The 102,540-nt window shown below is 38.3% G+C and overlaps 1 protein-coding gene and 1 pseudogene across 9 annotated transcripts; one reads left to right on the top strand and one right to left on the bottom strand.

The window, feature by feature from the left end:
- The first annotated feature begins 21,125 nt into the window (after positions 1-21,125).
- On the top strand, positions 21,126-98,289 carry LOC129774766 (uncharacterized protein DDB_G0283357). Of its 9 annotated transcripts, none has more exons than XM_055778713.1 (16): positions 21,126-21,269; positions 53,706-54,479; positions 65,359-65,622; positions 65,844-65,924; positions 66,083-66,301; positions 66,371-66,800; positions 75,838-76,450; positions 76,514-77,115; positions 77,183-77,584; positions 77,656-77,994; positions 78,053-78,250; positions 88,815-89,030; positions 89,091-89,288; positions 89,351-89,521; positions 89,583-89,665; positions 97,462-98,289. In XM_055778713.1, the coding sequence occupies exons 2-16, from the start codon at positions 54,366-54,368 to the stop codon at positions 97,657-97,659; spliced, it is 4,128 nt and encodes a 1,375-aa protein (XP_055634688.1). In that variant the 5' UTR covers positions 21,126-21,269; positions 53,706-54,365; the 3' UTR covers positions 97,660-98,289. The 9 variants fall into 9 exon arrangements, with proteins under 9 accessions (XP_055634688.1, XP_055634691.1, XP_055634689.1 ...); XM_055778716.1 differs by having other exon boundaries at positions 65,844-65,930; positions 66,371-66,650; XM_055778714.1 differs by having other exon boundaries at positions 65,844-65,930; positions 66,371-66,791.
- On the bottom strand, positions 59,402-59,485 carry LOC129780672 (U4 spliceosomal RNA; annotated as a pseudogene).
- Positions 98,290-102,540: the final 4,251 nt, after the last annotated feature.

Genomic DNA, 102,540 nt, shown 5'->3' with positions numbered 1-102,540 from the left:
CGATATTGATGCCCGAAAATCAGAAAATCCGGATTTCTGCGTTGTCGGCCATGTTCAGCTGTCATTATGCTGTCAAATGTCATCATATTGTCAATAAATTTGACCGTGTAAGGTCCGCTATAGATATTTATGCCGGTAATAGAGCCAGTTCGCTTTGTTTTTGTTTTTATAATACTGGCTTCTTGATATGTTTGAAAATAAATATTATCTATAAGATAAATCGTCCTGCTCAAACCATTGTAGGGGTATGAGGTTGGCCATCATCATCATTATCATCATCACCTGAACCACAGTATCAATGAGGTACAGTGATTTTCCTCTAATCGGACATACCGAAACACCACTTGTGAAAAACAAGTTAGAAGAGGAAAATCGATCGGCTCGACCAGTTTTGATGAAATTTGCACAAAAAAATTATAGGAGGTTGTGTCCAAGATACGACCGCATTGTTGACGTAGAACTACGCAGTTATTTTATATAAGTCGCTTGTTTATACTTTGGGATATTATTCTATAATGCTGTGAAATTTTAGAAACAACTGCTTAGTAGAATAATCTCTGAAGTGGTTTTTTCATTGTAGAATCTGTTGACGATAATTGATTAATGATTCATTCTTGCCCTCGCAAAACAATACACTATCTGATCGTACGTCGCAATTTATTTCATGTCAATGCATTGAAAATTTACCTCGAACGCAATTCCGGTGGCCTTTTTCGCAATTGACATAGACAGTCGATTATATACATGTTGCACCAGCACCATTATTCCACATCACATAACTACATCAATATATCTTTGGCACCACATGGAAACAACAACAATGACAACACTTTCAAGTATCAAATATCATGCTACATGTTATTTAGTATTGCCTCGAAGGAATCGCATCTCTATGCATCGTTCGTACAACGTAAACCAAGCGACACACAAGCGTTCGCCATAGCATGCATACAGAGCCTCGAAAAAAAGTTGCATTACTTTCTCATGCTCGAGTGAAGCGCAGCTGCATTTTCGACCGACGCGCCGATGTCGCCTACTTCGCTGTTGTTCGATGCGGTGTCACACTCGCGAAGGCTCGGCTCAGTGCGAGCGCTTTTCACTGCACCAACATTGCGTGCATCATTAGATGACGCTTGCCTCGAAATTTTATTGCCCCTGGCAATGCGTTCGTTTTTTTGCAGGGCTCGAGCATGCCTTCCTCTTCCAAAGTGAACTGGATTGCTCAACAGTCCGATGCCGAATGAAAGTTTGACTCAGCGAGATCCACTGTTTATACTCTAGGCAAGTATTCCCCTTCATTCTTCTACTTTTCCTTTGTTCACGGAGACATTAAATCCTACGATTTCCTCTCCGTTGGTCGTCTATAAGTTGCTCGTTATTGACAGCTCTGTTAGGGAAAGCACACAAATGGACAGAACAAATGTATGGGAAAATGGAAACGCTAAAGTTTTTATGATTTTTAACCATTTACAAACCAGGGGATTCTAATGTATAATATATTAAACAAATCTTACGGAATTTCCGATTCGTTTAGTATGTAAATCGCCAAAATCCGTTCACTGCGAAAATAGTTATTAACGTTAACTTTATTTCATAAAAACGTGACCTGTTTTCTGATTTGGCACCCTTAATGAAAGACGTAGTTCTACGTCAAAACTTCGTAAGCATGAGAAAAGGTTGTAAACTACAGACGGTACCGCTAGGATACCGATAACTAAATATTTAATGCCGATTGGAGTGCCTCTATGCAGAAAAAAATCTGAATATTTTTTTTCTTAAATTTTGCTTCAAACAATACATATAACCACAAAGTTAAACCCCCCTACCCTATTTTTAATCGCGGTTTCAGTAGTTTTGTACAAACAATATTCAAATAATTGAACCGTCGGTCGTTTTTCAAACGGAACGAATTTATTTATGTTGTTAAATGACAGATGGCGCTAAATCGAAATTTCATCCACTCATTTGCAAGTAACCTCATTTCATCTAAAGCCAGGAGTATCACCGGCGAACTGAAAGTATTTTTGAATGAGCACAACGAATTACTGAAATACCTCAAATCACACTTGCTCGGTTTACAAAATGACAATCACGTTATTGTCATCAATTCTGATAAAACATCTAGCGCCTTTCAGTGCGCAAGCGTTACTAAAATCATAGAAAGTTTTTGAACAATAACCCGAGAAATTGTGATCAGAAGAAAAAACAATAATCTGGAATTCATCGTTAACGCACATCGTTCATACTACTCTCTCCATGTTCTTCTTCAATAGCACTAACGTTCTCATCGTTCGCCTTCTCATCGTATTATTACTTGCATCAATTTTTGTAGTACTTAGTTGACATTTCCATACCAAACAACACGCCTTGAATGTATTCTGAGTAGCATTCATTATGAACAGCATTACTCATTTTGAAATAATATTTATGAATAGCTGTGCGCTCGATGGATTTTATGTGTATCGTATGATGTCATTATATTGGGTTGGGGAAAAAGAAATGTCGTATATTGTCAATATATGGCAACACTTAAACATAGCTTGTGTTGTACTTATCGCATCGGGTTATACTATACGACTAATTAAAGACGACAATCTGTGCTACAAGTGGCGTTTTGACTGTGTTGTGATTGTCCTTTTCAGTCTCAAGTTATCAATCAAAGATGGAGTCCATCAAGCAAGAAATTCGCCATATTTTACGTTTTTACTATCTACGAGGTAAAACTGCAACGAAGGCGTGTAGTGTAGTTTATGGACCCGATACTGTAACGATTCGCACAGCACAGCGTTGATTTGATCAATTTCGTTCTGGTGTAGTGGCTGTCGAAGATACACCCCGTACCGGTAGGCCAATCGTTATGGGAACCGATAAAATCGTTGAAATCATCCAAATAGACCGGCATGTGAGCACTCACTTGATTGGCCAGGAACTGGGTATTGACCATAAAACCGTTTGGAACCATTTGCAGAAGATTGGATTCCCAAACATGCTGGATGTATGGGTGCCACACGAGTTGACACAAAAAAATCTTTTAGACCGAATCAACGCCTGCGATGCACTGCTGAAACGGAACGAACTCGTCCCATTTCCGAAGAAAATGGTCACTGGTGATGAAAATCAACAAGGGTATCAAATGAAAGAGCTTAACTAGTAGAACAAAGTTATTCATGAGAAATACAAATCCAAAATAGCCGCCACCACAAAATGGCGGATCACATATTTTCTCAAAACCCTATCAATATGGGTATCAAATGAAAGGGCTTGACTAGTAGAACACAATTATTCATGAGAAATGCAAATCCGAAATGGCCGCCACCACAAATTGACGGATCACATATTTTCTCAAAACCCTTTTAATATGAGTATCAAATGAAAGGGCTTGACTAGTAGATCACAGTTATTCATGAGAAATGCAAATCCAAGATGGCGGCCACTACAAAATGGCGGATTACATATTTTCTCAGAACCCCATCAATATGGGTATCAAATGAAAGGGCTTGACTAGTAGAACACAGTTATTCATGAAAAATGCAAATCCAGAATGGCCGCCACCACAAAACGGTGGTTCACATATTTTCTCAAAACCCTTTTAATATGGGTATCAAATGAAAGGGCTTGACTAGTAGAATACAGTTATTTATGAAAAATGCAAATCTAAAATGGCGACCACTACAAAATGGTGGATTACAGAAATTTATGGAAAATTATGAAAAATGCAAATCCAAAATGACCGCTATCATAAAATGGAGCCATGTTTTTCTCAAAGCCCATCAATATGGGTATCAAATGAAGATGCTCGACTGGTAGAACACAGTAGATCATGAAAAATCCCAACAAACATCGAAACATACTTTTAATTCTACTGTCATTATAAAACTGCGTATTCCATGTTCATGGAAAATTTAATTTGGCCGCCGCTAAAAAATGGCTGAATGGCTTGACTTGGAGAATACACTACACTATGAACAACATAATGTCGAAAAGGTCACCGCCATAAAATGTTCCACTATGTATTTTTTGCAATCCCCTCAATATTAGTATCAAATGAAATGATTTCACTAATAGAATACAGTACACCATCGAAATTTCCGAAGAAAGTTAGGTAAGAAACAAAAATTGAAAAAACACAATTTTTTTAAATGGTTTTAATGTAGAGAAACTAGGAAATAAAATAAGTAAAAAAAACCTTTTTAAGTTAAACGGTTTAATGTACTAAGAGCTAGAAAATAATTTGACAAGTAGCTGTCAATAATTATCACATCCGTTCTTTCATTGATCTAGGGCAATGATGAGACGAAAATAACATCGTGGGGTACATGATGAAACAACTAACTGTGGATAATGGAAATCCAACGTTTATTTCTTACCTAATTTTCTTCGGAATATTCTCATGATGTATTGTATTCTATTAGTCAAATCATTTTATTTGATACCGATATTGAGGGAATTGCGAAAAATACATAGTCGACCATTTAATGGCGGCGACCTTTTTGAATTTATGTTGTTTATTATGTTTCATGTTCTTCATGCCAAGTCATTCAGCCATTTTTAGCGAAGGCCAAAATAAATTTTTCAAGGTCATAGAATACGTAGTTTGATAATGGCAGTAGAATTAAAAGTATGTTCCATATTTCAGATCAATCAGTCAATAGGAACGGGGCAATTTTCTATTAATATGGGACAACCCTACAAACATTCAAACATACATACAAACAGGTCAAGCTGAATGAAACCATTTAAAAAGTAATTAGTTGTTTGGGGACTGCGGTCATTTTGGATTTGCATTTTTCATAAATTACTGTCTTCTACTAGTCAATCCATTCCATTTGATATACATATTGATGGGGTTCTGATAAAATGTGTAATCTGCCATTTTGTAGTGGTCGCCATCTTGGATTTGCATTTTTCATGTATAACTGTGTTCTACTAGTTAAGCTCTTTTATCTGATACCCATATTGATGGGGTTTTGAGACAACGTGTAATCAGTCATTTTGTGGTGGCGGCCATTTTTTATTCGCATTTTTCATAAATAAATGTGTTCTACTAGTTAATCCCTTTCATTTGATATCCATATTGAAGGAGTTTGGGAGAACATGTAATCCGCCATTTTGTAGCGGCAGCCATCTTGGAGTTTTAAAATCATGAAATTCCCAGTTTTATAATGACTGCAGAGATAAAGGTGTGTTCCAAATTTCAGATCAATCGGTCAACAGGAAGGGGCTCAAATTTCTATCGATGTGGTAATGCGCTACAGACAAACATGTTACAAACATATAAACGTACAAACATACAAACATACAAATTACAGGGCAAGCTAAATAAAACCGTTTAAAAACAGTTCCTATCGGTGCTATGTTTATGAGAAAAATCTGTGTTCTTATTGTACAGAACAAAACAAAAAAAACTGAAAAAATATACCTTTCCGGATAAATCTGTACATTTGCCAACACTGGATGGTTCGACGGTACAAGGAACATGAAATTCAATTCCCTCAACGTATACATGGAAGAATCTCCATTCGCGTTGACGGCATTGTGCTTCATGTGTTCGATTTGTGAAGCGAAAATGATAATAGACAATGAAATCATGGAAATATCAGGAAATTTATATAAAAACAGCTGATGAAGGTTCATTACGACGTGTTTTAATTAGTAAATTAACAAGAAGTAAATTTTTTTATTCAAATTTTGACAATTTCAAACTGCCCCCGGGCCTACAAAACCGATAAAGATTAATTTGCCTCCCAAAATGGTAATCGACACCAGATGTCGCCACTGTCATTCGTCATCGAGGATAAAGTGACAGCCAAGCTGTCCAGTTGCTGAAAATGTGTATAAACGCACAGCACCAGTCAACTGGTGATGTAAATATGGCGTGCCGTTGACGTTCAAGTAACTGGTGCCAATTACTGGTCAATGTGTAAATCAGTTATAACAAAGAACAATTACAAAACTGTGCAAAATACATAATCTAGGTTGAAATCACTCCTAAAAATTTATCGTGTTGAAGATACTTACACAAAGCATATTTACAAAAATTTCCAATTATTCGTGTCGTAATACAGGTCTGTTCAATCAGCTAGATATCGAATTAGAAGGGAATCTCTGTAATACAAATTGATTATTTACATCGTCTCTCCGCTGACTGTTCCTGCCATCCAAAACATTCCGTTCCTGTTAGAGGTGTGCAAATCAGCTCATCATGATGAACAGCTCTGATCATATCAGCTCATCTAAATGAGCTGTTCTTTATGAACAGCTCTTCAGCTCAGTTGTCAGTGCCGACTTTCAATTTGGGTCCCAAACTCGATAGCCACGAAGCCAGTTTGAAAATGTTAAAATTCAAATGAAATTGTTCACACCATATTATTAATTACTTGAAACACGTATTCCAGACTATTATTTACAACAGACTCGGCGAGTACAACATTTCCGACATTTTTACTGAGGCTTTACATTACAATAGAAAGTTTTCTTCCAAAAAAAAAAAAATCTTATGAGATTTTTGCACCGCCTGCAAACAAAATGTTTTTCATTGAAATAGAATACTCATTTGATACACAGAAGTTAATTTTCATTAATAATTTGAATTTTAAAAACGTGTTCATTCTGCCTGAGAGCCAATTATTATTTTTGGCGCCCCCTAAACTGGTAAACAAAGCTCAATGCCGTCAACGCGAATATAACAGTTGAAAAGACGAGGGACAAATGAAACTAAACTGATGTCTTAACACGAAGAGCGAGAGACGGTCAGTTCATTTGAATCTTACAGCTCACACACTCTCTTCAATTCTACAGCTCTTTTCTCTCCTTCATCATCATCAAAGTGAGCTGAAGCGCTGTTTGATTTTTTTTGCGAGCTGTTCCTCGTCAACTCACTTCAAAGAGTCGATTCTTCGGAACAGCTCATGAGCGGATGGCACATCTCTAGTTCCTGTGTCCGGAGCCGGTGTGGGAGTCTTCCAACTTGTTACCTCAGGCAAGTACGAATACAGTACAGCTTCTCCGCTTCCTGATATCGGTCCCATTAACAGTGCCGCTTACATCGACGGTGTGGTTGATACTGTTCAGCACCATGACACCCCCGTCGATTCCACTACTACTTCACAATCCAACGTTTCCCCGGTAATTATCCAAGAGGAGATCATCGTATATTATCAGAACGTCGGTGGTATCAATTACAATGTCGATAATTTCCGATTAGCTATCTCCGACCAATGCTACGACATCGTTGTTCTCACGGAGACTTGGTTAGACTCACGTACGCTCTCTCACCAAGTGTTCGGCTACGACTACGAAGTTTTTCGTTGCGATAGGAATGCTGATAATAGTCGCAAGGCTAGAGGCGGAGGGGTTTTAGTGGCAGTGAACTCTAGACTCAACGCGAGAGCTGTAGAAAACCAACAATGGATTTGCTTGGAGCTCGTATGGACGGCAATCAAACTTGGCGACCGTATTTTATATCTATGTGCGTTGTACATTCCTTCTGACCGAATACGAGAACGCGAACTTTTTGAGATCCACTTCCAGTCGGTCTTCTCTGTTCTGGAAGTCGCTAAAGCAACCGATGAAGTTATTGTGATGGGCGACTTTAATCTTCCTGGGATCTCGTGGAAGGAATCTCACGACGGATTCCTTTATCCGGATTTGGGTCACTCGGTTATCCACCCCAACGCTTCTTTTCTGTTGGACAACTACAGCTTAGCCACTCTCGCAAATCAACCACGTTTCCAACCAGAATGATCGTAGTCTGGATCTCTGCTTCGTGAGTGCGCAGGATACAGCCCCAATCCTATGCGAGGCTCCTGCTCCTCTTGTGAAACTAACCCCTCATCATCCACCCCTGATGGTCACCGTTGGCACAAAGCTGTTATGGGCACCTTACACGATCAACCGGATTGACAATAAGTGTCTTCAATATCGTGACAGCTAGGCTTTCAACATCTGATCTAACCTCAATCAATATTTTTCCACCTTACACGGTCAATATCGCCCTCAACCCGAGACAACGAAAATATCCGCGATGGCTAGTGGCGACATTCGAGTTTGGGATCCAAACTATTCTCTATCAGATTAGAAGGCTAAAAGGCAATTTTCAATTGGTAAAATTTGAATGAAAATATCTACTTGGTATTATTTAATAAGTTGAAGCGCGTAGTCCTAACCTTAACTTAACCTACTTCCTCTGAATTTTCAGATATTCCTACTAAACAGTATTATTATAATATAACGTCAATTTCAGACATAATTTTTGTATGGGATTTTCTCACCACTTGCAGAAAAAAAGTGATTTGCATTCACATAGAATACTAATTTGATTCGTAAAAGTTAATTTTCATTCATAATTTACACTTTAGAATTCGGTTTTTCTTCTCAAAAATACATCATAATACTCGTTTCACAAATACAGACTGTTCCTTTCAGTTTCAGAGATGCCAGATTATTTTAGTTTGCCAAAATATATGCAAGTTATTTTATCTGCAAGCAAATGTTTTTATTCCATAAATGAGACTATGACAGTAGAACCCCGATTATCCGCGAGCGGGTGATCCGCCCTGCGGATTATTCGTGACTGCGAGTTCCATAGTAAATCAATAGGCCTTTCCGGAATTTGTTAGTGAGTGGTAGGCCCATGCTCTTTTGTTGTGGTCATGGCTTTTACATTATTTAGCCACTGGTGTACACGACCTTATAGATGGATAGTTGATTGATTTTTGTATTGATAGAACATAGTTTTTATGTTGAAACATCTCTTTTCGTGTTTGCATTTTTTTGTCCTTTAATGGGTCATCGCGATATTCGTTAATCGCGGTGAGTTTGCCCGACTATTCCGCGGATAATCGGGGTTCTACTGTAGCTTGAATTAACACATGATGTTTTTTCATCTGTGATTTCCCCAGATCTTCTCATTCTCCAAATTTTATAGCGGAGTGTGAAGAAACACACAACCCGCTCACTAGCGCAAAGAATGACCGAGTTCAACGTTAAAAAATTCCTAAAACGTTGTTAAGTTTCATCCACTCTCTCACCATCACATTGTCAGTTTACTTTGAAGTTTTGATTTGTATCGTGAAAAGTACCGTATTTTGCTATTCAAAGTATCGGTTTTCCAAACCAAAAGCTTCCATTTATGATTCCTACAATTTCAGTAGTTTATAAATTTTAATTGCAATCGCAAAAAAGACTAACAAAAATTAAATGTGCGCTTGCATATCTGGCAACTCAGTCTGGAAGTCCGTGAGGTAAAACGTCAACATCATGCATCTATATGAAATGTCACGATATTGATGCTCGAAAATCAGAAAATCCGGATTTCTGCGTCGTCGGCCATGTTCAGCTGTCATTATGCTCTCAAATGTCATCATATTGTCAATAAAGTTGACCGTGTAAGGTCCGCTTTATGGGCACCTTACACGATCAAACTGATTGACAATAAGTGTCTTCAATATCGTGACAGCTAGGCTTTCGACATCCGATCTAACCTCAATCAATATTTTGCCACCTTACACGGTCAATATCGCCCTCAACCCGAGACATCGAAAATATCCGCGATGGCTAGTGGCGACATTCGTGTTTGGGATCCAAACTATTCTCCATCAGATTAGAAGGCTAAAAGGCAATTTTCAATTGGTAAAATTTGAATGAAAATATCTACTTGGTATTATTTAATTAGTTGAAGTGCGTAGTCCTAACTCTAACTTAACCTATTTTCTATGAATTTTCAGATATTCCTACTAAAATTTATTATTTTTATATAACGTCAGTTTCAGATACAATTTTTGTATGGGATTTTCTCACCACTTGCAGAAAACAAGTGATTTGCATTCACATAGAATACTAATTGATTTGGAAAAGTTAATTTTCATTAATAATTTACACTTTAAAACTCGTTTTTCCTTCTCAAAAACACATCATAATACTCGCTTCACAAATACAGACTGATCCTTTCAGTTTCAGGGATGCCAGATTATTTTAGATTGCGAAAATATAAAATATATTATCTGCAAGCAAATGTTTTTATTCGATAAATAAGACTATGACAGTAGAACCCTGATTATCTGTATCTGTATCTGTACCTCGATTATCTGTATCTGTATCTATTTCTGTATTGATAAAATATAGTTTCTATGTTTAAATATCATCCCGACTATTCGTGGATAATCGGGATTCTACTGTAACTTCAATTAACACGTGATTTTTTTTCACCTGTGATTTTCCCAGATCTTCTCATTCTCCAAATTTTATAGCGGAGTGTGAAGAAACACACAACTTAGACCCCGCTCGCTAGCGCAAAGAATGACATTCACTCTCTCACCATCACATTGTCAGTTTACTTTGAGGTTTCGATTTGTATCGCGAAAAGTACTGTATTTTGCTATTTTAGGTACAGTAATTTACATTTAATGCGACATTTTTCTAATTGGGCAGACCTGTATGCGACACGTTTAGTTAGACATTTTTGTAAACATCGAGTTCAGGCCCAAATTATGGCCCCACATTGAAATTCGCCGCCAGACGTCGACGCTGTACCACTCTCATCTTCAATGTCCAATTACAGGTCAAATCGCCTCCAATGCGACACTGAGTGGTTCCTCGGCATGTCGCATTAAATGTAAATTACTGTATCAGTTTTCCAAACCAAAAGCTTTCATTTATGATTCCTACAATTTCAGAAGTTTATAAATTTTAATTGCAATCGCAAAAAAGACTAACAAACATTAAATGTCCGCTTGCAAATCTGGCAACTCAGTCTGGAAGTCCGTGAGGTAAAACGTCATCATCATGCATCCATATGAGATGTCACGATATTGATGCCCGAAAATCAGAAAATCCGGATTTCTGCGTTGTCGCTTTATGGGCACCTTACACGATCAACCGGATTGACAATAAGTGTCTTCAATATCGTGACAGCTACACTGAGAGAAATAATTAGTAAATATAACGAATTTTTTGGTAAATACTACCAATCTATAGTCATTTTCGACCGTACTAATAAACACATATGTCAAGCAGAACCATGATTCGGAAGCCCAATATCGGCTACATTTTCTCGCCGAAAATGCACGTATCAGAATTATATCCCTATTATACCTCCGTATTGCCTTATGGGAACAATGAAAATTGTTAATACGCGCTTTTCTCACCAGTTTTCAGATATGACAATATCCAAGCTTACTAATGTTATCGAGTAAAATATACAAATCTCTGGTAGGGATGCGGGTTTGTTGACAATATGTACAAAAAATTTGTACATTTTACTAATTTTGCATTACCAAATGTATTTAGTAGTTTTCGACCGAGGATTTTTCTAAGGGTAGGCTTTCAACATCTGATCTAACCTCAATCAATATTTTTCCACCTTACACGGTCAATATCGCCCTCAACCCGAGACAACGAAAATATCCGCGATTGCTAGTGGCGACATTCGAGTTTGGGATTCTAACTATTCTCCATCAGATTAGAAGGCTAAAAGGCAATTTTCAATTGGTAAAATTTGAATGAAAATATCTACTTGGTATTATTTAATTAGTTGAAGCGCGTAGTCCTAACCCTTCTTCTTCTTCTTCAATGGCACTAACGTTCCTAGAGGAACTTCGCCGTCTCAACGTAGTATTACTTGCGTCATTTTTATTAGTACTTAGTTGAGATTTCTATGCCAAATAACACGCCTTGAATGCATTCTGAGTGGCAAGCTCTAGAATACGCGTAATCACAGTGCAAGTCGGAGGAAATTTCTTTGACGAAAAATTCCTCCGACCAGAACGGGAATCGAACCCGAAAACCCGGCATGTTAGTTATGACGCTAACCACTCGGCCACGGGAGCACAGTCCTAACCCTAACTTAACCTATTTTCTATGAATTTTCAGATATTTTTTTTTTTCCTACTAAAATTTATTATTATTATATAACGTCAGTTTCAGATACAATTTTTGTATGGGATTTTCTCACCACTTGCAGAAAAAAAGTGATTTGCATTCACATAGAATACTAATTTGATTTGGAAAAGTTAATTTTCATTCATAATTTACACTTTAAAACTCGTTTTTCCTTCTCAAAAACACATCATAATACTCGCTTCACAAATATAGACTGATCCTTTCAGTTTCAGGGATGCCAGATTATTTTAGGTTGCGAAAATATATGCAAATTATATTATCTACAAGCAAATGTTTTTATTCTATAATAAGACTATGACAGTAGAACCCCGATTATCTGCGATGCTCTCTTTCATGCGGATTATTCGCGACTGCGAGTTCCATAGTAAACCAATAGGCCTTTCCGGGATTCGTTAGACCTTATAGATGGATAGTTTAATGATTTATGTATTGATAAAACATAGTTTTTTTGTTTAAACATCATCCCGACTATTCGCGGATAATCGGGACTCTACTGTAACTTGAATTAACACGTGATGTTTTTTCACCTGTGATTTTCCCAGATCTTCTCATTCTCCATATTTTATAGCGGAGTGTGAAGAAACACACAACTTAGACTAAAGTTGCTGCCCCGCTGGCTAGCGCAAAGAATGACCGAGTTCAATGTTAAAAAAATCGTAAGACGTTGTTCATTTTCATTCACTCTCTCACCATCACATTGTCAGTTTACTTTGAGGTTTTGATTTGTATTGCGAAAAGTACTGTATTTTGCTATTTTAGGTACAGAAATTTACATTTAATGCGACATTTTTCTAATTGAACAGACCTGTATGCGACACGTTTAGTTAGACATTTTTGTAAACATCGAGTTCGGGCCCAAATTATGGCCTCACATTGAAATTCGCCGCCAGACGTCGACGCTGTACCACTTTCATCTTCAATCTTCAAATCGCCTCCAATGCGACACTGAGTGGTTCCTCGGCATGTCGCATTAAATGTAAATTACTGTATCAGTTTTCCAAACCAAAAGCTTTCATTTATGATTCCTACAATTTCAGAAGTTTATAAATTTTAATTGCAATCGCAAAAAAAGACTAACAAACATTAAATGTCCGCTTGCAAATCTGGCAACTCAGTCTGGAAGTCCGTGAGGTAAAACGTCATCATCATGCATCCATATGAAATGTCACGATATTGATGCCCGAAAATCAGAAAATCCGGATTTCTGAGTTGTCGGCCATGTTCAGCTGTCATTATGCTCTCAAATGTCATCATATTGTCAATAAATTTGACCGTGTAAGGTCCGCTTTAGAGAATTTCGATATTTCAGCCGCAGCCGGTTTCAACGACTTCCGCAATGCCGACCATCATGGTATCACCCATACTAGACACCGATAACTTCGAGTCCGCTGCTCTGACATTTTCCATCGTTCTCACATATATTATCGATAGATATGTGCCGAAGAAGAAGCGCCCCCATGCATCCCGTAAACCATGGCAAACCGGTGTACTGCGAAGACTAAAATCCATAAAGAAGGCCGCATTGAGAAAGTTCACTAGACATCGCACACAAACACTTCAAAGTCAATATGCGAGAATCAACCAGGAATATAAACGTATTGCAAAGCAGTCTTTCCAGCATTACCAGCGAGGAATACAAAGAAAAATCAAATCGCGTCCCAAACAGTTTTGGAATTTTGTGAACGAGCAGCGCCATGAAGCGGGTCTGCCGACGTCTATGACGTTCAACGGAAGCGTGGCATCTACCCAGCAGGATATCTGCAACCTATTTTCAGAAAAAAATATCGCCAGTGTTTTCACCGATGAACAATTGAGCGAAGACCATATCGGGCATGCCGCTGGTTGCATACCTCTTTCTAACCAAACCCTGAGTAGAGTTGATATCAATATGGAGATGATTTCTAGCTCATTCTCAAAGCTCAAAACGTCGTTTAATCCGGGACCGGACGGAATCCCATCAGCTTTTCTCAAAACACACATGCATGACTTGTTGATTCCGCTGATCCACATATTCCAACTTTCCGTGGCCACTTGTGTTTTTCCGACCTGTTGAAAGCTATCGCATATGTTCCCAGTCCAAAAAAAAAAGGAAATAGACGAGATGTTAATAATTATCGCGGCATCACTTCGCTTTGTGCCTTGGCAAAACTGTTTGAGCTTGTTATCATGGAACCGCTAGATGCTCTCAGCGAGTCGTACATTAGTACTGATCAACATGGATTCACGATAGGTCGTTCTACTACCAAAAATTTGCTGTGCCTAACTTCTAACATTACCGACAATATGTCAAAGCATGCTCAAACGGACGTCATCTATACTGATTTGACAGCAGCCTTCGACAAATTGAACCACCATATAGCTATCGCGAAACTGGACAGACTCGGGATCAACGGCAACCTTCTGCAATGGTTCCAATCATACCTCACTGGCCGTCGACTAGCCGTCGTTATTGGTGATTGCCAATCTTCTCTTTTTGCTGCTACGTCCGGCATACCACAAGGTAGCCATCTGGGCCCGTTAATTTCTCTGATTTACTTCAATGACGTAAATCTGGTAATGGATGGACCACGACTATCATATGCAGACGATTTGAAAATTTACCTTCAGATCTGCTCAATAGAAGACTGTCGCTTCCTTCAACGACAGCTGGATGCTTTTGCTGATTGGTGCACTCTTAACCGAATTGATGTAAACCCCGTCAAATGTTCTGTTATCTCGTTTGCGCGTACGAGACAGACCATATACAAATATGTCTTGTTCGACACGGTTGTCGAGCGCGTTAGCGAAGTCAAGGATCTGGGAGTTATTTTGGACACGCAACTCTCATTTAAACAGCACATCTCGTTCATGGTTAACAAAGCGTCCAGAACTGTGGGGTTCATTTTCAGGATTGCCAAAAACTTCACGGACATCTACTACCTTAAAGCCCTCTACTGCTCTCTAACTCGTTCCATTTTAGAGTATGGTTCAGCAGTTTGGACTCCTCATTACAACAACGGTGTCGAAAGAGTGGAATCACTTCAAAAACGGTTCGTGCGATATGCACTTCGTAGATTGCCATGGACCCCTTCCGATTACCGAGCTACAAGAGTCGTTGTCAGCTGATCAACTAGGAATCTTTGTCGGTTCGTAGAGACACAGCAAGAGCTTTGCTGATTGCTGGTGCTTTGCAAGGACGCATAGACTGTCCCGTTCTCTTGGAAAAAATCAATATCAACGTTCGACCTCGAGCTCTCCGAAATAATTCGATGTTACGACTGCCTGTACTACGCACGAATTATAGCATTTTCGGTGGATTCAGTGGTTTGCAACGACTCTTTAACAGAGTAGCCAGGCTATTCGACTTTAATCTATCCCGAATACTTCTTCGTCGAAGATTCAGTTCTTTTTTTAATGATGAAATTGCCATGTGATAATTGGTTTATGTTATGACTCTGTGACGACTTTTATGTAATGAAATATTCGTATTTAGAAGTAAGCTACATCATTAGGGCCTTAAAGCCCGTTGATGAATTAACAAATAAATAAATAAATAGATACATTTTTCTTATTTGTGTCGCGCACCCCTGTGGTGTTTAAGCAATCCGAGATGACAAATGTACAGTGTCGATATCTGGTGGCGACTTCCAATTAGGGGCCATAATTTGGTTCCCAAACTCGTTAGTGTAATCTCCATCACATTAGAAGACACGAAGCCGCTTTTCAAATGTTAAAGTTTGAAGGAAAATTTTCGTATCATGTTGTTTATTTACTTCAAACAAGTATTTTTCACATTTTTTTAACCGTTTGTTTATAAATTACCAACAACAGCTACTGAATTGTTTTCATTATTATATATAGATGTCTTCAAAAACAACTTTTTCTTCAAAAATATTTTTTCGCCTGCTACAAAAAAGTGTTTTTCATTTAAATAGAATACTAATTTTATACGGAAAAGTTATTTTTCATTCATAACTTTAATTTTAAAAAAGTGATCATTCCGCCTGAAAATCAATTCTCGCGTAACTTTTGAAAAGGTCCAATGTAACATTTTCGTCAACTCGAGAAAAACGAAGTTGAAGACCCGAACATTAATCTGCGAATTGTATTGAAAGGCATCGATCTCTATCGCTACTTTCACCACTAGCAGTCAAGAATAACTCTGAAAAACCAATCGTAACTGTCGTTCAGTGATTTGAGCTCAAATTTGAAGCCTAGGAACGAAAAATGTTACATTGGACGTTTTGACTGCCGCGTTTGCACATTGGACATATTACGTTGCACGATGCGAATCTGAAACTAACTACTAAACAGCAGATATCAGCATTTCGTTCTAAAGACATATTATTGTTGTTATCACTCGTTGAATTGCACTGAAATCGCTAACAACGCCTGTAAGAAACAAAAACCCAAAACGACCGAAGTACGACTTTGTGTTGTTTTGACTGCTTTGTTACTTCGGACGTTCCGAGCGTCGGAGGAAAGTGGCGTCCGAAGTAACAGCCGAGTGCTTAAAATACGAATCTGCACATTGGATATTTTTTGTATCGGCGATAAAAAGATGAAGAAGATAGATACATGAACGATTGTTTTTGTAATGCATTCAATGATTGAAAACTAAGAGCGTGCATCCATTAACTCGATTTGTTTACTTTTGTTACATAGGACCTTTTCAAAAGTTAAGCGAGAATTATTCTTTGACGTTCCCGTAACCTAGTAAACCTAAGACAAGACCAGACAACTGGCTTCTTACTCTTCTTCGTCGTCCAAAAACGAAGCCATGACATGAAGATGCCAGAGCTGCCAAATATTATAAAATATCGGATTTTTCAAATTTCTATTTTAATGAATCGTAACATTTGGTTGGTGCGAATTCAATGATTATTGCATATTTTCAAATAGACAATCTCAAAAATATGCTTTAAAAGGATAAAATAAGTCTTTTAAATACCCATATCTATAATATAATCGTTTCCAAAACAAATTTGGGATTTTTTTTTAGCAAATAAATCTAATCTGACAACCGTTACAGCGTTATGCAGATTCTCATTGTCTGAACCAAAACATTCTATCTTATTATATGAGCAGGAATACAACCAAAACAACGTTAGGAAGCCATTTTATTCATACAAAACGTAATTCAAAAATAAAAATGAAGTGTAAAGCCTTAAATTGTGAGCGAAGGACGGATACTCATCCTGAGTATAAATTTTATCGGTTTCCTCAAGACAAAAATATTCGGAAAGAATGGATTCGATTTAGCGTGAACAGTGAATTAGAAGTTCCATTCTTTGAAATCAATCAAATCAAGCACAAGAATATGTAGCGTAAGTATTAAAAACTAATTCTAAAACATATCCTAATACTAGTATATATACAGGCTCATTTTGTTGATGGGAAATACAATGAAAATGGAGTTACGAAAATTCCGACCTTAGCTGCATCCGCGAATGAGAAATGGGAAGAGATACAAAGTATTGAGAACAATTATGATTTGGTTGACGTATATGAAGGAGATAAACAACTACAGGAAGAAATATTTCGTTTGAAACATCAAATTTCCAAGCTGAAAAGGTAGTGTGTCAAAAAATATGTTATTTTCTAATATTTTATATTGATGTAACCGTTAATAGAATTGTAAAACAATGGAAGAAAAAATGCGGATATCTGACCTCGAGAATTCGTGGAAAACAACCCTTGAAGAAGCTTTTCAGAGAAGATCAAATTAAGCTATTAACAGGAGAGGTTAAAAAAGTGAAACGTTGGTCCAATGAAACGATTACGGAAAATTTACAAATTCGGTTTGAATGTCAAGGTGGATACGACAAGCTTATTCAAAAAGGCTTCCCGTTCCCAGCCACGAGGACTCTACTACGCCAAATTGAAGGAGTTCGTTTCAGTCCTGGTATGTAATTATAATCATATGTCTCATCGCATGTTAATATATGAAATGATATTTTGTAGGTATTCTTGAAGATATATTCGAGCTGCTACAACATAAAGTCTCCACAATGTCGGTTGAAGAAAAGGACTGCGGATTGGTTCTAGACGAAATGAGCATAGACGAGGCAAATGAGTTTTGCCAAAATACGAAGCAGTTTGTTGGAACAACAACGCTTCCTATGTCCCAAACTTTAGCCTGTAAAGCTTTGGTATTCATGCTAGTTGGAATCGCAGCGCGCTGGAAACAGGTGGTTGCTTTCGAGTACACCGGCAACTCTATACAAAAAGAGTTTTTGAAGAATGCTGTATTGTCTGCAGTTTCAAGAGCAGAGGGAATCAGTTTGCGTGTCCATTTTATAACAACAGATTCCGGGTCCGAAAACCAGCGCATGTGGAAGGATTTGGGGATCGATATTCGTTGCAAAAATGAGACATTAAATGCTGCGATACCTCATCCAAACGCTGAGAACAGAATGCTAGAGATCATACCCGATCCCGTACACGTATTTAAAAATACAGTACATGGCTGGTTGAACAATGTCTACCTGAAAGTTCCGGATTGGTATGTTCGTGAAAAAAAGCTAACATCCAATATTGTTCATCGAGACCATTTAACCACAATCGTGAACTCCGAAATAAACAACACGTTGCGGCTTTGTCACAGACTAACGGCCTCGGATGTGTGCTTTGACAACAGAACATCTTCAATAGATAAAATGAAAGTATGCAACGCAACAAAATATTGCAACAGGACGGTGGCTGCAGCATTGAAGTTTCATGCGGAAATACGAGAATTACCGGAGCTTCTTACTACCGCATGCTTCATAGAAGACTTTGCTCGATGGTTCGAGCTTATCAATAATAGGGCAGAAGAAAAAGTATTTTGTTTGAATGATCCTATGAAATATGACGAGGATATCGCTCATCTGAAGACCATGGTGCGGTTAATGTATGATCTCCAAGTAGGACACGGACATTGGAAACCATGGCAAACAAGTGTAATCGTTTGCACGAATGCAATTGTGAGGTTGACAGATCGGCTTTTGCATGAAGGACACCCACAAATATTTACATCGCGGTTCGTCCAAGATTGTCTGGAGAGTCTTTTCTCATTGATTCGTGCAAAGCAACGACGCCCAACTCCATTGCAATTCAGCAATAACTTGAAAATTGTGACTCTTTCGCAATACATGACCGTAGTACCGAATGCTTCGTATACAGCCGATACACAACAACATCTTATTGGATTGATAGATTTGCTATCAAAGCGGCGTGAAGAATGTTCAGCCCAGAAATTGATGGACAATGAAGCAGCATCGACATCATATCGAATTTCAGCTTCATCTAATTCTAGTGATAATGTGGATGATATGAATATTGAATTCGACTATGAGTACACCGTCGATGAAGCGAAAACTTTTCTCGACAGAACAGAACAAAATTCGTTGTTCTATATAGCTGGTTTCATCATCAAAAAAATTATTCAGCGGGAAAGAACATGTCAGCAGTGTAACAAGAGATTGGTAGTCAGCAAAACACAACCTAGATTGTATCAACCGTCTCTTTTTTCATATTTGCGAGCTACAGCTTCTAACTCTCCCATCTGCATAGTGAATGATGAGACTTTTAATTTCTTCTTAGCAATGGAAATTCTATTCCGAAATATGAAATCGCATTTGGAACCTAACGAAGCTGATTTGCCGAAGAAAATGGCAGGAGAAATGTATGTTTTGCCATCCACTTTATTCCATTGTGAAAAAACAAGGAATGACATTATAAAAAAATTTATATCTTTTCGTTTAAAAAGCGGAGAAAACAAAAAAACAAGGAAACGAAAATTTGATAGCAGGAGCATGGCATGGTAGAAATAAAATATATTAGTATCAGAAACCAAATAGATTATTATTAAACTAAACTTATGTCCATTTCCATTTTAGTGTTGTCCGAAAACTCATTTTTTCCACTTTTTCCCAAAAATGACTTTTTCAAAAAATCATAACTTTTGAACCTCTGAACCGATTCAGATGATCAATAAATCTAATTGAAGCCAATGAGGTAGATTTTTAATAGAAAAAATATTGAAAAAAGTATTGAACTTGGAAAGAGGGTTCTAGAGAGGTGTTTTTTTCGTTTTAGAGTCATTATTTTGTAAATTTAACATGTTTTAAGTCTTCGTTCAATATTCTTATGTGACTAGACTAGACCTATGCGACTAGAATCCTATCTTTCCGGTAAGTGTGATATTTTTTCAAAAAAGATTGGCTTATTGGTTTCAATTTAATATGTCGATCATCTCAATCAGTTCAGTAGTTCAAATGTAATAAATTTTTGCAAAAAATTATTTTTGGATAAGAGTGGAAAAATGATTTTACGGACGACCGGTTAACTTTGAAAAGTCACTCAAAAACTCAAAAAAGCCTATCTGATATCGAGATATGTTATGTAATAAATCCTCAGCTTTCAAGAAAAAACATAAAATATAAAAACATAAAAACAAAAAACATAAAAATAACAAAAAACAACTACAATCAATAGTTACGAAAACAAAATTCGATTTCTTGGCAAGCCTAATATTTTTCCAAAAAAGATTAATTGGCTTCAATTTGATATATCAATCATCTAAATCGGTTCAGTGATTCAAAAGTTATGAATTTTTAAAAAAGGCACTTTTAGGAAAAAGTTGAAAAAAATTATTTTTCGGACCACCCTAAAATAAGAAAAGGTCACCCTAACGAAAAAATAAAAAATACGGGTCTAATATTTTGCAATAAAGAAAGAAACTACCACTTTTCATGGAAATCTGAGGAGCACTATATCGGTTTGACATGAAATGGATGTATATATATATATAAATTTTTCAATTCAATCAAAATATAGTAACAAAATAATTAGGTAAAACGTGTATACAATTCCTTCACATTTCCTCTAAACTAAGTATCGTAATATCAATTAAATTCATTTTTTTCTAAATTCAATACAAACCCAACGTAATTTATTTTTATTGGCAACACTGGAAAAATCGACTTTGTTTACAAAATTTATCGAAATCGACCAATCAGAAATCAGAACGACTGACAGAAATTTGGTCCGTATCTGACAGAAATTTGGTCCGTAAAAGACCCCCTATTGTCTGATCTTATCTTAGAGTAAACGAAGCACAATGCCGTCAACGCGGAATACACCGCGCGAGCAGCTGACTCTGTTGACAATCGAAATCGATACCCACCAATGACAGCTGTCTGCGAACGACAATCGCCATCTTATATGGTTTTGGGCGTTTAATTTTGCTTCCGCTACGTATATCGGTCCGTCTCATTCACACCAATGCACAGAACCGTCGGATTGTCGCCGTCATTCGTGTCCGTATTTTTTCCTAGGGATTCGATTCGAAGTTGGTTCGATTTTCTCCGCTGGAAATCTTTGATTTCGTCTGCTATTTTGCGTAACAGGTACAGCAAACAGTGCTTGAAGTGTGCATAAGCGCGTCGGTAACCGTGGAAAGGTGAATTTGGCAGTGAGAAGTGGTCAGAAAGTGCGAAAATTTTCGGTTTAAATGCTATGGGCTATTTCTCGAAGAGATTTCTTTTTTCTTCTCTACTTGTTCCATCACATAAGCAGTAGCAGCAGCAGCGAAACCTTTACCAGCCAGTCAGCAGTGCTAGCAGAAGTTTACTTGTCGAATTTCAATCAGTTCATGATGACACCAACACAAGCGCAGCTGAAAAGTGGTTCATGAAGGAATGGAATAAAGAAAAACGATGGTTTTTCTGTACAAACACGACGGGTGCAGCTTTTTGTGTGGATTATCGAAGATTTTCAGGATACAATTTCAAATTATTATTCAATTGTTGGTAATGTTTGGCATGGAAATGTATTTTGTTTCAATCTCACATAGAATCGACCTACCATTTGTCAATAGAGAGGCTGTATAAAACCCAGATTAATCATGCGATCTTTCATAAATTGTATATGATTTGAAAGTCTCAAAATATTAATGTTTTCTGTATTCATTTTTGTTGTATTCAGTTTCTTTTTTACTCCTCATGAGATTGTGTGCGTTCAGCATTCCGTCAGTCGCCTCAACACATTCAAATAGTCGGGAAAATTGATGTTTTCTTCGAGACAATGTTGCCGAAATCTCGGTTCTTGATGAAAGTGTAGTGCCCATAGTTTCGGCATTGTGTATAATGTCTTGAGAATAATACTTCTTGGTTCATTATTGCTATTTTTAATAGCGAGTGCAGACAATGTTAGATGACAGCGATCCATGATTTTAGTGTTATTTGAACCGATGCATTGTATACAAACATAATTGAATACAATTGGATGTTTTGAAAGTGTGGCCCAAAGGCGAATGTGAGTAACGAACAGGAAGAATAGAAAATTCGGTTTTCGGTGGTGTTTTCTAAAGGTGCGGCATTCATAATTCAGTAAAACATACATTGGAACGTTCAGTTGTACACGAAAGTGTCAAAAAACTTTGAATGCACGAATGTTTGATTTAATGTATCACGATTAATTTATCGCTACTGAATTGTTTATTCATTTTCAAAGAATCTGATAATATATTAGGTAAGATTAATACAAGACTCTCCTTTCTTTTTTCATCATTCTCGGATTAACTCTTAACCAAAAAAATCATCTTTTGTCTGTTAACTGAATACAAAGCTTCACAGAGTAACAAAGTTGTCTACATTATGAAGATTCGCAAGATCAAGAGGCTGTCGAACGTGTGTTTTATGACGATGTCCTTTTTGATTTCATCCTTTAACGCCTTTGAAATATCACAAATGTTATTTTGCATAGGTAGATATCAATTTGTGCAGCGATTTGTTTATTGTTCGGAATTCAAAATACAGTAGAACCCCGATTTTCCGCGAGTGAACTTTCACAATTCATATCATGTTTGAACTTCGTTTTTAGTTCTTTATTGCATTATCTGCGGATTTCGTTATTAGCGGTGACCTTGCCACCCTATTCCGCGAATAATCACTAGATTTTGCTATCTAGAAAATCTTTTTAGCTTTGGTTCTTTTCTCATGAAAATGAAACATTTGCTTGTTAAGCATACCAGAAAACTATTCGTTCGTCATATATCAACAACAGTTGCGTTGGTTTCATGATGAACTAATTTTGACCGTGAATTTTGCATCGTCAAAATTCAAGATTGTTTTTATATCCTTTTTCTTAGGTCTAAAATGATACATACTATTTTAAGCCAAATAATTTGGTGGAATGAGCTGCCTCTGTTAGTCCGACGAGACGTCTCAATTAGATCAACAACATAAAGGTTTTTATCGGAAGATTTGCGAAACACTAATAAACTTGTGAGAATTTTAGGAATGCAACAACAGTGATTTTTTCAAAGCATAACAATGTCATCGTCTGTCGAATCTGGCCTCAAACAAAGTTCTACCTGGAAGAAGCGTTTCGTTCTATGAAATACCTAAACGTGTTTCGAAAACATCCATAAGACGTCGGTACGGAAGCTTTTTGAATTGATTCATTTTGGTTATCAGTACATTGAGTTTACTGATTGTTAATACTAATGTTTACTCAGAAAATTTATAGCTCTTCATCCAATAATTCTTCCAATTCAGAGTTTTCAAGATTTTGGGTGATTTTTCATTTGTCTATGCCATATTAATTGCTGTCCATACTTCCGGTGGTACCAACACAGTTCGGTTGTCGTACTGTTGTTACTGGAGCGAGATGTTGAACGGGTTCTACGATGATTAGCAGAATTTTGCTTCAAGCGTCCATTTGCTCCCTCAAGCCCTCCATTTGATCAGATACTGCATTCGAGATAGGAGTGGGAACCGAAGACACTGACGCGAGCCGAGGAAACTCGGTCAATTTGTCTGCCAGAATTTAGTATCGTCCCTCGTTACGTTTGCCAAAATAAACTGTGCCTCCGCTTGCGCGAACCACATTTCCGGTTCTGCTTTCCAGAACTCCGGAAGCTTCACGGAAACAACGGCTGCTGCTCCGACAGGTTCGATTGTTCCAGAAGTTCCACCATTGCTTGGTGGTGTTGACATTGTAGTTTGAGGTTAGGACGAGGAAGCGGTTTGAAAGATTCGATATTTTATCGAGAAACTTGCTCGAATCGATTGAGCATACGAACGGAACTCACGTCGCGGTCACCAATGTGGTGGATTAACGCCGGAAGAAACGAATACGAACGGATTTGTTATCAAAATAAACTTTATTCCTCTAAGAATTTAGAGTGTTATGTTTTCTGCGTGTCGCTACTGATTACAATGTAGTATATGTCTAAGGTGAACACGTTTTCAGAAACCAAGGTGTATCGATATGACGTGTCCACAACACCAAAAAGACGGCGTGCTTTTGACGGTTGTTACCGCGATCCGGGGCGAGAAAAAACACTTTCAGTTGTCTACTTAGCAGCTGCAAAGCTGTAATTTATTTGTTGATCAGAGTGTTGACTACCCTTAAAATCCTTGAAAATCAGGGAATTCAATCAATGTCAGGAAAAGTCAGCGAATATCAGGGAATTTCGTCACAAATCGGGAAAAATGAAATTCCGTCAGTTAGAATTCGGTTACTGCAGTAATTATAAAGTAAATGATATAAAAAAGTTATATTTGACTAGTTTGACTCTCTGTAGGTTTTTCAGTATATGTTGTTTACTTTTGCCTGTAGGACTAAACAGCGCCAAAATAGACGACTTCTATACTCGCGATGCTTTACTGGCATTTGGCATCAGTATCTACCGTTCAGCTTCAACCAATTCCTTTTCTTTTCTTCTATCGATAAATTCATGCTTGAAAATCATACTATGAAAGCTGAGCTTCTGTTGGTGCCTGGAAACAGCTATGTAGCACAAATCACTCCACACTGCTGAAAAAGACATGGTTGTATTGAGAAGAATGTTTCATGACAGCCAGGGAGCTGAGAAGGTCTAACTAGGGCGTTAGGATTGGGCAATCGATTTTTTTTCGGATCGATTCATTGTACCCGAAAAAATTCAAGATCGATCTTTTTCCTTAGATTATTTCGATCTTAGAGTTTTTTTTTCCAGTGGTGGCTCTGACCATTGATGGGAAATTGATAGCTCAGGAAATTACACTATGGTTAAAGAAAATCACTTGGGGTACTATTAATCACAACTGAATATGTTTTCACGATGCTAAACGTTCAAAAAACGGATTTGGAATGATAGTTTTACAATTGGTTTATTTGCTTCTTCCCGGTATATGTTCGGGATATGCTGCTTGTGTTGATATCATACACCACACATTGCGTTTCGATGGGAAGGGAGTGGCTTGAAGGATTAAAAATTCGGGAAGGATTGGACATTCGGAAATTAAACTACTTTATGGAATACTTGATCTTCGTTCGCATTGTCGGCCGCGAACATCCAGTGTACATCGATTTTAATCTCACCATCTGACAAATTTTATAAACATAATGTTAACATTTGGATAGCCTTCGAGAATGTCGAATTAGCGATATTTCCGATTTTTCGGATTAATTATTTCTACTTAAAACAAAATCACAAAATCGAACTTTTCTTCTCGATATTTTCGATTTTTTTTATCGTAGAAAGAAATATGTAAATTTGTTTTTCAATGAACATTGATCTTAATCTCACCAAAAACCACTTTACAAATTTTATAAGCATTGGATTTCTTTCAAGATTGTCAAATTAGTGGTCGTAAACTTAGTAGAAGCAGTTTTGTAAGTTTGGTCAATACAAAACATGTGTTCACAAGTTATATTTACACCACCATATTCACTAGGCTGACAGTGAAATTTGTGACGAGATGAGATGGTGACATCAGGCTGGATAGAACTAGTAAATAAATTGGGAAAAAAGGCATTCGATTTTTCAAAAATCGATTCTTTTGTGCTGATTTAATTAGTGAATTGATCCCTGAGCCGTTTAGAAAACCGATCCATCAAGATCTTTAGGATTGGGCGATCTTTTTCTAAAAATGATGATGATTTTTGATGAGTTCCGGTATTAACACTCTGCATAATAGGTTCGTGCTATGTTTTTTGACGTAGAACTACGTCTTTCATTAAGGGTGCCAAATCAGAAAACAGGTCACGTTTTTATGAAATAAAGTTAACGTTAATAACTATTTTTGCCGTTAACGGATTTTGGCGATTTACATACTAAACGAATCGGAAATTCCCTAAGATTTGTTTAATATGCTATACATTAGAATCCCTTTATTTGTAAACGGTTAAATTTCATGAAAACTTTAAGCGTTTCTATTTTCCCATGCATTTGTTCAGTCCATTTGTGTGCTTTCCCGATCAGAGCTGTCAATAACGAGCAACTTATCGACGACCAACGGAGGGGAAATCGTAGGATATAAAGTCACCGTGAACAAAGGAAAAGAAGAAAAATGAAGGGGAATACTTGCTTAGAGTATAAACAGTGAACTTTAATTCGGCATCGGACTGTTGAGCAATCCAGTTCACCTTGCTTTTGCTGTGCTTCGATCTAAGATTGGACCCCACCAGTGGTAATTCAACTTGGATATCGTCGTGTGGTTTTTCCAGTTCGTTATTCGTATCGTGTGTTTTTTCCGCGTCATAAATTGGACGTTTCGCACAGTGTGTGATGAGCAAAAAGAAGAGGAAGGCTGGCTCGAGCCCTGCAAAAAACGAACGCATTCCCAGGGGCAATAATATTTCGAGGCAAGCGTCATCAGATGATGCACGCGATGTTGGTGCTGTGAAAAGCGCTCGCACTGAACCGAGCCTTCGCATCGAACAACAGCGAAGTAGGCGACTTCAGCGCGTCGGTCGAAAATGTAAACACCGTTACACAGGCAGCAACAAGCTCCCCCCGCTGGTAGTGAAGGCGGTTGCTCTTGACAAACTCATCAACGAATTCGCATCGATGGATGTTATAGTAGAGTACAAGCTGTGTGGCATAATTCAGTCTTTTTCCAAGTAGTGAACATTGTTTGTTTTCCGTCATCATAAGGGCTTCGATGGTGTTTTTGACATTACATGAATGTATTAAGTTGACGTTATGGCGAAGGAGGCGTTAAGATTGTACCAAACATCTTGAATGTCGTACTGGAATGTTACAAGTTATTTGGGTCCGCGTGCCAGTCGCAAAACTGCCTACAACTAGGATTGCATTTGCACTAGTCTTGATCATAATGAAGCAATGCTACTGTTTTCGAGGTTGTTGATATTAAAAAAAGAGTTTATTTCGCTTGTTTAATCACCAACAAAGTGAATGTCGTTCTGGAATTTTGTATGTGATTAGGTTTCACTTGCCAGTAGCAAAACTTCCTCCACTAAGGGTGACTGCGCTTATCTCAAGTATGAGAAAGTAATGCAACTTTTTTCGAGGCCAGTAATATAAACAGAAGTGTTTCTTTTGAGAATAGCGCAAAATGATGAGAAGTGTTTATATTCCTAGTAGTTTCAAGCCACCAATGTATGGCTCTGTATGCATGCTATGGCGAACGCTTGTTTGGCGCTTGGTTTACGTTTTACGAACGACGCCTGGAGGTGCAATTTCACTGAGGCAATACTAAATAACATGTAGCATGATATTTGATACTTGCAAGTGTTGTCATTGTTGTTGTTTTCTCGCGGTGCCAAAGATATATTGATATAATCGACTGTAACCGAGTCTATGTCAATTGCGAAAAAGGCCACCGGAAAAGCGTTTGAGGTAAATTTTCAATGCATTGACATGAAATAAGTTGCGACATACGATCAGCTAGTGTATTGTTCTGTGAAGGCAAGAATGAATCATCAGTCAATTATCTTCAACTGATTCTACAATGAAAAAAACATTTCAGAGATTGTTCTATTAAGCAGTTGTTTCTAAAACTTCACAGCATTATAGAATAATATCCGAAGGTTTAAACAAACGACTTTTATAATATAACAGCGTAGTTCTACGTGAACAATGCGGTTGTATCTTGGTTGTGTCCAAGATACGACCGCATTGTTGACGTAGAACTACGCTGTACTATATTTTTTTTTATTTTCGACGAGTGCGAAAAATATGGTGACGAATGGTTTGCCTAACTTCGTAGAGATAATGGCTTCTGCTGTCGCACTTGGACAATATGTAGAAATGCAATGCGGATGATAGATAACTTAAATTTGAATTTATTTTAAGATGTTTTTCGGCGATTTTCTCAGAATACCCAGAGATAACCTTACCGCTGCGATTGAAAAGTATAAGAAAATGTAAAACGAAGAATAAATTATATATTATATAGTCAAATCGAGCAATTTTAGGGTTGAAAAATATGGGATTTATAAATTTGAATTTTATGAGGAGTATTCTTGGTTACCTTCTCAGGTGGGCCAAAGATAACCTCTGCCGCCGTTGTTGGAAAAAATACCGTAAGAAGCACTACGCGCGATGGATAACAAAATTTATGACCGATTCAGTTGGTTTCAGATGAATTCTGTTGGTTGCCTTCTCGGGTTGCCCAATGATAACCTCTACTGTCGCGAGTGCATAAGATTTTCGAAATATTTCTTCGCATGGTTGAGAGTTCACGTTTTCAGAATTATATCAGTCACCGCAATGAATCTTTATTCTTTCTCATTCCCATTTACAATTGTTCTTTCCACGATAATCACAGGGGAACCAACCTATAGAGACGACTCCTCTGGTCGCGATTATCATACTAACATTCCGCTTCTTTTGGTGGCTATAAAGACGTCGGCGTCGGCATCGTTATTGACTATTTAAAGTGCGATTCATCGAAACTTGCACAATGAGAATGTTTTGCTATTCCCAAGCGCCACTCTATGTTGTCTTTGTGTAATACCGCTGCTTCAGGACAATCACGGAGAGCAACTACGAAGTGCAGCGAAGCTTAAGTTTTATTTTAGGAAATATTTCTACGCTTTCATCACAGTTTATAAAACGTTATTTTTCATGAGATAAACAATTGAATAACTGTAAAATGCCACGCGTTATCATTACGCCCTAACTGCCACGTTTTGATTGGGTCCGATCTACGGCTTCTCTAACACAGACTTCTAAATCATGGACCCTGGGGAAATCGGTATTGCAAATATATGCAAGTTGGGGGTACTTTTGTTCTCATCGAAATGTGTTTTCCTACCATGGAGCCTGGGGAAATCGGCATTGCAAATATATGCGAGCTGCGAGTACTTTGTACTCGCTTGCCTGCGTGCAGACCAGAATATGTTTCCCTAACACGTACTTCTAAACTGAGTATAGCCTGGGGAAATCGTCATTTCAGATACTAGAGGCGAATGAGCTTTCAGGTTTACAGTTTCTATAGTATAAAAAGTATAAGTTGAAGTTGTTGACTCATGCAAGCCGTAGGCACTTCTGTACCCGCATGTTTTTTTTGCACTCCGGAATTAAATACACATTCACACGGACTGCAAAAGCGGGTACGATCATAACGCTTTGGCTTGGTTATTCAAGACTGCATTGGAAGACATGCCTTCATATATATTGCTCGCCGAATTTCTGTGCATACCGTTTGATGATTGAGCAAAATGCGGATAACCTTTTGCTGCGATAACGTGGATTGATTCAACATATATTTTGGCAGTCCTATGCATCATACCGAACGTAGAAGGATGGTCATCAAATTTACTTGTAACGAAGAACATAATTTATTACAATGCATGAATTGATCTTACAAGGCATTTGTTCAAATTCTTTACTTACAAAGCAAATATGTTGAATTCAATTAAATTCGAAATGGATGGACAGTTCTGTTTTTTATTTCAACTGATTTTAGGGAAATGATTTTATCTCGGTCGAAGTACTTATTTTACGCTTCTGTCAATCTTTCGGATCTTTCGTGGTGGTTTCTGAAACAGCTTTTTGTATAGTGTTGGGGAAAAAGAAATGTCATATTTCTGATCGAAATTTGACGCGTTATTCAACATACTTAAAACTATCCAATTTAAGTCAAATATGCGCCGTTTTGTTCGCAAACTTGTTGCCATTTAGAAGGAAACTTCATTACATATATTTATATTCGCAACTTCATCACATATATTTTGAGTTATATTCGCAAAGAAAAAATCGCTCGATTCTGCCTGAGCGGGATCAATCCGGCTCACGATTAGATTCACTTCTACAGACGAATTTTGGTCTCAAATTCAAATTCGTCAGGGTCGCGAAACACTTAAATCTGCATGTCTTTCTAAACTCTGCCATTCACCAAAATGTGCAACGAAAACTTTATTCTGTGTTGACGAAATCCAGCTCCGGAATGCCTGGTAACCCTGTGTCAACTGCACACCGTGTGTGTGTGTGTGTGTGTGTGTGTGTGTGTGTGTGTGTATACGCCTCGACTAGTCACAGCAGCGATTCATCCCACCCGCCCCCGACCTTTCTCGCTGTCTATTGTAAAACTCCCAAATGTCCCACGATGATTGTGGCACGGTGTGTCTCTGTGGTTGTGCACGGTATGTATGTCGTGCTACTTTTGCCCCTTCCTGTGCCATGGTGGCAATATTTTGCACACTCAACATTGATATGCTGTGTGAGTGCCGATTGCGCTGGGAAGGTGGAAAACAACCATAATAATAATGGTGATTCACGTAGTTCCGCGCGGACGCTTGTATTGGTGCAGCCGCGGGTTCACTCGCGAATTGATTCATGTACCTTTTTTTTGTATCTTTGCTTCAGTCGACTTTCGATGCTTTCGGGTATGTTTGTAGTTTTTGCGTTCGCTGTCTCTCGGGTAGAAATTTCTCGCAGTGTATAGAAAAATTGCTTTTCTAGGTAATTATTGCTTCGAGCGAACGAATCCGGGGTGATTTTTTAATTTGGTTCACAGCAATACATACTTTGAAGATATTCAGCTACGAGTTCAATGTGACGATGGTGACGTACGAAGGACACAACACAGCGATCGTCTTCGGGTGTGTCATGATACGTGCATCGGAAAGAGAACGGGGATTCACAGAAACCCTGTTTCATTCATGAAACCGTTTGTGCTAGTCATTAGAAGCCGTTATTCTTTCGATTTATACCATCTTATGCCACACAATGAATGTGATTCTGAATGTTCTCGTGAATGCAAATTAAATTGCCACCTATTAACTAGTGTAAGCAAAAATACACCCTCAAATTACTCGAAGTTGTAATCCCAGTTTTTTTTTCCATTTCGCTGCCACAGCTGATGGCATAACGAGTGACAGGGTTGTGTTGGTGAAAGTTACACCTTCGTAGAAGAAAAAACAAAGTTGAAAAACAAGTGTCAACGAAGACGAGCTAAATTCACCCGGAGACGGATTTAGGGATATTCCGATATTGCAGATGGATCAACGAAATCCGTCTCAAAGTGTTTGTAAACTCAATGATAATTGTTATCAATCAAGGCCCACATTGTACTAAATTATTACGTGTCCAAAAGTGAACTTCAACGAAACAGAGCGTTTGTATAAAAACAAGCGAATTTACGAACAAAGCAATGCGAAATCCTGTGCTCTATCAGATAACGCTAACTCTGATAACTACAATTACACGGTTTATATTCAAGCGCTTAAAATAACCTTGACCTGTTATTGGTTTTTTGTGTTTACCCAAAGTATTCCGTTCTAAATAAAGGACCACGAAAGCCAACATTGACTTTAAAACAATTCTGGGATACAATGTACATCTGTTTCATACACCTGCTCAAACAGTTGCACCACCAGTAATGGCTTTCTCTAGGTGTGTTTATGTTATTTTTCATAACCCATATGACACTGAAAGTGATAGTGAAACTCTAGTCGACTCCACAAAGCGTGTATTAAACGGCGCGGGGCAGCGTGTGGCTATTCGGAGCTGATCGTTTCAATTTATCTTTCGGTACGTGTAATCCGAACGTGGAACACATTGTTAACGGTTGCATCAATTATTCGATCAGTTTGGCGTTCAAGTAACATGAAACGATGCACTGCACGCTTATCATTTCTTTCATTTTTCTATTTCGCTCGGTTTGTGACTGTTGTGCTACTAGGAGCTGCACACGCGGCGTTGGTTGTCGTTCCACATTCGCACAATTTTAGCTTGTGTACGGTGTCAAGTACCCCGAGCCGTGGTAACGGTAATAAGGTAGATGGGAATGTTTACCAAGCGGAGCCGTACCATACACCTTTCCGCGCCGCCGTTGTCAGCCAGAATATAGAGTGCATTGTTACAATACCAGCTGAATCGGTTCAAATCGCTGACGGCGAATTGTTCAACTTGCTGTAGTTTATGATCCACAAGTTTTCAGTTATATTCTATGTTTTGGTTATCGATGTGATCCTTAATTTTTGGCCTCGTTGGGAATTTACTTAATAAGTATGTTCTGTCGTGTAGGGCAGAAAAAAGCTTCTTTTCAAGCTTGGTTCCGATTTATACTTCAACAGCTATCGACAATTGCAGATGCCAGCGTTAATTCCAGATCTAACAGTATACGGATAAAATATGCTGCTTAAAGCGAGTCCAATCCGCCTTTTGGCATCGTCATAATTCTGTCCAACTTCTATAATACCAACCTGAATATATTTCGTTGTAACACAAACAGTTAGAATTTCAACAAGATATTTTCATACATTGAATGCTTCATTCTAGTATAGTTTTTATAAGACTATTTCAAAATCCATAAGTATTACCAATGAAAAATTCAAAACAATCCGCTAATTTTCATGTCAATAATTGGTAACCTTGCCATTTCGGTTATTAACCTAGAAAATTCGCGTTGGCATATCAAATTCTGAAGAGAGCGGATTTCTCGGTATTTTCCCATCTACGCAAAAACGGTAGGAGAGAGGATTCCAGAACATGTATGTAATCCTTGCTGTTCACTTTGAATAATGTGAAGGCTATCTTGAGCTTTCCGGTTGCACAGAATCCCGCCCAAACCATGCACCAGCCTCCTCAAAAATTCCTGGTTGAAAAATACTGTTCCTCCTTCCAGAAACCACTCAAGTACCCGTGAAAATCATCAGGACCATCCAAATTGAACTTTTTTTTCGTCACTAAAAATAATCTCTACATTGAAGAACTTTTCGTTATGGTATACAGTAAACATTCACTAACTGGGCGAAAAGGGAGGACCAGTGTAATATTAGGAGCTTTAACCTTTTAAGCCCTCTTTATGTGAGGACTTTTTACCGAAACTTGACGAATTGTCTCTCGGGAAACATTTCAATTTAAAGATTGCTTTATTTGCATAAGCGATTTTGAAGTATTCGAAGCTGTTCTAACTATATCTCGCATATCACGGTCAGAGAGCTCCGATTTATGTGGAGCTCTCTTCTTCTCACCGTATCCTTGAGGATTCACTAAATAATTGAGCACTACTCGATGGGATCGTCCAATCCGACGAGCAATTTCTCTGATACCAACATTTTCTTGGTGAAATACATCGATTTGTCTTTTTTGTCTCTCCGTCAGTACTTTTTCCTTCGGCATTTTCCAGATTTATTGACCAAAACAACTAAAACAACGGAAAATGTTACTGGTCTCATACAAGCTTGACACTTGAAAAATACAAAAAACATTTGTTTACGCTCAGCGCATGCACACACATGCAACACATATGAAAATCATGCAGTGCATGGTAGTCACCAATACCAATACACTAGAATATACATTGAAGCATTGTTTGTTTCCAATGACACAAAGCAACAAGATCCTCACCTGGTATTATAGAAGTTGGAGTGTATCTTACTGAACAAACAAAAATTGATTTTGGACCATTCACTCAACTAGCGACCCAGGTCGTCTTCGCTATACTTCAGTTCCACTGACGAGCAATAGTACCTTTGTATGAATTGTGCCTTCCAAATCGCCTTACCACCTTAACAAACGAATCCGCCATCTCATTGCTCGGTTTCAAACAATGCAATGGGTATAATAGTTTTGAAAAAAAATTCTACCAAAACTCTCGGGAGTTTATTTGTCTCAGTCTTTTTTATGAGAAAATAAGACTAGTGATTATCGAGCTTCATTGATTGAACAGCCTCTAGCTAAGGCTGTCCGGGATGATAAAATAATGATCCATGAACAAGATTTCCTGGAGCATAATATATGGCGCAAGGAGCATGTACAAGGATCTCTGAGTACTGATTTCCTATAATTAAAAATGTAGAAGCTAGCTGATCCACGAACTATCAGTGAGAGAATATTCTGTGAGAGCCAGCTCCACGATTTCGCCGAAAAGATCGAGGGAATAACCATGTAGTGCATATGATCCGCAATTACATGGATTTTATTCACGTGGGTATATATAAAATGACAGGAATTGCAGAAGCAAACTCGGCTGGAGATGCCTGGTGCCTGGTGGTATCATAGTATAAAGACATGAAACTAGTATGAGGAATTAGTTGCAGTAGATTTTCTAAATTATCAAACAATGGGTTTATGATCTAGCTACTGATAGTAAATCTATCAAATAATTCTGAGAACCGAAGAGTTAACGAGGGTACGTCTGCCAATACGCCGAGACTCGTGCAACGATGTTGTATCCTTCTCAGCATAGAGATATGAGCAACAGAAGCTACCGTATTTCAAAGCAGATAATATCGGGGTTTTCTACAGTTTAATGAGATGCCACCACACGATGTTTCGATTATTGTATGGAGAAAGTTGACTTTCTGTTGGCATTCACAGTCGTTTTACAAGATGATTGAAGAATCGGTAGAATTTGTCCTTCCTGAAAAACCCAACCATTTCAGTTTTCTCCGTAGAGAAATTAATACCCAGCTTGGGAGCTCACCTGGACCGGTTGCTCAGATCACCTTGCACTAATTTTTGCAGAACGCCTGGACTAGATCAAGCTATGGATATCACTCCATAAGCTGGAAGTGTCAATATACATATATTCATTTTTACTTGGTCCGTGCGGAACAAGATTCAGCTTCAGAAATTTGTTGAGCTGGTTCAGCAAACGTTGTTTCGCCGATTCGCAGAAATTCTTCAACAAGGTGTATGCAATTTTATTATTATAACTAGCTGACTAGACGAACTTCGTCTCGCCCGAAATATTTTTTATATGAATTCTTTCGAACATTTACGTTTTCTCATCAAGAGAACGTTCGTGGGTTCAATCGCAGAACTCTCCATTGATTGATTTTCTAATTGGTTCTCACCAATTTCCTTTTACTATAGATTTCCTATTACTTCTACCAAAACTCGGCATTATAATGTAAATTCATTTTCAAACACAATTTTCGCTCACGAATCTTGATGTTTCTCCGTTACATGGAACACATGTACTGAGAATTTATTGCCATTTTCACTTCACACCAACGGCACATGAAGCTTAATTCTGCAAATCCGAAATCCAATTGGACTAACAACGATGTCATTGTAGAACATATGGGAATTAATTTGTTTCGAACTTTCTCTCAAAGCTTTTCAAAAACAATTTTTTTTCTCATCATAACATTGATCTATGGGAAGAGAAGAAAACAACAAAATATAGAGGGCTCAAATCGGGCCATCCCTTCCTCGAGTTTTCCGCTTACCATTTTGCCTTTCATTTTTATTTATATACGAGGCCAGTCCAATAAGTACTTAGCTTACAAAAAAAAACAAAAATTTTGGAAAAGTGGCAATTTATTTCTCAACATAGTCTCCTTTTAGCTCGATACACTTGACCCAGCGATGTTCCAACTTCTTTAATCCATCTGAAAAATACGTTTTCCCGAGGTCTGCAAAGTAGGCCTCCGTGGCGGCGATGGCCTCCTCATTCGACTCGAATTTCTGCCCGGCGAGTGACTTTTTCATGTTTGAAAACAAAAAAAGTCGCATGGGGTCAAATCTGGGAAATACGGTGGATGGGGCAGCAGTTCGTAGTGCAATTCGCCCAATTTGGCCGTGGCGACGGCGGATTTTCATTTTTTTCTATTTTTCTAAAATCCGCGGACACGCCCGCTTCCACACACGGTCAAAACAAAACTGCGAGTCCGACTTGGCTAAAATTTTGACAGTAGCCGTTTACGAGAATGTACTACACGATAAGTAATCTCTCTTGCGATACTGACACCATCGGGCGATGAGGCTATGTACTTATCGGACCACCCTCGTAGATAAAAAATATAGGTATGCGTTATTTCGCTTTCGTTATTTCCACAGGTACATCGATTTGGAAGTCTGTGTTGGGGAAACCGTAAATCGGGCCAATGAAAACTTGGAGTTAGGGCGTTTAGATAACGCTCGACATTTTACAGTTATTCAATTGTTCATCTCATGAAAAATAGTATTTTATTAATTGTGATAGACGCGGATAAATATTCCTTGTCAATTGATGCAAAACATCTTTCCGATCTATTAAGAAATGTTTGAATTATAAGCATTTGAAATACGGGTAGGGTCAGTTCACAAATCGGCAGAACAAATACATGGGAAAAAGGAAACTCTTCCAGTTTTCATAATTTTAATTCGTTTAGAGATTAACGAATTGAAATGTATAGCATATCAAACAAATCTTAGAGAATTTTCAATTCGATTGGTGTGCAAATCATGAGAATTCATTCACAGTGAAAATAGTTATGATTGTTACCTTTATTTCATAAGAACTTGACCTGTTTTCCGATTTGGCACCCTTCCTGAAAGACGTAGTTCTACGTCAAAAAATCAGTTTGTGCGACGGTGTTAAATAAAATATAATAAATAATTGCACATTTATTTTTATAATAATTACGTCATTTGAATGATAAAAAACAGACGAATTAATGTGCAAACTGCAAACAAAAACTTTTCACGGTTGGCTTTTTGAACCCCAAAGCTCTCGCTGCTGATGTAGGTTAGCGGAACGAATTGTTCGGATTTCGGTCTATCTTTTTTGTTGAAAGGGTGTTTCTAGTTATTTTTGCCAATTCAAGAGCCAGACGACGATATCGGTAATAAGGAGATCATAAAAATGGTTCTTAAGTTATATTTAATTTCCAAGTTTTTCGAGGTGAGTTTTCATGCAAGAAAGCCTGAAATTCGCCGTCTCTGAATTTATTCGGCTGTCCAGGGTGTGGTTTGGCATTGTAATTAAAATCCTAACTTTTGAGACTTATAAAAATGTTATGGGTAATGGAGCTTGATTACTAGAATCTTATTCAAGTGATCGATGATTTTCTGCTATACTTTGTTTCAAATAGGAGGTATTTACCTTATTATGCTTCTAGAACTGTTTACATCACCATCTGAAATAAGATGCGGAAACTTATTTAAGGTTCTAATACTTTTTATTACCATTTTGTTGCTTAATAACACGTCTCAATTATGCTCCCTTGGCCGAGTGGTTAGCGTCATAACTAACATGCCGGGTGTTCGGGTTCGATTCCCGTTCTGGTCGGGGGAATTTTTCGTCAAAGAAATTTCCTCCGACTTGCACTGTGATCAGGCGTATTCTAGAGCTTGCCACTCAGAATGCATTCATGGCGTGTTATTTGGCATAGAAATCTCAACTAAGTACTAATAAAAATGACGCAAGTAATACTACGTTGAGACGGCGAAGTTCCTCTAGGAACGTTAGTGCCATTGAAGAAGAAGAAGAAGAAGAAGAACACGTCTCAATTATATTTTGAGTGGCAAGTTACGTCGGAGTAACTTTTTTGGCGAAAGAATCCTCCGGGTTCAAATAACCTGACCTAACCCAAAACACGCTCAAATTGAGATACAATTTATCTACGTTCCCTGTACCATAAATACCCTACAAGAACGAACAAATAAAGGGCCCGAAAACTGATTAACAATCTGTTACCAATATCTGAATTTGTATTGCATCATTTGTAAAAGAAATAAGTCGGAGAGCCAAAGATCAACATTGGCCAATCCATTGGTATTGGTCAAATTATGAATGGAAACCACCCTACATGGAGAGTCTAATGACCCCGAAATTTGAATGGAACACACAACTCACGTGTACGGTGATCGATGTTTTTATTATGTTGCAGCTCAGCCTTTTCATTGTACCGTTACACCATTCACGTTTTTGTTATTGAGTTCAATCTTAGGGTGTATTTTGTGTTTAGTAGAGTTTGTGATTGCGTGTTGAGTCGCTCCCGAAGCTGTAGTGGCAGCAGCAGATTCTTTATTAGATCCTAGTTAGAATTAGACAAATTTTGGTCCGATTCTAGATATTGATACCCGATCTAGCTAAGTTTTTCTGTAAAGACTTTGTGTCAAACTGCCCAACAGAACTCTTCAGTTCGTATGTAGATTGTGCGCAAATTAATTATTGAAGTATTTTTCTATGCTATAGAAATCAGAACTTTACAGACTTTCACATTTGTTCTCGTAACTTCGAGCAATTACGCAATCATACACAGAACAACTTTTTGAGGTTGCATGGAACCTGCTCTGCTTTCTACACACCGGGCAGAAGCTGAACAGGTTGCAACCATATCGAACCACCAGGAAGCGATCCTGAAAACACACAAAAAAAAACCCAACATGGAAAAGAGGGACACCGCAATAACAAAGTGAGTGAGAAATATGGACCAAAAAAGGCCAAAAATGTCATGGGTTCAAAAAACTCGTTCCAAGGGAGCGAGACCATGTCCATGATATTGTTGTTTACTACAAACGGAACGCTTGAGCCCATTTATTGCGCACCTCTTTCCATGCAGGGATCAAACTCTATGGCCGTACAAACAATCACTCCAAAAGCTGAATAATATTGAACGAACGGATGAGGCAGAAGGAGAATGAGCAAATGATATACCTCCAAACTGGTTTCTCCGGTTGTGCACGTTCCAGAAAGGTTGATTCTTACTGCTTGTGTTTGTATGTTCAATTGACCAAAAACGAGAGGAAAACTGCGAGTGAGAGACGCTGTTGTGTGTTCAACTGCGGCAACTCGAAACTACGTGTGGTATTTAAACCCGTTCATTTTTTCTGTGCTCCAGGTGATTTTTGCATCGCAGGATTTCATCTATACACCATCCTCCGTTTTCTACGTTCACGAGATCTCTGCACGTAGTGTGCAACACATTCCAAGTGGAAACGGAACATTGTGCGATTCAATGCTATGACCCGGATGAGCTCTTCGGCAATCAGCTGATTAAGGGAACGAGCAACCCCAAAGTTGAGAATCGTTTTGTGATCAGTTCTACGTCATTATCTATATTAACCATTATTCCATTACTCTTCGAGTGTCAATCCAATCAATTCCGAAAATAATGTGTCTTATATGAAATGTTTTGCATTAATACAAAGGGATCTGGAGATGAGAAAGATTAGACTGAATTCGAAGACTCGTTTTCGAATACTGCATACGAATGATGCAACATTGCATCGCATTGAATTTGAAGATTTTCCCGACAAGAAACAATACAATCGATGAGATAAACCTAGGATTCAATTTGAATTTTTAAGATAATATTTTTCTCGCAATCTGTTATTCAAATTTTAGGCAAAAACAAACATTGTTTGGAAACAAAGAATAAAAATTCTTGGAGATAATCTATGTTTAACGCTCTCATGCGTTATATTATCCAGGAAATAACAATAGATTCTGACCAGCATTTTATTCGAAAAAGTCAAATGATTGTGTGCCTTGGCTTTGAAGTCGTAGATGCTGTTAGTTTGTTATAGGGTGATTGATCCTCTAAATAGTTGCATCTGATTATTCCTTCATCTGTACAAAGTGTAAGCAATTCGAAAACATTTTGATTACAAATTGTTTGTTGTGTGCTGTATTTAAAGACTGCCGGAAAATCGACACTGTTTCAAACTCTATCCAACTGGTTTATAATAGCAAACTCCATCACCCAGTTCTACGATAATTGGTGGCGCTTTTGCAGCTAGCAACCGTTGTTCAAATCATATCTCATCACTATATCCGAACAGCGCACTCACTGTTCAATTATTTGGATCCGTTCAATGATGGGGCGGGTAAACACACGAGTTCCTCGATTATACTGGTTTTCGCGCTTAGTTACTAGTTAAATTTTCTGACGCCTACACCCGCTCGGCACGCGAGTTTAGTTTCGCTAAGGTGTACCGCCAATTGATGGATGAATTGTTCAAATAGCCATATTAAGGTAGGCAGCATACGCAAGAAGAGAAGCGGCCGGAGGTTTGTTGAACTGTGGCATCTTCGGCGGTTCCTCGACGTGGCAATTTGAAGAAGGAAATATGTGAAGAAATGTGAGGCGGCATCAAAGTTCGGACGCATGTTACCTTGATGGTGGTATGTGTGATTAGCGATGGAGCAGTCACTGGAATAAAATATTATGTGACGCCTCTTTGATTTTGCGTTACCAATCGCCTGCCTCGAACAGCATGGGTTTCCTTCCCGTGTCCGAGTGAGTTTGGCTGTTTGTGAAGTGATTATAGTTTCCGTTCGAACGAAACAATTTCACCAAGAAAGTATTTTTTTAAAGAATAGACCGTCTAGGCCTTTGTATTTTGATGGAAACATATTTTTAACCCCGTGAAATTAAGAGAAGCGAATGTCAAATTTCATACTTTGATTTTTTCAATTGACATTCGAAAGAAATGAAACTATGAAGGGTTCTACTTGTGCCATATACTCTTTTGTCCAGTTAGCATCATTATCATTCCGAAGGACAAGTGCCTGGTGCGATATGAAATGTCCTTCTCGCTTTGGATATATTTCACCCGCGAGGCTAGATTGTTGATTTTGGATCGTTCGTTTGTTTCTTCCTTATCAGACAGCTTGCGTTTTTTTTATCTTTTTTCCTTCCGTTCATTAATATGAAATAATTTCAAACTGGCAAGTTCAATCGATTTGTTACAATTATGAACAGATTCAAGTTAGGTACAAAGGAAATGATATATGGATTACTTTGGAACATTGTAATAGTGTACTCTTTGTTTTATTTAGATACTTTTTCATACGACGAACAAGAGGGTAAATATTTATTTGAAAATGCAAGGATTTTTTCCACACCATTATTTGTTTCGGCGTAAGATTAGGTCTTTCGGACACATATTAGATGTACAAAAACGTAAAATCGATGTCACTGTCCGTTTTTGCATCAATCGATTTGGATATCTATTTTCGTACAGACAATTATTTTTTATCAATAAATAATTTGTTAAACCAGCGTCGAATTGAGAGCTTTTAACGCCAGGTTTACTAAAAGACGCGTCATTCCGACGAATTTAGAATTTTATGAGGAAAAATTACAAAATCCGTTTGGATTTTTATTGTATATCTTATATTGAACGAAAATTCGTCATTTCAACGTAGTATTACTTGCGTCATTTTCATTAGTACTTAGTTGAGGTTTCTATGCCAAATAACACGCCTTGAATGCATTCTGGGTGACAAGCTCTAGAATACGCGTGACCACAGTGCAAGTCGGAGGAAAAATTCCCCAGACCAGAACGGGAATCAAACCCGAACCCCTGGCATATTTGAGTAAAGATTGCGTAGGAGCAAGCTAATAAGCCCCTAGAGTTCTACAGAACTATAGAATAGAACTAGAACAAAACATATATCATTTTAATATATTTTTTTTTTATATCTGTATTATAGTGACTTTCAACTCATTTGGCTGGTTCGTTACTTTTACTTCCATTTTTGGAAGAATGTCGGGAGTGAGAATTGAACTCGTGACCTTTAGCGTGAGAGGCATGGATGTTACCACTACGCCAGATCGCCTCCACACATCATTTTAATATTGCAAATACCGTCGATGAGGGTGAGAATGGGTCAAAAACGGAGAAAGTTACTATTAGTTACTATCTTGCCAAATGTTGCGAATATTTTCGAAAGCTTTGAACCCTTTAATAGGAGACTTATTTTCACTACTTCCAATGGATAATACTTAACTGCAGTACAAATAGTTATTGTTTAATAATTCATCAAAATTCGATGTGTAAATAGCTATCAAATAACTCCCCAGGATTTTTTATTTTTTGACTATTTTAGTAGTAAAAAATATCATTTAATATTTGAACAATTTTAACCTGCCTTCGGGCCTGTATACTGATAGAAAATAATATGCTTCCCTAATGGATATTAGGGTGACAATGGATGTATAGAAAAAAATGTAATCATCGAATTTCAAAAACCGACCATGTACATTTCGTTTATTAGCCCAAAAAAAAGGCCTGTGCAAGGTTTCAGTTCAATCGGACATTATTTAGGGGTGCCTCATAGAACTCAAAGTTTTGGTTTTTTGCCACTTAGTCCTAGAAAGTCGATTTTCGGCCAAAATTTGTTTTCGAGATGACACTAGATCTCGACGTTTCGTGTATTTTTAAGTCATTTGTCATCGAAAAAAAAATCGATTTTTAGAATTTTTCAAATAATCCTTTAACGATCCATCGGGAATGACGAAGCTCAAATCGCAAAAGTTTCTTTCTCCTCTCTCCATTCGATTCTTGTATCGATTAGTCTGTTTCAGAGGGGTTAAAATCTTTCTTATCTGTACATTTTCTCCCAAAAATCTGTACAATCGAAAATATTTATTGTAGAGAAAAATCTTTTTTTTTTGCATGAAACTACTCATTTATTTACTATAAATATAACATTCAGCTGCCTCCACGACGTTTAATCAAATCTTTTGATCTCAAAATAGCGTTCATCGCGTATCGTTGCAGAGCCGATCTCGAAGCTTATTTTTTATTATGTTCAGAAAAAAAATCGCTCGACAGTTGTAGAGGAGTGTGGCCTAGAGAACGTTACAAACAAGGCATTACCTTACAGAGTAATTTTACATTTAGGGTACGGACTTTATTCTACAGACCTTGTATATTTCCATCGTAGAATCCTAGAAACGCCTCTAACACAACGTTAATGCTTGTCAAATCGGAAAACTTTCTGGGATTTAACATTGCCGCGTCGGATCATCGAAATTGATTTTTTTTTTCTCATTTGCTTTATCAGTTCTAAGAACTGCGACAAATATTCTTATAAATGATCAGCCTTTTGCTGTCCGTTGTTCTGATAGTTTCTTCTGCGGCCATTCCAATCTAAAAATTCTTATCGCTTTTCAAATTTGATGGCATTGGAAATTGAAACAACGTAAGATTCCTCGCAGATAGAATGATCGAATAAAAATCTTTCAGCTCTTCAAGTAGCTTCGTGAACTCATGTTTTTCAGCCTGGAACAAACGATTCAATCTGTTTGTCTGGGGCAAAACATACTTCAAAAAAGCAACAGAAGTTTTGTGATTAAAACTTTGTAGCTTTATACAAATGTAAGAAATTTCACACGCGAGTCAACTTTGCAGTTGGGGAAGTTATTAACTCAACATCATTCTCTCATCAAAATTCAACAAAATAAATAATTTGTCCTTTATTCGTGTTGATAAAAAGCTATATGAACAAGACATTTTTGAAAATATTTTCCTCAAACCATTAAACTGCTGCCTGCTAAACTACGAGTTGAAAAATTACATGACACGTGAGTCCTTCCAGTAGAAGAAATTGAATTTCTTTTCACCAGAGAAGCTCTCCTGAAATAGTGAAACCCATGGGATTAACTTCCACATTAATTTTTGGACCCGCAGCTTTGGAGATGGGATTTTTATGGTTTGGGGAGAATTTTCCCAAAAAGGCCTGGTTTAGATAGCTTACCATCAGCGCGAATGGACAGTCAGAAGTGCAACAAAGTACTTCAGAATCATTTACTGCTGTTTTTGCATCAAAAACACCGTGATAATTGGGTAATTTGGCATCAATTCAAAAAATCCGGAATGTCATGGCATGCTTTAATGAATAGAGGCTTCAGATTTTGGATTGATCAGCTTGTTTACCAGATCAAAACCCTATCAAGAACTTATGAGGAGTGATCGGACGAATCATAGATGCAGCTTACAAGCAGTATGGGAGATTTGTAGAGCTTAAACGAACAGTATCATCTGCGTAGAACGAGATACACACTAACACATGGCGCAGCTTGGTCGAAACCACCCCGAATGGGTTATTAAACTGATTGAGACCTAAAGATGGCCTACGAATTGGACAGTTATTGTAATTCATGTGAAATTGAAGTTAATTTTGTAAAGGAGTGAGAGTCTTTCCATTTGGTTCTATAATTATGAAACACTGGAATATTAGTTTTTTTAATGTTTCGCGCCTGAACACAACAATAAAGTTCAAATGGCCAGTATTATAAATGAATATAGTTATTATATCCTACACTATATACTTCAAATCAACCGACTTCTTACATATCTCTGGAAACTCAGGAAAATGGAGTGGTTCTATTGTTATGAAACGCAGTGTAGAATCCGATTGAGCCGTAATCTGGACAGGTGGTTGATTTGTATAGTTACATTTTGAATTTCAAATTTCTGTTAATGAGAAACAGTTGTACATGTTATTCCAGAATATTTGAAGCACCCTAAACAATGAATACTGATCAAAAGCTGAATAGGTAAACAAAAGCTGAAAATCATACATGATTCCGCGTGTGGATGTAATTTTATCGGCTTTGATATTAAGGATTTTGAGTTGGTAACCCTTTTACGGGTAGTGATACTATATTGCCACCAACGATTTTGTTATTTTTTTTCTTTAACAATACATTATCACTTCTAGCCTTATGTGGTAACTAGTTCTGATATCTTGTTACATGTCTGATATTTTGAGCGTTTTGGAAAGTATAAGTTTCCAAATATATAATAGAAATTCTTCTTAACATGTCCGTTAGGGTGCCAATGAAAATGGTCATCTCGAATTTCAAAAAGTTACCATATAAAAAATGTTCACCACCTCGAAAAAACACCCGATGCACAATATCAGCTCAATCGGACTTATGGGAGAGTGGCGCAAAGCGGTCAAAGTTGGAGTTTTGACAAAAAAATTTTTTTAGATAACTGTGAATCTCGAAGTGTCATGCAATTTTAAGTCATTTGGCATTAATTTTTTTTAAAACCCCAATTTCGGGTGATTTTTCGGTTTCCAAAAAAATCATATTTTAACGTTTGTGATACCAGTAAATGAAGTCCGAATGAGCTAATATTTTGCATAGGGTATATTATCGTGCAAATCAACATTTCGTAGCAAGTTCCGTATGAAAAATCGGGATAACTATTTTTATTGGCACCCAAAATCATACTTTTCGTTTCGTACTCCGAAAGAAAAACCCAGAATTTCGATTTTTGAAAAAAAAAATTCGAGATGACACCAGATCTTGACGTTTCATGCAATTTTAAGACATTCGGCAAACATTTTTTTTTCGAAAACCCCGATTTTCCCCCTTGGGTGATTTTTCTATTTTCAAAGAACTCAAACTTTGACCGCTTTGCGCCGCTCTCCCTTAAGTCCGATTAAGCTGAAATTCGGCATAGGGTGTTTTTTCGAGGTGGTGAACATTTTGTATAGGGTAACTTTATTGAAATGTTAGGGTCGTTTTTTCCCATACTTTTGGCACCCTAATGTCCGTATTACCTCCACCTCCTCTACATCTAGTATTTTCGTCTCAGAAGATTGATGATGAAAAAACACGAATCTATATATATATATATATATATATATATAGTAGTATCTATATATATATATATATATATATATATATATATATATATATATATATATAGTAGTATCTATATATATATATATATATATATATATATATATATATATATATATATATAGTAGTATCTATATATATATATATATATATATATATATATATATATATATATATATATATATATAATGGATTTCTGTCTGTCTGTCTGTCTGATTCTTATGGACTCGGAAACTACTGAACCGATTGACATGAAAATTGGTATGTAGAGGTTTTTGGGGCGGGGGAGGGTTTTCATGATAGTTTGAGACTCCTCTCCTGTTTCTATGGTGGTTAGACACTTCTCCCCTCCCATACAAATGAAACACAAACACAACACAACAAAATGCACTAATATGTCTTCTTCTATCTATATAAATAAAAATGAATCGCCGAATGTGTTGATAAGAGCAAAACTCGAAGAAGGAATTATCTGATTTAAGGCTATCTTCATTCTATCAAATTTTCTGTATCAAACATTTATTCGATGTAACGGAGAAACATGTAATTAGCAAGTGATTGAAAAATCTTTAACGAGAATTGTGTCTGAAAATAATCTGATATTATAATGACGAGTTTGGTAGAAGTCCTAGGAAATTTATATTAAAAGTAAATTGTAAAGGGTCAATTGAAAGATGAATCAATGAACAGTTCTGCGATCGGATCGTAAGTAAAAATACGAGAATGTTTGGAGGTATTAATAACAAAAAATAAATTTTGGGCGGGACGAAGTTTGCCGGGTCAGCTAGTCTTCTATAAATGAACAATGATCTTTATTACAACACATGCAAATTCAAAATACATCGCTCGCTTGAATCACGTAATTATATCGATACAACAACGTAACAAATGGAAAGGTTTCTCTACTTCCATACCACGTCGTTAGATCTATGTAAACACTCGTTGTGCCCTACAAAGAGTAACTCTCACGACGATTCACAGTTCACCCCCGTCCTCTATTCTGGTAGCACAGGCATATGCGTCCAAACTTATACAAATTCGCAGACACGGTAAAGGAGATATTACGTGCTGCATCCGACTCAATTCAAATTGCTAGTAGACATACAAACATAGTGTTGTGTGCTAGTGTACACGTTTGTTGACTCAACAACAAGCAAACCGAGCAAGCAAAAGTGAAAGGCATACCTCGGAAAGACGGCGCGTAACGATACAGCAACCCAACGCTGGCTCTTCCACGGACAGCATTAGACGAATTCACGATTTATTTCGCCGAAGAAAAAATAGATCACTCAAAATAAAAAGACTAGTTTTCGGTCTGTTGATAATGATGCTTCTCAGGCCCGAGACTCGCACTGAATTGCGCGAACAAAGCGTAAAAAGTAATTACACTGCATACTCAAAAGTTTCCAGTCGATTCTTCATGAGAAGCGTCGTCTATCGATTGGAATGAAAAAGCTTGTGGTTAGTCGACCTTGGAGCGCTCAAACTCAACCACGACGACGGTAGTCTGCGTTAGCTTCAGCGGTTTCAACGATAGAAAAAAGAACTTATCAGTTCGTGACAAGCATTTTGTGGGCGTTGATGGCACTCCCGCAGCCTAGGTTTCGTGTACATGTCAGGGCTATGACAACTACCTCGCGCGGAAGGGTTAATTCTTGATGGTTGCATTTGAATTCGAAAAATATCTATAATGAGGGGAATAATAATCGATACAAAACCGGAATAGTCGATGAACATTTCCGATTAATCTACTTCGCTGATAAGTGCTACAACACATCAATGTTACTGTTGTTCGGGCGCCAATGAGCATGCACGCACTCACAGATATGTAAGCCCTCCACCAATCAGTTTTGGGTGAGTGAGCACACTTTGGCGAAAAAACAAAGGTGATAATTTACGCTTCGCATCGATAATTGAATTGAATTGGAAAACAAAACGACACAAAACATTATATCTCTCTTCATACGTAGCGGCAAAAAAAACTGCATTATTGCGATTGGAAACATTGTGTGCACACGCCAACATAGAACAGTGTTTGTGTGTTCCATATGCAATGTATATTCGCCCATACTCAATTCGATCAGGCGGAGAAAACGTTACAAAAACGCACGGTGTGTTGCTCTGCGCGTTTCCAACACAGCTGATTTTGACAACACGTTCGCTCGCGCATTCAGCTTCCCTCGCCGAGCACAATTAAGTAAGAGATGGAGGCCATCCATATCCGAAAATAAGTTCACTTCATTAGACAGCAGACAAAAAAATTGAATATACCATTCCGGTTCGCGGATTGTAAACCAATATGAAGCGTGAATTCCACTGAAACAAAACTTCGCAGCAATTTTCAGAAATGTGTGCGAATGCTTTGAAACGACGGGCAACCGCAAAGTTCAAGGGGAGAAACAAACATCTGAGTCGTGTTTGTTGTCAAGATTGTCGGTCGGTCCGTTATAAGTTAAATTTTAAAGACATTAAGCAAGTGACTCTGCTTGCTGGCTTTATGCGCATTGGTCCATGCACACGGGACCAATCTGCAACATTGTTTCAGCAATGATCAACGATTTACTGTACAAGAAAGTCTTTTTGACTCTAATGTTCGGATTCTATTCTACTAATCGAAACTATTACTCTCGAAGAGTTCCAAGAACTTTCTAAACTCGAATAAATTCAATGTCATCAGCGACATTAACGATGTTGAGATATTCTTCTTCGTGGCTCTGGCGATCAGCTACTTGTCCGTTTTAGTTTTTTTGTACACAAAGTTATTGAAGTAGATCCTCCGTTCAAGGTTCGCCCAAAATGTTCTATTGGTCGAAGCTGAGGTTGAGACATTCATGATCATATCCTAGAAAGGAATTCAAAAATCTCACGTTTTACCGCGTTATAGCCATTTTTGTGATGCGGTTTCTAATCTAGTATGGCCTTGACACAAAACTTCAAACGCTTTTTCTTCTTGTTCTTGTTGATTAAGAAACACATAACGAAATGATGGATAGTAAAAAAACATTCTTCGTTCTATTTGTTCAGGGCTCAAAAAAAACGTCTGAAATTCGTGTGTCTACACTAGCACACCTTCTTAAAACGGCAACTTCCGCCAGGCACTTCATACTGTATATCTCCTCGTTCACCGCAAAGTCCGAAGTAAAGAACATAAACCTGGGAACTTGGTGTGGGAGATACTTTTGACCTCATCACTTACCTCCTTGTTGGTAACGTAAAGTACCCGATCACATGTCAGTCGGTGCCACCCGGCGTTAAGTAGGTCTTGTTATCCATCCACGACGTCGCGCTTCTCCGGAAAGATGTTTTTCACCAGCACCCTCAACCGCTTAGATACGGTCTCGACTGATGCTTCCGCATAAAAAGGTCCTTTTTTCCCAGGTACTTTTTCACCATTCGGTCGGTTGCTCCGACCTCCTTGCCAAGAGCGCGGCACTATGAGGCTACCTTGTCCTTGATCTTCGTCCTCAGTTTCTGCTGCACTTTACGGTCGCCCAGCACCGTCGGATGGTCGGAACATGGCTTTTGTTCGACGCCCTTGCCATTCTCTAGGAGGGAGAGGATCGGTTATATCGGGCGGACACGGTGAGGCACTTCGTGTTCACAACTTCATCGCTCTGAAATAGAGTTGACAGTACCAACAAAGCATAGATCGTAGTTATTTGATCATGCCTGTTGCGAACGAACTTAACGCTGTAAATTTTCTACTGCGCACAACAGGGTTGATACGATAGGCAATGCACAGATTGATTCACCACCAGGGGGCAGGGTAATCACATAAAAAATCAATAAAATAGTCCATTTTTTGACGATGGACTCCATCTTGAGTGCCAAATAAGAAAACAGATCACATTTTTATGAAATGAAATAAACGCTAATAACTACTTTCTCCACGAATGAGTCTTGAAGATCTGCACACTAATCGAAGCGGAAATTCTCTAACATCTGTTTGATATGTAAACGGTTTGAACAAATGAAAATAAGAAGTATTCCCATTCTTCCATTAATTTGTTCTACTCATTTATGTGCTTACCTACCCGTTTTTATAATCAGAATCTACTCATGCATCGGTGAGTAAAGTGCAGTAGCCGTTCGCTAACTCGACTTTTTTTAATTGAACTTATCTTGAACAGAATGGGAAAAAAAGCAATCAGCGGTATAATTTTGTTCGATGGCTGGCGGAAGTGTTTTTGAATTTTTGCATGACCAAACACATTGATGGTTTTACTCGTTGCTGAAGGTAGATTGAAGCGGTAGAGAAATGTGGAATTATGGTGCTGGTGCAATGGCTGCATAATTGCTTGTGATGGAATGTGTCACTTGCGAAAAAGACTGTGCGATAGCATTCGCTTAAATACTGCATTGCTGCGTTGTTATAAGGGAACAAATAACGAGAACTGGTCATCCAACATCCATTGCTGGCTACGGTCTACAAAAAGGTTATTTAAAATGTTTCACTGCGTTTTAAAGTGAGGTTTGATATTATAAAAAAACCGAATTGATTCCTATAACTTTTTTCGAGGAAAGGGTTAGTGTTAATTTGGTAGTGTTCGGACTTCCATGACTTTTCGATCATTAAAGTTATTTTCGATAATTCGAACATTTTTTTCGAATTAAAAGTAGCGCATGTGAAGAAGGTATTTTCCAGAGGTGAGAGCTGTGTTCTTCGGTGGAAATTGACGATGAAAGTTTGTTTCGGAATGGTTGCTGTCGCCGCTGCGTTCTCATTACCAATTCGGTTCGGATTTTTGCTACCTCTATTCGAAAGATGCTGTATTATAATAAATGTATTATTTTTTTAAGAAATGATATGTTTGGGCGCGTTGACAATATAATTGCGCTAAGAGATACTGAAAAACTACATGGATATTTAATAAGTTTAATGTTTCAGTTTCACTCTGAACAGCGAGCAATCAATAACACATGTTAGTGTTGAGAGTTAATTTATTAGTTTGCTCAAATTGGCTTTTTATTGCTTTGTAAATCGTTCGCGCCCCTCAATGCAAGTATTCATTTATAGACTTTTATCAATGCTATCAAATATTGGTACCAAAGAACTAAATTTATAAAATGTCTTTTCTCGTTGACATAGATCTTGTAGTCCTACATTAATCATGCGGTCGTGTCTTATACACCACTGATTTTTAATGCACACGTTGGCCGCTCGTTATGTCGGCACAATTTGAGAAGTACAGATTGGTCCAATCAGAATGTGAGACTTTTGTTTGTATAATGCTTGAAGTTTTCAAATATTCCAATAGATTGTTTAAAAAAATATAACTATCTTTATTGTGATCGATTAAATCTGGTTATAATTATTCTCAATCGATTGATTCGAACATCCCCACGATCTATAATAAAATAGTCCCCGTCTATTTCCTGCAAGCAGCAGCGTAGATATTCCTGGGCTATCTAAAACGGCAACCTGACCAAACTCTTATGACTTGTATAAGCATTGTGCAACGGTAAGAGTTCTGTTTGTATCTCAGTTTTGAATCGTCATAGCAGCTTTCGTTGTTCAAATTGTGAGAATAATTATTCAAAATAAATTAGTTGGAAACATTCCACTGAAAGCATTGTTCATCGCTGCCTTCATTTTTTCCATGTTGGATATCGGGATTAAAGAAACCATTATTTTTGCTGTGTTTAAATTAATCCCTGTACGTTTTTTTTTCAAGTACGGTCGCCATCAATCTTAACATGAGTTATATACGCTTCTGCTTATATTAGACTTTTTAGTATTATAATAAAATTCCACGCGAGACTTCACATGTAAAAAACTACAAAAAAGATTATCACACTTCGGAGAAAATTCATATCGAATCTCAAGCACCGTCATCCTGATTATTAAACATGTCATATAAAACATTGCAATAATGTTCCTTCTCAGTAGTATGTGTGATTGATTTCATCCCGGTGGTCAATTTGCCCCCGGATGACGGTGCTTGATATTCGATATGATTTTTTTCCGAAATGCGATAATCTTTTTCTGCAGTTTTCGTTCTTTTCATCAATGATTCCCAACGAATAGCTTGTTAAATCTCATAAACAAATTTTTGTTTGAATAGCATTCTCGTTTCCATTTTCAAGTATTATAAAGAAATATATTGTTAATACATCAAAACGATATTGATAGACGCTAAACATATCGATTCACTCCAAGCCGATACTTTTCGGGTTGAAACAGTAATCAAACTGTTGCAATTATTGAAACAAGTGAGAAACATCAGTTTTACAAAAAAGGACCACGAAAGACAACTTTTTTTTCTTAACCAGTCAACCTAAATTTCACTCGGGGCACCTTTGCTTCTGAAAACCCACTCCTCGAACAGTACCATTATATTAATCAATCTCAAAAGTAACCAGACCATGTGTTTTCTTCTTCATCCTGCGTTCGGAGAATTTTCGAGTGCTGTTTAACCCTAAGTTTTATTTTCGTTCAAAATTACTCGTACCTGAAAAAAAAACAGTTGGATTCAAGAACTGATCTTAACTGTTCATTATAAACAAAAAAAGGTGCAAGCCAATTCAAGCCTATATGATAGGGTGGCAGCGTAAATAGTCATGTCAAATTTCAAAAACCGACCATGTACATTTTGTTTATTGGTCCAAAAAAAGATATGTGCAAAGTTTCAGCTCAATCGGACATGGAAAGGAAAATTGTAAAATCGAAATATTTTTTCGATGCTAAAAAAAACGTCGAGAATTGGCGTTATCTCAAAAAAAATTTTTGGCCGAAAATCGACTTTTTGGAACTTCGAGAAAAAATGCAAAACTTAGAGTGCTTTGAGGCACCGCTAAATCATGTCCGATTGAGCTGAAACTTTGCATAGGTCATTTTTTGGGCCAATGAACAAAATGTACATGGTCGGTTCTTTAAATTCGAAAATTATTATTTTTCCATACCTCCATTGTGTCACTCTGTCACTCAGTCCCAAAAGGTCGATTTTCGGATAAAATTTTTTTCGAGATGACATCAGATCTCGACGTTTTATGCATTTTTAAGTCATTTGGCATCGAAATAAATTTTCGATTTTCCAAATTTCTATTACTCCCCACTTGGAAGATTTTCGAGGATAAAAAAATCAAAACTTTGAGCGCTTTGAGGCACCCCTAAATCATGTCCGATTGAGCTGAAACTTTGCACAGGTAATTTTTTTGGGCCAATAAACAAATTGTACACGGTCGGTTTCTCAAATTCGATGTTGAACAATTTACAGTTTCCGTGATTCGAAGGATATCATGTCTTTCCATCTTTCGGAAATATATTGAGTGCACAAATAGTTTTGAAATTTGTGCCCTCAATACATTCCCGAAAGACGTAATCCCACGTAAAAAGTTCCCACAAAAAAGTTGTATACAGTCACCGTACTAAAGCCGCATTAAAATAATACTGTTTCGATCAAAGATACCCTTTTTTCGTTTTTCTACATTTGTCTTGAAGTTATTACAAAAGATTGGTTTCTTTAACGGTAGTGAAACTGTTCTATAACTGAATAACTTTATCAATTCAACTTAAATTTTCCTGTCAAAGTACCAGATAACACGGCTGCGAGTGGTAATCACGGTGCGCGTAGACGGTGCACGAGAGAAGGAGGAGGGTATTTCATTATCATAAATGTGTGAGCCGAAGGTTCGAGATTCGATGCGATGTAATTCATTTTTATTTCGCCAACGCGATTCTGATTTTCAATATGCCTCGAAAAAACATGGCATTTCGAATAGGGGAAGAATTAGTAATACGTAGAAGCTATTGATTGTAGGTAATTAGATGATTTCCTCTTTGAGTAAATCGTGGTTGGTTTTTGTGCCATACCATGGCAGCAACTTTTCGTTTGAGGGTTTCACGCTGTGATAAAAATTACTCGTTATTTTGCTATCGCTGCCTCTGGTATTACGCGTCTGTCTTACAGAGAACATTGCGTAGTTTGTGTATTCGGGGTTAGTACGTAGAGCTACGGGTCAGCATTTTGTTCTGATATATTTAATTGATAAGGAGAATGTTTGTGTTTAAGGTAATCGATTGCGAGACGAGCTACTGGTTAGCCGTTGTTTTGTTTAATCTTATAAATATATAGTGTTGAATTGATGGTTATCGCATATACTTCTAATGTCTGGAGCACTGGATCATCGAACTCTGTTATCAACCTGCTGACTGGCTGTCCATAGTTGCTGTATCACTGTATCACTTAAACAATTAACTATTTCCTGACGTCCGTCCGGTTCATCGGTGGATGCAATACGACCGGGTGAAATGTTATATTAGTTTATCGTGTCTCCCTGCGGACAGGATTTGTTTTCGTTTTTCGCACTTTCCCCACACGATCTAAAATTAATTTCGTCTACACACTTTCCTCTCGGCGCGGATATGTGCTGCTATTTTTGATTGCTTCTTCTGCCCCATTCATAAACAAATTTCTGCGTACCGAGAAGTGGCAATCCCCAGGGTATTTAATATGTAATATTTGGTCGAATATACTTTCCAATTTTCATTGCAGAACGCCGTCTATGAGTGAAGGCACTTAAACGTCTCATCGTTCTGCCAGGAATTCGGTACTGGGCTGACAGCTGAAATAGCTGACTCACACAGAGGATATCGGGCTTCAACAGCAGATCATCGTTTGGGTTACGCAAGGCGTATACCAACAGTGATTCTGATAGGTTCCGATACACACCTTCCGAAACAACCCGTTCAGTATTTGTTGACAGTGATATACCTGAAGAAGGATTGTGAGAGTAGCAAAAACAAGTGCGAAGCACAAAAGAAAGAGTAATAGAGACTGAAGAATCCCACTGTCACAAGTGGCGATTGTGTTAGTGAAAGCTTTGTAAAGCAAGATAAATCCGATTGAAGTGCTTGAAAGTGTCAAATTGTCGAAAAAAGAGTTATCAAGTGAAAAAAACTGCTCAAAAATTGACTGTGTAGTTGTCAGTGCTGGTGTAAGTTAGGGTGCTGATCAATCAACAGCTTGAAGCGCGTCCATAGGATTGAACGTAATCGATCTACTGTACCGGCCGTTGTGTCTCTTTCCCATAACCTATCCAGGTGGTCGATTGGTTCACATTTCGATCTGTGTGTGTGTTTGTAACAGACACCTTGTAGGCTAAGCGAGAGGAGAGAAGTGAACTAACCCTTCGGTGTATCCTCCCACGTCATCATGAACGTGATGAACAACAGTAGCGGCGACGAGGAGCAGGTCGAGTGCCCGCTTTGCATGGAACCCCTGGAAGTAGATGACCTTAATTTCTACCCATGTACATGTGGCTATCAGGTATGTTTGATGGTTTCGGAAGCAATGGATAATAATATATAGATCGTACTTGATTTTGATCGTGGGACAAAACACAGATCAAACCAATGTTTGGTGTTTTCGTAAACATTAAATTGGTCACCCGTTAGATCCAACTGAATAGTCGGGTGATTTCTGGCGAATATGAAAATCGCTTGTCAGTTCTACCCATTTCTTGAAATAAAACTTCGCAGTGAACGCTTGAGAGCATCCAGGAAACGTCCCACTTGTCCGTTTGATAGTAAATGGTAAGCGACAGTATGAATGCAATCCGAATACTCACAGAATTTTTGGAATAACTACTACAACTGCATATCTTGCAAAGTTTTCTTAACAGTCCTATCGTTGATCTCTGGCTATTTCCTGTCTTCGCTGCCTCAACACACAACTATGAAGATGTCCAAGGCAGGGTTGAAATGAATTGGCAACAGAATTAACACTTTCTTGATATTGACGAAAGCTTCTCGACACCGTCGAGATCAGCTGAACTGATAACCGTTTTTCAGAAGGTTGTTCAATGGTCGTCGTAACTAGTGACCTTTTCTGACAAACTGGTCGTAAAAATTGACAGCTTCTAAAAATAATCTTACTTGTGAGCTCAGTAAGATGAGATGCCCCATCTTACTTTTTGATAATTGTATTTTTTAATTGACCTGAACTGAGGACAATACTGAGGGTTGAGGATCTTCGGGACAAAATGGACCCCGTTAACACTAGGTTTACGCGTCATTTTGACGCATTTCGAATTTGATGAGGAAAATTACGAAAATCGGCTGCATTTATATTTCATCTCCACATATTCCATTTTTATGCATTGATCGAGGTAAATATATATTGATGTTTATTTCCTTTTTTCTTCCTTCAAATTGAGGCGTGCTCGTAAAGGTGGTATATAAGAAACGTCCGTAAACCTAGTGTTAATCTCGTACAATTTTAGTACAATCTTACTGTAATGACACCTCGCAAGATTTGGGCAAAACATTACGGGGCGATCTTGAGCTCGGATGAACGGCATAATTCGTTCCTGGAGACGGTCCGTCTTGTATACTGTCCAGTTCATTGTTCACTTGTCATTGTCGAGTCGCTGATCACCAATCGTTTGATGGTTTTTGAAATTAAAAAAAAAACTTTCCCTTGTCGCCAAATAGGTATAGAAGGATTCTCAATCTCAGCATTAATATGTACTGTTGATTGCTTGCTGTCTAGAGCGACACTGAAACAATGAATTTATTGAATATCCAAATAGTTTTTTACTGTCTCTTATCAAAATCACATCTCCAATGCTCCCTAAAATATTATTTCCACAGGAACAATCCACCTTTCGTACAACGTTGTTCTTTGACGCCACTTTCAACCCGAAACGTGATTTGACGATTTTCGCAAAATGGTTGAACAGAAAGTCACCAACCATTAACCCTTTCGTTACGAGCGTCGTCTATAGACGACATCCGTGCGACGTTCTATGTGTACGAGTGTCGTCTATAGACGACATCCACGCTAGAGATGGGCGAGCGCTCACGAGCCGCTCATTTGAGTCGGTACGTCAGAAAGAGCGTACGATCCACGGCTCTTTAAAAATGAGCCGCGACTCTCAAACGAACGGCTCAAAAAACCACGGTTCAAAAAAGAACTGCGGTTCATAAAAAAACCGTGTTTCTTTTAAGAGCCGGCTTATTGATAAAGAACAGTGAATCGTACGCTCGTTCTGACGAACCGTGGCTTACGGCAGTGCGGAAGAAATATATGTTTCCCATGCTGTTTTTTAAGCGGTTTCATTTCACTGTTTTGTATGTTTGTAAATTTTGGCGGATTACATATTTTCTCGAAACCCCATAAATATGGGTATCAAATGAAAGGGCTTGCCTAGTAGATCTCAGTTATTTATGAAAAATGTAAATCAAAAATGACCGTCACCCCAAAATGACGAAATATGTATTTTTTCAAACCCCCCTCAATATGGGTATCTAATGAAAGGACTTGACTAGTAGAACATAGTTATTTATGTAAAATGTAAATCCAAGATGGCGGCCGTTATAAAATGACAGACTACTGATTTCGTCTAAACCCCAACAATATGGGTATCAAATGAAAGGGCTTGACTAGTAGATCACAGTTATTTATGAAAAATGTAAATCCAAAATAGCCGCCACCCCAAAATGGCGAAATATGTATTTTTGTTCAAAACCCCCTCAAAATGGGTATCTAATGAAAGGACTTGACTAGTAGGACACGGTTATTTATGTAAAATTGAAATCCAAGATGGCAGCCGTTATAAAATGACAGTCTACATATTTTGCCAAAACCTCATCAATATGAGTATCAAATGAAAGGACTTGACTAGTAGAACACAGTTATTCATGAAAAATGTAAATCCAAAATGGCGAGCGTTACGAAATGGCAGACTACATTTCTTCTGAAAACCCCATCGTATGGGTATCAGATGAACGGGCTTGACTAGTAAATAACAATTATTTATGATAAATCCAACCCGCATATGGGTATCGAATGAAATGATTTGACTAAAATAATACAGTTAATCATGAAAACATTCCATTCGAAATATTTTTAAAATGTTTGGGATATAAAACGGGGAGAAAACTGTGTCGTTATCGAAAATTGCGATATTCTCCCGACTGCTAATTTGACATGATCAACATTATATGCATCAAGTGAAATCAGTTCTAGTGATTATATAAAAGCTCTGTATGAATTGATTTCGGAGCTGGTAAAGCGATCTACAAATCTTGAGTCAGACGAATTAACTAACAAATACTGCTAGATCCTCGCTCCAAGCAGCAAGGTTTTAGGGTTAACAAAAAGTACAACTATGCACACCAGTCGTTGATAAGGATGCTAAAAATGACATCCATAGAATACACACCTACGAAACTACGACAAATCGTTGGTGATGAAGCGCTGTCATCTGTATGGGAGGAGTTTGATGCATTGGTTGGCAATCTTCGATCCTCACATGATCCAAAAGCTGCTGCAACATCTATTGTATATAAACATTTAGCGGAACCACATTTGCTAAGACTAAGCGACCCTTCGTTTTGGTAGAATGAAAGGAAATCTATCTCTCCGCGGCTCTATCTTTTTTTTTGAAAATATTATGTATTCCGGCGACTTCAGTACCATGTGAGCGAGTTTTTCCGAAAGCAAGACAAGTTTGTAGTGAAAGATGTAGTAGACTTTCATCAGATAACATTGAAAAGATAATGTTTACAAAAAAAAAAAAAAATAAAGAAGATCATAGTGATGGAAATATATCAGAGAAAATGTTCAGTAAAGTCATATTTTTACTTTTCTCTGCACTGATTATTGTTTTAAACTTTATTTTTTACGTCTTCCATTCCTTACATATCCGTATAAACCAGTTCTTGAAAAGAGCCGTCGAGCCGCTCAAATGAGCCGGCTCTTTTCGCTGAGCGCACAGCTCTGAGCCTCTCACTGAAATGAACCGTTTTGCCCATCTCTAATCCACGGGACGAGCTGTGTGTACGAGTGTCGTCTTTAGACGACATGAAATTCATACTGCTCTTCGATCACATCAGCGCGATGTGCATACTCTTCGGAGCAGTGACGCTAAAGGAACCTAAATGTTCAAGAAATATTTTTTCCCATCTTCCATTTTCCGGGAAACGACTGTTCGAAAAATCGAACATTGGCCGAAACCCGCACTTTTTTTGCAAGTAGGGGAGGTGGGGGTAAAACGGACATGTTAAGAAGAACTTCAATTATATCTTTGGAAACTCATGTTTCCCAAAACCTTGATGCAGTTTCTTGCAATTCAATATACTGTTTTTCTACCTAATTGGCCAAATATTTTACAAAAATGTATTTTTCAATGTTTTTTACTGAAATTGAAGCAGACCGAAGTGTACAACATTTTATTCGATGCGGGTAATATGGACATATAGTGGGGGTAATATGGACAGGTTTGTAATATATGAAGCGTAGAGGTTTATCGATCCCGACAGGAATAATTTTATTCAACTATGGTCATCACGAATGTACGAATTGTACAGTCTACCCAAGCTCAAGCTCAAGCTCAAGCTCAACTATGGTCATCACGAATATCCGTTAAATGATGAAAAAACCGAATTAATCCACCTAGAGATGATATCGTGCTTTTCAGCAGTATAAACGGACAGGCTCTCAACTATTTTTGGTTTTGGTTCCAGTCAGCTTCTAAACAGTTCACATTTGGCTATTTAATTGCCGTTTATAGACGCAGGGCATTCCTTAGAAATAGACTTTTCACAGTCTATCTCACTCCCACTGGCAACTGTGCGTTTTACCCCACCAGTACAATTATTTCAATAATTTAAATTTTCCACTCAAAAATGAATTTACTTTTCCATACATACCTAATATCGCTCCTCTGTTAGCTCACAAACCGAAATATAACCATCAGCGAATTGAATTTTGATATTAAACCACTCAAAATGCATAATATCGAAGCAGCTAAAATCACATCCACACGTGGAATCATGTATGATTTTCGGTTTTTGTTTCCCTTCTCCACTCTTGATCAGTATTCATTGCCATAGGGTGGCTTAAATATTATAGAATAACATGTAGAAGGTGTTCTCATTAACAGAAATCTGAAATTCAAAATGTAACTATACAAATCAACCACCTGTCCATATTACCCCCACTGTCCGTATTACCCGCGGTTCCCCTAAAAACATACTGTGAACTAAAAGTCACTTCAATTAGCTGATATGCGGTATTCATAAATGCAATAATTTTACATTCATTTCTGGACGAACAAGCACAGGGGAATGAAAGTCTCTAAGTCTAAACCTGAATCAATCCACCTATGGTGAGATGTGACCTTTCTTATTTCATGTAGTTTTGACTTTTTGCCGGCAGGTTTTTTCTTTCAAACGGAAGCTATTGCTGTTATTTTTATTGTTTTCAACTAGCAATAATCGCACCTCGGTTAAACCTCATTGGTTACGATATCGCCACTGCGCAAAGCTTATTTATTTTTATTGTTGGCGGTGGAGGAATATCAATGTTGAAGAATTATTTCCTTCCGATTATCCATTTTCCGAAGAGTCGTATATTTAAGAAAACCTGCAAAATACCAAAATGCTGCCAAAAACAATGGCATAGAGGGTTTGGAGGTTATTATCCGGACCGGAGGAACAATATTCATATCATCAATCTCATTAGAATCCTCGTTACACGTACTGATCATTTCCCCCAGCTCCTCCACACACGAAATTCTACGAGCCGTCATCTCCTAATGTCATTACGGACAAAAAATCATACCGATTTTCAAGAATATTGGCTAAATTAATCGATATTTGCAAACATTCACAATTGACAATACAAAAATAAATGAAAAACCTTCCTTCTTCCAAAGTAAACAAACCAAAATGTGCTGCGGAGGATAGATGTGTTGGTATTGATTCAGCAGAAAAAAATGTTCGTTATGGCCAACGTTCGATTTTTCGAACACCCAGTTTCTCCGGCTGTTATTTATCTGTAGGAGGCTCAATCAAATGAGTTTTACCCTATATCATAATGTACAGGGTTTTCCATTTCGGGCTTCCGAAAGTATACAGCCCTGCGTTGACAACCGTTTGACATAGCTGTCAACCAAAGCGTCATATCGTTAGTTGAATGTCTGCCATTTTACAATATGGATCGTTTTAGCATCGCACAACGTGTTAATTTTGTTAAATTATACTATAAAATTGATGAAAAACCGGCAAATGTTTTTCGAGCATTACGGACGGATTTTGGTCGTCATGGACGGCCTACAGAGCACACAATCGCTAATGTAGTGCGTAAATTCGAACAAACTGGATCCGCGGATATTGTGAAACCTGTGCATCATCGTAATGTGCGTTCGGCCGAAAATATTGCTGCTGTTGGTGCCAGTGTGGAGGATGACCCGAATGTTTCGATTCCACGGCGTGCTCAGCAATTGGGCTTGTCAAACACATCATTGAGGCGAATTTTGCATTTGGACTTGCACCTACATCCATATAAAGTCCAAATGGTACAAAAATTAGAGCGTTGTGACCATGGAATGCGTCGGGCATACGTCGATTGGGTGAACGAACAACAGCAGAAAAATGCTGAATTTTCGCATCAAATTTTCTTCAGCGATGAGGCGCATTTCGAGCTCGGTGGCTATGTGAACACCCAAAATTTCCGTATATGGGGCTCAGAAAATCCACACGTGATTGTTGAGAGGCCATTACATCCGCCAAAAGTCACTGTTTGGTGCGCATTATGGTCCGGTGGAGTCATCGGGCCGTATTTCTTTGAAAAAGAGGACGGCGAGACGGTAACTGTGAATGGTGAACGCTATGGCCGCATGTTAACCGATTTTTTTTTGCCAAAAATTGAAGATATGGATACGGATGACATGTGGTTTCAGCAGGACGGCGCCATGTGCCACACAACACGGCTGAACATGGCCATATTGCGAACGAAATTTGAGGGACGCATAATTTCGCGTTTTGGGGATGCCAACTGGCCGTCCAGATTATGCGATTTGAACCCGCTAGACTTTTTTTTGTGGGGTTATGCGAAAGACCGTGTCTATGCCAACTCTCTGCAAACTCTTGAACATTTGAAAGACAACATTCGTGAAGTTATGACCGAGATACTGCCCCATATGTGCCGAAAAGTCATCGAAAATTACCTGTTCCGAATGAAAGTTTTGCGAGGAAGCCCTAGGTGGACATTTGAATGATGTTGTATTTCACACATAATGGCATAAACCAAACTTCAATTTGAAATAAAAGTTTCATCGAAATTCGAATTCTAAGTGTGTTTTATTTCAATTTACTTTCGGAATTTAAAGTTGGAAAGCCCTGTATATTCTCTTATCAAAGTAATACTGTAGAAAAGTTCACATATTTTTGTATTTTGTTGGATTTTTTAAATGAAATTGAATACGCTTTCCAAACATAATTACTTTAAATCGAATTTATTACTCAATAAAATTATACAAAATTGAATGAAATCGATGGTAAATGGTAGATAATAAATTAAACTATCTTTTGGTGCAAAAACATTATCATATGGTTGCTTTCCAAGGACATGAAAAATTATCAAAGTTGCTGTTCAATTTTTCGAACACTTGGCCTACAATGGGTTAAACATGGAATAAAAATTTCACATTTCTATTTTAACATCAAAGGCATTTTATTGATTGATTTCCAGCATGGAGGTCACAAAAAGAAAGTCCAGAAATTTTGTATTTTCTAGAACATTCATCTTGTACCATCATGGAATTAATTGAGAATTATTAGAAATTCAACAACTGATACAGAACTCCGTTGACAATAATCCCATGAAATCCAACCGCGCCATACGTCTGGCATTTAGTGGAAATCTTGGTTGTAGTGTCAACTCGAGAAAGCAACATTTCGGTTGCTCATCAACCAATTTCGTCACAATTTTCACGGTAAGCTATAACTTATGACTTTTTAAATATGATTTGTTTTGTAATGAACAAACATACAGAACTGTTTCTCCTAAATTTAAGACCACCAATATTTCACAATATTGAAAAGAATTCATGTTTATGAAATTTGTCAGGTGGTTTTTGCCAGATTAATGTCATTGTTCACTGAAAAACAAATTTACAAAATTTTTGTGCGATCAAAAAGATCGGAAAGATCAAAAAGAAAGGATCGATCAAATTTATCATTATAATATATAATTATTTTAGATGCAATTTTTGTTAGAGGTTATTTTACCACATGAAGAAAACAAAGTTTTTCATTCACGTTGAACACTAATATGGTACATAGAAGGTAATTTTCATTCATAATTTCTAATTGAAAGGTGTTCATCCTGCATTTAACCCCATTATTATCTTTGGCGCTTCACTAACTCGTAAGGCGTTGTCCAATGGGGTCCGCAAGCGCCATTTCACATCTTTTTCATCTTTTCGCATCTAATTCCGTTATTATTCATTCGTTTCCGATTCCAATAATCGTGTCAATTTCTAATGAATTTTCGCCGAAGCCTTGACATCATCTTCTTTTACTCATAGCGAGCTCACTATAGGTATTTAAACATTCGATACATCTCATCCGTATATATTTTTTTTTCATATTAAAGCAGAAAATTAAAACCTTCTGAAGTACCGGATGTAGATATAAATCAAGAGTTCTTATTGATCGCTATCATCCTGCCTTGATTTATTCTGTGAAATGCAAATAGCACGTCTTGTATGACGAAGCTTATGATTTCGAAGGACTCGACTTCCGCAGACCAGACCCATCCTTAAACACCAGTCGAATATATCGCGGATACGATGGTTTTCTCTACAAACGTTACGTTAACAGGAGACATGACGATTATCGACGGAATCCCAAACGGTTATGGGGTTTTGTAAATTCTACAATTGTAAATTCTGTGTAACTGGCTTTATTCGTATCTACGGAGGTATGATAACATTTTGCTTAATCCATTTGAATAATCCAGGGACTGCTAGGCGGCCAAACTTCCTTCTCCCAGAATTCTGGAACATTGTCCGCAAGCTATTTCAGCGTGTTTTTTTTTCAGCTGAGGGGTATATGCTGTTTTATCCATATTCCAGGCCTTTTCTATGTAGTACACTGCTCTTTTCGACATGTTTATGAGTTCATTCATATTCTAGAGCTTGCCGCTGCAGAGTACCTTGTGTTATTTGGCGTAGAAATCTCAACTAAGTACTACACCCAAAATTAATTTTTAGCTCATGTTTTGCCATCCCAATTTATTACATTAAATGAGCGTAAAAATAACAGAAAATGACATGACTCCAAATACTGGTAAGCATTTGTATATTATATATGGTACGTCAATATAAGAATAATACGAGTGAGCGAAACAAGAAACACGTTTCAAATAAACAAGCATTACTTGTTGATGAATATAGATCTCCTTTATGCTGGAAAGTGTTTTCTAAGAGTTAAATTAGAGAACACTTTCCCACTTCAATTTGTAATGAGATGTAATATTATCACGCTTCTCCGCAACAGCATTATAAGCTATGTGGATAGCGTGCTCGTGTAAAACAGTTGCATTCCAGAGTCGGCCTTGGTTCAATCCCCGTTGACATCGTTTGGACTTTTTTTTGGTGCAATCCCAAAAAAAGATGAAAAAAGAAAAAAGAAAGAGATGTCTGCTTCCATACATACAAACATTTTAAAGCGTTGGGGGACAGATGACATTATTTGCTCATTTGACGCCACAAGGTATGAAAAGACATGGTTTCTGCCGAAAATGAAATGCTTTCTAGCAACGCTAGTTTTGGATGTACTAATAAAAAATGACGTAAGTAATGCCTACGTTGAGAAGGCAAAAGTTCCAATGGGAACGTTAGTGCCCTCCAAGAAGCTACCCCCTATTCGTTCTGTTCTTTTATTTGAGGCTAAGGGCGATAACACATTATCCGGTTTCCGCCGGACCAGTTTCAAAAAGCACCGCTGGGTTTGGACGGATAACCGGATAACAACGTGAAAGAGCCCTCGCACTACACAAAACCGTACATCTTTCACATACACATACATGCATTTATTTATATAGTGGAATGACAGGTAAACATTGCAAATACTTCAGCTACATGCAGCTGATTGCATATGGAAAATTCTGAAACCAAAACTGCTGCGGCAACAACGAGCCTTCCCAAATTTGTGTCCCTTAGAGAGTACATACGGCCGGGGTGTGGTACGCCAGACCTCGCGTACACTGCTCGCACATAAGTACGGTGTTCTAATGATAAATAAACATGAAAAATTTACTGGATAAAAAACATGGCTGTAATCAACAGTATTACAAAAAAACTAACTTTAGTCGAGTTGCAGTGTTCTTATACACACGCTAAGTTCTTTTATTTCTAAAAATACACAACTAGCATGATTTATTTCACACGCTCTGTTGTCACATATTAGAGAAAAGTGTACAATTTGATGAACCAATAATTATGATTTTATATTACAATATTGAGTTTTAGTGAAAATATCAAGAAAATTATACAAAAATAATTAAACAAGAATCAATACCGCGGGTTTTAAGTAATGAAATAACATGAAGTAAAAATTTTCATTAAAAATTTAAACAACTTAAAACTGTCTTAAGGTCTGATAATCTTATAGAGAATGATTTGCTTTCCCAAACTGATGTCTCCACCAGCTACATTCGGGTAGCTGTCGCATTCGGGTAAGTGGAATTCGGGTGAATGTCTTTCTGGTATCTGTCTTTCGGATGAGTGGGTTTCGGGTAAAGTGACACAATCAAAAAAACATTTTGATAACAGTTAGGCTGGAACTCGTGCGAACATAGGTTACGCCAAAATACTTGAAAACTAAGTTTTAATGGAAGAGGTGACCCAAGATCTCCGCCTCTGGGGTTATCTGGTCACGTTACGCAACTGGTAGAATACAATATATATTATTGTCGAGAGGCTTTTCAGTTGCAGTGGTTAGCGTCACCAGCGTGAGTCATAATATAAAAATGACGCATGAAATATTGCGTTGAGAAGAAAAATACCTCTAGGAACAAAATTGTTTCTATGGTATTTTTTATTTGGCTGTATTTTTTTCACATTTGTCGCGTTCAACTGAGAATTTCTTGGCTTAGTTAATCAATTTTAATCCAGCAATGTCGGAAAACTGTTCAGATATATTCAGTTTAACACATGCTTTAAACCTTTAAATCTCAACCAGATTGAAGGCGAAACCGAAACTATAATTTTGACTCAGCGAGTCTTCTAATGACCACGGAATATAACCCCTAAAAGCTCGTCGAACGGTCGGGATATCCACTGCAATAATCATTATTGTATTCATATCAACATTCGCTATGACTCACGAATTTGTTTGTTTCGCATTCACAGATCTGTCGATTCTGCTGGCACAGGATCCGCACTGATGAGAACGAGCTGTGTCCCGCGTGCCGGAAGGCGTATCCGGAGAACCCGGCCGACTTCACGCCCCTCTCGCAGGAGCAGATTGCAGCGTTTAAGGCGGAGAAACGACAGCGAGATCAGCAGCGGAAGGCGAAGATTTCCGAGAATCGGAAACACCTTGCGAACGTGCGAGTCGTGCAAAAGAATCTGGTGTTCGTTGTCGGACTGCCGCCGAGATTGGCAGATCCCGAAGTAAGTTGACCCGGGGGTTTTGATTTTGGGTTTTCTCGAGCACCATTATCCGGCAGAGGACTAGCAGGAGTGAATGCGTGAATTTTGCATTCGAAACCGAATTCATGCATTCACTTCTGCTGATCTTCTGCATGGCAAAGCGGCATTTCCTAGTAATCGTTTCAATATAAGAGCACATTATTTGAGAAGCTACTTTAGCAGTTTCATTCTCTCTCTCGTAGATTCTGAAAAAGCACGAATATTTCGGCAAGTACGGCAAGATCCATAAAGTTGTCATAAATCCTAGTACTACGTACGCAGGAGTCCAGGTAATTTTAGTCACGGCGTAAAGGAGGTAACTGACTTTTCCCTCTTTGTTTCTCTTCTCAACATACCAATGAACATACCATGACTTGCGACAACATACCGCGGTGGCGAAACGGTGCCATGATATTACCGTGATTGGGGAATAATCTTACAGGGCCCCTCGGCTTCGGCGTATGTTACGTACATCAACAACAACGACGCGTTGAAGGCAATTCAAAGTGTCAATAATATCATGCTCGATGGGCGGCTGATAAAGACGAGTTTAGGCACTACCAAGTACTGCAGTCACTTCATGAAGAACCAGACTTGTCCAAAGCCAGACTGCATGTATTTACATGAGCTAGGAGATCAGGAAGCAAGCTTTACGAAAGAGGTGTGTGACAATTTTCCGTTTATTGGGTTTCTCGAAAAGACTGACACGAGTAAATTTGGCTTTACATAGGAGATGCACCAAGGCAAACATCAGGAGTACGAAAAACGGCTCCACGATACGATGCAAGCGCAGCTAGGTTTGACATCCGCCAACGGTTGCTCGTCCGGCGGAACGGCGGCGGTCTTGGTGAACGGTAGTAGTGGCAGCAACAGCGGCAGTGGTGGTGTCGGGAACGGCAACAGTAACAACAACGGCAGCGATGGGATCGATAGTATCATCAATGGAACCGGAACCGGCACCACCACGAACGGTATTACTGTGAACGGTACGAATGGCGGTGGTAAAACAGGTGATTCTAAACATATTAGCGACATAACCAATGGACCAATACAAAGCAAAGAAGCTTGGCCAAGCTTATCCACTGCGCCAGTCAGCGGTAGCACTCATGGCAATGGAGGCGGCGGTAGCAATAAGGAGAATAAAATTAATGGTAAAACAGGTGTGTGTGCGTGTGATAGGTTTCTCTACTTTGTCGGGAGTAGCAGATAGAGACTCCCTTCGAACCTTTTTTCGGATATCCAATTTTTTCAAAACACATAGTTCATTCTAAAAAACGTTCAAGAAACGAGGGATAATCGGTACCAACACCCATCACTGGACATCAGTCTCTTCATCAGTGCTAACCACCGGCTTGTCTCGTTCAACCTCATCACTTCATACTTCGCCTCTTTTCCGCACAGATTCATGCTGTGTATGCTTGCTCCAATAACAGTCAACGTGTGACTTACTAACTTTGTTATTTGTGTGTAGCAGGAAGTCCACAAAGTTCACGCACATTGGAAGTTTCAATAACTTCCCAAATTTATTGCTAACATGTTTCCTTTGAGTGCAGACTCTAGGGGCTTCCTGTATCGTCTGAAAGTATGTGTCTTTGCGTGTGTCCATGTGTGTAAGTCGTATCGAGGAGTGTATCGCTGAACAACAATAATTATTGCGGCTATTTTGCGCAATGAAAAAAAAGCGTCTGTTGTTAATGAAGCTGACTCAAAAAGACGGGTGGGTAATGTCGGGGACATAACCGGAGTGACGTAGGACTAAACAAAGGGGACAGTTTTTTCTAAACATATATTTTAAATATATTGTTTTATTTTCTTCTCCTACGTGAATACCTTCCTATCTACCTGAAATATGGATTAGTTTACTGTTTACTCTTTATGAACATGTTGGGAGTTCTGAAAAGAGTCTTTGGTGTTGTGTTTTTGCGTTTTTTTACAAATTTTCTAATTCTTTTCTGGAACCGGCCTTATAGTTGATTCTTGATTTTTTTCTGAATGCTTTGTACTTATTAAATGTTTAACGCCGGTCATCTTTTTGCGTATACACATATCGTACAATCAAAATGATGGCTGTGATAGGGAATGCATAGGTGGTCATCAGCTCATTCACTATCATATATTTCACTAGCACATTACCGTACCTTAAACTGTGGTTTCGGAGACGAATGAATTGTAAGATTTGTAGTCTCCGCAAACAAAGTAAATAAAAATGAAAAAACTGAGGTTTTGGAGACGAACTCTACGATATGTCGAGAAACAGACGAGTTATAAGCGTTCTGAAAAACCAACAGTGAATAAAGGGCGGAGGACCTTCGGATTGAAGTCCTTTAAAATACGAACAGAGCAGCAAGAAATGCATAGCTCATCATATTGCTCCTTAGTTATGTTTCTATACAATGCAGATGTAACGTCAGTCAATTTTCAACATCAGTTATCAACCTAAGAAAGCAGTTCTTGCTACCGAGAAAATTCGTTAATGCCATCCTGCATACAATGTGTTGTAATTTGAAGCCACTTTTGATTCGGAGACCATACATGGGTTTGTGAAAACAGAATGATTAATTTCAAAGACCTCAACCACCAATAAGTTCAAAAACAAGCATAAACTAAATAATTCAGTTCATATTATATGTCATATTATGTCACTTTAGAATGCATTGGTATTGTGAATAACTTTTAATAACTCTTCTTTGAATGGTTTAATGGCCCTGAAAAGCGCCGTGTTTTACGTTGGCTGGTTTTGCCACCAAAGCAGTCTGTATAAACAAACTTTTTTCTTCTGCTACCTGCTGCCGTTTTGCGAATGCGTTTGCCACTCGCTGCAACTGCCTGTTGCTGTCTTGATGCCCACCGAACAGAATGTGTTCTGTTATGAATGCGGGTTTTCTTATCGTCGCGAGCAGCTTTACCAGCCAACTCGATCACTTCGGCGGCCGAAACTATATAACGCCGGCTAGGTAGACTGGTGCACTGGTACTAATTCGCTCGGCCTAGCTACCCTTGCGGAGCAATTGGCGAATACACCTACGGGGAACTGCACACTTGCACGGTTCGAGTGGGACTTTGCCTTTCCCTTAACTTGTCCTCCTTTGTCACGTCCACACGTCCACGTTGCTGCTTGTGTTGCTTTGTCGATGTGATGCGATGCGATGTTAAACGATGCCGTACAACCACACGGGTTTACGGTTTGAAAGAAAATAACATATTTTTTTGGGGTCCGCGTGTTTTATACTCTAGCGGTACACACTCACAGGATAGAGACAAATCGGCAGACTCAGCCAAAGGGGCGAGTCCAACGAGACGAACGAATGAGCGTTAAAAGGCAGCGATGGCAAAAAAATACATTCATTACGATTTGTTCGCTCGTTGGATTCACATGCAGGCTAAAAAGGGTCCTTTTCAGGATCACAAAATTATCTTCAATCTAAAGAGTTTATTGTTTTGTTATCACTCGATATCCCCATCTTGTTCGGCTAAACCTTCCTGTTTAGCGATTTGTTGCCACTCGCCACAGCTTTCACAGTTGGAAAATTTCTTCCCATCCATCTTTGTGACATGTTGTACAGTAAATTACATTCAATGCGACGTGCCGAAGCACCACTCAGTGTCGCATTGGAGCCGATTTTAACCTGTAATTGTAACTGTAACATTTGCGATGACAGTGGTACAGTGACGACTTTCAATGTGGGGTCATAATTTGGATCTCTATGTTTACAAAAATGTCCAACTAAATATGTCGCATTACATGTCCGTCCAATTTGCTAAATGTCGAACTAATTGCAAATTACTGTACTTTCAATCTGGAAACAATTTAAGAATTGGTGAAAATCGAATAATCAGGCAATTCCCCAACTATCAATAAGCTCAGAACAACTGCCAAATTCACATACTCATCAGATCCTGGCAAACAAATTATGAAAAAATCAATTTGTGTTTTATTATTATTTTGGATATTATTTTAGAAAGCATTGAACTGTATTTCGTAAACTCTTTTTTGAAAGGTTTAATGGCCCTGATAAGGGCCTTGTTTTATGGAATGGTTCCAATTTAGAAAACTTTGTACCATTTCGAACGCCCTCGATGCCGCCTTGTTCTGGATTTGCCACCAAAGCAGATTGTATAAAGAACAAACTTTTTTCTTCTGCTACCAGCTGCCGTTTTGCGATTGCGTTTGCCACTCGCCACTCGCTGCAACTGCCTGTTGTCTTGATGTCCACCGAACCGAATGTGTTCTGTTCTGAATGCGGGATTTCTTATCGTCGCAAGCAGCTTTGCCAGCTAACTCGATCACTTCGGCGGCCGAAACTAAATAACGGCGGCTAGGTGGACTGGTGCACTGGTACTAACGCGCTCGGCCTAGCTACCCTTGCGGGGAACTCCAGAACGACACGGTTCGAGCGGGTTTTGCCTTTCCCTTCACTTTTCCTCCTTTGCCATGTCCAGACATGGCTGCTTGGGTTGGTTTGTTGATGTGTTGTGATGCGAACTGATGTGGTGTACGGTTTGAATGAGAATGATCGTTACGGCAGCGGAGCGGGGATTTTTAAGCTGACTGGCTGGCTCGAGAATCACGCATGTGTGAGACTGCGACCAATGTTTCGTTCTTTTTTTTTTTCTTTTTCCTTTCCAATCGTGCTTCATTCTATTTCGCTGCTGCTCTGGTTGCCCGTTTTGGTCGGTACGATTTGAGGAGCACAAAATGGACCAATCAAAAATGGACACATAGTGCATTTGGACAATGCTTGATATTTCACAATTATTCAATTATTTATCTCAAGAAAAATGAAATGTTATTCGTTATGATAGATGCGTAGATATATTTCCTATCAATTGATGCAAAAACCTTTGCGATCTAATGAGAAATGGTCGAGTTATAAGCGTTCCAAATCTTGCATTTTTTTCTACTTGTTCAGTGCCTAGATTTCCATTTCACCCCCTATATCTTCCGGTTAGACGTAGTCCTACGTCAAAATACCAGTGGAGCCATTAATATATGATCCATCATATCGGAACTTACTTCGCGAAACAACCACAAAACGTATATGATCTGCAGCAGGCACAAAATTGCAGACGTAACTTTTTTTTGCAACGTACTGAACGGACGGATCAAAAGCCCGCGTCTCTACGACAGGATTCGTTTTAACACCAGCCCGTTTCTCTTCGTCGACAGAGGATGTTTGACCCACCCCTGAGGAACAGAAATTACACCCAGCATGAACCGACAGCCAGATTTATGCGTGAGTTCAACGTGCTGCAAAATGTTGTTTCTGTAAATATGACATCAGAAGAAATTCGAAGAAGATTAAGATTTTATTTTAGAGACCAACTGAATGTATAAGTTCTAAGTTTGTATGTTTTATGTTTTCTGTGTTCACGTTTAATTTTAAGAAGGCTAACGGGCTTACAGCCTATAGTTTCACGTTTCTTTGTTTTTAAGAGGCTTTAAACTTTGCAGTTCATTCGCCTCCATACAGCCTATAGTCCAAATAAACAGAAATTAATAGATCTGGAATATCACGTATTTCTTGATGCCTGGTTTTATCGAAATTAGATAGACAGCCTTGGTCTATGATGCATGGCGAATTCTTGTGAAAGGAACTCAACGTGTAAGGTGGTGAACCTTGACTCTGGATTCAATTGAAGAAGTTCTTCGAAATCATTAATTAAGGTAAATGATGTTGGTTTGTCCGATTTTGGGTGCTTTCACGCAACTAGTAAATTCAAATCGATTTTTCTTACTGAAAATCACATGTAATCAAGACTAGTTTGGGTTTCTTGAAAAGGCCCAAGTCTCTAGTTGCTAATAATACGTTCAAATTGTTCATTTTCTATGTTTTTTAACGATTTTTTTCAAAGTGAAATTATAATCATGGTCCACCTCTGATAATGGTTTGGCCGAAAAATGATCATGGTTTTGTTTTAGAAATCACCATTTTTCAATGGAAAAAAACGAATTACCAAGTAAGGACCGTATCGTTATTTATGGGTACGCCTTAGAGTCTCCGTCTGAAAAAGACTATAGCTTGTTTTGACAGCTGTTTATTTTTCTCCTGTTGTTGACACAGTTAGCGTTCAGTTAGCATTGTTAAAAGATCGTTTTTTCCTAAAAGTGCAATCATGAGAGGGCTAACAGAAGAAAAACGAAAATCCATTGTGACCAGATACTGCTCCGAAACAGGAATATCAATGAGAAAATTGGCGAAGGCGGAAGGAGTAAGCGTCCATGCGGTCCAAAACGCTATCAAGCGATTTGGTATGTATAATACATTGAAGGATCTACCCGGTCGCGGCAGAAAACCTGGGCCATCCAAGCCAAACTTGGATAAAAAGATTTGCAGGCAATTTGAAAGAAAAAAGGAATTATCGATACGGGATTGCGCAAAAAAGTGTGGAACATCAATCGGTATGGTTCAACGTGCCAAAGAACGTAACTCACTGAAGGCATATAGAAAGCAAAAATGTCCCAAACGCAGCCAAATTCAGGCAAGTTCCGTGAAAACCCGTGCCCGTAAGCTTTACGATGGGATTTTAAGCAAACGCGAACTGTGCATCGTCATGGATGATGAAACCTACGTCAAACTGGACTACAAAACTCTTCCTGGGGCACAGTTTTACACTGTAAAGCAAGGAACAGATGTCCCGAACGCGGAGAAGTCAATTTTTTGCGAAAAATTCGGTAAGAAAGTGCTGGTTTGGCAAGCTGTTTGTCAATGTGGCATGAAATCATCTCCTTTCTTCACTCTCGGGAATATGAATGGTGAAATTTACCGGAAAGAATGTCTCCAAAAGCGTGTGTTACCGCTCATCCGAAAGCACACTGGTCCGACACTATTTTGGCCTGATTTGGCATCATGCCACTATGCACGTTTGACCTTGGATTGGTATCGCGAGAATAATGTCGATTTTGTGGAAAAGGAGATGAATCCTCCAAATTGTCCGCAAATAAGACCTATTGAAAAATTTTGGGCTTTGATGAAGGGACGACTGCGGAAGAAGGACAAGGCAGCCGATGACCTTGAGCAGTTCAAAAAGGATTGGATAAATGTGAGCAAACAAGTCGATGAGACGGTTGTCCAGAACCTAATGAGGGACATCAAGAAGCAGGTGCGATAATCAGAATCTTGATTATTTTTTACTGTTACTCCTTTCTTTCATTCATAAGATACAATATTTTGATATCAGAACTGAAAAATAAATGCAATATTTGAAATAAAGCTGTGTTTTGAGCGTACCCACAATTAACGATACGGTCCTTAGATGTTGCATTTCGCATTGCTTGAGTTTACTGTCATCATATTGATCCATTCATAATTTAGGCTTTCTTCAGAATATTGACTATTCTTGGGCATTTTAAAGGAGAACAACGCTCAACACAAATAAATTTCATATCTGCATCGCGCGAAGGACAACAAAACAAAACAAACAAACTGCAGCGCGCCAAGCGGTTGACATAGTAATCATGTGGACAAACCAACATCAGTGAATCGGACAAACCATGATCAGAATTGAAGTCATAGAAATGCATCAATTACATGATTTAGATATGAGGGGCTTAGAATGCAAGGGGTGTAAGTGACATCATCGATTTCTCTACATCGACTCTCTCTTTTGGTCATAACTTAGCTGTAAACACATTTCCAGCTTTATTTGACAATGTCGAAGAACGGTCAGAACCTCATCTATCGGATTATATAGCAAAATCAAGTTGGAATGGCTTTGCAGTTGAATTATTAACTAAAGAAAAAGTTGATGAAGAGAAATCGATCAAATCACTTACACCCCTTTCCTTCTGAGCCCCTCTTATGATCAAAAGAGAAAGTCGATGGAGAGAAATCGATCAAGTCACTTACACCCCTTGCATTCTAAGCCCATCATTTGTAAGTGTTGTAATCCAGAAAAGGTCTGAATACGTACCAAATAATGACAGCAAGTTATACAAATATTTGGGAGTTCACTAATTTATTTAAGAACTCAGATGGGATGAATTGTCTTTTGTTTTATGTCAGGGTAATTCTGGAAAAAAAATAAATTCCGCCAATTCGAATTTTGATTATTGCATTAATTTTCGACAAAGGAGAGGTGGAGGTGGTAAATCGTTACATGACGTCAATGTTCTTGGATGTTCTCAGGCATCAGAGATCAATTTGCAGCTTTTAACGCAGGTCTGGGAATTATATATTTGTACAAACTTCTTCTTGTGTCAATGGAAGGTGCCAACGTGAATTGGTCATATTACGTGAGCCTTAACTGAGCTTTCAAGATGAAGAAGAAAAACTCTCGAGTGCCTTCGGATCGCATATTTTGCACGGTTCATCAATAGATTGATGGATTCAAAAAAACGCGCCAAAATTTTACGATATACAAATCTTGAAATTTCGTCAGGGATGCAAAACCCTGGTTTTAAAGCTTATGAAGCAAAATAGCTGGAAAACGATTCGAGGAACTTTTGACTATTGACCCTGTTAATCTTTTTTGATATTTGACGGATTTTTGATGTATCAGTGGAGCTTCAGCAGACTTTTTTTTTTATCCCATTTATTTATTTAAGGCTCATTAGCATTTTAGATGTAACAGAGCCGAATTTTAATCGTGTACATGTCACATGGTTATCATATCTATAATTAGCACATTACACAGTTGTCATTCGCCAGTATTCCTTCTATACCATTACATATGGTACATTCACACAGTAGCCATTTAGGCGTAAGAGTATTCTTTCTGTTTTTCCATTATCCAGTTGGACCACCGGACAGCGGAGACAGTTGATTGATCATTGTTGAGTTATTTATAGAACAGCAGCCCGATGTGTCTTGCAGAGCAGAGCAGTTGTATGGATGAATCGATCTTATTTCGACCATGGATCGATCTCCATCGCTGATGATTGAGCTTGGACGTAGCTATTCTGTAACAACACAAAGATGGTCAATGAGGGCCCTGAGTTTTGAACTCACGATCGATCGCTTACTAAGCGAACGCGCAACCAATGTGGCTACGGAGACCCCCCTTCAGCAGACTTAGCATTGGAACAATATTGATAGTAACAAAAGCAACAAGTTTGCTCACTATGCTCCGAAAAATGAATGTCCGGAGCATTTTCCTGAAAAATTAGTGGAAAATCAGGGAATATCAGGGAATTTGTTTTCGGGTTATGAGTCGACAGACTGGTGGTAGAGACTTTTTCACAATATCAACGTAGGGCTGTTTAAAGTGTTCATTCATAGAGCGCTTTATATGTTCCGCACACTGTTTGTATGCTGGGCATATAAACTTAAATGATGGTTTCCGAGCACCATTCGTTTTATTTTGTCGATGTTTTATTAATTCTCTTCTCGACCGTCTTTGAATGTCTTATATCATTCATACACCCGTGTTTCCGATATAGTTGAGTCACCAAATGTATTCTGAAATATTTTCAACGTTTCGGCTCAAGAAATTGTTTTTGGCAACAAAAAATTTCACATAATCACCCCTGTATTTCGATTGATTCGAAATATTCCGAACGACTTGATTAAATTCTATTCTGTGTTCCGTTCGAGTTGTTTTTGCATTTCGTTCGATCTGTTTCTCTTAGAACATTGAAGGGGCACAACGTTCGAAATAGGTGAAGCGAAATTATAGCTCGAACGAAACAACGATTTCGAACGAAATGGAAATCCGTCGGAATACAGAATAGGGCTGAATATCACACAATATCTTTTTTCACATTAAAAATCGCCGGGCAAAAAAAAACATGTTCTTAATGACGCTGTAAACCAACTGAATGACAGATCCCGCTCATTGACATTAAGACCACTGCCGGCAGTACTTGAAAAATTAAAAATGTTCTGCGGGAAAATTTAAAATTACAAATTCCTGGTATATATTTCACAGAATGCATGTTTGACATATGCGATTGAATGAATGAGCTTCTATGTTTTACCGTTTTCTCCATACTGTGAAAAAGGTTATGAATATATCCAGTGATACTTGTTTCTTGTGTGTGAGCGTGTGTATGTGTGTCCTGTGACAAATGGTATTCAATGCATTATCCGCAATTGCTACACGCTAGAAGTACTACACAAACAAGAGATTGGCCATCTATACTATACCGACTAACAGTCCAGAACTAACAAACGTCCATGGTTATTTTTCCCCTCTCGCTGAGAAGAAAACAAGGGGTCGTCGTTTCTAATCCGCCCATGTTCCTTGGTATGATTTCAGTTGGAAGCAATAAGGAGAATGTCGGTCGAAACGACAGAAAACACGAGAAAACTCGGTCGAAGGGAGGAAGAAAACATCGTGGAAGTCGGGAAGATCGGGAACGTGATCGCGATCGTGAGCATCTCAACAACAAGGAGCACAGTAACAAGGATAGCCACAGTAAACACAAACCCAACAGGAATAACCGCAGCTGCAGCAATCACAAGGATAACGGTATATCTGCGGTGACTACCAGTGCCAACATTACTGTAAATAGTAGAACGACTGCTGTAAATAATTCCTGTAATGCTACAAATAGCGTTGGTTCAACGGTGATCAGTAATCATAACGGTAGGGTGCCTAGTGCAACCATCGTGACAACTGATTGTCCAGTGACTACTGGTCACATCAATGGTGATAACAGTAATATGGTGGTGACCAATGATAAAGAAGTGCAGAACATTAGCAAAAGTCAGAAGCAACTGGTCAACGGTGACAATAATGCGACGATTACTAGCAAACCCGTTCACCTGGATGATCTTGATGATGACGACGATGATCTGGACTTTGAGGACATAGACAATGATGCGCTATCATCGGACAATGATGGCAAGACGGATACGCCCTCGTTAAGGTGAGTTCAAGAAGTTTATACAACAATACTTATACTAAACTACTTTTTCCTGTAAATGATTAGTAGCGGTGGTTCCTCGCGGGCAGGCGGTGACAGTGGTAGCACTTTGAGCGAAACGCCAAGCGGCAAGAGCTCACCAAGTGCATTCCTGGACCCGTTAACTGCTGTGAATAATTTGATAACGACCGGCAGCACGACGACGGTCACCACCAGCAGCAGTAGCAGCAGTATAACATCGGCAGATGAGAGGACCGCTGCGGCTATCACTTCTGCCGCCAACAACAGCAGCACCGCCATCAACAACAATGGTATTAGTAGCAGTAGCAACAGCAGCAATTTCTTCTCCCCCGTTTTGACAAACGAAGACAAAAACGGTAGAAGAAGCACGGAACCCGTGATATCGTCGTCTTCATCACTGTTTGGTAGTGACAATGAGGGCATGAATTTAACCACTACGACTGTAACAACACCACCCACGGCCAACAAACAGTCGCCGCAACAGCAGCAGCAGCAGCAGCAGCAACAAAATGGCATGAGTAAGATCAGCAACAGCTTGATTGACAATACCGCATCGCGATTCTCAAAGCTGGGCATTTTCGATGACAATAGCAGTTTCTTTTCGCATGGCACGTTCGATCCTTATAATTATAACAAACTAGACGGTGGTGAGTATACTATGCCCATTGTTAAATTCTGCAGAGAATTGAACCAAGCGAATGCACACATTTTCAGTATTAAACGGAAGTCAAGAGAGCAGTCAATCCTCGGGTTTATCTACTTCTCAGCTGCCGGATCTCCTCAGTGGTACCAACGATACCAATGAGCAGCACACAAAGGAGATCCTCAAGAATCTAGGCAATATTCAGCAACAGCAGCAACAACAGCATCATTTGCTGAACAATGTGCATCTACAGCAGCAACTGAATGGCCTAGGTCTTGGTAACGGTAGTGTCGACGGCCTATCGGGTTTCGGCACCGGTAATACCGACGACTGGGAGACCGCTTTTGGAAAATACATGGTGCGCAGCAAGATGGACATAGAACATCACGAAGAGTTGCTACGCATGCAGGAACTGCAGAAGCGCAATCTCATCAACAGTGGACTGAACGTAGCGCAATTTAATGGCTTTAATGGTAAAATATCAATTCAGTTTTCATTCGAAGAATAATTGTCTTGATGTTTGTTTTTTCATTCTCGTTTCAAGGAGATTATTCGGATTACTTTCACAACACAAATGAGCTCAATAGTAGGTTATTGAGTCAACAGCAGCAGCAAGCTCACCAGCGTTTGCAACAACAGCAACAACAGCAGCAGCAACAGCAACACTCCGACCTGAACCACATCTATGCAGGTAATATGTCGAAATTCTTCGACTTCCACAAAAATCAACAGCAGCAAGCAGCACAACAGCAGCAACAGCAGCAGAACCAACAATTGCTTCTCAACGGGCATTCAACGCTTCCGATACCCGATCCTTTTAACATTTCGAGCCTGCTGGAGAACAGCCGATTAAACTCGCACTTCCTAGAACAACACACAAACGGTGCGCATACATCGATTATCTCTTTGATAGCAGAATCTGATTTTTTTTGTTGACACAGGTTTACTAGGTTCCCAACTACAGAAGCAACGTATGATCAACGGTCAGCATAATCCCCACAATCTTCTGCTGAATGGGACAAATGCACAACAGCCGCAGCCGCAGCCCCAACAGCAGCAACAGCAACAACAAAACGGTAGACTGCACAATCCACAGCAACAGTATCCGCCGTCAAACGCCGTTCTAGATGACGACTTAGGTAACGTATCCTCTGCAGAAAGAAACGTTGTAGGAATTAATTTGCGTTGGCGGATGGCGATGAATATGTTTCTTCAAGCTCGTTGACTAAAAATCTAGCAGCAATCCAAGTGCCATACAGGGTTTATTTTCCTCGGCATTGGCAACCGCCAATAACTTTTGGGAGAGTTTCGATAATGCTTTAAATGAAGTTTGGCTACACTAGTATTCTATTTTACGATAAGTCTTCTACTGTAGTGCGCTATAAGACTGGATCTCACTGAGGCAACACTGAACCGCAACGATTGGCTTATTCCTTCAATGATTATTACATATGTCCGATCCCTTTACTCCAAAAACAACTTCAATTTAAGTGTTCCTTTAACGTTCTTAAAAATTTAACAATTCTGGAAAGTAAACGGCTAAACGAAATTTGGCTAACGTTTTGGAAATTTATTAGTCTAGAAAATTCACCTAAAATATGTTTCCAAAACCTACTTCTGATTCTTATGCGATTATCAGAGTAATATGTCATTCAATCAAGAATATCTTAGAAGTAAAAGGACCTAATGGTATGTTCTGGAATACACATGAAAGTTTATAAAGGAAGGTTAGTTGGGATGACTGCTGTTACTCAGAATGTTTTCTAATATTTTGCGAAAGAATCATATACAGGGTGCGAGACGATTGTGTGCAGTAAACGACATTAAGAAATTTACACTAGTCAGTGATATAAACGATGAATGTTTTGTTATTTCATTCAAAAAAATCGCCTCCCTTTTCGATGACCGTTGATAGACGCTTCCGGAAACTGCCACATCCACGTTTTACCGTGTTTCGATCCATAGATGTCGTCACCTCCATGATCTTAGTTTACAGCGACCTAAGTGTGGTTCAGTGCACACGTGGCCGAGTGGTTAGCGTCTCACATTATCATGCCGGGTGTTCGGGTTCGATTCCCGTTCTGGCCGGGGAATTTTTCGTCATAGAAATTTCCTTCGACTTGCACTGTGGTCACGCGTATTCAAGAGCTTGCCCCTCGGAATACATTCAAGGCGTGGTTATTTGGCAAGAAATCTCAACTAAGTATCAATAAACGACGCTGGTGAATGCATACGTTGAGACGGCAAAAGTTCCACAGGGAACGTTAACGCCATTCAAGAAGAAGAAGACCTAAGTGTGGTGTGAGGCGTTCTATTGGTATCCCGCTCGGCCCACGAAATAATCTAAAGAGATACGGGGGGCATTACATCCCCCTCGCTGGAGACTACGCCTAGAACCATAACATTGGAAGGGAACTTCGTTGACATGACGATAGGAATCTGACTACGATCTGGTGCAAGTCACCTGTCGTTCTTTAGATTCACCTTTTGATCCTGATTGAGTTTTTTGACGTAGGACTACGTCTTTCATTTCTATACCGGGGTGTAAAATCAAAGTTTCGAAAACGAAAGCGTTACGCCGGAGACCGAGATTTTGAGCGTTAATAGCTCCTAAACAACTGAACGAAATGGTATGATAAACACTTCATTCGAAAGATAAAATGTCTACGCGTTATATACTTGTTACTTTTTGATCCAAAAACTTGTTTCAATAGTCTTAAAATTGCTTTCAAAACAGGCTATTGAAATCACCAATCGGTATATAAGCGAGCGCCGCTCGGAAATTCACTCAGTTCTAATTGAACAGCGATTGGAGCATGTTGTCGCTGTTGCGGTGAAGCTCTTTATTTATCATGAAAGCGCGGATGAACGATGTCACCAAGAGCCTGTTTGTGCACCCTAGGCCAGAAGGGAATCTATCAGGAGGAGAGTGATGCCACAAACGGTTCCCTGGGAAGAGATCGCTACACACACATACACGCGCGGCTATTAATAGGTGGTTATCGAGTTGGCATTAACCACTGGTGGGCTTCCAGTATCGAGGAAAATGTGGAAATATCTAATCGTTACTGAAAATAATCTGCCAGTTCCTTTGGGAATTTTCAAAATATATTCATGTGAAAGAGTTTAATTGAATGTTTTCTATCCATGTTACACTGTGACCAAATATGTTTCAATCAAGTGCTATTAACAGGTGGTTATCGAGTTGGCATTAACCACTGGTGGGCTTCCAGTATCGAGGAAAATGTGGAAATATCTAATCGGTACTGAAAATAATCTGCCAGTTCCTTTGGGAATTTTCAAAATATATTCATGTGAAAGAGTTTAATTGAATGTTTTCTATCCATGTAACACTGTGACTAAATACATTTGGTTTTGTGGTTTTTCAATCAATCGCAATTAACAGGATAGCTTCTGAAGATTATTCTTCTCCATCAGTAGGATATTTCCGTATCCAATATTGTATGCGCCCGCAATCGATTATTGCTCAGTCGCCGAAAGTTCCGAGCTCAGAGAGTTCATTCCCCTCTAGTTTGCCTTCCAAATTGCCATCGTAAACCACACCTTCTCTCGATTCAATCACACACAAAAAGCATACTTAAGCGATATTCTGGTGGTGAGACACATTCATTTTTCGTGAGGACATCGACAAGACAACATCGTTGCCTAACGTGCTGGAGGAGGTGGACGGCGAAGGATCGACACATACACGCGCAGAATTCTTTCCGTTTGGATGCCATTCAGCATCGAGAAAGTTCCGGAAAGATCTAATCATTGCTGGGAAATAATCAGCCAGTTCCTCTGGGAATTTAAAAATACAATCATGTGAAAGAGTTTATTTGAATGTTTTCTATTCATGTAACACTGTGACCAAATATTTTTCAATCAAGTACTATTAACAGGTGGTTATCGAGTTAGTATTAACCACTGGTGGGCTTCCAGTATCGAGGAAAATGTGGAAATATCTAATCGTTACTGAAAATAATCTGCCAGTTCCTCTGGGAATTTAAAATTACATTCATGTGAAAGAGTTTATTTTAATGTTTTCTATCCATAAAATATCCATATAATACATTTGGGTTTGTGATTTGTCAATCAAGTACAGTTAGCAGGTTAGCTTCTGAAGATTATTCTTCAGAACAAGGTTTTTCGTATCCTATATTGGATGCATAAAACCTTGTGCCTCCAACGTAACGCTCTCGTTTTCGAAGTCTCCCAAATATTCATTTATTCATTCATTCAGAATGGATTTAGATTCAACTTCAAACAAATGATCTCTAAATCAACGATAGTCCTACGTCACCCTTGCGGTTATACCATAGATATAACCCACTTCCTGTTTTTTCATAAGAGAAAAAGATTACAGGTTTAGTATGATGAGGATACTTCAGCCGACTCAGGAGTTTTTTAGCTTTATCCAATCGTCGTAATTTGGTCGCAGCGTTCATGAATTGACCTCTGCGTAGCGCATACGACTTATATTCAAGGTTTTTGACCATTACTCCCCGGATTGAGAACCTCATTGTTCTCGCTGAATTCTTCTTAATCATTTTTTCTACTTTTCTTACCCTCCGTTTCTGCTCCATTCAACGGTATTGAAACGGCACTTGTATTTCTTCCGGGTAGGTGATAGTTTATTACTTTCCCAAGCCTTTTAAAAAAATTGTTCTTTTCGAAACTTTTACCGACCGAACTATCTCTTTTAAACTTGGCCCGGCGCGCAATATAACGTCGTCGGCTGATCGATTACTCTCTTGTTTCGACATCTTTACGTTTACTTAACATTGTTTGCTTACATCTAACACTTAACAGATACCGAATTCGTTTAGAATCCTGTTCGTTCCACAAATAATTACTATTATAATATAAAATCATCATTAAACACAGTTTTCGTTCAATAAGTTTCTCGATATCGATAAAAAAAACCTCTTATTTCATCACATAAAATAAATATTCGATACGTTAAAGTAAGTTTTCATTCATAATTTTGATATTCCTTCTGAATATACATCATTGTTTTCGCTTCCCAATGAAAGCACACGAACCTTAATGCCGTCTACGCGAATATACTCTCCAAAATCAGAATCCGAATTGGATTACGATTCCAATAATACAAAAGCAAAAACAGCAGGTTTTCCTTTTTCATAGTCTTTATTTTTAGATTTTCCAAAACAATAGGGCTCTTGCTACACATACATGCAGAGCATCTGTTGGGCAAACATCTTTTGTTTACATTCGTAGCTTCTATGCAGCAGAAACGGATTCATTATCAATCGACGTTCTTGTAGATGATTTAAATATAGTTCCGATCTTTCTATTAGCGCGAAATATTTCATAGAACTGACATGTGCTTATTGAAAAAGTTACCGAACAAGAGCTTTTGTGTGACGCATATTGCTTAACTTACTAGCACCTATTTCGCTATGTTCATTGGGCGACTTTCCCACTAGATTTGAATCGGAGAAAAAACAGAAAAGGATTATCAGCATGTTCGGACCTAGATTGAAGACACAGAGGCTCGAGTTCACGTTCGAATGCTTCCTTGTATTTTCCATGAATGAGAGAATTGATGGATTTTCTTCGTTTCCGATCAATTTTATTATAATCATATTTCACTTCACCGCAGAGCATTCAGGTACCCGGAATTCATATCAGAGGGTTGATTGATCTTTCTGGCTGAATATGTTCTTAATTTCAACATAATTATCTGCTTTTTTGGCGAAACTAACCACCGAATCAGGATATCTGCAAACGAATATTCATTATAGTTTACTTCATCACGAGACCAGCATTTCAGGGCAAAAAGCACAAAGCCTAAATGGGAGCACACTTCACACAATCCGGCTATTCGATCGCAATGTGCAATTTGCATTGTTTCTGTGAAACTTTTTGAATAATCAATCTGCTTCCATTGATATGGATCATAGCCATAACAGAAATTTCTATATTTCTCCGTGTATATGGCTTTGACGCTAAAAATAAATATTTTTATGTAAAGAGACATATATTCGCATATTATTAAAATAGTGTAGTGCGTCATTTCTATAACTATTTCGCTAAAATAATTATTTAAACAAAGCTCAATTTGTCGACCCATATAAATCCTATGCAGCGATCTCTTTTGCCTGCCCAACAGATCACTAATACATATGCACGCTGCAAGCGCCCTATACTCGGATCTTGACAGTTCAGTATAATTGTATTGGTGATCCCGAGTGCCACCCCGTGAAACGTCTCAGTGAAACTAACAGCTTTCGGGGCGAAACTAGTGCGACACCGAGATGAAGAATAGAAGGTGGGAAGATTCACGAGTTTTGGTTGTGTTAAACTTTGATTTTATTAGTAGCCTGGAAGATTGGAAGTTCACATATCAGGCATACCAGTCAGTTACTCAAATTTTACAACATTGAGTGTGTCAGCGAATAAATTTGAAAGAGGATATATAGAAACTAATTACATATTTCCAAAATATATTTTTCGCATTATGAAAAAAACAGAACATGTCACAAACTAAAATGTTTATTTTTTTCTTTGATTTTTTCTTATATCAGAAATAGTTTTCTAATGTCTACTACGTTTGGATTTTAGAGCAATTTCATGGAAGTTTTTCTCTTGTCAGCAATTGTAATTACTTTTTTCACAATAAGGGTGTTGAACACTTCATTCGTCTAAAACTAAGACACAAGCGGAAAACTTTTCGTCTCAATCTAGTTCATACGGAGTCAATTAAATTTATTTTTCAAGTGAATTTTACATGAAAAAACTTGCAACCTTTTTTCCCATCCACTGTTGAATGTTTCTCCGTTAAAGGAACAAAAGATAATGTGACTCTGACTTTGTTCATTTACGTTTTTGGTCGACGAACGAGAAGAAAGATTGAATTGAAATTATACCTCAATAATACTGAAATTTTAGTTTCTGCCAAATTGTCAGTTGGGCTTTTATGATTTTGAACGCTAACATTGTTTTTAAGAAAAAAAATTGTTCGTTCATTTCATCTGCTTATTTTTACTTGTAATAACAACACTTTTCCTATGTAGTGGACTATTATAAGAAAAGTAACATGCATAAACAAAATCTGTGACGTCACAGATTTAAAAATCTTCCCACCTTTCATTTTCCATCTCGGTGCGACACTAGGTTGAAGCTGAGTGAATAAAAAAATGTTCTGACAGCAGTTAGTGTGGCACTGGGGTTGAAACTGAACAAAAACGAATTCGCTATTGACGAATTTACGTTAGAATTGCAACCAAATGGCGCAGCGAGTAAAATTATGATGTTTTGTTTTGACGTAGGACTACGTCTAACCGGAAGATAAAGGGGGTGAAACGGAAATCTAGGCACAGAACAAGTAGGAAAAAATGCAAGATTTGGAACGCTTATAACTCGAGTTTTCTCAATAGATCGCAAAGGTTTTTGCATCAATTGATAGGAAATATATCTACGCATCTATCATAACGCATAACATTTCATTTTTCTTGAGATAAATAATTGAACAATTGTGAAATATCAAGCATTGTCCAAATGCACTATGTGTCCATTTTTGATTGGTCCATTTTGTGCTCCTCAAATCGTACCGACCAAAACGGGCAACCAGAGCAGCAGCGAAATAGAATGAAGCACGATTGGAAAGGAAAAAGAAAAAAAAAGAACGAAACATTGGTCGCAGTCTCACACATGCGTGATTCTCGAGCCAGCCAGTCAGCTTAAAAATCCCCGCTCCGCTGCCGTAACGATCATTCTCATTCAAACCGTACACCACATCAGTTCGCATCACAACACATCAACAAACCAACCCAAGCAGCCATGTCTGGACATGGCAAAGGAGGAAAAGTGAAGGGAAAGGCAAAACCCGCTCGAACCGTGTCGTTCTGGAGTTCCCCGCAAGGGTAGCTAGGCCGAGCGAATTAGTACCAGTGCACCAGTCTACCTAGCCGGCGTTATATAGTTTCGGCCGCCGAAGTGATCGAGTTGGCTGGTAAAGCTGCTCGCGACGATAAGAAAACCCGCATTCATAACAGAACACATTCGGTTCGGTGAACATCAAGACAGCAACAGGCAGTTGCAGCGAGTGGCAAACGCATTCGCAAAACGGCAGCAGGTAGCAGAAGAAAAAAGTTTGTTTATACATACTGCTTTGGTGGCAAAACCAGCCAACGTAAAACACGGCGCTTTTCAGGGCCATTAAACCATTCAAAGAAGAGTTATTAAAAGTTATTCACAATACCAATGCATTCTAAAGTGACATAATATGACATATAATATGAACTGAATTATTTAGTTTATGCTTGTTTTTTAACTTATTGGTGGTTGAGGTCTTTGAAATTAATCATTCAGTTTTCACAAACCCATGTATGGTCTCCGAATCAAAAGTGGCTTCAAATTACAACACATTGTATGCATTAACGAATTTTCTCGGTAGCAAGAACTGCTTTCTTAGGTTGATAACTGATGTTGAAAATTGACTGACGTTACATCTGCATTGTATAGAAACATAACTAAGGAGCAATATGATGAGCTATGCATTTCTTGCTGCTCTGTTCGTATTTTAAAGGACTTCAATCCGAAGGTCCTCCGCCCTTTATTCACTGTTGGTTTTTCAGAACGCTTATAACTCGTCTATTTCTCGACATATCGTAGAGTTCGTCTCCAAAACCTCAGTTTTTTCATTTTTATTTACTTTGTTTGCGGAGACTACAAATCTTACAATTCATTCGTCTCCGAAACCACAGTTTAAGGTACGGTAATGTGCTAGTGAAATATATGATAGTGAATGAGCTGATGACCACCTATGCATTCCCTATCACAGCCATCATTTTGATTGTACGATATGTGTATACGCAAAAAGATGACCGGCGTTAAACATTTAATAAGTACAAAGCCTTCAGAAAAAAATCAAGAATCAACTATAAGACAGTGAGAAAAGAATTAGAAAATTTGTAAAAAAACGCAAAAACACAACACCAAAGACTCTTTTCAGAACTCCCAACATGTTCATAAAGAGTAAACAGTAAACTAATCCATATTTCAGGTAGATAGGAAGGTATTCACGTAGGAGAAGAAAATAAAACAATATATTTAAAATATATGTTTAGAAAAAAACTGTCCCCTTTGTTTAGTCCTACGTCACTCCGGTTATGTCTCCGACATTACCCACCCGTCTTTTTTTTGGTATGGATTTGTTTTGAAAAATCAGAAATTTTCTGCAAATTTCCCGGATTCAAGTATTCTTTCTACACTGAAAAGGTTAGAAAATCATCATTTTACATTGTTTCATTCATAACATATGACGAACGATTCGGTACAAGTATTATAATTTACATTTTTTCACTATGTAAATGATGGGTGGCATTTGTTGCGCTTCAAATATTGCAGATTCTTCTCGTATCGGCCGAAAGGAAGTTCCTGCATAATCAATGGTATCCGCCAACGTGATATGATATCGATTGCATCGTCATTATTCACAGTTTGAGCTTCTGAAAAATGTCCGGAAATTAGTACTCATAAACTATGTTCACTATCAAACATAAACATTTCGAAGATTATCTATGACTTCGGTCACATCGCGTGTTGAGACCATTGGAAATAGACAAAAATATAATTTTCTTACCATTTATTGATGCTATTTAATGGCTAAAATGATTGTAAATAGAAAATAATAAAAATAATCACGACCAAATCGCGCTTTTCAGTGCGTAAAATAACAAACACTTTTGTAGTTCTGAGCTCTAATGTAGGTGTTGCATGAGATGATCCAGCTTTGCGTAAATTCGTCAATTAGCTTAACAGTATAAGCTATCCAGTGCTGCCAGATATATCTGAATCTTGCTCTGTAAGCATGAGAAATTCCTATTTGAATTTTACTGCAAAAACTCGTCACACACCCTGCACATTGCCGCACACGAGTGATGATTCACTGTTCGGCAGAAAACGAACGCTTTGGAATCATATTCCTTCAGATCATCTTTGGTAGTTGTCGTAGTTGTCATCTTTGGCCTCAGTAATGCGGGGCGTTATGTTTGAGTCGCTACTCGACCCATTCGCCCAAGCATCACTCATGTACTAATGAAGAGAACTGTTTGTGTATCTAGCACAAACCGATAGAGTGGTCGATTCCGAATCAGTCGTTTCCGCACCAGTCAGCGTTTATCAATTGATTTGCGGATTATAAACAGGCATGCTTGTTCTGACAAAAAAAAAATCCCCTTTGGCTTCTTCCAGTAATACTACGTTATGACGGCGAAGTTTCTCTAGGAACGTTAGTGCCATTTAAGAAGAAGAAGTCAAGGGAGTTGAATGAAGAGACAGATTTGTATTACTTAGTCACGTCAATTAGAATAATCATTTATAGTGGAGGCGCTCTGGCGTATTGGTAACATCCATGACTCTCACGCTAAAGGTCACGAGTTCAATTCTCACTCCCGACATTCTTCCAAGAATGGAAGTTAAAGTGACGAACCAGACAAATGAGTTAAAGTCACTATAATACAGATAAAAAAAAAAAAAAGAATAATCATTGACTAGAATAGTTCATCAGTCATCCTCGCTCTGAACGCTTCATATTCTAGTCAATTCAAATTATGTTGACGGCGACTGCCGAAGTAGTCCTAGTCGAAGCGAAGCTACTGAGAGGAGAGTCGATTTTCATTTTTCATCTTCAAAGATTTCGGGCCCTGCGTAAGGGTATTCCTTCTGTACCATTGCAAATGATACATTACACAGTAGCCATTTAGGCGTAAGAGTATTCCTTCTGTTTTTCCATTGTTCAGTTAGACTACCGGACAGCGGATACGGTTGATATGATCATTGTTGTGTTATTTACAGGGTGTTCAATAAGTTCGAATAGACTTTAAAAATGCGTTAGAAAAATGAAAATACATGATATTCTTTTCTGCGTTAATTTTTATTGAGAAAATGTTTGTTGTGATCCTTTACGACATATCATCTGGGAGCACTCGGTGCTCTGCAACCGCGGGATGTTTATGTGGGACGAGGGGATGCTGGTCAACTTCAGTGCCTACAGCCGATAATTTTGGACATTGTACGGCTGTTTCAAGACAAAGAGTTTCTCATCAGAGAACACGAACGCCTTACTTGCGTGCCGCGAAAGTTTATTTCAGAACAATTGTAAATGAATAGTGCGAATGGTTATGGTTAATTTTAAAAGAATTTGTTGAGCCCCGATAGATTTTTCTGTCCATTCAAAAGTGAAATCTCCGAATTCTCGCAAAGCAAATCAATATATATCAGCAGTCATTATTACTGTCATACGTGTCAAACTTTCAACTCCAGACTATGTGAACGATCCCTATAACATTATGTGCATAACTGTCTTTTGGATATATCGTTCCCTTTTATAGCAAATCCAGTTTTCGTTTGAATAAAAAATAAAGTATATCATTTAAGTATATATTTTGTTTTAACAAGCATTGCTGTTTCCTTTATATCGGATGATAATTTAGATTCTAACTATACATTGAACAACTTGCTACGTAAACGAATTTGAGTATCTTCATCACCGTCACATCTTGAAATACATATTCCACCGCCAACTGCAATTTCACTACATATATTTGAATAACTTCTTGAAACTGTCCGTACAGTAGCTATATAGAGAGTGTATTAGTTACCAGTTCATAGAAGCTTATTTACTGTTGTCTATTCCAATCAAACACAACCCTTTCCCATACGCGCTGACAAAAGGCAAAATTTTAGGCTTTGATCCCTTCTTCGAGACGCAGAAAGGACTGGCGGAACTTATGATTGACGAGGTTAAGCAACAGCAAATACCGCAGAGTTCTGTAGTCGCTGCGACAGTCTCCCACAGCAAGCTATTGGAAAATGTCCAGCGAACTCGAATGCCCCCGCCGGGCTTCAATCATATGAACGCCTTCGGATTCGGCGTTCCGAGAGCGCAAGGTAAACTAGAACTTTATAGGTCTTGTGGAGGAAGCAGTAGCTGATAATTTTTTTTTCTAGTTTCCGGCAGTAAAATCCTTCCCTTTATGAACCTGGCCAACAGTGCACAGCAGCAGCCGCCGCCATTACCATCACAACAAGGCAACTGGGGTCAACAAATACAACAGCAGCAACAGCAGCAGCAATTTATGGGATTCCAGCAGAATGAACAAAATCATTTAGCCCCATCCCAGCCACAAAATGGACACAACAAACCAGGTTAGTTTGAGTATGTTTCTTTAGGGATTCGGGCGCTTAGCATATCTTCTCCTATCCCACAGGCTATGGTAGCAACTTTGGTGATTGGACATCGTTCGATCCAGCAATCGTTTCCTTCCGTCAGTTTTCGTTCATGAATGGTCCCAATCAACCAGGTGGTGATATGTTTCTCACCGCGCAGCAGCAACAAAACCAGTTGAATCAGCCGCTCATACCGCAACCACCAGCACAAGGTATTATTTCGGAGGAGTTCTACAATTTCGAGAAAAACTATATTGCGGGTTTCTTCGGCAGGATTTGGACATCACGGTATCAATTTGCAGTCCAGTGTCATGAATCAGCAGCAGCAACAACAGGCGGGCAACCCGCAAGCACAGGTAAAGTGTGATGACTTTTTACACCATCAATACTCGCTGCAACAACAGCAGCATCAGTATCAGCAGCAACAGCAGCAACAGCAACATCAGCAACAACAACAACAACAACAACAACAATATGCTCTTGGCAGCAATAGTATTGATTATTTTTCCAAGTGGACCTGTCGAATGTCGTCTTAATTTAGACAAATTCGCTAATTGTGTATACCCATTATTACCACAATAATTGTGTACCCACTCGAAACGCGCCCACACACGTTATATTGTACAGAGAATTGTTGAAATCAACGAATGAATAATGAATATTAGAAACAAAAACTAAACTACAAAGGAATAAATTCAAGCAAGTAGTGAAATAGTTCCGTAATGATTTTTTGGTTGGAACAATTGCGCTGCCCCAAAAATTGTTCAATGTTTCTTCAAAATCTGTGATGCTTTCTCGGGGAGAATTACAATTTCAATATTATTAACGGATTTTGTCAACAAATCCTTCATTGTTATTCGAAGCGATGCCTACAATGAAAATTAAGTGAATTATTGTCAATCGATAAGCACTATTCACCATACATTCGTTTACATTTTGTTTTGTACGTTCAAAATTATTAGCCAAATTTAAAATTAAAAACAATTGTAGTTAGCAGTTGTTTTAAAATTTAAAACAATTGTAGTCCCATATGTACTGGACTTCTCGAATAGTGCATCGAGGAATATTGTTTCGTATCTCCGTTCCTCCAATACAGTTTCCTCTATCTCGGAATAATTGATGCGTATTTACTAGGTGTATAAATATGAAACCGGATTTTTTAAATAAAAAGACGGGTGGGTAATGTCGGGGACATAACCGGAGAGACGTCCATTATTCGAATATCATGGAGCACAGATCCCAGAATGACCAACTTTTCATGTACAAAATTACAGAAAAAATCCAAGGATAAAATAAAACCTCAGCACTCAGCAAACACTCAGACGTTTAGATTCAAATACGAATACGTGCAAATGTCGTGCGGTGCAAATGTTGCAGGGGCCGGAACGAACACATACTTGATGGCAAGCATATCATAAGAGGAATTTTCCGTCTGGTATCGTGATATAATTGGGCTTTGCACTCCTCATGAATAACTGTGTTCTACTAGTCAAGTCCTCCATTTGATACCCATATTGATCGGGTTTAGAGTTTAGATATGTAATCCACCATTTTGTGGTGGCGGTCATTTTGGATTTGCATTTTTCATAAATGACTGTATTCTACTAGTCAATCCCTTTCATTTGATACCCATATTGATGAGGCTTTGAGAAAATATGTAATCCACCATTTTGTAGCGGTCGCCATCTTGGACTTTCAAGATCATGAAATACGCAGTTTGATACTGACTGCAGAGATAAAGGTGTGTTCCAAATTTCAGATCAACCGCACAACAGGAAAGGGGTCAAATTTCAATTAATGGAGTACATACAGATATAGACATAGACCATCATGTTACATACAAACATACAAATATGTCACAGCTAAATAAAACCGTTTAAAAACTTCAGCATTCTATCAAATCGAGCGCGATTAGCCACTCATTTACCCGGCGCGACGCTTCCACCGCTTTTAACACACTTCGATAGGCTCTCCTGCTTCACATCCCATTGAAACTCCTGTCTCTCACTCTTGCGGTATCGCACCGCATACATCCCCGGCAAAAGCAGCAATCTGGAAATTAATTCCAAGATAGCGTCTTTCCTGATTGGCGTTCGATGATAGAATGTGGCCAAGCCCCACCATCGCTCACTTTATATAGCCATATAGTTAACATTGTAGCGACCGCCTATATTTATTTATAATCTCTTTTTTGTCTCTCTCCTTCACCTTGTCCATACGTTTCGCCCGAACCCGTGGTTGCTTGTAATGAATAGCTGTTTGCTGCGGGAGTGCAGACAAAATGTATGGGAAAGTAGGGAATTCTTTTTTCCAATTTTTCATCAATTTGAACTTTATATGAGCTGAAACACCGTAATATGTAGCATATAAACAATTGCTGAGGAAATTTCCTATCAATGTGTGTATTTGGAACCAAAATTCATTCGTTAATTGAGGAGTTATTAGCGTTCAAAAACTGAACACTTTTTCACACCGAAATATTGAAATGGGTCCCTATATGGAAAGGTTAGACGTAGTCCTAAGTCAAAATACACCTTTTTGAATTATTCAAAATATTTTACTTAAAGTAATGGCCATTGGAAGCTGGACATTTTCACCAACTTTCAGGCAATTTATGAATGCCACGTCAGCAAAATTCATTGGTTTTTGAGCCAAACCAGTAATTAAGACATTTTTGTAGAAATTAAAGAGCTGTTTAGCAAGTGTTTATCCCATTGATGAAAACAAAGGATAAACGAAAGAAGGTAAGCACGGCGAATAAGCCGCATTTGGTAGTTGATCCCAATTGAGTAGCTCAATAGGTTCTCTGTTCGGTCCTGCTCAATGTGGCGAAGCATTGTCAACAAAAAAAATCTCTTTGTGTTGCCTTTTCAGGTATTCCGATTGTTTGTTAATGGTGGGGAAAGGTTCAATTCGATGGATCGTTTTCGGTAAGGTTCGCTTTTAACAGTTTTAACGGTTTAAGGCCTCATCAGGTTTTGAATTTCTTTCCGAACTAAATAATCCAATTAAAGTAAACACTGTAATCTTTTTTGATATCTTATAAATATATTCATTTAAAGTTCCACTTATGGAATACATGAAAAAAAGTTTTACTTATAGAAACCCAATGCATATTGCCAAGAAAACCAAGTCTTTCTTCCGGTCGGATCAAACCGCTGGCTTTCACAAAGCCCGTACCTCAACCCCAGAATTTGTGGATGATTGTTAATGCCAGGGTTGATGAAACTAGTGTTGCAAATAAAAATAACTTTGTTGAAGCCCTGGAGCACGCCTGGGAAGAGCTGGATCCAGAGCACCTAAATAATTTGACAGATTAATCATTAAAATGCTTTTCTTTACTTTAATTTATCTTCTATGGAGAATGAAGTGAGCACATTATTGGCAACACTGGCTTGTTTTAAAATATAGTAAAATATTTCAACTCAAAACGAAACAAGTAGGGTTTGACTTCAAACAGCAAGAAAAAGTGAATTGCTACTCGCCAGGTACAAAAGGAAGTAATATCTCCATCGGATTGTAAATGGCGATGAAAAGTGGATTTATTTTGAAATCCCAAGCGTCAAAGAACTTGTGTGCGTTCAGAGAGCCATTAATATTGGTAGCACTGCCAATCGCTATGGACGTAAGACAATATTCTGTTTGGTGGGATCAGAAACTGATACTGAACGCTACAGACAACAAATAATCAATTTGATTCGAGCTTCTGATGAAAATGACAAAAGTACTAGAAAAAGGTAACACAAAGTGATTTTGTTGCATGAAAACTGTTCCGACGCGATAAATGTAAATTAATTTCGACACTGTTTGGAGAGAAGCGGTTCAAATGTGCGACAACGAATGAAGCTGCTTTACGAGATAAAGGATGAAAACGAGATGCTTGTTACGTTCGACAGACTTATTCCGAGTGTCTTTTTTCGTTCTTTTTACAGCGTTATATACAGTGTTGACCGGTGGCTATCGACATTACCGACTAGGAATGATACTCAAAAAGGTTCTTTTGATGTAGATAATTGGGTGGCAATAAATCACTTCGAGCAGTTGGATGCTGTGACAAAGACGATTTCAATTTCTTCACGTGCGACTAATAGAGATACAATTTTTGGCTATTCAAATGTGCGTAATGTTCATCACTTTCTTTGTCTATTCAGCAATGTAGATTCAAATTATTGAGGCTAGATGGTTTATGGTTTTTTTGTGGAATTTGAACTACGGATGAAAGCTATTTTGTTTTACTGTTTATAGATATTAAACATGCCGGCCACCTTGAAAAGCATTTTTCAACATTCTTCCTCTGATCCTAAATTTTATTATTTTCTGCCATAACGTGGTGGCGACGAACCTCGTTTGATGATAGTTGCATCCACCTGAATCGGGAGACTGCATAGCTTGTTGATTGACCGCTTCATGGGTTCCTGGTTCTATGGAAGATTCACTGTAGCGACCCGAAGTGAAGCGAAATTCTACGTGGAGATCAGCTGCTTCGAGATATGTGGCGTTCCTATGACTAGGGGTGCGACAATATCACCTGACGCGGCTCCTTGATTTTAACAGCAAAATGTACAAGCGATGATTGATGAATTTGTGTAGACTTGATTAGGCAGAATCGATGTGTATGGCTTGGAGTTAAACGTCTCCAGAGAGAAGCTACACACAATAGTTTTTTTTTTTTTTTATCTGTATTTTAGTGCCTTTCAACTCATTTGGCTGGTTCGTCACTTTGCTTCCATTTTTGGAAGAATGTCGGGAGTGAGAATTGAACTCGTGACCTTTAGCGTGAGAGGTATGGATGTTACCACTACGCCAGATCGCCTCCACACACACAATAGTTTCGTGTAGCGAGGACAGCGTTTGAAGATATAACAGCTTGCAGCCATAATATGTAAAGTTGTTTTAAATACTGTGGTGGCCGTAGTATTTCCGTGTACGACAATTCTCTCCTAGGCCCCAACGCTACAAATTCTTCAATGAAATCGTGATGCTGATGTTTAGGTTTTTCGTTGGATTTGTAATTGCGGTCTAGCGATAAAAAATGACGTTGACTGTTGATTTCATTGTCTCGAGGCTGTGGTATCAATTCGGTTTTCATCGGCAATTTCCTGATGAACTTGTCATAAGAATGGTGCGACATATTCTCGCAAAAGTTGCGTTCACAATTACGCTTCGTTGGAGACCTGTTGTTTTTACAACAGGATTTAAAATCCCATATTTTGCGCACTAAGGAATCTGAATTATCGAGACGACATGAATGAAATGAGTGATGAACGACATGTTGAGTCACTACTGTGCATTTGCCCTATACGACCCACCCAAAAATTGTTTTTTGAAGTACTGGATCATCCGAGACTGATTTTGCCATAACGCAGGATATCTGCGAAACATTAATTTCCTACGACCGGATACGTTGAAAGTAGGATCAGCTAGACGAATGTGGTGATGAATGTTCCATTCAGTAACATTACGTGAGCTAGAAGGCAGCATTCTAGTTATCGACGGTACTACGAGAAACGAAAGCTCCTTATGGAAGGCCGAGAAACGAGATGAGATAACTGCTGTCACAGAGTAATTAACTTTTGCGACGGTAGAACCAATTCCTGCCACGTCAGTAAATAATTAATAAGTAAATAAGTAAATAAGCTGATTGAATTTGATCAGTGCGAGGAGCGAGAGTTTGATTGCGACAAGTGCGACAGTTAAGAAGGACCTGGTTCGGTATGGTTGGTTGGAATTTGGAAGGACTGATTTGTTCTGTAAATATTTTGTGTGACCTGTTGATTTTCTACGGGTACAAGCGGTGGTAAATGGAGCAATGTGTTATGTTTGCGGTTAGATTTTCGACAGGTGTCTGATGCACAATTTTTGCAACGGTGGGTTTTGTCTTCACACAGCCGATGTGTTTTCACGAGATCTAAACATTCATGAGACGATAGTTCGATGAGTTTTTTTGACGAATTCACCAATTTTGTGAATCGACCTTTCAATATTATCAGCCCGCCTTTGGGCAATAGCGGTGCTTTGGCTGGCTTTGGACTCTTCAGAGGGCATTGTGTTCGAATCGGAGAAAAATTCCGCTCCATCACATACTACCAACCCGGTCATGGAAACGATTGAGTCATTTGGTTGGGATGTTCATTAACATGCACCAGACTTGGTCCCTGCTGACGACCACCGATTTGCACTGACGAGACACGCACTTCAATTCTTCCGCAAATGTGGGAAAAGGGTTTGATGAATTGTTCACGTCTGAAGAGGAACGGATTTACGGATGAAAAATATGTGTCACCGAGAACAAATTTCAATTACATAATTGGAATATGTCTGTACAGAGCTCTGAAGAAAAAACGACCGGAATGAGAGAAGTTACATGATAAGATAATTTTAAAGCATGACAACGCAGAACACATGTTCATAGATCTGTCAAGAATTCTAGAAAGAGTTAACTGGGAAGTTCTAGTTTCAAAACGTTGCTTACTCAGATTACTATTCGCTTACCTGGAGGCGAATGAACTGCAAAGTTTAAAGCCTCTTAAAAACAAAGAAACAAACAAACAATATTCGCTTCGGTCCATGACGTCGGCCCTTGCTGAAGAGCAGTTTCGATACTATGAAAAAATCTGAAATTGGCTTAATAACTGAATCGTATCAAAACCTTCAGACTTCAACCAGCTTGGAATCCGTGCCGATTCCGATGGAACATATGGCTTGAAACATTTAGGAACCGAAATCACAAAACCATTTGTATCTCGGGATTGTTCAATGTTTTTATATCAAAATGCAGATAATATATTGTTCTTTTCAGAAAAAATATTAAAAAAGTATTTCGTTACAATTTTGATGAATTTTTGTACTTTTCTTCGGACACCCTTCATCAATGTTTGAACACTCTGTTGTTCGACTGTTGGGGCGCGTATTTCGGTCACCAGATTTCGCTTCAGTGTCCTGTTTAATCAAACCAGGCACGAAAATTATGATAAAATTTTCGCATAAGGATTCTTCGGATGGCACTTTGGTGAGAATTGTGTTTTTGCCGATGTTGTAGTCCGGGAGTCCTAGATTCGCCTTAATCATTTTCAATCGTTTTAGTACCACAATACCTTAAACGTTTCAATACCATACAAGCAAACCATTTGTCATGACAATTGTCATGCGAAAACAGAATAGAAACTGAGAGAGGTTGGCGTCGACAGCATGCCTCATACCGTATGTTTCTATTCTGTTTTCGCATTTACGCATGACAATTGTCATGACAAATTGTTTGCTTGATACCATAACCTGAGCTTCTAATCGTATGTTCCACTATGGTGTACAAAATCAAATTTGTTCTCTCAGTTTCGATCCTGCACAACTTTTTCAAAACAACGTGCAATTTTTACCGACGAGAGATACAGGCTTTCCAAACAATTAACTGTCAAAAGTTTTCAGATACGCCTACTACGACCGCTGCTATAAAATGAACAGTGATACCGGATACTTCATGTTTCAAGCATTAGGGTGCTCATACACTGTTTGACCGAAGCCAAATATTTGACTCTTTTTGACAGATAAAATTTGGTCAACGTGTACTGATCAAATATATTCTACACAAAACACGACAAGCAAATATTCAATTATTGGATGCCTAAAATATTTTTTCAGTGTGTTCTTCGAACCTGTCGGTACATGATTAGGTTACCTTGGATATTTCAGTTGATTTTTTTTCCATGTTCGGTGTTTGATATTGTTTACTACTGTTGAAAATTGAAGAGTGGCAAACAAAATAGTGTTTGTACAAATATCAAATCAAACCTTATCTGTCAAAAAATATCAAATATTTGACCTCCGGGCAAACAGTGTACGGCCACCTTTACTGTGAATGAAGTAGCAGTAAGTTTTATGTTAAAACGAATACCTTTTTTTTCAAAAATCAGTAAAGTCAAACTTGCACACTTGTGCTTTTTCAACTTTTTTTTTCATCGAATACAATTTTAATTTCACGAACACATTGAGTCTCGCAACAAGTATAAAGAGCTTCATACGATCCCTGGTGATGATTTTGGGATCCGCACCTCTCTAAATCTGGGGCACTCTTCCGGATCGGCTTGGAACTGGGCATCCTCACTTGCAATTCACACGCCTCTTTCCTGATATTCCATTGTGTTCGGTTCCATTCTAGGTTAATTTTTCCCATGCCTCCAACTGGCTTAACAGCGAACAGAGCGCCTATATGAACAGCCTCTCCAACGGATTTGGTGCGCCAGGCTTCGATAAGTTCACCATCCCGATGCCACCCGGGTTTCAAGCGGCGGCGGCGGCAGCGGCTGCAGCATCAGCGACAGTAGGCAACAAGCAGAAGGCAGAATGCATCAACTAAAAGGTCTCATTCCACGACAACACACACATTTCGAGAGTAGAGTAGCCTAGGGAAGCAGTGTTTTGCTTGTTGAGGGCAAAAATAGTAGAGCTTGTTTGTTATATTCTGTATTTTTTGTTGTTGTCATAACGTTTCCAATTTTTCCATTTACACGCACAATCCTGGTTTTGTCGTTAAAGTATTTTATCATGTTGATCAATTAGGATTGTAGGTTCAGCTCGCCAAGTAGGAAGCAGAAATCGATAGCTAGCATTTAATCCACCCACAGTAGACAAAGATGGAGCACGATAGAAAGAATTGAAATTTGCAAGAAGAAGTGACAGAGTGCCAGAGAGAGGAGGAGGGAAATCCTGAAATTCAATCGCAATCGATTTCATTGCTTAGTTTTGGTAGTTAGGCCATATCCGTGTAGGTACTTTTTCCGAGTTCCTGATGATGCACGCCTGCGAATGGTTCGTGGATTCGATTCGAATCGATCTTCCGGTTCATCCGATCGATGAATCTCGACAAAACTATGATTGTCCGCTTAAACCAATTTTATTTTTATGCTCTTTCATCAATAACATTCAATCTCTTGAATAGTATTTGATCGAAAGTACCGAGACTGCACAGATATCCGGTCTGTTCGAATACGTGCCTTTGTTCTTTTCAACCATGAAGCATCCATTCTATGTTTGTTTTTCGAACCGAGAAGAATGAGTTTGAAATATTGAGGAAATAAAAATACAGAACAAGAAGAGATATGAACAGAATGTTTTCTTTACATTTGCTTTCGTTGCAAATATCTCAATTATCTTCCATCTCTAAACTGAAATTGTAACTTTTCATATTTTCTGTGACACTTCAAAAAATATTTTTTGCTTAATATGCAATTTTGCCGCATCTCTCATAACCAAAAGACAGCTTTTGTAGGCTTCAAACAAATTGAACTATTGCATGACCCTTATTTAATTTGGACCTTTTCACTCCATGGTGTTATTCTGCTGATTATACAACCTATCTATGATGCTTGCAATCTAAAGGAATCGATGCTAAAGCTAGGAAAAATTTATTCTACAGACTACCGCAATTACATGAAACAAATATTTGAACACAGATTCCTAGAAGCTAATATCGATATGACAAACCTAAAGTAAAGCCAGATATTCACATCTATATTGAACATACACACTTCACAGCCAGCAAAATATACAGAAAGAGTCGATATGTAACGTTTATATTGCTATATTATTACAATTACTATGATTCATTATTAAAACACATTTATCAAAACAATCAAAATTGAAACGAATAAAGTAACACCTACATGATACCGGCGAAAAAACGGGCTCGTAGGCGAACGGAGGCCACGGGTCGGACGAACAATTCCGTCTGGAAGGCGAGGGACATTAGACAAACGTTAAGGGTGCAGTTTCCTCGCGTCGAGACGCAATAGTGTTTGACGGCGGAGGCCACCAATAAATAACAGGAACACAAACACTCTTACATACACACACACACATATACATACACACTATATGTTGCTAATGCTGCATGTGTTTAGCGTTGAGACACTGTTGACCTTATTACACAAACAAACAAACATTGCCTTTATTGGGATGAGATATAAACATATGATTTATTGAAAAAGAAAAATGCTGTTGCTAGAAAAAAGAAACACGCAAATGAGGACGTGTTGTGAAGAGAAAAGAACACGATAAAAATGCTGCTGTGAGAAAGAGTTTCGGAGATGCGCTGAAAGGCAAAAAATCGAAGAAAGCAAGAAGAACACAAACTGAAAGACGATATGAAATACAATGCTGCAAAAGGAAATATTGTAAAAAAAATCGTAAAACATGAAAATATACTGAAGAAAACGCTGTTATTTTCTATATAATATCACATCCTTCATTACAGTTCGGCTGAAAAGTTCATAAGGTTGACGTCTAGATGGCGCCACTTGCAAAAATCTACTTGATTATCACAAAGCACCATCTTTCAATGGATACGTGTCAAAATTCGACAGCAATCTGTTGATTGGTTCGTAAGTAACAGCATTGAGAGTGAAGCAACTTTTGTTATTGTGAAAAAAATGGAAAAATCACAAATCAATGAAAACGATGGCAAAATTGCATGAATTGGCCTCGAATTGCTTCCGCATCCACCGTATTCTCCAGATCTGGCCCCAGTGACTATTTTCTGTTTGCATTCCTGAAGAGAATGCTCGCTGGCAAGAAATTTAAGACCGATGATGAAGTGATTACCGAAACTGAGGCCTATTTTGAGGAAAAACCGATAAAAATGGAAATGGTATCGAAAAGTTGCAAGATCGCTATAATCGCTGTATCGCCCTCGAATGCAATTATGTTGAATAATAAAATTGAATTTTGCAAAAAAAATAGTTTTACTGTGTTCCCTTATAAACTATTCAGTCGACATGTTACATCCCTTGAGGTGATTTCATACTTTTGGCTGTAACTTTCCAATGAAATCAAATATCAAAAAATCCTTTTAGGACAACATTTCCAAGGGCATAAGCTTTCCGAAAATGAAAAAAAACCAAAATTCGATTTTTTCGATTTTCCAGATCGGGGTCTCCCCTTAATGTTTTACACAGAAACATTATGCAATCATTGACCTTCAAAAAGCTTGAGATCTGGTTCGATTTTTTTTCCCGATTTTCCTCTCCGCTACATTGATCTATGGGAAGAGACGGATACAAAAAAAATTAGGACGGCTCAAATTGAACCATCCTTTCCTCGGGTTTTCCGCTTAACAACACATTTGGCCTTCCATTTTCATTTATATAGATTGATTCGTTCATTTATTTATTTTTGCGGAAAGCAAGTTTTCGGTTTAATTGTTAATTACGCCTCTTTCAATTTGGAAACCATGCACGAATTCGTAAAAACTGGATGATCGATCTGAAAGACCCCAACCACCAATAAGCTCAAAAATGCGTCTAAATAAACACAGGTCTTCTCCATGCAAACAAAAATCAGTTTATATATTTTTTTATTATATTATACTTTTGATAAATCTTTTGTGAAGAGTATGAAGGCCCTGAAAAGTGCCAATGGATCAATTTTTGTTCTCACGCTGCCGAAAATTATGTCCTCATTTTGCCAATGCACTTTTCTCGATAAACCGAATACAGCCACAGGCAATTTCACATCAGTATCATCACTGTGTGTTAGATCGATTACACGAAAGCGATGAATTACGGTTGAGCAAATGGAAACACGTCAGTCGTTGTTGATGATATTCGTGGAACAGTGGTCTTGAAGTCTTCGAAGACTGTGTCCAATAGTTTGATCAGTACGTAGAGGTATGCATTCGCGTATAACACATCAAACGTTGAATCGTATAAGCAGCGTATACACAGCATCATATAACCCTTATTGCGCCTATTTAAAGGGGTACGACTAAAACGTCAAATCCCTCATATTGCCAGTGTACCCAATATTGCTGCGGTTTACTGACATTTTGGTTCAATCAATTACTGTTGTTTACAACTCGGTCCGGTTATATAGTTGAATAGTGGCTAACTTTAAACTCCATGTTAAATGTGAACACCTCCATGTGAAACCGAAATATGAAAATCGCTCATGCAGTTAGAATAAAGCAGCGCATTTTTCGATTTCAATCCTCGTAAATGATATGTTGATAAACAAATGACGCCATATTGATTTTGATTTTGGGTAGCCTATATTCAATTGATGTCTAACCCCTGCCTATTTAGCATATACATGTAAAAGGGGAGGCGATACACATATGTACATGAAAAATACTTGTGACTAAGTTTGAATGAATGTACGACATATATATGCAAATATTACGACTATTGTAATGTATATATTAGGTGTACCGGTAAGTTTCTTCGGTGTTACAACAGATGGCGTAACTTGATTATTATTCCAGTGAATCAAATTTCCAGACATTCGTTGGAAAGCTACTGTTATTGCGCATCTTTTTCGGTATATGTCAAAAAGTTGAAGCGTAAACAACATAGTTTTTTTCTACTTCTAATATGTAGAATTTCATACCAACGAGAGTGTTTTTGCGGGGAGTGTAACTTAATTACTTCAATATGATGAAAAAAGCTGCGAAAAGTCATCGCATTTTGATGGAAGTTTATGGTGATCATGCTCCAACTGAGCGAATGTGTCAGACGTGGTTTGCACTGTTTAAAAGTGGTTATTTTGACTTGGAAGACGAAGAACGTTTCGGACCGCCAAAAAAGGCTGAAGATGAAAAATTGGAGGTGTTACTCGATCAAGATCCATCACAAACGCAACAAGAACATGCAGATAAACTTGGAGTAGCTCAGCAAACCATATGCGATGGTTTAAAAGCAATGGGAATGATCCGAAAGATAGGACATTTGGTGCCGTATTAATTTAAGCCACGGGACGTCGAACACCGTTTTTTCACGTGCGAACAACTGCTCCAACGACATAAAGAAAGGGTTTTCTGCAACGAATCGTTACTGGCGATGAAAAGTGGGTCCATGATGACAATCCTAAACATCGGGCAACATATGGAAACCATTACGGGGGACCTTTACCGACGACAATTGATGCGTTTGAGCCTTGCACTAAAGAAAAAACGACCACAATACGAGCAAAGACACGAAAAAGTTATTTTGCAGCACGACAATGCTCGGCCGCATGTCAAAACATACCTGGAAACGCGGAATAGGATCCCACCGGCCGTATTCTCCAGACATTGCTCCGTCCAATTACTACCTTTTTCGATCGATGCAACATGGTCTGGTCGACCAGCACTTCTCTAATTTTGATGATTTCAAAAATTGGATCGATTCGTGGTTAGCCGACAATCCGGTCGATTATTTCCGCAAAGGGATTCGTGAATTGCCAGGAAGATGGGAAAAAGTTGTGA

This window comes from Toxorhynchites rutilus, chromosome 3, assembly GCF_029784135.1.
Source record: "Toxorhynchites rutilus septentrionalis strain SRP chromosome 3, ASM2978413v1, whole genome shotgun sequence".
Taxonomy (NCBI): Eukaryota; Metazoa; Arthropoda; class Insecta; order Diptera; family Culicidae; genus Toxorhynchites; species Toxorhynchites rutilus.
This window is presented reverse-complemented; position numbering and strand designations above follow the sequence as displayed.

Bases quoted from the DNA above. Each gene is read 5' to 3' on its own strand.
- LOC129774766 (XM_055778708.1), top strand. From the start codon at position 54,366: ATGAACGTGATGAACAACAGTAGCGGCGACGAGGAGCAGGTCGAGTGC. The intron at 76,451-76,513 runs GTGAGTTCAAGA...GTAAATGATTAG, and splicing joins ACGGATACGCCCTCGTTAAG to TAGCGGTGGTTCCTCGCGGG. The intron at 89,289-89,350 runs GTTAGTTTGAGT...CCTATCCCACAG, and splicing joins AAATGGACACAACAAACCAG to GCTATGGTAGCAACTTTGGT.